This window comes from Lissotriton helveticus, chromosome 1_1 (genome assembly GCF_964261635.1).
Source record: "Lissotriton helveticus chromosome 1_1, aLisHel1.1, whole genome shotgun sequence".
NCBI lineage: Eukaryota > Metazoa > Chordata > Amphibia > Caudata > Salamandridae > Lissotriton > Lissotriton helveticus.
Window position 1 is genome coordinate 131,208,557 of NC_136057.1, and position 144,179 is coordinate 131,352,735.

General features: G+C 45.2%; 1 protein-coding gene across 2 annotated transcripts; it reads right to left on the reverse strand.

Annotated features, from left to right (window-relative positions):
• Window positions 1-67,092: 67,092 nt before the first annotated feature.
• On the reverse strand, window positions 67,093-120,567 carry LOC144769485 (uncharacterized). Of its 2 annotated transcripts, XM_078653708.1 has the most exons (3): window positions 120,351-120,567; window positions 101,339-101,456; window positions 67,093-70,905 (listed from the first exon to the last, which is right to left on the reverse strand). In XM_078653708.1, the coding sequence occupies exon 3, from the start codon at window positions 69,968-69,970 to the stop codon at window positions 68,777-68,779; it is 1,194 nt and encodes a 397-aa protein (XP_078509834.1). In that variant the 5' UTR covers window positions 69,971-70,905; window positions 101,339-101,456; window positions 120,351-120,567; the 3' UTR covers window positions 67,093-68,776. The 2 variants fall into 2 exon arrangements, with proteins under 2 accessions (XP_078509834.1, XP_078509764.1); XM_078653638.1 differs by lacking the exon at window positions 101,339-101,456 and having other exon boundaries at window positions 120,351-120,527.
• Window positions 120,568-144,179: the final 23,612 nt, after the last annotated feature.

The following is a 144,179-nucleotide window of genomic DNA, read 5'->3' on the forward strand; positions in this document are numbered from 1 at the left end:
TGGGACCACTTCGCCCATCACGATCAAACCCCCCCAGACCTCTATGCCTGCCCTATTAAGTGGGACACTCAGTTGATCCAGCAGCCATTCAGGAGTACCTGGTGAGTCCCATATTGGAGCCTCTCCTGAATAATATCCAATCCCTAACATGATCCTGATCTTGACCCACAAAATCAGAGCTGCCTTCAATATTTTTAATTTTACTTTTTTGAAAAATTTCTTAGCACCAAACTTAAACAGAAATCCTCCCCCCACTCCTTAATCATCTCTTCGCAAAGCCCTCCCCACACCCAGTGTCCCGTTGTATTAAACAAAACCCTACAATTTTTGAACTGGAAAACCATGCAATATAATTTCACATCTGGCAGTGCAAGCCCTCCTTCTGCCAATCTACACCTAAGTTTCTTCCACGACATACGTGCTCGCCTATCAGCCCAGACAAAACTACCCATTTTACCCTGTACTTTATCTATTAGCTTATTTGGAAATGATAATGGTATGCAATTAAAAATGAATGTGAGCTTTGGCATAATGACCATTTTTTATCAGGTTCACCCTTCCATATACCGTCAGTGAAAGATTCCTCCACCTAGTTAAGATTTTCCCAATTTCCTTTATAATTCTTTCCAAATTGTGCTGTGGAATGTCCTGCACTGCATTAAGAATGTTGATACCTAGATATCTGATCTCACTCTGTACACTCCCTCTCAAGTTTGGGACATTCCAGCACATAATCCCTGTTTTTTCTTTGTTTACCAAATATCCAGACAAAGCCCCATAATCATCTGCCAATTGCTCTACCCTTGGGATCGTAATAACCGGGTCTGTTGTATAAATAATTAGGTCATCCGCGTAAAGAGAATTTTTTTTGCAAACATTCCAATACGGAAGGCCTACACCTGCATATCTTGACAGAGCACCTGGGCAAAAGGTTCGATATATAGGTGGAATAACAGGGGTGAAATTGGACACCCCTGTCGTGTGCCTCTCGTGATCTTAAAACTCTTAGTGAGGACTCCATTTAAAAGAATCTTAGCTGTAGAACTATTGTATAAGATTTTCATTGTAGTTATAAAGTGAGGCCCGAACCCCATATGTCCTAGAACTGCCCATAGGTACTCCCAACAAACTCGTTGAATGCCTTAGCGGCGTCTAATGTGACCACCGCCAAGGGGACAGAGCTTTCTGACGCTATGTCAATACATCCAATTAGTTGCTGGGTTAGCTCAGACATCTGCCTTACAGGGATAAACCCCTTCTGATCTTCATGTATAATTTGAGGTATTACTCTGGACAGCCTCCCTGCCAATATGCTGAAAAAGATTTTATAGTTAGCATTTAGCAGGGAGATTGGCCTATATGATTCTGTTTTAATGGGGTCTTTCGCAGGCTTCAAAATTAAAACTACAGAAGCTTCATGCCACGATTCCGGAGCCTGCGCTTCCCCTCTATATATCGAATTAAACAGCAGTTCCCAGATAGATAATATTTAATCTGCTATTATTTTATATACTTCTGCCGGAAGAGCATTGAGCCCTGCCGCCTTCCCGTTTTTAGACTTTTTTATTGCTCCCCTTATCTCTTCTTGTGTAATTGGGGCTTCTAGAATATCCTTTCCTTCTTCACTTAATGACAGAAGATCTAATGTATTAAGCCAGCATCTAGTATTTGCATTGTCAGCGACAATATTTTCCGTATAAAGCTGTGAGCATATTGTAACTATGTGGTCCTGCATAGAATCCCAACTGTCCAACTTTTCCCCCATTTCATTTTCTAACTCTTTTATATCGTTCCTTGACCTTTCCACTCTCGCTTTCCAGGCAAGCAAAGCACCTGCTTTTTCACCATATTCAAATTCTTTTATATTCCTTGCTTGCCATCTAGTTTTACACTTTCGCTCTAGTTTCATTCTAAATTCTAATTGCGCCTCATGCAACCTATCTTCCAACCTCACTTTTTCTCCCTCTAGACTCATGGAATGTAAGCTAAACAACAAAGGGACCCTAGGGGGATGCGGACTAGGTACAGGCTGCCCCCCACTCACTCAACAACTCTGAACAATGTGCCTGACCCTGTTGTAAGGTGAACTATCCCTTTCTTTCTGTAATTGAGATAATCCTAGTAGTGGATGTATTTGCTCCTACTACTGGTTTCAGTGTCCAATGTCACCTTTACCATCAACTCTATTTTCCTAAAACCATATATGTGTGTGTCTATTATTCCGTGGTGCTATACTACACCAGCCCTCAACCCTTCTCTAGTGAAAAAAGGGGGAGGGGGATTGGCAACGCCTCACGGGAGCAACCACCATGGAGGATATGTCAAACTGGTACTCGCTTGACTCCCCACTATATCATCATCAGCAGTTGCCAACCATAAAAGTAAAGGGGAACAAAAAGGTGTGCTAAAGAAAACAAACTCTGTGTAGTGATATGAAAGACCCAACTACGTGATAGTGCCTACCTTCTTGACTATGAATTGTAGGATCTATAAGGTTAAAAAGAACTTGGCCCCACTAGCACTTTCCTTTTATTCTTTGCCGTGTGCCTGTTCTACTAAAAACCAACATGTTTCATCGCCTTTTCATACATTACCGGCGATTTCATCAGGGTTGTGTTGGAATCTGCGTACTTCTTGCACCTGTCATCAATTTTCTCCCTTTATTGTACCAGGTAGCCTTGTGTAGTTGCGCATACCAGGCTCCCGTGGAAGAAATGGCTGTTAAAAGAACCCCCTTTATTCATAAGCGGGTTTACGTGTTCGCCCTTGGGTCGATATCGTATGTGCAAGCTGATGTGGCTTACGCTCACCCTTCTGGGAGCGAGAAGGGTGAGCGTAAGCCACATCAGCTTGCACATACGATATCGACCCAAGGGCGAACACGTAAACCCGCTCATGAATAAAAGGGGGTTCTTTTAACAGCCATTTCTTCCACGGGAGCCTGGTATGCGCAACTATACAAGGCTACCTGGTACAATAAAGGGAGAAAATTGATGACAGGTGCAAGAAGTACGCAGATCCCAACACAACCCTGATGAAATCGCCGGTAATGTATGAAAAGGCGATGAAACATGTTGGTTTTTAGTAGAACAGGCACACGGCAAAGAATAAAAGGAAAGTGCTAGTGGGGCCAAGTTCTTTTTAACCTTATAGATCCTACAATTCATAGTCAAGAAGGTAGGCACTATCACGTAGTTGGGTCTTTCATATCACTACACAGAGTTTGTTTTCTTTAGCACACCTTTTTGTTCCCCTTTACTTTTATGGTTGGCAACTGCTGATGATGATATAGTGGGGAGTCAAGCGAGTACCAGTTTGACATATCCTCCATGGTGGTTGCTCCCGTGAGGCGTTGCCAATCCCCCTCCCCCTTTTTTCACTAGAGAAGGGTTGAGGGCTGGTGTAGTATAGCACCACGGAATAATAGACACACACATATATGGTTTTAGGAAAATAGAGTTGATGGTAAAGGTGACATTGGACACTGAAACCAGTAGTAGGAGCAAATACATCCACTACTAGGATTATCTCAATTACAGAAAGAAAGGGATAGTTCACCTTACAACAGGGTCATGGAATGTAAGGCCTCCTCTAGGATCCCCATCTCTTTTTCACTAATCTCTAATTCCATACGTGCTTTCCTAGTTTCTAACGAATTTAGATTTTTTAAGCTTCCCCGAATATATGCCTTAAAGGCATCCCAAACTATGCCCAGGGGAGCAGAACCTAGGTTATTAATGAAGTATTCTGTCATTGATTTCTGTAGAGCTGTCTCCACCCCCTCTTCTAAAAGCAGTGCACGCCTTAAGGTCCATCTCCTAGGTGGTTGTGGCCCCAGTGCTTGTATAGTTACCGTTACAGGTGAATGATCTGAAATATGAGCAGGGAGGTGCTTAATTTTCTTAATATTTGCTGAAAAGGCTCTATCTGCTAGGAAATATCGAGTCTTGAAAAATGATTATGTTTTTTACTGTGGTACGTATACCCCCTTGTCTTACCCTTCAAGTGTCTCAATACATCCACTAAGTTAAAATCACTTATCATGCTTTTGAGAGTGTTCCTCATTCTGGAGACATAAATACTCTCCCTTCTTGTAGACCAATCTAACACAAGGTCTAAAAGGACATTGAAATCACCCCCTACAACTACAGGAACTGAAGCTGCTGCCATCCTCAATTCTAGATCTATGATATATATTGAGGATTATCCTCATTGGGACCGTAATATCCGATGCATAGAAACTCCATATCGGTCCATCTTACCCGGGCTGCGGCCCATCTACCTGAACTGTCTGTGCTTGACTCTTTCATTTCTACTCCACAAACATTCCTAATCAATAGCTACTCCCTTACAGCAAAATAATTGATCTGAGGCAATATAATTTTGGACCGAGCCACACCTCCCAAACAACTCCTTACTCTCATTTGCCATAAGATGCGTCTCCTGTAGCAGCATTACCTGGGCCTGACTATTTCTTAAGTACTCAAGTATTTTCCTCTGCCTAGGTTTAGACCTCATGCCATTCACATTCTTAGTGAGAATTTTAATGTTCGGGATGTTAGTCGAAGTCATCTTTCTTAGTGAGCTCACCTTTTAGTTTTAATCTTACTCCAAGAAGACATTTCTGCATAAAAGTATTGAGGACTCTTTTTAATATTTCCCCCCACTGCTCCCCACCCGTGCTCCCCCACCACCTCCCCCTTCTACTGTGCCCCCCCCGAGGAACCCTCCCCTGAGGAACCCTAGCTACATTATTAGGCATAATAATGCGTATAGGCGTGCAATCCTAGGGGGATTTACTAACACACAATTTATTTATACATTGTTAAAGTGCTGGAGAGCTAAAGAACTAGGCAAGCCTATTACTTTTTCAAGTTCTCGCTACTCATTTTAGTTATTAATGCTTCAACATCCTCTACTGAGCGGTAATTATACATTTTATTGTTCCACATTATACGGAGCATAGCGTGGAGTTTTAACTGCACTTTTGCTCAAAACCTTCGGAGCTCCTCCATTTTTCCACCTAGTTCCCATTGCTTCTGTTCTGTAGCCTTGAGTTGCCCTAGGCTGAAATGGAAGACTGTTGTCTCCTGTACTATGAAGTAAGAGGAGGAACAGACAGCTGAAAAAGAAACAGTGCCTACTACTTAAAAACTGTGTATGGTTGCACAGCACGGAGAGGCTAAAAGCTCGGGATGCAACCATATTCCGATGCAGTAAAGTGCGTAAAAGGAGTAACAAAAATCAGGTCGTTGTAAAAGCAGAGTTCAGCAAAACACCCTCCGAGCAGTATAATCATTCCACGAAAAGCTGATAATCATGCAGCAGAATGCTATTTGTGCACAGGGTCGCCCAAATATAACAACTTTAAACGGCTTCAGGATGAGGACATCGATTAAAAATACAAATTGACAAGAGGCCAAAAGTTCAGCTATCAAAACATTTTATCAGAGCCCTGTTGGGCTACAAGAATAACTTGAGAGTGACTCATCCTCATAAAATGGAAAACAGTTATTGTTGGGAATTTGTGACGATTATCAACAATGGCAGCAGTTACAGTGATTTCAAGGCTTCATTTGCAGCCCCCTATGGGCTGAGATCCAACTATAGTCTCGGAGGGCGTGGCCAGGTTCAAAGTGCATCATGACAGAGGCTGAACTTCTGTAACTGATCTGAATTATTTGCCATTAATGCCAATGTTTTGCAAAAGGTTTTGATTAAGGGCCTACCACAAAGGTTGCCACCTTCCAAAGACCCTTCAATCAGTCAATATGTAAGAAAATAAACATGCACTGAGCAATACTAGGTGCAGCTCGAAGCACTTGGGGGTGAGGGCATTTTGCGCATATATATTATCAAAATATCTTTTAGACTCCAGATTTCAACCCAAGCATGAGGCAAGATTATGCAGCAATTCAAGAACGCCAGAAGAAACAGATTGGTGACGGGACTGAGGAGAGAGCAAACAAAGAGCCTGTTTATGCTTCAATGTATCAAATAATCAGCATGAATCTACGATCAGGTGGAAGTAACAGCAAGTCAGGGCTTTAAGTAGGCTGGGTCCTGCCGATGCTCAGAACTGTCAACTTTGAAAAGCAGGTGCGGAAACGGGTCCCAATTTGGCGCTCCATTTTTACCCTAGGGGTGGGGAAACTTAACTCGTCAATATATCACCCGGCACTGCTTTTGATGCAACTTTGCAGTGATTTGTTTGTCAGTTTTCTATATGGCAGACATGAGCACCAGTAACATCACACAAGGAAGTGGTAATTTTTTGTATGCCAGGATGTTGAGCAGATGTGAGGCTCAAACCTGCACGCTCAGCTCGAAGGTCGGTAGCTGTAGACGTACGCCACATTCTCATCTACAAGAACTGAAGCATGTTTAATATTATATATAACGAAATCACAGATGGTGCGCATTTGTACATGTAACGTTACTTGTTCTATTCTATATAAGGATGAATGGACAGAAACAGCAAAACACCAGTCAGGCACACACTACAGATTTTTAGCATATGTGTTTTAAGACAAGCCCTCAATTACATTGGCCACGCCCCTATGGGAAACACCCTCAGTTTTTTCATCCTACTTAAAGCTCTACTGCAAGTGATTATTTACCGATACATATTGGGCGCCCCTGCTGGAATCGGATTTGTTGCTGGTTTGGACACTTGCACACATCTCTGTTGACTTGGCCGTGCTGCTGAGAGTTAGTAAACTTTAACAGTAGGCCAGCACTTACCGGCATCATCCTCGGTCCGTACCACATTGATGCTGGCTGCGGGCCGGCAACTCCGGTGCCCAGGCTGATCTTCAGAGCTGCGAAGGGAGCGGTGGGCTAACTCGCCCGGTCCCGTTTGGTTTTGGGTCAACCTGGCAGATGGGTTTGTATTCCGTCGTAAACAACTAGAGAGTATTTCAAACAACAAATAACAAGAAGCTCCTGTCAGAGGAGTAGTCAGTAAAAACAGCCCCCAACACCCATCAGTGATGCATACAAACAATTTAGCTGTGTCACAGAAAAGAAATGGAGTTAACCAAATGAGAAAAAGAACCCTCAGGCACCCTCCGAAGATGGGTAGCCGTTTGTCTTCATTGGGTTCTTGTGGTTAGTGCATGTGAAAAGACATCATACCAAAAAAGGTGCAAATTAAAATGAGTATAGACAACACCCTCAACCAACACTTTTAATAGAGGGGTGATTCAAACTCAATTAAAACCAATGTGTATAGAGAGTTAAGTAAATTTGAACTCCCTGTCCTAAAAAACGGTCGACATGTTTCAGCTATCTGGTCTTGTTCGACCCAGCATTCTTCAGGACCATAAATGTAAACTCACCCGACCGGGCAGTACACGCCCTAAAGTGTCTACTCACGGTGGATGGATATTCACCAAAAATGTATTTCTACCCACTTGAGGATCTATGTGTTGGTAGACGTCTTGTGCGTAACCTCTATTCTACGAGGTATGTGTAATCTGTAAAGAAACCCATAAAAAAAAATGTACTCAGACACTATACTTACAATTATACTTTAACAAAAAATAGTTTTACCTCAATTAGTGCTTTCAAAACCCCATCACTCACCCCGTGACACAGTCAAAATCAGATGTGTTTGATTGTAAAACCACAGAAAAAGTTGAATCCTTGTCATAGCTGTTATGCTAGAGGGATATGTATCTACCTTTACTGTTAACTTTTCTAGTATTGGCGGATTGTGCATTACTTTCCTAAAGTCACTTTCCAATGATCATTGACATGAGTCCTATATGAACCCTGCTCGTTTGTTCAACCCAAGATCCACTCTAAAGACCCAATTTAAAACCAACAGAATTCCTTCGAGAAAGACATATACTACAGCATGTCTGCATATATATCTGTGTTCAGCGTCACGCATTAAAAACAGAGATCTCTAGATCGTACTTATATTGCAGTGTCAAAATTGTAACTCACTTAGTTGGAATCCCACTTTCATCATACGTATAACAAGGGTCACACCTTCTCTTTAGGGACTGTTTAAGAAAGAGAGGATAGACGGAAAAATAGGTCAGATTGCAGCACTCCTTTGAGTGACAACTAACATTAAAATCACCGTATAATTAACAAGCGGTGATATTTTACCAAACTCTCTAAAGTTTCTGCCGTGACTTACTTCATATCTCCCCTAATAATGACCCCATGATTCCGTGGTGGAGGAAATCTTCACGACAGCATCTGTTTCAAAATAACGAAAGTCTCTAATTAAACCCCAATGGAACAGAAAACAAATGAAGATCTGTTAAAGGTACCCCTCAGTTCCTTGTGAATTACTAAATCGTTAGTTTACTATTGCGCTATGGGAAAGTTAACGTATAGCAAAAAAAACAAAAGCAATTGTGGACCAACTGTTGCTAATTTGAGTTAACTTTAATAGGCTTAAAACGGTGGCTATGCCGAAAAACGGCCTGGCGGGGTGCACAACTTAAGATTATGAAAAGGTTGCTCCCCATGCCCAGTCTACTTACTAATTTGCTGGCGACTCCCTGCGTCTTCACCTACAGACGGCTCTTCCACGGCTCGAAAACGACTCGAACCGCGCGCAGAGCCGTCCTTTTCACTTCCGGTAAAAGACGTGACCTACGTGGTTCATTACCACGTGATCGGGTCAAACCAAGGGCACTGCTGATTTAAAGGTGCAGTGGCCTAATTGTCAAACTGCACTGCAATTATTAATTCATCAAAAGATTTTCCTGGCTCGATAGGCCCGTCTAGATATGGAGCCAAACTAAATCCTCTAAACGTATCATTATTTCGATGACAAAAAAAAGGGGGGGGAGACTGCCACCAATCATTCCAGGATATTCGCCCTCGATAAACCAGCGGACTCAGTGTGCGGTCATTCAAATTGTCAATGACTTTACGGGCACTTGTGGTAGAGACTCTAAAAGAGACACTAAAAAAGTAAGGGAGAAATTCCTGAGTTTATGCATAATGTAGTCCCTTGCAATATAGATCCTATCCTCATATATGTATGATTATTAGACCATTGTAAGCCTTATGTTGATACCTATCTGGTGACCTCACTATATTTGTAGTGGACCATGGGCCATATTTCAACGCTTCATCACTGTCCCCCATGGCACCTCATCATTGAGACCTCGTCGATGGGTTGCCAAGCGGTGAACCCATCTTTGTTCTTTTTCAAATAGGGCACTCTCACTGCTGTGTTCCAGGTGTTCTATAATGGACCAGCTAACATCATCCGGACCATGCCCCTTTTCCAAGTAATGTGCTGTCAATTTAGTTGTGTTTCTCTGGCATCTGACATTACTACGATGTTCCCCTATACGCAGTTTAATTTTTCGCGTAGTCATTCCCACATATCGAAGGAGACATGGGCAGACTATCAGATAAACCACGTTGCAGGTGTTACAATTGGTATGACTCTTTAGGTGCCAGGTTTTCCCTTCCTCCAAGTCGAGGGTTTTGGTTGATGTAGTCAAATGACAAACACTGCACCCCCCACATGGGTAGTGGCCCACCACTGGTGGTAATCCCCAGGTGGAGAGTACATTCGGATTCCGTGTTGTGACCTTTGTATTAGTGGGGCGAGTACGCACTAATGCATCTTTCAGGCTTTTCTCGCGCCTATAGGAAAAGAGTGGTTTTTGCCAGTTAAGGCCATTACTGGTCAGGATTCTCCATTGTTTGGTTATTGTCCTGTTCACTGTGTTTGAAATGTTAGAGTATGTTGTAACACATGTCAGCGGTGTTTCAGGTTCTTCTTCTCTCACATTATCCTCTAGGAGGGCTTCACGATTTTGTTTTCTAGCCCGCTTGCAGCTTTTCTTCAAAATTCTCGCTGGATACCCTCTTTGTGAAAGTTTATTTGTCAAATCATTTGCCTGCTTCTTAAAGTCGGTGATGTTACTGCAGTTTCTACGGATACGCAGATACTGGCCAAATGGAAGGTTTTCCCGTAAAGGGCGCGGATGAAAGCTTGCAAAATGAAGAAGATTATTCTTACAGGTAGGTTTATAATACGTTTTGGTGGTAAGATGGTCACCAGTCCTGGTGATTGTCACGTCCAAAAATTCAATGCTTTCTTTACTATGTTGGTGGGTGAACCTTAAGTGTGGATCGCAGGTGTTCACCCAATCAAAGAAAGCCAATACGCTCTCCTCAGTACCCTTCCATATTAGCAGCACATCGTCAATGTACCTCTGCCACAGGATAACATTGAGAGTGTAAGGGTTGGTGTTAGCTAAAATGTGGGTTTTCTCAAAGTTGTGGACGTAAAGTCCAGCAATACTAGGGGCAAATGTACTGCCTATAGAAGTACCTGTCTTTTGCAGGAACAACTGGTTTTTATACTGGAAAAAATTCCGTTTCAATGCCAGAGTTGCACACTCTATGACAAATGTTTTAGAGGTGTTGTAATCCCATGAAGTTTGTTCCAGAACATCCGCCAGAACCTTCAGAGTGGCATCCTGGGGAATGCAGGTATAAAGAATCTCTATGTCTAGAGTGACAAGAAAACAAGATTCCTCGGGTAGTTTGACTGTCAGAAGCATTGCCAATAAGCTCTTTGTGTCCTTAATGTAAGTGCTAGTGGACTGTATCAAAGGCTTGAAGAAAAAATCACAGTATTTTGAAAGGGGTTCTAAAAGAGACCCTATACCAGCCACAATAGGTCTACCAGGAGGTGGAGAACGGTTCTTATGCGTTTTAGGTAGACAGTAAAAGTATGGAACCTTTCCTTCGGAATTTATTAGGAAATCTGCTTCATGCTTACTAATGTAATCGTCTCGCTCGGCAGTCATCACCAATTCCAATATCTCATCCCTTAGAGAAGCAGACGGATCTTCCTTCAAAACTGTATAACTCCCTGTATCACTGAGGAGTCGTTTACATTCAGCATCATATGCAACAGTATCCTGTATAACAATACCCCCGCCTTTATCGGCACTTTTAATCGTGATATTGGGGTCATTTTTTAAGGATTCGATTGCTTTATACTGTGCACCAGATAGATTTTTGAACGTTGTTGGTTCTTCAATCAGTTCTACTTCCCGGAACACTGCCTGTTCAAAGGCGATTAATTCTGCCGGGACCAGATGTACAGGGGGAGTAAAGGTAGATCTATTTCTGAAGTTAGTATCACTATTAGTGATTTGGCTGTCTACTGACTCACGATTTTCAAAGAACGCTTTCAAACGCAATTTTCTAAAAAAGTCACTGAGTTCGCACAAAAGTTTGAAGCGATCGAGTTGTGCTGATGGTATGAAGCCTATCCCTTTCTCCAAAACCGATTGTTCATCCGTGTTCAAAATCCTACTTGACAGGTTAGTAACTAGGCTTATGTGTTGCTGGGACCCGCTCTCTTTTCCTGTGTCTTGCCGCGTGTGTTGTCTCCCACCACCTCTGGTGTCTACCAGCGTACTTGGTTCCCTCCCCGTCTCTTCCCCCGGCCTCTCTGGCCAAACCCTAAAAAATGGGGGGATACATATTTGGTTGGTACTGGGGGGGTGGGACGAAATGGGGATTCCATCCCATTTGAGGTGGAAAAGGTGAAGGGGGTTAAGGATAAGGCTGAAAATCTCCATGACCCTGTTGTTGATATGGGGGCCAATTGGAGTGATTTTGTGCTCTTCTGCCTCGGCCCCTCCCCCTTTGTTTATTTGTAAAACCACCCGCACTTGACCCACTGGAGTTCGAATCATCGGAGGCATCTGAGTTGTAATTAGTGCGTTCTGACGGTTTGTACTCTGCACTTGCATAAGGGTACACTTTTTCATATGACCACTTCTTTAAATCCTTTTGGAACTGTTGAATCTTTGACTGAGCCAAGTTTTCTTTGTATTCATTCAGTTCCTTATTAAACTCCTCTAGTTTTTTCTTGAAGCCGGTAACTGTGGTCTTGATGTGGGCTTCTGTTGCCTGTATCTCAATTAAAAGGGCCTCCGAAAGCCGAAGGGCAGTTTTTATAATCAAGAGGGCCCAGTCATGAGTACAGTGCCTGGCTATTTGGGCCCACTCTTTTCTAAATACACTGTCCTCTAAAAAGATACGCGGTGCATTATTCACTAACAGGCCTTTAGGAGTGATCTTATTAGTTAAATATTCCCTCATCATAGTGCCATGCAGGATGGTCCTTATCCTGTTCTTTTTTTGTTCGCCTAATTTATCCCAATCAGAAGTTTGAGAGATTGTATGGGCCACCAAAGGGTCTGCAAATAAAGTTAGGTCACTGAGAATGGCATCTGCCTCTTCTCTCGAAAAAGAAAGACCTGAGTCCTCCATCGTTGCGACGCGACTACTAGAATTTCTCAAAGGAAGTCTGTAGTTCAAAAGAGAAAATAGTTATATGTTTCCCTTCAAACACTTTTTATTCTCTCGCAGCTGCACGCTGCCAAACATGGGTAAACAACCAGAGAGAAAGGGCTATTATAAATACTCTCCTGCCCCTAGGGTTAATCAATAGTAAACAACTTGAGAGTATTTCAAACAACAAATAACAAGAAGCTCCTGTCAGAGGAGTAGTCAGTAAAAACAGCCCCCAACACCCATCAGTGCTGCATACAAACAATTTAGCTGTGTCACAGAAAAGAAATGGAGTTAACCAAATGAGAAAAAGAACCCTCAGACACCCTCCGAAGATGGGTAGCCGTTTGTCTTCATTGCGTTCTTGTGGTTAGTGCATGTGAAAAGACATCATACCGAAAAAGGTGCAAATTAAAATGAGTATAGATCACACCCTCAACCAACACTTTTAATAGAGGGGTGATTCGAACTCAATTAAAACCAATGTGTATAGACGGACATAGAGAGTTAAGTAAATTTGAACTCCCTGTCCTAAAAAACGGTCGACATGTTTCAGCTATCTGGTCTTGTTAGACCCAGCATTCTTCAGGACCAGAAATGTAAACTCTCCCGACCGGGCAGTACACGCCCTAAAGTGTCTACTCACGGTGGATGGATATTCACAAAAAACATATTTCTACCCACTTGAGGATCTATGTGTTGGTAGACGTCTTGTGCGTAACCTCTATTCTACGAGGTATGTGGAATCTGTAAAGAAACCCATAAAAAAAAATTACTCAGACACTATACTTACAATTATACTTTAACAAAAAATAGTTTTACCTCTATTAGTGCTTTCAAAACCCCATCACTCACCCCGTGACACAGTCAAAATCAGATGTGTTTGATTGTAAAACCACAGCTGCAAGGAACTCTTCAACATCGTGAAAGAGCTCTCCAACCCCAACGCCGGAAACAACGACATCACCCCATCGCAAGACCTCTGCAACTCCCTCGCCTCCTACTTCCACAACAAGATCGCGGACATACACAACAGCTTCAGCATTCAACCATCGCACACAACGACCGCAGCAACGCCGCCCACCACCACCCTCCGCGCCTGGACTCCGATCAGCACCGATGACACCATCCGCATGATGAACTCCATCCACTCCGGATCTCCAACCGACCCCTGCCCTCACCACGTCTTCAACAAGGCCGACACCGTCATCGCACCCCACCTGCGAGACATCATCAACACCTCCTTCGACACCGCCACCTTCCCGGAGAGCTGGAAGCACGCCGAACTCAGCGCTCTACTAAAGAAACCAACAGCGGACCCCACCGAACTCAAGAATTACCGCCCCATCTCGCTCCTCCCGTTTCCAGCCAAAGTCATCGAGAAGACCGTCAACAAACAGCTGGCCGCCTTCCTCGAGACGAATGGATCCCTCGACCCCTCACAGTCTGGCTTCCGAGCCAACCACAGCACCGAGACCGCCCTCATCGCTGCCACCGATGACATCCGAGCCCTGATGGACAACGGAGAAACAGCGGCCCTCATCCTCCTAGACCTCTCCGCGGCATTCGACACTGTCTGCCACCGCACCCTAGTGCAGCGCCTCAGCAACGTCGGAATTCAGGAGAAGGCACTGGAATGGATCGTCTCCTTCCTCGACGGAAGAACACAGAGAGTCCGTCTACCACCGTACAAGTCAGAGGCCACCGAAGTCATCTGCGGTGTCCCTCAAGGATCCTCCCTGAGCCCCACCCTCTTCAACGTCTACATGAGCCCCCTCGCGCCCATCGCACGCCAACACAACCTGAACATCATCTCCTACGACGATGACACCCAGCTGATCCTCTCCCTGACCAACGACCCCGCCGCTGCCAGAGCCAACCTTCACGAAGGGATGAAAGATGTAGCCGAGTGGATGACGACCAGCCGCCTGAAACTGAACTCAGACAAGACGGAAGTCCTCATCCTGGGCTCCTCGCCCTCCGCCTGGGACGACTCCTGGTGGCCCCCCGCCCTGGGCACCGCACCCACACCGACAGACCACGCACGCAACCTGGGCTTCATCCTGGACTCCTCCCTCTCCATGACCAGACAAGTCAACGCCGTCTCCTCGTCATGCTTCAACATCCTGCGCATGCTACGGAAGATCTTCCGGTGGATCCCCATCGAGACCAGGAAGACGGTCACCCAGGCCCTCGTAACCAGCCGACTGGACTACGGCAACGCCCTCTACGCCGGAACCACCGCCAAGCTCCAGAAGAGACTCCAGCGGATCCAGAACGCCTCAGCCAGACTCATCCTCGACATCCCCCGGCGCAGCCACATCTCCGGACATCTGAGAGACCTGCACTGGCTCCCCGTCAACAAAAGGATCACCTTCCGTCTCCTCACCCACGCACACAAAGCCCTACACGATCAAGGCCCGAGCTACCTCAACAACCGCATCAACTTCTACGCTCCCAAACGCCACCTCCGATCAGCCAGCCACGCCCTCGCCGCCGTCCCCCGCATCCGAAGAACGACAACAGGAGAAAGGTCCTTCTCCCACCTGGCCGCCAAGACCTGGAACTCCCTCCCGACCGACCTGCGCCTGACCCAAGACCACCTCTCCTTCAGGAAGAATCTCAAGACCTGGCTGTTCGAGCAGTAGCAGCACCCCCCCCCCCAAGCGCCTTGAGACCCTCCGGGTAGGTAGTGCGCTCTATAAATGTCCTTGATTGATTGATTGATAGAAAAAGTTGAAACCTTGTCATAGCTGTTATGCTAGAGGGATATGTATCTACCTTTACTGTTAACTTTTCTAGTATTGGCGGATTGTGCATTACTTTCCTAAAGTCACTTTCCAATGATCATTGACATGAGTCCTATATGAACCCTGCTCGTTTGTTCAACCCAAGATCAACTCTAAAGACCCAATTTAAAACCAACAGAATTCCTTCGAGAAAGACATATACTACAGCATGTCTGCATATATATCTGTGTTCAGCCTCACGCATTAAAAACAGAGATTGTAAATTGTAAATTGATACTTGTATAGCGCACTACTCACCCGCAAGGGTCTCAAGGCGCTTGTACGAATACCGCTGTGGAACCCATCCTGGCTTTCCCTGTGAGGTGTCCACTCCTGGGCACCACCAAGGTGGAGGCCAGGCATCCTTAGCGTTGTGGGGGCCGTTGTGGAGATTAAGCAAGCTATTGCCCAGAGTTGCAGAGTGGGACTCCATGATTGGAAAAGGCACCGAGGCGAGAATTATCAGGTCCGTGGAATTTTGAGCCCAAGGCCCGCCGAGGTGGGGAATTGAACCCTGTTCCCGGGCTAGACCTCTGCATCAGGGTCTGCCGCTCTAACCATTGAGCCACACTTCTCCAGATCTCTAGATTGTACTTATATTGCAGTGTCAAAATTGTAACTCACTTAGTTGGAATCCCACTTTCATCATACGTATAACAAGGGTCACACCTTCTCTTTAGGGACTGTTTAAGAAAGCGAGGATAGATGGAAAAATAGGTCAGATTGCAGCACTCCTTTGAGTGACAACTAACATTAGAATCACCGTATAATTAACAAGCAGTGATATTTTACCAAACTCTCTAAAGTTTCTGCCGTGACTTACTTCATATCTCCCCAAATAATGAACCCATGAGTCCGTCGTGGAGGAAATCTTCACGACAGCATCTGTTTCAAAATAACGAAAGTCTCGAATTAAACCCCAATGGAACAGAAAACAAATGAAGATCTGTTAAAGGTACCCCTCAGTTCCTTGTGAATTACTAAATCGTTAGTTTACTATTGTGCTAGGGGAAAGTGAACGTATAGCAAAAAAACCAAAAGCAATTGTGGACCAACTGTTGCTAATTTCAGTTAACTTTAATAGGTTTAAACCGTTGGCTATGCCGAAAAACGGCCTGGCGGGGTGCACAACTTAAGATTATGAAAAGGTTGCTCCCCATGCCCAGTCTACTTACTAATTTGCTGGCGACTCCCCGCGTCTTCACCTACAGACGGCTCTTCCACGGCTCGAAAACGACTCGAACCGCGCGCAGAGCCGTCCTTTTCACTTCCGGTAAAAGACGTGACCTACGTGGTTCATTACCACGTGATCGGGTCAAACCATGGGCACTGATGATTTAAAGGTGCAGTGGCCTAATTGTCAAACTGCACTGCAATTATTAATTCATCAAAAGATTTTCCTGGCTCGATAGGCCCGTCTAGATATGGAGCCAAACTAAATCCTCTAAACGTATCATTATTTCGATGACAAAAAAAGCGGGTGGGGGGGTGTCTGCCACCTATCATTCCAGGATATTCGCCCTCGATAAACCAGCGGACTCAGTGTGCGGTCATTCAAATTGTCAATGACTTTGCGGGCACTTGTGGTAGAGACTCTAAAAGAGACACTAAAAAAGTAAGGGAGAAATTCCTGAGTTTATGCATAATGTAGTCCCTTGCAATATAGATCCTATCCTCATGTATGTATGATTATTAGACCATTGTAAGCCTTATGTTGATACCTATCTGGTGACCTCACTATATTTGTAGTGGACCATGGGCCATATTTCAACGCTTCATCACTGTCCCCCATGGCACCTCATCATTGAGACCTCGTCGATGGGTTGCCAAGCGGTGAACCCATCTTTGTTCTTTTTCAAATAGGGCACTCTCGCTGCTGTGTTCCAGGTGTTCTATAATGGACCACCTAACATCATCCAGACCATGCCCCTTTTCCAAGTAATGTGCTGTCAATTTAGTTGTGTTTCTCTGGCATCTGACATTACTACGATGTTCCCCTATACGCAGTTTAAATTTTCGCGTAGTCATGCCCACATATCGAAGGAGACATGGGCAGACTATCAGATAAACCACGTTGCAGGTGTTACAATTGGTATGACTCTTTAGGTGCCAGGTTTTCCCTTCCTCCAAGTCGAGGGTTTTGGTTGATGTAGTCAAATGACAAACACTACACCCCCCACATGGGTAGTGGCCCACCACTGGTGGTAATCCCCAGGTGGAGAGTACATTCGGATTCCGTGTTGTGACCTTTGTATTAGTGGGGAGAGTACACACTAATGCATCTTTCAGGCTTTTCTCGCGCCTATAGGAAAAGAGTGGTTTTTGCCAGTTAAGGCCATTACTGGTCAGGATTCTCCATTGTTTGGTTATTGTCCTGTTCGCTGTGTTTGAAATGTTAGAGTATGTTGTAACACATGTCAGCTGTGTTTCAGGTTCTTCTTCTCTCACATTATCCTCTAGGAGGGCTTCACGATTTTGATTTCTAGCCCGCTTGCAGCTTTTCTTCAAAATTCTCGCTGGATACCCTCTTTGTGAAAGTTTATTTGTCAAATCATTTGTCTGCTTCTTAAAGTCGGTGATGTTACTGCAGTTTCTACGGATACGCAGATACTGGCCAAATGGAAGGTTTTCCCGTAAAGGGCGTGGATGAAAGCTTGCAAAATGAAGAAGATTATTCTTACAGGTAGGTTTATAATACGTTTTGGTGGTAAGGTGGTCACCAGTCCTGGTGATTGTCACGTCCAAAAATTCAATGCTTTCTTTACTATGTTGGTGGGTGAACCTTAAGTGTGGATCGCAGGTGTTCACCCAATCAAAGAAAGCCAATAAGCTCCCCTCAGTACCCGGGGTTTGTATTCCGTTCTCTTGCCCTCTAGCCCTCACAGCTTCTGTCTCTACCGGGTGGTAGAGGCTGGCTCATGAGCGGCTCCCGTGGCTCAGGTTTGGGGCGGGGTCAGCAAGAGGTTCCCACACTGCGTGCGGTGACGAGGCATGAACGGTGGAACATTGAAACTAAAAAGGTTGGGCGCTCTCAGTTTTTCGACACCTCCTCTCGTTACGCTAAGTTGTGCTAATGCGCTGATAACGCTCTCCTCCCGGGTCTCCTTACAAATGATGGCATACGGTATGTTTGGCGCAGGCGCAGCCCCAGAGGTATCGCGTGCATGCGAAACAAAAAACAAGTACGAGTTTACCCACCAATCAGAGACAAACAAGCATTTAAAATGCAATAGGACTCGTATTTACGCGAGACCTATTGCATTTTAAACGGAGGGACGTGTGTTATAAAGGCACAAATGGGAGGAGGTGGAGGGGTGGTGGTGGTAAAGGGAGGCACAGACTGCGGGAGGGAACGGGGAGGCAGGAGAACAAAACAGCTTTAAAAGTAAAGGGGCCGATAGCCGTGGAAGGACAACAATAACGACATGGCTGTCAGGAGACAGGATTAAATTGGCCAAAACCAATCAGCATTTAGAATTTCGGCCAATGAAAAAGATTGGTGGAAAGCTTCCCCCGCTATACTGCAAACAGCATCTCTTGACAAGACAGCGCAGACCTAGACTCCCTGGTAGAAAGCTGTAAGTGTATCAAGTACATTATTTATTGGTTTTACGAAAAGCAAAAGCAAACTCTCACTTTAGGAGTAAAACAAAAAAGTCTGTTGGGCACCCGTGTGAAACATGGCGACCACTCAGCAAACGTTAGGTGCTTTTAGAGGTGCTCCTGTTGCTCCTCTGAAGACACAGGGATAGCCAGGTTGGTGGAGATCGCTAAATATGGTGGATGGTAGTCCAATGGGGTAGTGGAAGTTGTTACGCGTGCTCCTCAGGCAGACCGTGGACCACCTGGCAAACTTTAACGGTTAGGTACAGTCTTCAAATGTAACCCAAAATAGAAAAATCACTAAAGAAAGGTCTGGATTGAGGGTGTGGTGGACGGGGCACGCTATAACTCTATAAAAAATGCAACAAAGAATTATACCACCAAACCACTGTTCCTCCCACCAGCCCTGTTTATAGTTGGACAGATTGTCAGTAAGCCTGGGCATAGTTTACGTAGCAGCACTACACGTAGCTACACGTAGCTTCACGTAGTATACTTTAAACTTTGCGTAGTACACGTAGTCTGCGTATGTAGCTGAAGACACTGTATACTTGTCTGCACTGTGCAATAATTGCAAAATAATTGCAAAAAGCTTCCTGTACATGACCAGATATGATAAAATAAGTATTTCTATCGTTATATGCTAAAATGTACTTACGTCTAAAATGGCTGTCGGTGTTCTAGCGTGGTGAAGCTTGCGCAGATGTTCGTAATCGCATAGTATATTTCTATAATAAGGAGTATGAAGTAGCTATTCATAATACACAAATGAATTCATTTATTTCTATGTTTTAATTTGTTTTCGCTTACTTTTCATGTACCGCGATAATTGGGGGGTCTGAATGAGACGAGAATCATCTTGAAGGTCCCTACTGCGCATGTCGCATGTCGCGCAGCCAGGGAGAAGTCAACCTTGAGCAGTGGAACTCAGCCAGCTGGCAGCCACGGTCAAGATGCTCCTATGAACACAACCTCTGACCCAGAAGGATGGAGCTAAAATGTCCTTAACTTGATACAATTGTTATTTTCCATTGTATTCTGTGGAGTCTTCCGTGAGAACCCCAAACCTGCTAGGCGGTCTCATAAAATGTAAATTTAGGCTTGTAGAAGTTTGTTCTGATTGGTGTGTTAACCTATCCTACTTGAGGACCAATCGAAATTGGGGATTCTGACACTTGCAACATTTGGGGGGTGGTACACTGACCTGAAAACAGTATAACTAGCCTAGGTTTAGCTAGAGAAATTGTCCGACTTGTCTGAATAGCTGACCTGTCACTGACCCAACGCACTCAATAGGTGACTGAATACAGAGCGCTGCGGAGCACTCTGTCCGAATTTTGACCATAGACTAAAAGGTTTTACTAAACCTTAAGTGCTGGCGGAGCACTTTGCTGAGGTGTTTGCTAACCCAATCGGGGTTCTGACTGATAGCTGCAGAGAGGGTGGAGCGCAGGCGTTGCTTCCGAACTGCGGGTGCTGGTCGTGCCTTGGTGATCCTGTCCTGATCTTAATCTGGTTTTCCTGTCCTGTCCTGGGGTGTCCATTCTGCATCTGCTGTCCCATTGATGACTGTCCTTCCTTGGGGTATTTCCTGTCCTTGACTGATCCATGGCCAGGGTTGGTTTTCACACCTTTCTAGGTAAATATATATTGCTGAGAACCCTATTCTGCACCTTCTATTTTTTCCTGTCTTTGCTTCAATAAAGACATACCTTGCATATGATAAACTTTCCATGCTTTCCGCAATCTACTATATGAAAAGTCAATGCATTTATTTCCTAGCATGTTCCATTTTTTCCCCTTCCTATAGATGTATAGGATTCCTAATTTTACTCATAACTCATGAAGTACGTCCCAATAGTGTAATTATAGTATGTTTATAAGCTTACCCATTTACAGTTGTCCATTCTCAAGTTACCTTTCTGAATCTGCTTAGTATATTCCCTGTTCTCATCTCATATTTTAGAATTTATAAATGGTTGCCTTGATTTATTTGCTCTACGGTTATGTGCTGTTCGTTATCTTGATTATTGATTGTCTTTTGACTGTAAACCTAATGTTCTCCGAAACTGAATCTTAGATAAACCTTTAAAACTTCTCAGTTGTCAGTGGTCATTTTATGAATACAAAAGAGAATATAAAGTTGGTATTTGTGTTTGCCTGCCTCTTCTCCACAGCTAGCTCCCTGATCTGTTGTGGTCATAGGTACCCGTGACGGTGGATTGGTAAGTCGGGTACACTAGAATTATATAGGAAGGAACCCAGGGTTACTGGTAGTAGAGAGTGAAAGGTCACCCGATTAATGTGTATGAATAAATTGGAGAAAAGTACATGGGCCTGGTACGTGTATGGTGAAATTATTAGCCGGGTGACCCGCGATCTCTATCAGTAATTTTCTGGTAGCAGAGCTATGGTTAGGGACTAGTTAAAGTTAGGTAGGACTAGTTAAGCTAGATAGGTTGGATGCTGCTAACAAAATTTTACGGCTGCTAAAAAGGTAAACATTTTTGTGAACTGATCACTCACGTGAAATGATTGCTTTGAAAAATTATGAAATGTTTTAAATTGTTTTTCTTATTATTGTACTGATATATGTATTAACCCACTCGTTAGTAAACGTTTTGTGTTTGTTGGGAATCCCCGGGGAATAGAATAGCAAGTGGTGAAGAGAATCCACTTGTTTTAAGGTCACTGATTCAAGGAAAGTTGGTGCAGGTTAGGCAGAACTGGAAGCACTAATTAGGGTTTTTCCTGAATGTATGTTTAAATAAGTGATAGCAACGAGTTCGCTGGCAAAACTTCTATTGTGGTATAACCTAGTAAGGGTCACACCGGAAGGAGTAGCAGGTTCGTCGGAGCTTGGGTGATAGCAAAAGGGTTCACTGGTGAAACTTTAGGCTCTGTATATATCCCGAAAAGAAGTGGATGAGTCAAATTCAAATTCAAATTCAAATTCAAAACATCTTTATTCGGTTTCCATTATTTTTAAAAGCCATAAAAGTACATATAAACACAGTAAAAATTATTTAAAAATTCACATTCTTTCTAATATCAAAAGGTATTATAAAACATTTTATCGGTGCATTTTGTTTCAGAAAGGCGATACAGTAACTATTCAGAGGTTCGTTCGGTGCCTGACACACAATTTAAGAAACTGTGCAGTGGATTTTGCCATCAAGTTGTTTTCCAATAGCTGTAAGACCAGGTAGGCCGGGTGGCATTTGCGGATCTTTAGAACCTTTAATAGTGGTGTTATCCACCGGCTATGTATTGGTACATAGAATTTACAGAAAAAAAGGACGTGGATTGTGGACTGTAAAGACATTGAGTCACAGGGACACACAGAAACGTTATGAGACCAATCATTTTGATTAGGGAAAAAAACCATATAATGAAATAAATTAAACCTGAAACGGGTGAGAAGGTATCTTTCGTATTGAGTTAGGTTGTACTGAAGATATGGTTGAATAGTTGGAACAGACTGAATCAATAAGCATTGCTGGACTGATGGCTTCCCTATTTCGCCCAGCAAGCGCACTTGAGATAGATGTGACAGACATAGTGTTTTTAGTTCTTTTTTTGATATGTCTGTCACCGATAAGGGGTCGTTAAAAAATCTCGCATATCCAATATCGGTAAGAAAAGTCTTAACATAAGTAAGCCATCTTATTTTTCTCGTGTTCTCAAGTTTCATACAGTCCAGGACAATTGTTCTTGTGAGCTGGCATTGATCCGTAGCCCAGATTCTGCGCCACAGCATAATCGGTTGGATTTTAATAATGTCAGAAATATAATCCATACCAAGTTCAAGGTGGCACCCATACGTAGTTGTAGTTTTCGGTACGGCCAGCAAAAATCTTAAAAAGGAATTTTCAACTTTTTGGAGCTGATCTACGTTTGCCCCTCCCCAAACCCCTGCACCAAAGATTGCTGTGCTGAGGCACTTGGCGTTATATATTTTTATCATCTCGGTCGGGGGTCTTTTACCGAGCCGAAGGGCGAAAGCCTTTAGTGCACCGACAGTTCTTATGAAGGCCAGTTTACGGGCATTGATGGCTTCCTTCCACTTAAATGCCTCGTCAATGATGATGCTAAGATAAGGATAGGTATCTGTTCTTTCAAGGAGTAAATTGTCCACACAGATTTTCTTTGGTGTTTTCCCCTTTATGCCAGCGTGCATCACATATGTTTTCTTTATGTTAACTTTTAGGCTCAAACTGGTCATGAAGGAGCAGTAGTTATTCAATACCTGCTGGAGCTGTATTGGGGTTCGGGCGAGGATTACCGCGTCGTCGGCATATAGTAGTGCTGGAATCGGCCGACGACCAGCTGCTGGGAGATCTTTTGCACCTTTTAACATTGCAGCCTCTAGCCCGTTGGTGTAGAGTGTAAATAGGAAGGGGGCCAGCACACATCCTTGTCTGACCCCCTTCTGTATTGAGAAGCTCTCAGTTAACTCACCACCAGTCCCAAATCTAACCTTTCCCGAGGCTCCGGAATATAGTTCACGGAGGAGATCAACTATTGATGAGTCGATCCCCATTTGCAGCATTATTGACCATAATTTTGAGTGTTTGACACAGTCAAACGCTGCAGTAAGATCAACGTAGACCATGTGTAAGGATGAACTTTTTGCGTCTAAGTACTTTCCAGCCAGTAATGTTAAATTTAAAACCTGATCAACTGTGCTCAGTCCTGTCCTGAACCCATACTGTAGGTCCGAAATTGCCCCATGTTCTAATGACCATTCCTGGAGTCGATCAAGAAGGACACGGCCTGCCATTTTTCCGATCGAATCCAGGAGGGAGATAGGCCGGTAGCAGGAGGGGCTGTCTCTGCTACCTTTTTTAAAAATAGGAACGAGTATTGAAGTTGACCAAGATTCGGGAAGGCCGATCTCCTTCGCCGCGTTTAATACTTTAGTAAGCAGTGGGCACCAAAGGTCAGGTATATATTTATAGAGGTCCATGGGAACCGAGTCTGGCCCAGGTGCTTTGCCTGATTTCGCGGTTTTTATGGCCTTCATCGTTTCATTAAGTGTAAAATGAAGAGCTAGTGGGTATTTCACTGGCGGAAGGGGGTCCAAATTTTCTGAGTCTGTGGATTTATCCTTACCAAAGACCTCTGAGAAATGTTGGACCCAGTCCCCGGCATTTATTGCTACATCTAATGATGGGACGTCGTTCTTTTCTGTTAAAAAAGGGGTTTTCAAAATCTGCCAGAAAGCAGAGCTATCTTTTTGAGTGCTGCTTTTCTGTAATTCAGTCCATAAGTTTGATTGGAGGTCCTTTTTTCTTTTTCGAGTTGCAAGCGTGTAGGTCTTCCTTAGTTTAATCACCTCCTCTCTATTTCTTTCTTTTTTTGCTAGGGCCTTCTTTAGATTAGAACAAGCTTTTGTACATTCCGTGGAAAACCATCCCTTTCTTGTAGTCCTGTTTTGTATGTGGGGCTTAGTTAATACTTTTCTTATGTTTTCCACGATGTCAGTATAGTTATTCAAAATTTCCTTTGGAGTTGTGGAAGGATCTAAGCACCAATCTATTTCATTTTTACATGTTTTAATTATTTTCGCGGTTACAGTTTCCTGGTCTAATTTGCCCCATTTTAAGGTGTAACCATTTAATCTGTTCAGTGTTAAGGCTTGCTGTTGTAAGAGGCTAGAATGTACCCTGTATAATTTGTTCTGATGTTTGGGTTCCACAAACGTCATTCTGATGGGGGAATGATCGCTAAGTGCGTTGTCAAGCACTTCGAAGGTCATGATATTATCTGCTTTATTTGTCGATACTAAAATATAATCTATCAGAGTTTTAAAACCTCTGCCGTGAAAGGTTGAAGTGAACTCAGTTATGGGCGTTTTCATCATATTGGCAAACCCTATGTCTAAGTCAGTAATCGTGGCCTGTATATTACTGCCCTCTGCGGTGTGAGCAAAATGAGTTAGAGTGTTTCCTTTTTCATCTGTGATCCCGCAGATGGGGGTATCGCATCTGTTACATAAATGGAGATTGAAATCTCCTCCCCAGATTACTGTGTGAAAATCCTTTGCGTGTTTTGCTTTGAGGTCGTTTACTAGATGGAGAATTTCATTTAAAGCCGTAGTCAACTCTGTTGAGCTCATATTATTATAGAAATTAATGATAGTATAGACCTCTTGTCTGGTTCCATGTATATTAATAATCTGAAAATTCTGGCCTAATTTTACGGAAATTATCTCACGACAGGGCCAGGGATTAGAGATATATATTAGTAGACTCCCTTTACTTCTGCCTGAATTGGATCTTATGGCTTGTCTCCTGTAGGCAGATTACGTCAATCAAATTTACCAAGCTAAGAAAACTTTTTTCCATGTATTTTGTAGCTAACCCCGCCACATTCCAGAATAACAGTTTTTTCTCAGAGTTATCGCTAGTTAAAAAGGATTTCTTGCTCTGGGCGCTAATTTCTTCCGGTTGACTTGATTGAAACACAGGTGTCAGGTTTGAGAGACTTTCCTGCGAATCTAAACCAGTTTGTGGTAAAAGGGGAGGACCAGTAGGGAGCTTAGAAGAGCATTGCTGCTCTTCTGACCTATCTACCATTTTTTGGAGGTTTATCGTCACAGTTAGTTCGTTTGACCGGTTAGTTGTTATTAAAGAAACCTTGTTGGGTTCGATCTTATTGGGATACTTTACTGATTTGTTGAGTAGAGCGCTGTTATTAAAAAGGGGAATAGTGACATTGTTCTGTGGTGGTGGTCAATCGACCATCTCTAAGCAACTATAGCTGTTGAAAGTTGGTATACCGCCCCGCACGTCCCTATAGGGTAATTGTTGGCCTCTCCTACCAACGATATTCCAGTCGCCCGATCTTTATTTTCGAACCCCCATTCTCCCTGGGGCCAGCCCCTTTGGTTGTTTCCATTATACCAGTCTCCCTGGCTCCAGCCTCTTTGCACAGGTTCGGGCTGGTTCCATGACCAGTTTGAAGACTGATTAGGACCTTCAAAATAGTGACCTTGACGGGGATAAAAGAATGTGAGTCCCACGAGCAGATGTAGTACACTGCACGTGGGTTCTCGAAATTGACTATTATGCAGTCACCTGGGATGGTTTTTGGTTGGTATCCTATCCATGGAGCCCTTCTTACTGTGGCGATTTTAGTAACATGATTATATTGATTTGGTCTATTAGTATTCAGCCAATGACGAGTTTTATCTAATAAGGACCAAGTTGGTTCGTCTATGTCGTGTCGTGTCTATGTCGTTATTTAATTCTGGAACTCCTGTTAAGATAGCTACGAAGGGGGCAGCCTCCGGTGGGAGGTTTTTCTGGCTTGGGCCATCTCTTCTTTATACGTTCTGGCTTTGTATTATGCCTCTGGGGTTGTTCGTTGTGGGGGGTGGTTATGACTAGTGGTCTGGAAGGGACATTTGCTGACAGAGCATTTTGTGGGTCTGGGACCTTTTTTGTGAGTACTTGGGGGGTCTTAGTTTTTGATGTATTTAATAAATTACTTGGGTTTTTCACGGGATCTCCTGTCCTAACAGTGGGAGTGTTTATTGCAGTCAGGTTTTTACTAGATGGTTGTACTGAGTTGTTAGGTGGTTGTGCTGAATTATTGGTAGAGTTTGCGTTGTTAGCTAGGGGCTTGGGACCACCCAAGTTTGTCAGCCCTTGATTTTGTCGATTTGTGGATTTTTTTGAGATGGCAACTAGTATTGCTACTTGCTTCTCAATAATTTCAAGACTTTTTTGGATTGGTTGTAGCTGATATTTAACTATTTCAGCTATCTCTTTCGCCAAGATGTGTTGTGGCTCGAATTTTTTATTACTCTTAACTAAGAGAGAGGCTGGATTTTCTAAGTAAGTATTGTTGGTCACAGCTACGTTTGAATAATCATCGGACGTGACAGTGTCGGGGGGTAATATTTCTGTCAGCTTCTGTAAATTCAGTGGATTTATTATTATCCTGACTGTGCTCTTTAGTACTGTTAGTCTTGCGGGATTTTTTAGAATGTGGATTATGGTGCAAGGGTTCAGATATTACGGTATCTTTAATTGGTTGATTTTTTGTGGTTATTTTGATATGTTGCGAATGTTTTGAGATTGCGCCCTCTCTTAGATTCGCTCTGTGTGGGGTCAGTTTCCAGTGGCTGCGGGCTCGCAAAGATGTCTGGAGTATGCTCGAGGTCTTGGGTCAGTAGTGAATCTGATAATAATGTGGACACTGACAAATCAATTGAATTGGGAATGGCATGGATCTCCGCACGTATTCCCGGTGCGGAAATGTTTAATGATTGTTTGATTGGAGTTTGTGCTTGGGCCAATATTCCCATTGAAGAGCGTCTTGCTTGGTCTAATTCATAAGAAACTCGTCGGTCAATCAGCATTACAGTTTGATCGATGGTTTGATTGACTTTCGTAATGAATTGGCCTATTGGACCTACTGATTTTGCCATATTTTTAAGGGTTTTACTTCTGGAGCCCCTCGGTGACATTGTATGTGTTTGAACGAGGCTGGTGACGGGTTTAGTTTAACTGTAAGCTATACAGCAGGAATGATATTTGTTCCCCTTCTGATCGGGGTATCAGGCCTTTTACAGAGAGGTACCTTATGTTGGTTGTTAGGGGGTGGCCCCAGCCCAGTCTCCTCCGGTCTGTGACGGGCTAGGACGGGCCCGCCCTTGGCCCGGGCTTAGCCCCGGGCTCAGTCCCGCTCGCGTCCCGCGTGCGCATGGCAAGTGCACACTAAATAAAGAGGGAGCTGGAGGGGGCGGGAAGAGGACCAGCTGCGGCCGATCAGCGCCGCTGTGCACGCTGGTCCTCGCAGTCCCGCCTCTGTCCCACTGCAAGGAAATGAAGGTCAGGACACAGTTTCCAGGGCCTCGGACGGCTAGGCGGGTCCCAAGGATGGAGTCAGCAGCAAGGTTCAGCAGCCACGAGCGGCGCCCGCAAAGCGGGAGCCGCGAGGCGTGGCGTAGTGGCCGGCAAAGTCAACAAAGCAGCTACCGGTGTAACGTGAACCGGGTAAGGCACAGAACAGATCCCCACAGGACAGTCTCACAGCACGCTCTTAACTGCTGGAGGGGGCGGGAAGAGGACCAGCTGCGGCCAATCAGCACCGCTGTGCACGCTGGTCCTCGCAGTCCCGCCTCTGTCCGACTGCAAGGAAATGAAGGTCAGGACACAGTTTCCAGGGCCTCGGACGGCCAGGCGGGTCCCAAGGATGGAGTCAGCAGCAAGGTTCAGCAGCCACGAGCGGCGCCCGCGAAGCGGGAGCCGCGAGGCATGGCGTAGTGGCCGGCAAAGTCAACAAAGCAGCTACCGGTGTAACGTGATCCGGGTAAGGCACAGAACAGATCAGTGGATGAGTCAAAGAAGTAGCAGGTTCCCTAATGCTTGAGTGCAGGGTAGGCGGAAGAGATCTATCCGTAGTGTGTGAAAAGTAGACAGAAGGAGTTTACTTGTAGTGAAACAAATCTTTGCTGTCTAGACACTTGAGTACAGTGGCGAATGTGTATTCGTTGTCAAATAACAAAAGCACTTGCACTTTTAGAAGAGAAATTAAGTTTCCGTTACCTTGTGAGGGAGGGAGTCAGTTGTGAGGCTGCTCTGACGTCACTCTGTGCCGCGCTGGGATTGGTAGACGCAGCGGGTGTGTAGCTGAGCTGAAATTGTAAAGGAGGGGTGAGTGCCGAAGCGTGAGAACCTGTCTCGCGAAAAGGCCGCGCACCCATTGGTCCAGATTATTTGAATTCGTGCATTTCATTGGTCGCACCGAAATAAGAGATGCACTAGGATTGGAAGTGATTTGTAAACAAAGTCACTCGCAGAAATTGTATGTGGCATTCGTATAGACCGCATACTAGACCTGATCCTAGACATTTAGGGTTTGAGAACGATCAGTGGAAAGGGCATAACACTAGCATTATGTACGGAAATAAGAGAAAACTATCCCTTGTAAACAAAGTAAAGAATTATTTTAAAAAGGACAAACCGATTAGAACCAGAGAAGGTGTTGTCATTCCGCCACCGAATACTCCCGCATCTTTTATGATGTTTGACAAAGGGTACCACTCATGCGTATGGTTGGAAAACTGGGAGGAATACACAAAGGATGACGGAATTCTGGCTTTTCCGTTAGAAGGTACATTTAACGGCAGGATTCTATTTAATTTGAGAACCCGAATGAATGATTTACATCCCAGACCTAGATTAACCCAGTACGAAGCACTAGAGGAATGGGAAATCGAGGCTTTCGAAAGAGATAAGCCCCGAATGGATGAAGGGTTAACAAAATTTTATCCGAAATTGAAACAAGAGACCCGAGACAAAAAGATGAAACAGTGGAGACAGAATATGATTGTAGAAGGACTGTTTCCAATGATGCCAATGGGTGGTGCTCCTGGGGGGGGAGAAGAAAACAGAAAAATGCAAACATTGGGTGCCCATTGGGGAGTCGGATGATGAGCTGTTAGATGACATGTTTATAAGAAGTCCGCCTCCTTATAAAGAAGGACACAGACCTTCTAGTGAAGGGGATAATTCTCAAAGACCTCCTCCCCAGGATGAGGCCAGATCTGCAAGTGTAGGGGGGGGTTGTCAAATACCTCCCTATAACGAGGGTTTGGGACCCCTAGGTACGAGAGATATGTATCCCAGAATACCCACTAGTGGAGAGGCAAGATACTCACGAGAAAGAGACTTTTGCTCTAGACTTCCCTACGAAGGTGAGATAAGACCTTCCATCTCAGGGATTCCGTTTTTAAAACCTCCCTTTGAGGAAGAACCGAGATCCCTAGGCACAGGAAGTTTGTTACCAAAACCTAATTATGGTGAAGGACCAAGTGAGACGCATCCCACTGCCCCGAGTTATGCTCCCACCTTGACCCCGCAGGTATTAGATGAAAAATCATTAGAAAGGTTACTGGAGGAAACGGAGCGAGAAGCTCTAGCTAAACAGAGAGCCGAGATAATTCAGAAAATCTCCCAGTTAAATACCAGTCCTAAAGCATTGACAATCCCGGTAACTATTGGACCAGTGGTTCCGTTGAATGGGGACCGACAAGGGAGTCCAAAAACTCCAGTTATCACCCCAGTTACAGCTCAGCCGAGACCAGAACCCTTAATCGTAGATGACCAGACAAGTGAATGCGAGTCTGAGGTCTCGCTAATGGATTTGCCCATCAGCAATGCAGGAAAAAGGTTACAGAAAAGACATAATCCTTTCAACACGAGGGAGATTCAAATGGAATCAACTTCGGGTACCAAGAGTGTCACGTTAGTGACTCCTGAAGAAATCGAGAGATGGAGTCGAGAATTAGAAAAACAAGTTCCTCAGTCGAAACCTTTAGATCTCTACAAACTGAGAGTAGAAATAGAAGAATTAATGGCAGGAAATGTAGGATTAGATAGATTAAATACCTACTCTGAAGAAGAGCTGCTGTTTATCTGTAAGAGCCTTACCCGGAATGCAAGAGTACTCCATGAAAAACTGACAGACACTGCAGCTAGTATGGGAATAGATATTTCAAAATCAAAACCATTGCAAAAACCGTACAGAGCAGATTTCTCAGACAAAGATCTGGAAAACCTGAATGTGTCAGGGAAAAAGGCACAGATCAAAGAATTATTGACTGTATTGCAAAAATGGGGAGATGTAGAAAGATGGAAAGCCAGATGGGTCAAGAAGAAAGATAAGGCTAGATCCAAACAAGCGACTCCAGAATTTGTTCTAAAGGAAGCTGACAAGCCAGAGCAGTTATACCCTATGCGCGAAGTGCCAGGTGGAAAGTATGTGCACGTTCCGTGGTCCCGACAGGATATTGTGTCCTTTACAAATGACTTTCCAAAATTACGAGAGAAACCTGTGGACTGGTACAGGCAGGTGGAAAGATTTGTAAAGGTGCAAAAATGCTTATGGAAAGACCTGGATGGGTTCTTCGATATAGTGGTTCCTGTGGATTTATGGACCGAATGTAAGATTGCCATTGGGTGGCCTAGTGAGGAGTACCCGAGGGACTCTAACACAGGAGCACCCTCTGATGAAGTAATGAAAAAATATGATCAGGTAATTCTACACTGAAAGCAAAAGGTGCCTGCGAAGGAAACTGATTGGACCAAGATAGATAGAACCACGCAAGAGAGGGATGAGACTGTCCACTCTTTTTATGAGAGATTGTTACAGGTGTTTAAAACATACAGTGGTATAGATAACATCGAGATGAAGGATATGACCCACTTCATTTACAGGTTTGTAAATGGTTTGAGACCTGAAATTTGCCAGTGGATCAAAGATAATAACATTTGTTGGCAGTCTAAGAAAATGGATGAGGTCTTACGGTATGCAAAGTACTGTGAGGACGAGATGGCAGATAAGCGAAAGGCTTTGAAGGAGAAGGTCATGTGGGCACAAGTAAAGCTAGCAGAACAGCAGGAAAAGCAATTGAATAAAATGAATAAGAATACCCAAAATCAAGGCTCTGGGGGTGGAGGGAAGCCCAAAGTAAAAATGAGCAGAGAAGAAGCTAAAAAGAAATTTCCCTGCCACCAGTGCGGAGAAATTGGGCACTGGAGAGACGAGTGTCCATATTTACAGCATGATAATACCCAAACCCCTGATTTAACTCCACAGACGCAGAATGAAAAACCAAGAAAGACCCAGCAACAGGTAAAAGCAAGTCAATTGCCCCGAGCGCCAAAACCAAATTATAAGGGAAAATCACCGCAGGGTGATGACATAGAAATCTGGGGAGGAAATGAGAATAGAAATGCAGCAACTTGCAGTTTCTGTTGAATGATACTTTTCTCTGTGATGACCAATACTGACGGGGCCTGAGAGGGGAGGACGAGGAGTGTGTACTTGGCGCCTCCTTGCCAGTAGACCAGTCAGGGCCATACATTGAAGGAAAGGTTGATGGAAATTATGTCACCTTTCTATTGGACACTGGTGCTACCCGTTCTACTGTGAGAACAGCGGACGTTCCAAACCTACCCCTCTCGGGAGAAGCAATCCAAGTAGTGGGTGTGTCTAATCAATTGATTAGTACCCCAGTTACTGAGCCCATGGAGATCACAATAGGGAATTTCAAAGAAATGCATAGATTTGTAGTGTGTGATCCCAGTCCAGTAAACCTACTGGGACGTGATTTGTTGTGCAAAATGAACTGTACCATCTATTGCTCACCAAAGGGCGTCGAAATTCAAACCCCAAACGAAGATGGCATATACAAATTAATGTTAATTAGACCTGACTCAGAAATTAAACAAATGACTATACAAGACTTACCCGAAGAATTACAAACGACAGTGAAACCAGAAGTATGGGACTTTACTGGAAAAGATGTAGGATTAATGGCAAATGTGGACCCAATACAAATAGCCATGAAGGAGAATGCAGTTTACCCCAATACCAAGCCATACAAAATGAGTGCAGAAGTGAGAGCAGGAGTTGCCATTGAAATAAAAAGATTGCTAGAAGCAAACATCATACAGGAGGTGCTGAGTAGCCCATGTAACTCACCCATAAATGGAATCAAGAAACCTAGTGGCAAATACAGAGTAGTGCAGGACCTGAGAAAGGTAAACAAGATTGTAGTTCCTTGCTGTCCTATTGTCCCGAACCCAGCAGTGATCCTGTATCAGATTCCATGGGACGCTGAGTGGTTCACCGTGATAGATCTATGTCACGCATTCTTTTCGATCCCACTGCATCCAGACAGCAAATTTCTTTTCTCATTTGCTTTCGACAGTCACGTGTATGTTTGGAATCGTGTCCCTCAAAGGTACACAGAAAGCCCCTCGATCTTTAATCAGATTCTGAAAAAGTGCCTTGAATCTTTAGTGTTACCTGGAAAGTCTGTTTTAGTGCAATATATCGACGACCTCTTGGTAGCGTCTAAAAGTCATAGAGATTGTGTTATTGACACCATTGCTTTACAGAATCACCTAGGTGAAAAGGGGCATAAAGTGTCCCCTGACAAATTGCAGTTCTGTTCAAAGTCAGTGAAATATCTGGGGCACCAGATAGAAAAAGGCATCAGAAAAGTCACCTCAGAAAGAGTCAGAATAATTCAAAAGATGCAGTTACCCCATACTCAGAAAGAAGTCAGAATGTTCCTTGGAGTTGTAGGTTACTGCAGGCAATGGATTGTGGGATTTGCAGTCCTGGCAAAGCCTTTGATAAAAATGACAAAGAAAGGAGCAAAAGACCCAGTGGAATGGGATGATGAAAGCATAACAGCATTCACTAAATTACGAGAATGTCTGTGTACAGCACCTGCTTTAGGGATGCCTGACTATTCTAAAGAATTTGCACTGTTCTGTGACACACGAGACAATTGTGCACTGTCAGTTTTAACTCAGGAGCATGGTTTGACTAGACGTCCAGTGGCATATTTCTCTGACACTTTGGATCCAGTGGCTGCTGGATTACCTGGGTGTCTGAAAGCAGTAGCTGCAACTTGCACGAGTTTAGAACAAAGTGAATACATTGTTATGGGACATCCTGTGACTGTGTATGTTCCACATGCAGTTGTAATTTTACTGATGTAGTACTGCAAATTCTGGACTCGTGTAATAAACTTTGTCGTAGTGATAGAGCGCGCGAGGTCACCCAGCCAATAATTTCGCCGTTTCCGGCTTCGGGCCCATATACTTTCAATTCACACTATTCATTGACAGGGTGACTTCACGGGCTGCTACCAATTTGTGTGAATTTCCCTACTGTTATTACTCAGCGTACCCGACTTACCATCCACCGACACGGGTACCTATGACCTCAACGGATCAGGGAGCTAGCTGTAAAGGGAAGGCAGCAAAATACCAACTCAAAATGACATTCAATACTGTTGTAAAATGACCACGGACAACTGGAAGTTTTAAAAGCGTTATCTAAAGTTCATTTTCGTTGAGCATTAAGTTTACAAGAATGAGACAATCAATAATCAAATTAATGAAGAGTACATTACTATAGAGAAATAAAGTCAGGGTAATCATGGAAATACTAATATGAGATGCAACAGTAAACGCTATGCATTCAGGGTAAAAGTGTTTTAGACAAGTTAAGTAAGGCCGTTCTAGACCATATCAGAAAATGACAAACTGCAATGCAAAATACGATTTCTAACAGGTAGGGTAACATGGGAAAACGTTATGAAAAATGCAAATGACTTTATGATTCAATAGTTTGCAGCAAAGCATGGAAAAAATCAACATGTGCAAAGGTGTGTCTTTATTGAAGCAAAAGACAGAAAAATAGAAAGGTGCAAGTTTAAAGAACTTAGAGCAATATTTACCTAGACTGGTGTGAAAACCAAACCCTGGCCACGGGTCAGTTAAGGACAGGAAACCCTCAAGGAAGGATACCCCTCAAAGGACAGCAGGTGCAGAATGGACACCCAGGACAGGACAGGATACCCTCAGATTAGGAATCAGGACAGGACCCTCAGGACAGGACAGCAAACCCTCAGGACAGGACCGCTCAGGACAGGACCACACCCGCAGTTTGGAAGCAACGCCTGCGCTCCACCCTCTCTGCAGCTATCGATCAAGACCCCGATTGGGTCAGCGAACTCCCAGCAAAGTGCTTTACCAGCACTTTTAAGGTTCAGTAGAACCTTAGTCTATGGTCAATTTCGGACAGAGTGCCCGCAGCGCTCTGTATCTTCAGTCACCTATTGAGTACGATGGGTCAGTGACAGGTCAGCTAAACCAGACAAGTCGGACAATTTCCCTAGGTGAACCCAGGGTAGATATACAGTTTGGGGACGGTGTACCACCCCCCAATGTTGCAAAGTGTCAGAATCCCTCAATTTGGATTGGTCCTAAGGTAGGATTTGGGTAACACACCAATCATAACACACTATTTGGATGCCTAATTTGCATCTTTGGGTACCGCCTAGCAAGATTGGGGTTCCCATGAGAAACTGCAGGGAAATACAATGACAATTTACATTGTTGCAGAGTAGGGACACATGGCTCCATTTTCCTGGGTTTTCAGGTCAGTTCTCAGGAGCATCTTGCCCATCCCTGCCAGCTGGCCAAGTTCCACCAGTCAAGGTTGTCAGTTCCCCAGATGGAGGAGCATGCGCAGAAAGGCCCTCCAAGATGGCATTCGGCTTAGTCAGACCCCCATTCCCCGCGGTACATGAAAAGTAAGCGAGAACAAATTAATACATAGAAATAACATTATGAAAACACATCACAGGGTTTGTACTTTCAACTTATCACTAAGAAATATACTTATGCAACCTAAATGTTAGCTACATATAAACATACACAAGAGCAGTGGCACGAGCAGTACCACGTTGTTGACAAAGCTATGCATTACGCATGCGCATCTTTTTCCCTCCAACTCTGCAAACACATCAGGACACGTGAGTGTGACTGACGCATGCGCAGACACTTACTTCCAAGCAGCGGCCATTTTAAAAGACTCGAGTTAATTATTTTAGTAAAACACATAGGCAAGCGTCGGGAAACCTCGTTTAAACATAGAATAAACGTTAGTAAGACGTACAACTTATTATTTGATTATACATGGACGAGGTTCATGAATACAGCACGTCGCAAATGCGAAGCTTTGCTTCATCAATCCCCTCTTTGATGATATTTACTATCATCACAAAAATAAGTGGAACCAGATGCCAACTTATCACACCTTATACATCTCTATCTCTTCCAGCAAACGATTCAATTTTTCTTTTTCATCTTTGGTAGGGTGAGAATTCTTCACCCTTTTGTATATCTGATTATTCATTTCTTCCAATTCAAGCTCATCCACACTTCGTTTCACTCCTCTGGCATTCACTTGATGCTTTCCAGTGTGTTTACGACATTTGCAACAGACAAATATGAAGAATAGGATGAGACCTATAATTCCAATTGGCATCAGTACCTTGAACAATAAGCCTTTACCTACGCTAGCAAGCCAATGACCTACATTTGAGAGACCATCTACCAGTCTCTTCCAGGCACTGTCAACCTCGAGTGGTTTGAGTTCCTTTGCCAAATTAGTAATGTTTTTCACGTATCTTTTAAGCTGCACACTTTTGTCCGGAATATAAGTGCAACAATGTTGCGCCTTCAACATCCGGCAGACTCCGCCCTCCTTTGCTAATAAGGTATCAAGAGCAAGTCTGTTCTGCAAAACCATTGATCTGATCGCAACCATTTCGGTATTGACCAGCAGAAATCCATGAGCTGTCTCAGTAGACAACACATCCACTATAGTGGACAATTTGCAAATTCTGTGAGTGTTCAGAACCACTCCCACTCCAGGTATCAGTGCACTGAAAATACTACCCATTATTTCACCTATACTTTCTCTTTGACTACGCACTAAGCCATTAGTATTTTCACTGCTTCCAGCAACTCCATTCACATGGTATATTTTCGGGAAGACAATGCCAAAATAGCAACTTCCATACCAGTGATCCGGCAATTTGAAATAAGCCTTGTCCCCACAGATATAATAAATTCCAGGAAACACAGGCTCTGACCCATTTTTGAAACCCCAACCTCCAATTACCTTGTAATTATGTTCGCATTCACTGGAACCAATAAAAATGTTATTATAATAGCTAGTCTTCTCGCGGTGAAGACATAGCTTGCCTTTCTTTTCAAAATCCAGCAACAGAGCAGGACCCGCCCCACCAGTTGAGGTGCCTTCCATGTTCTCTGCCCACCTTGGTCTTTTCTGACTTTCGTCATTTGCTTTCTTTTGTATTTTAATTCTCCTTTTCTCTGCCATGTTCAGGAACATCTTTTCCTGCTCACGCAAAGAACAAGTCAAGTTATCTCTGTGTGCGTCACCTATGTCAATATCACCAATAGTCAGAAAGTAGTCTCCCATATATCGTATCACGTCACTTTTGGTATGTACAGGATTCAAGTTCCCACGTATGGGAAGTTCAGAAAAGATCACGTCATTGTTAGAGTAATAGTACTGTAACGGTCCTCTTTTGTAAAATAAACTAGCTAAAATGCTACAGGAGATTCCGTATGTCAGCGGCAAGTGATGGTATGTCACGCCTTCAGCTACAGAGGTAGGTAGCTTCATGCAGACATAGCAATCTTCAATTTCCATAGTCTCTACATAGTGTATTAACAAGTTTGCGAAAACATTCAAGTGTGTCCTGTTCTTAACTCCATGAAAATGTAGTCCTCCCTCATCTGATGCTTCTAAGTCTTGTTTTGTTTGTCTCAGTGCTCTCTCATGTCTGGCTACACTCTGTGTTGTCAGCTCCTCACTGTCAGTATTTACAATTTCAGTAGGGACAATATTAGTATTTTTGCTTACAGCAAAGGGAATGAAAATTGTTAGTCCTATCCAAACTAATATCAGGACAACTATACTACATACACATACCTTGCAGCAAGTTTTACAACAGCTGCGACTAGGTCTACCATTCACGGTTGAATCAGACATTTTGGCTCAGAAGAAGTTTCTCGACCCCTCTTTGTGACTTTACACGAGTAGCTTACTTTGTGCAAATTCACAGTGGCTCGTCTTCTTCTTCGGCAGAGTACTCAGGGACGGGTTCTCCGTCGCTCTCGTCAGTTAGATCAAGATCTTCAAATTCTTCCAACACAAGTGTCCATTCAGGTGACTTGTACTTTTTGTTTTGTCTCTTTATTCGATCACTCCTTCTTTTGGAAGTATCTTCTGGCTGTTCTGCTATGCGAGCACTTCTCCTTTCTTCTGCACGTTTTTCTTCTACCGTTTTTATTCTCAGTCTCAATTTCTTTATGTATCCAGGCTCAATGTGCTTTCTTTTCTTGAGTCTTTTAGTCGGTACTTGGACTTCGTTTTCTTCTCTTGCCCTTTTGTTCTCCTTAATTTGTGGCAATTCTGTTTCAGTTTCTTCCTCTTCTATCTGACTGTTTCCAGGGCTTGCATCTATTTCTTCTGCCTGGTTACTAATCTGGCCTCGTTCAGGACAGTTTTGCGTCTGGTCTTCAAATGTCTCTGTTTCTGTTTCCTGACACGTTCTTCTAATCCTATCTGATCCTGTTCAAGCACTTCGATCTCTGGACTTTCTTCTGCTCGAACTATTACGCTATGTCTAGTCTGTCCCTTCCCGATATCAGGAGTCAGTGGAGGAGTATCAATCACTTGTTCTGTATCCTTCACTTGTTCAGTCTCGAGCACTTGCTCCGTATTATTCACTTGTTCTGTATCAATCACTTGTTCTGTCCCTGTCTGACCTTCTCCTTCCTCAGTTTTGATGTGAATCTCAAGATTCTGAGGTTCTTCGCCTGTGCCTTGCTTTTCCTCTCTATTCCACTCTCTACCTTCCCAAAGTCTCTCACTCGTTCGAATGGGATCTTCAGTGAGATCAATCAATGGAATCCATTCCTCTGGCCATATGCTCGGCAGCTCGTCTTCAGCTACTTCTGGCTCAGCTTCTTGGACCCCTTCAGCAGGCTGGACTCTTGGTAGTTCGTTTTCAACTATTCTTGGGCCAACGTCTGCTGATTCTGCAGCTCGACTGGTACTGGGCTGTACGTCGTCAGCTACTTCTGGTCTTGCTCCTGCAGAGTCCTCTGCTGGACGCCCTTCTTCTTCAGGCTCCTCGTCTGGTAATACCTTCTGGGTGTGGCTGGCGTGTACCCAGCGTGGAACCCCTGCACACTTTACTGCTGTGGTAGTTACCAGGATCACCTGACGTTTCTCTCCCCACCTTGGCTCCAGGCAGCTCTTCCGAGTATGTTTCTTTATCTTCACCCAGTCCCCCGGGACCAGTTTGTGGAGGGGAGTCGTTGGATTGAGGATGGCGTCTTCTCCGATCTGGCGAGAGATAGAACGCACTTGGTCACCCAATCTCTTGCAGTATTCAAGCACCAAATCATCAGTAATACTCAACAGTTTGCTTCCTGGCACCCATGCTTGTCTCATCACTCTTCCCATAATGATTTCATGGGGACTTAGGCCTGTCTTGCGGTCAGGAACACTTCTGAGCCCCATCAGGACCAGGGGCAGGGCCTTCACCCAGTTCATCTTAGATGCATCACACAGTTTTGCTAGTCTGTTTTTGATAGTTCCATTTATTTGTTCCACTATTCCAGAAGCCTCTGGACGGTATGCACAGTGAAGCTTTTGAGATATTCCAAAGGCCTTACAGAGTTCGGCGATCACCTCATTCTGAAAATGTGAGCCTTGATCTGATTCAATAGTGACTGGAACCCCGAACCTAGGTATCAGTTCCTTTAGTAAACACTTAGCTACTGTTTTTGCGTCATTTTGGGGAGTAGGGAAAGCTTCCACCCACTTTGAAAATAAACAGACCATGACAAGGACATATCGCTTCCCTTCACAACGGGGCATGGTGATGAAATCAACCTGTATTCTCACAAAGGGACCCCCGGACCTCCCAATTTTCCCCAGTTCCACCACAGTCTTCTTCCCTGGGTTCATCTTTTGACATGACAGGCACCTCTGGCAGAGGGACTCTGCTACTTTCCTGAACTTTTTACTGTACCAAGTCTGTTGGAACACTAGAATCATGGCGTCCCTACCAATGTGTGATCCTTCATGTATTAATCTCGCCATTGTGCTAAGTAAGTGTCTAGGTAACACAGGCATACCAGTTGGACCTAAGATGACACCATCCACACGTCTTGGTCTACACCCATCTTCCTTCCACTTCTCTCTCTCTTGCCAAGGTGCCGCCTGCTGCCACTCTTTCACTTCATCCCATGTAGGCACTTCTTCAAACACCTGAAGTTGGCAGCTGGTTCCTGGCCCCCCTCGTTTTGGATTTACGATATACCGATCTCTGGCGCACCATTGGGCCACTCGATCAGCAAAATCATTTCCCAGTGATACAGTGTCCATACTCTTCTTATGAGCAACACACTTCACCACTGCCAGTTCCTTTGGTAACTGGATTGCCTCTAAAAGGTCTTGAACGACTTTTCCATTTCGAATTGGGGTACTTGAGGAAGTCAGGAACTCCCTCTGTAGCCACAACTGGCCAAAGTCATGCACAACCCCATAACAGTACTGACTGTCAGTATACACTGTTATGCGTAGGTTTTTCCCAATTTTGCAAGCTTTTATCATAGCAATCAATTCGGCTACTTGTGCAGAATTTATGTCAAATAGATAACCTGCTTCTTCAATTTTTGTTAAGGAGACTACCGCATAGGCAGCACTCAGGCCTCCTTGTTCATGCCTTAGACATGAACCATCCACAAATAATTCCTTCTCATGCACAGGCAATGGTGTTTCTTTAATGTCTGGACGTGGCTTGGTATTGATCTGTTAAATCAATGCAATCATGCTCATCATCCACCCCACCTTCCATATCCATTGGGTCGGGGAGTAAAGTGGCAGGGTTCAAAATACTGCACCTAACAATGGTTACATTTGCAGCACCCACAAGAATCCTCTCGTATTTAGTCAGCCGACTAGGGGTGAGATACTGAGTCTTTGTTCTGGTCAGTAAAATTACCACTCCATGTGGGACATACATAGTTACCGGATGTCCCATGACAATGGACTCACTCTGCTCTAAACTTGCGCAGGTAGCAGCTACTGCTTTCAGACAACCTGGTAATCCAGCAGCCACTGGATCCAGGGTGGCAGAGAAATATGCCACAGGCCTTCTCGTTGTGCCATGATCTTGTGTCAGGACTGACAACGCACAATTATCGCGAGTGTCACAGAATAGGGCAAACTCTTTGGAATAGTCTGGCATTCCTAATGCAGGGGCTGTACACAGACAATCTCGCAGTTTGGTGAAGGCTGTTAAGCTTTCATCATCCCATTCTACAATATCTGGTGTTCCTCTCGTGGTCATTTTTATCAAGGGCCTAGCTAGGACTGCAAATCCCAGAATCCACTGTCTGCAGTATCCTATCACTCCCAGGAACATTCTGATCTCTTTCTGAGTACGGGGTAACTGCATCTTTTGAATTATTCTCACTCTTTCTGATGTTACTTTCCTGACCCCTTTCTCTATCTGGTGCCCCAGATATTTCACTGATTTTGCACAGAACTGTAATTTGTCAGGGGCCACTTTATGTCCCTTCTCACTCAGGTGATTCAGGAGGGCAATGGTGTCAATCACACAATCCTTATGACTTTTAGACGCCACCAAGAGGTCGTCTATGTATTGCACTAGGACAGTTCCCAGGTAAGACCAAAGTTTCCAAACATTTTTTCAAGATCTGATTAAAGATAGAGGGGCTCTCTGTGTACCCTTGAGGGACCCGGTTCCAGACATACACGTGACCATTGAAGGCAAATGAGAAAAGAAATTTGCTATCTGGATGCAAGGGAATGGAAAAGAATGCATGACACAGGTCTATCACAGTGAACCACTCAGCATCCCAGGGAATCTGATACAGAATCACTGCTGGGTTCGGGACAATAGGGCAGCAGGGGACCACTATCTTGTTGACTTTTCGTAGGTCCTGCACTACTCTGTACTTGCCACTAGGCTTCTTGATGCCCATAATCGGGGAGTTACATGGGCTACTCATTACTTCCTGTATGATGTTTCCTTCTAGCAATTTCTGTATTTCCAGGGTGACACCTGCTCTTACCTCTGCATTCATCCTGTAGGGTTTAGTATTGGGGTACACAGCATTGTCCTTTATTGCTATCTGTATGGGGTCTACGTTTTTCATTAACCCTACATCTTTCCCAGTAAAGTCCCATACTTCTGGCTTCACTGCTTCTTGGAGTTCTTTGGGCAAATCCTGCATAGTCATTCGCTTAATTTCTGAGTCAGGTCTGATTAACATTAATTTATAAATGCCGTCTTCATCTGGGGTCTGAATTTCAACACCCTTTGGTGTGCAAAAGATGGTACAGTTCATTTTGCACAGCAAATCACGTCCCAGTAAGTTTACTGGACTGGTGTCGCATACGACAAATCTATGCATTTCCTTAAAGTTTCCAATTGATATCTCCATTGGTTTGGTAACAGGAGTACTAATCAATTGATTAGATACACCCACTACTTGGATGGCTTCTCCCGAGAGGGGTAGGTTTGGAACGTCCATTGTTCTCACAGTAGAACGGGTAGCACCAGTGTCCAACAGAAAAGTGACATCGTTTCCGTCAACCTTTCCTTCAATGTATGGTCCGGACTGGTCTACCGGCAAGGAGGCGCCAAGTACGCACTCCTCGTCCTCCCCTCTCAGGCCCCGTCAGTACTGGTCATCACAAAGGAAGGTATCGTTAAACAGATACTGCGAAGTTGCTGCATTTCTGTTCTCATTGCTTTCCCAGACTTCTATCTCATCACCCCCTGCGCTTTTTCCCTTATGTACTTGCTTAGGAGCTCGGGGCACCTGAACCGTTTTTACCTGTGGTTGAGTCTTTCTTGGTCTTTCTTTCTGCGTCTGTGGAGTTAAATCAGGTGTTTTGGGGTTATCGTCAGGCAAATAAGGACACTCGTTACGCCAGTGTCCAATTTCTCCGCACTGGTGACAGGGAAATTTCTTCATAGCCTCCTCCCTGCTCATTTTGGGCCGGGGCTTACCTCCTCCCCCACCCCCAGGACTTGGGTTCTGATTGTTTTTGACCATGTTACTCAGCTGTTTTTCCTGCTGTTCTGCGAGCTTCACCTGAGCCCACATGACCTTTTCCTTGAGTGCCTTTTTCTTTTCTGCCATCTCGTCCTCGCAGTACTTTGCGTACCGCAGGACCTCGTCTATCTTTTTGGAGTGCCAACAAATTTTGTTATCTTTTATCCACTGACAAATTTCAGGCCTTAAACCGTTTACAAACCTGTAAATGAAATGCGTCATATCCTTCATCTCGATGTTATCTATACCACTGTATGTTTTAAACACCTGCAACAGCCTTTCATAATAGGAGTGCACTGTCTCGTCTCTCTCCTGCGTTGTTCTATCTATCCTGGTCCAATCAGTTTCCTTTGCTGGCACCTTATTTTTCAAATGCAGCATTACTTGTTCGTATTTTTTCATCACTTCAATCGACGGCTCCCCTGTGCTAGAGTCCCTCGGGTACTCCTCACTAGGCCAGCCTATGGCAATTTTACACTCGGTCCATAGATCTACCGGGACCACAATGTCGAAAAATCCATCCAGGTCTTTCCACAGGCATTTTTGCACCTTTACGAACCTTTCCACTTGCCGGTACCAGTCAACTGGCTTTTCGCGCAATTTCGGGAAATCGTTAGTAAAGGACACAATATCCTGTCTGGACCATGGAACGTGCACATACCTCCCACCTGGTACTTCACGCATGGGGCATAACTGTTCAGGCTTGTCTACTTCTCTCAAAGGGAACTCAGGGGTCGTTTGTCTGGATCGAGCCTCATCTTTCTTTCGTGCCCACCTGTTTTTCCATTTTTCCACGTCTCCCCATTTCTGCAAAATTGCTAGCAGCTCTTTAATCTGCAACTTTTTCCCTGACACATTCAAGTTCTCTATATCTTTGTCTGAGAATTCAGCTCTGTAAGGTTTTTGCAAGGGCTTGGATCTTGAAATATCTACCCCCATACTAGCGGCAGTGTCTGTCAGCTTTTCGTGGAGCACTCTGGTACTTCTGGTAAGGCTTTTACACATAAACAGCAACTCTTCTTCAGAATAGGTGTTTAATCTGTCTAATCCCACATTTCCTGCCATTAATTCCTCTATTTCTACCCTCAGCTTGTAGAGGTCTAAAGGTTTCGTTTGCGGAGTCTGTTTTTCCAATTCACGACTCCAATTCTCAATTTCCTCCGGAGTTACCAAAGAAACACTCCTAGTTCCTGACGTTGATTCTAATTTAATTTCTTTCGCATTAAAAGGATTATGCCTCTTCTGCACTCCCTTCCCGGTCTGTTTGTTTGGCAGGTCCAAGAACACAACTTCGGACTCGCACTCACTGGACTGATCATCTATCAGTAGGGGCTCCTGCCTCGGCGGGGCCATGATAGGGTTCATAACTGGAGGGTTTGGACTTCCTTGATTATTCCCATACAACGGAACCACTGGTCCGATTGTTACCGGAATAGTCAAGGCCTCAGGACTGGCATTTAACTGGGAGATTTTCTGAATTATTTCTGTCCTCTGTCTAGCTAGGGCCTCTTGCTCCCTTTCATCTAGTACTCTTCCTAATGTCCGGTCAGGTATCATCTGTGGGGTCAGGTGAGGGGTAAGACTCGGGGCAGTAGGATGCGTTTCACTTGGTCCCCCACCATAATTTGGTTTTGGGAACAAAGTTCCTGTGCCAAATGACCTGCGCTCCTCCCCATATGGAGGCTGCAAAAAGGGCATTCCTGAACTTAATGGCTTTTCTTCGTTTTCATAAAGAGGTCCGGGGAAAAAGGCTCTTTCACGGGAATATTTTTCCTCCGAGCTCACGGGCACTCTAGGATATATATCTCGTACCTCCGCGGGTCCAGGATTCTCAAAATAGGGCAGTACTTGACCACCTCCCCCCCTACTTAGGGATCTGTACTCCTCCTTAATAGATGGGCGCTGGGGATTCCCTCCTGTACTGGAAAGTCGGGCTCCCTCATCATAAGGGGGCGGACTTCTCGTAAAGATGTCATCTAACAATTCATCGTCTGACTCTCCAAGCGCTCCCCAATGCTTACTCTTTTCTGTCCTTTTCTCTCCCGCAGAAGGGGTACCTGCTGGCATCATGGGAAACAGACCCTCAACAATCATGCTCTGTCTCCACTGTTTCATCTTTTTATCCCTGGTCTCTTGTTTCAGCCTTGGGTACCACTTGGTCAGACCTTTGTCCATTCAGGGTTTCTCTCTTTCGAAAGCCTCAATCTCCCATTCCTTTAATGCCTCATACTGCGTTAGTCTCGGTCTGGGATGCAATTCATTCATTCGGGTTCTCAAATTAAATAAAATCCTACCATTGAAGGTACCGTCTAACGGAAAGGCCAATATTCCGTCATCTTTTGTGTACTTTACCCAATTTTCCAACCACACACAGGTATTGTACCCTCGGTCAAACATCATGAACGAGGCGGGAGTATTCGGTGGCGGGACAATAACGCCCTCTCTGGACTTAATTGGTTTGTCCGTTTTGAAATAATTCTTTACCCTATTTACAAGGGACATTTTTCTCTTAGTTCCGTACATAATATCGTATCTATTGGCTTTCCACTGATCCCTTTCAAACCCTTGGTTTCTTGGATCGGGTCTAGTCTCTGGACAATACGAGTGCCACATACGATTTCTACGCTTAACTCTGTTTACAAGTTACCTCCAATCAAAACGCGTCTTGCAATTCCGTGCGACCAATAGGGTGCACGCGTTCAAATAGTTTCGACCAATGGGTGCGCGGCCCCTTCGTGAGACTGTTCTCACTCTTCGGCGCTTCACCCCTCCTTTACAATTCCAGCCCCGCTACCCGCCCGCTGCTTCTACCAATCCCAGCGCGGCACGGAGTGACGTCAGAGACGCTTCGCGGCTGACTCCCTCCCTTCACAAGGTAACGGAAACTTTCTTTCTTTCTAAAGTGCTTAGTGCTTGGTTATTTAACAACGAATACACATTCGCCACAGTGCTCAAGTGTCTAGACAGGAAAGATTTCTGTTACTGCAAGTAAACTACTTCCATTTACTTTTCACGCGCTGCGGGTAAATCTCTTCCGCCTACCCTTCACTCTAGCATCGGTGAACCTGTTATTCCCCAAAACTCATCCACTTTTCTGGGATATATCCGAGTCTAAGGTTTCCCAGCGGACCCCTCTGCTTTCACCCAAGCTCCGAGGAACCTGCTACTCTTCCGATGTGACCCTTACTAGGTTACGCCACTATGGGAATTTTGCCAATGAACCTCGTTACTGACATTTATTCACACACGTATTCAGAAAAACCCTAGTTAGTGCTTCCCGGTTATCCTAACCTGCACCTAACCTTCCTTAAGCCTGCGACCTCAAGGCAATGGATTCTATTCACCACTTGCCTTTTCAATTCCCCGGGGAAATCGGACAACAATGAACGATACGGTTTACAAACACATGGATTAATACATATAACAAGATAAGAACAAGAATAACAATAATAAAACAATTCATGAATTTCAGCAGCGTATTCACAAGAGAGTGATCGGGTCCCTCGGAACAGCCGCTCTTATAGCAGCATTAATATACTAGCAGCTACCGACTTAACTAGTCTGACTAATCCTGCCTAACCTTCAACTAGTCCCTAACCATCCTCTGCTAGCCAGAAAAACTGATAGAGCGCGCGAGGTCACCCAGCCAATAATTTCGCCGTTTCCGGCTTCGGGCCCATATACTTTCAATTCACACTATTCATTGACAGGGTGACTTCACGGGCTGCTACCAATTTGTGTGAATTTCCCTACTGTTATTACTCAGCGTACCCGACTTACCATCCACCGACACGGGTACCTATGACCTCAACGGATCAGGGAGCTAGCTGTAAAGGGAAGGCAGCAAAATACCAACTCAAAATGACATTCAATACTGTTGTAAAATGACCATGGACAACTGGAAGTTTTAAAAGCTTTATCTAAAGTTCATTTTCGTTGAGCATTAAGTTTACAAGAATGAGACAATCAATAATCAAATTAATGAAGAGTACATAACTATAGAGAAATAAAGTCAGGGTAATCATGGAAATACTAATATGAGATGCAACAGTAAACGCTATGCATTCAGGGTAAAAGTGTTTTAGACAAGTTAAGTAAGGCCGTTCTAGACCATATCAGAAAATGACAAACTGCAATGCAAAATACGATTTCTAACAGGTAGGGTAACATGGGAAAACGTTATGAAAAATGCAAATGACTTTATGATTCAATAGTTTGCAGCAAAGCATGGAAAAAATCAACATGTGCAAAGGTGTGTCTTTATTGAAGCAAAAGACAGAAAAATAGAAAGGTGCAAGTTTAAAGAACTTAGAGCAATATTTACCTAGACTGGTGTGAAAACCAAACCCTGGCCACGGGTCAGTTAAGGACAGGAAACCCTCAAGGAAGGATACCCCTCAAAGGACAGCAGGTGCAGAATGGACACCCAGGACAGGACAGGATACCCTCAGATTAGGAATCAGGACAGGACCCTCAGGACAGGACAGCAAACCCTCAGGACAGGACCGCTCAGGACAGGACCACACCCGCAGTTTGGAAGCAACGCCTGCGCTCCACCCTCTCTGCAGCTATCGATCAAGACCCCGATTGGGTCAGCGAACTCCCAGCAAAGTGCTTTACCAGCACTTTTAAGGTTCAGTAGAACCTTAGTCCATGGTCAATTTCGGACAGAGTGCTCCGCAGCGCTCTGTATCTTCAGTCACCTATTGAGTACGATGGGTCAGTGACAGGTCAGCTAAACCAGACAAGTCTGACAATTTCCCTAGGTGAACCCAGGGTAGATATACAGTTTGGGGATGGTGTACCACCCCCCAATGTTGCAAAGTGTCAGAATCCCTTAATTTGGATTGGTCCTAAGGTAGGATTTGGGTAACACACCAATCTTAACACACTATTTGGATGCCTAATTTGCATCTTTGGGTACCGCCTAGCAAGATTGGGGTTCCCATGAGAAACTGCAGGGAAATACAATGACAATTTACATTGTTGCAGAGTAGGGACACATGGCTCCATTTTCCTGGGTTTTCAGGTCAGTTCTCAGGAGCATCTTGCCCATCCCTGCCAGCTGGCCAAGTTCCACCAGTCAAGGTTGTCAGTTCCCCAGATGGAGGAGCATGCGCAGAAAGGCCCTCCAAGATGGCATTCGGCTTAGTCAGACCCCCATTCCCCGCGGTACATGAAAAGTAAGCGAGAACAAATTAATACATAGAAATAACATTATGAAAACACATCACAGGGTTTGTACTTTCAACTTATCACTAAGAAATATACTTATGCAACCTAAATGTTAGCTACATATAAACATACACAAGAGCAGTGGCACGAGCAGTACCACGTTGTTGACAAAGCTATGCATTACGCATGCGCATCTTTTTCCCTCCAACTCTGCAAACACATCAGGACACGTGAGTGTGACTGACGCATGCGCAGACACTTACTTCCAAGCAGCGGCCATTTTAAAAGACTCGAGTTAATTATTTTAGTAAAACACATAGGCAAGCGTCGGGAAACCTCGTTTAAACATAGAATAAACGTTAGTAAGACGTACAACTTATTATTTGATTATACATGGACGAGGTTCATGAATACAGCACGTCGCAAATGCGAAGCTTTGCTTCATCAGTAGCATGACGATTTTTATATCAAAAGACCGAGAATGGCTAGTACACTATGTACAAGCATTTTCGTCATATTCCAGTAACAATTTCACCTCGAAATCGTCATTTTCGTTCTGAAACCCTTGGCTTCCATTTTGTGTACAGCAGCCATTTTGTGTGTTGCCCTTTACATAGGCTATAACACACAGCTAAATTCGATTCCAAAAGGCCACGTACACCTTGATTGACTTTCCCATGACCTGAGCATGTTGGAACCATTGCCCCAGGCCGGACCTGTTTGGTCAGTTCCTCTCCCAGTGGCCGAGCAAGATAGCATCATGCCATAAACCTTTTCATCGCACACACACCCTGCCTTATCTTACTTCCATCTGTTCCTGCTCCTGCCTCCACGAGCTATTTATGCCATGGGCTGTGATCTTACTGTTTTGGGCTTAGCCGGCCTTGTCAGCTAAAGAATGTATTCATTATGTGGACATTGTTTATGGCCTGGACTTATCTTGAAAGTGGGTTTTGCATCTGTGTGCACGTTCTGGGAATGTACTTCAAATATGTGCCAAGGGCATAATAATTTGTATAAAGGGTCTGTGCTCAGACCATTCAGCAGGCTATCTCATTCAGTCGCTTTAGGTGTGGCTGGGCGACGTAGCCTCACAATTAATTGTAATAAAGATGTCTTTTCATATTTCAGATTCTCTGTTGATTTCTTTGCTGCTTTTGAATGGACTACTTATTGGTAAGACCCCTGAGAAGGATATTGGGGATTCCTAGTACGTCAAATGGTGCCCCAACAGCGGGCCTCGTCAAGCAGTGATTATCTGGAGAAGTAACTTTGTCAGAGGACAGAAAACTACTGGGGAAGGCAAGACAAAAATCTACTAAAAGAGGTACTCTGTGCACAGAGGTTCTGGGGGATTCTCTGTCTTTGCGGCCCAGTATATTTTTGATTTTTCTGACTTAAACTCTCCAAAAGATGTCACTCACGACTGAGGAACCCATTTTGGCTTAAGTGTGTTTTTTGCAGTTTGAACTTGGCAGTTAGAATTTGGACAACTATTTGTTTGCTATAGCTTTGAAGGTTTGTATAGGTTTGGATATGCGAATTGCAATTTGTGTAGGCGGATAATGAAGAGACTTTTCTCCATCTGCTTTACTTGGAGTATAACTGGGTCGCTCCCAGTTCTTTGGTATTTTGCGCTTAAGTTTATTTGAACATTGCAATTTTCAAAAACCGAGGGTCTTGTAAATTTACGAGTGTATCGATAGAGATAGCCCCCTTGAAGTTTGGAAGCTAGATTAGTGAGCTATAAGATGCCTGATCTTAGCATATTTGGAGTTTTGTGTTGGCCAACTTTGTATACGTTTGGATTTGCCGGCTTCCCCTAAAGGGAATATCTAAATAGGTTTAGATATACAAACATATTTCTTCCTTGGTGACTTTGTATCCCCAGGGAATTAAAATATGACATAATGCAAAACAAGGATCCTTTGCTCTGGGCAATTTTACATGCAAAACGATTTTTTGTGTTCTGCCACCTAAAGCTAGTGTATTGAGTGTATTTTTGGTTTCCTGCACATACAGTGGTCTGTTGAGCTGTTTATGCAGTCTTTTTGAACACTATTGAGAAGTGTTTCTTGTAAATATGGTTACAGCTACAATGGTTGGGTTTTGAGTACAGTCTGGGCTGTCCTGTTTCAGTCCTATGTATTGACCTGTGGGTTCCATGTGTGTTTAAATGTGGTTTTTGCCGTTACTGTAACTTCTGTTGTGAATAGCGTTGGTGCGAATTTATGAAACAAAATGCCTAAAAGCGCTGTATTGTGTGTCCTGAATGTTTCAACACTTTCTGTTTCTGTTTGAAATGAGCTCAATGTGTGTATTAAGAGTTTCTTGATGTTTTTCATTTGTTGAGTGAAATGTTGGATTAATTAATATTAGGTCGAAAATTACATGAACAATGCAGCAGTTTACCATGCGACATGCTAAAATCGCTATATGTTGCTATTTAATTTATACATTAAGCAAAACGCATATGTGCAAAATGTTAAAGGATTGAAATTAGATAAAGTTAAAATTCGCATTTACTAGGAATATGAAAAAGGCCTCAAAAATAAATTGTGTGTTTTATAGAAAAACGAATTTATAAAAATTTTTGTACCTATATGCATTAGTATATGCACACATACAAAACTGCCGTTACACGCTTAAAAAGGATAAAATTAGGAAAAACATTCAATGGATATAAATAAGGCCCCAAAAAGAAAAAAACGAAATTGTCTATTTTTGCAAAAATAAATAAACAGCATTTTTTCCTTAGTTGCACTGTATTAGATGTTTACAGGCAAGCCTTTCAGCTGCAGTACATTTGATAGGAATGTTCATTCAGCCAGCACTTTTCCAGTTAAAGATGGGTGGAACTTTGCATGAACCGTCCTTTTAAATGAATGTGGCGCAGAAATGTGACGCAGGAAAATGTCATGTTTAAAGTTAGGTTTTTGTGCTTCGGCGCATAAATGAACTCATCTAAAATTATAGGCAAGGGATGCAACTTACCTTTATATATGGAATTCTCATAAAAAGATAATTGGTTTCTTTGAAAGAAAAATTATTAAATATGAAAAAATTATCTGAAAAAAAATAAGTGCTTTTTAATATCGTTTTTTGATATTTATAAAGCTTAGTACTCATGCTATAACCCCCTAGCATTAAAATTTAATTTAAGTTATGTGTTACTGAATAATTAGGTAATTTGCATGTTGGTTTTAGCTTGGCGCAGGCGTAAAACATTTTATTTCTAGGATTTACATGAGAGATGCCAATGTTCAACCTCTGTAATGTGTAAAGGACATTCTGAGGATGATTAATATGTAAAGCAATCATAGGATATTAACTTTTAAGTTCCCTAAATTCCAAAGTCGAAAATGGGTAAATTAGACTATTTAAAGAGGCATTCTTGCCATTAGAGTAACGTTTACAGTGTCTTAGGCTTTAGTAAATACATACATTTAGGTATCATACAAGTTTGCCAGTTATTCTTATTTGGGGTTGCTATGCTGCCTCAGTGAGCCAATGTGACTGGTGCACGGGTTTTGTTTAATATCAGGATTGAAGGTTCTAGCTTTGGCAGGGCCTATTCGGACATTCATGTTTAGGGTTGCTAAAATGAGTATCATTGCAGAGGGTGGTAACAGGCAGTTGTTTTTAAGATGGTATGTTGTGTTGTTGTGCTCAGCAAATTCTTCACAGTGAATGTTTTAATAAATGTAAGCATAAATTAATTTTAGCCACTAAAAGAAGTCATTTATAAACATGTGTTTTTCAATAGGGTTGATTATAGGAGGGTTAAAAAGACTTGGACAGTTTTTGCCTTTGTCAGCTCGAGAGACGAATAGGAGGGTGGTCAAGGAACGCACGGAGTATGTCAGGCAGAGTTTGACCTGAAGGTCAGTGAGGTGGGGGTTTAGGAGTAAGAGAAACCAGATGTTCTGCTGAGGGCCTTTCGGACCTCAGGGCATCCTGGCGCAGGGGACGTAGAGTGTCTGTGAATGTGTTTTACTTTTGGAAAGTTGGGATTTAGTATGTTTATGGAAGATGGTTAATTATTGTTGGTATTTGTGTATGTTATGTGCAGTCAGCAGTATGTTGAAAAGAGATGGGTTTTTATTATGACTTCTTTGCAAGGAAATGTTCGTGTGTTTTTTTTTCATGATTTAGCATTTTCCCCTTTATGAACCGTTCCTGCTGTAAGTTTTATTTGACAGTTCAATCTCCAGTGCTGGTGATCTCCTGTCAAAAGGGTGGGAGTAAGTGAAAGTGTAATTTTTGAGACTAAATGAAAGTATAATTTTGGTGCAATTTTGATTTTGATACTAAACCTGACAAAATAAGCAGGCCTGCATTTCTGGGTTTTGGGCTGCATGAATACATGCGTCACTGCTTCTTTACATGTGTTATTGTAATTTGTCCATGCCTTTTTGTGCTTGCTATACTGCATGTATATTTGATGGCTTGGTATATGTTGGTTGTGTTTTATGTTGCTGCTTAAGAAATTATTACAAGTTTGCCTGTGTTGTAAGGAGGCATATATGACGATATGTGTCACTTTTACAATAATTAGGTAAAATTTGTGCTGATACTAAATTTCACAGACATGATGTTTGCATGCTGTGGACACGAATAGACAACACCTCACCAGTGTATGTCAAAATTTGGCCATAATAGTATTGAAGTAAAATAAAAGAGATATACAGGAGTCACGATACTACCCTCTCCCTCATGGACCAGGTAATTCTAAATGTATGTATCCTTGATTGGACCTATAGATGAAATTATAGATTTGTGGCTCTTGTTAAAGGTGACCTAAACTTTTCATTTTTTCCCTGCAGAAGGAACTGGACCATTAACTGACATTACTGTATATGGTGTAAGGGCCAGTGGTAGAGTCCAAATTTCTGCACTATTTGTAACTTTTGTGGCCATGCTTTTGGTATTATGTCACAAACTTGACTAGCACTCAAGTAATTTTTGTTCTTCCTATAGATTTTTCTTTTGTTGCTTCTCCCCTGACCGATGTCGCATCATGCTTAGTTATTGGGGATTTTAGTTGTGTCCTATTTACATTTCCCTTTTCCATATTCCTTTCACCAGTCAGCCCATTTATTATTATGGGTGTATTGTTTATGCGCACACTTTTAGACTAGAGTGATGTATCAGGGATCCCCCATGTTATGTAAAATGTTTTTTTCACACTAACTGTCGGGGTAATGATAGGCTGGTTAACTGACCCAATGTTATAGTAATACACGTTTTCCATCTCAATAGGAGATATCTTAAGTTTACCTTTTGAACATGACGAATTTTCAATGTCTATTTTAAGTTTTTCAGTTCTCTTTTGTTCCTGCTGCTTTAATTTTTGGTGGGATCAGATGTGTTCTAATCATGCAAACACAAGGGACTCTCTAGTTCGTGTCCTTTTGTCTGCACATTTGATCGTTAACCTTTGTATTGCATAGTGCACTTAATGCACAATTTTTAAAGGGATTTTTCTTCATGTCCTTGATAATCTGTATTATGTCATTTCTCTATTTGAGATGTTCTAGATAAGGAATTTAGGAGCACTTGATCATTGAGGAAAATATGTATTTGCACCATTAGACAATGCCACCATATGTAAAAACATCCATTTAGATAGAATTTTCGCGTAGTTATTTACCCTTAAGATGATGAAGGATATGCTCTCACACGGAAACCTAATTGAAAAACCTAGAGACACTGTTTTGCCTACTGCCTTTATGTTTGAATTGCTTTTTGAAAATGAGAGTGCATTCTAGACCAACATTGTCCCATGGCGTGTGGCCACTCCCTTGCAGATTGCAGGCCACCTGCTTGCAGTCCCCTTGTTAAAACCCATGAACTGTTTTTGTGCTTGATTTGAAGGAAACTAACAGTTGTGTCACATTTCCTATATCACTAGGTTCTGCGGGATCTTCCAGAGTCAAAGGAAGAGTGATACCCTGCAGACCTGTGATCGAGACTAAGCCCACTCTCCATCAGTGACAGATGAAAGACAGACTTCTTGGCTCTACAATTCCTGCAACCAGAAAGTAGTGTGACAGCAATCGTCAGCGTGACAGCGATCATCAGCGTGCCCCCAATGGTACCTCCCAAGCAAGCCATTTGTTTCATCAGAAGGCGTTGTAAAAAGAAAAGAAAAGAGGAGCTGGTTTCAAAGATGTGAAGGATCCCTGTTGTTGATGGCAGGGCTGTCATCCAATTTGTTCAGTTTGTTCAACTGTCATGTGCTTGAACCTCTGACAGCGCGCGGTCCCCTGAACCCCTTGGCCTGAGTTTTTGGCCCCCCACACACCTCTTTTCCTTTGCTCCAGCGGAAAGGCAGTGCACCTGAGGATAAAAAGGCACTACATTCCGGTGCCCATGAGAGAGCAGCTTGAGCGTCCTCTGACACTCAATGATGAGTGTTGGAGTCTGAAACTGCTGCTGATCTTGCTGGGTTGTTTCTCAGTAGTGCTTGGATCTGCATGAAATGCTTTGTGCCCTTGATCAATGAAGGGCACATCATTTGTAGTGTCTGCCACGAAGAAGAGACACTGGTGCACTGCCTTGAGACATTGAGACTTTGTAATTGAGCTATGAGTGTTTGCCAGGAGGGCACTCCAACGGATACTGAGTCATGAAAAGCCTGAATGAAGAGGCCCAACGCGAAGAAGACACTGGAAGCGGATTTGATGGACAATAGAAGCCTGCCAGGAGAGGCTTTGACGGACTCTGGGTATTTTCTGTGAGCTTGTATAGAATTGGAGTTTGGAAACTAATTTTTGCTGCTTTGCTGGCATTGTTTTAAAGTAGTATTCTGTTTAGAAAAAGCAGGATGAAGTCAATTTTCTGTGAAAGAGTATCCCCTTTTCACCTCAGAGCATTAATGAGGGTCACCACTGTTTCACTTGAACATATGATGAATTACAGAAATGCATAGGAAGACCTAAAACGTACTAGATAATTTTAGGATTTACTTTTGCTTAGGGTTGTGGAAAATTATGATTCATTTGTAATAGCGGTCACTACTTTATCTATATGTTCTTAATGATGTGGTTTCTAGTGTTTTTTTAAACATGGCATTGTCTTTATGGGTGGGTTTGTTTTTGCTGCCCAATTGACATCTGTACCTACCTCCCAACCTATGTCTCTTCCTACTTTCACTTCTTTGCATCCTGTCCAGATTTTACCCGAACACGGATAGTTAGGAGATCAGAGTTTACTGATAATTCCTTTTGTACAGTTTCTGCATCAACACCAGCTAGTAGTTGAACATCACTGATTGTTGGGCATGTGCTCCTATACCACATACTACAGATAGAGGCATTCCCTATTTTGTCCTGCCAGCTATGGCCTTTGTGCTACTGCGTGTGTAGGGAGACCTGTCCCGAGAAAGTCGCTAGGTAATAGGATTATGCTTCAGTAACATCTTGAGGATTTTTATAAAATATAGATCTGGACTCAGACTAGCAAGAGTATAGGTTATTGCCTATGTAAGGGCAAAAGGTGCGTCTGTAGTACTGCAAATTCTGGACTCGTGTAATAAACTTTGTCGTAGCATGACGATTTTTATATCAAAAGACCGAGAATGGCTAGTACACTATGTACAAGCATTTTCGTCATATTCCAGTAACAATTTCACCTCGAAATCGTCATTTTCGTTCTGAAACCCTTGGCTTCCATTTTGTGTACAGCAGCCATTTTGTGTGTTGCCCTTTACATAGGCTATAACACACAGCTAAATTCGATTCCAAAAGGCCACGTACACCTTGATTGACTTTCCCCTGACCTGAGCATGTTGGAACCATTGCCCCAGGCCGGACCTGTTTGGTCAGTTCCTCTCCTAGTGGCCGAGCAAGATAGCATCATGCCATAAACCTTTTCATCGCACACACACCCTGCCTTATCTTACTTCCATCTGTTCCTGCTCCTGCCTCCACGAGCTATTTATGCCATGGGCTGTGATCTTACTGTTTTGGGCTTAGCCGGCCTTGTCAGCTAAAGAATGTATTCATTATGTGGACATTGTTTATGGCCTGGACTTATCTTGAAAGTGGGTTTTGCATCTGTGTGCACGTTCTGGGAATGTACTTGAAATATGTGCCTAGGGCATAATAATTTGTATAAAGGGTCTGTGCTCAGACCATTCAGCAGGCTATCTCATTCAGTCGCTTTAGGTGTGGCTGGGCGACGTAGCCTCACAATTAATTGTAATAAAGATGTCTTTTCATATTTCAGATTCTCTGTTGATTTCTTTGCTGCTTTTGAATGGACTACTTATTGGTAAGACCCCTGAGAAGGATATTGGGGATTCCTAGTACGTCACTGACCAGAACTAAAACTCAGTATCTCACCCCTAGTCGGCTGACTAAATACGAGAGGATTCTCGTGGGTGCAGCAAATGTAGTCCTTACCCGGTGTAGTATTCTGAACCCAGCCACCCTGCTCCCTGACTCAATGATTACAGAAGCCGAAGGAGAGGACGAGCATGATTGCATTGACCTGACAGAATTCAGTACTAAACCCCGCCCAGACATTAAGGAAATGCCTTTACCAGTGGAGGATGAGGAGCTGTTCGTGGATGGCTCATGCATGAGACACGAACTTGTAGGCCTAAGTGCTGCTTATGCTGTAGTCTCTGTAGACAGCATTAAATAGGCATCCTGTTTATTTGGAGTGAAGTCTGCACAAGTAGCCGAATTGATTGCATTGATAAGAGCCTGCAAAATTGGGAAGAACAAAAGAATAACAGTATATACTGACAGTCAGTACTGTTATGGGGTTGTGCATGACTTCGGCCAATTGTGGCTACAGAGGGAGTTTCTGACTTCTTCAGGTACTCCCATCAGAAATGGAAAGGTTGTACAAGACTTACTGGAGGCAATCCAGTTACCAAAAGAATTGGCAGTGGTCAAATGTTTGGCTCATAAATCTGGCCTTGACCCTATAAGTTTGGGAAACCGATTTGCTGATCAAGTGGCCCAACATCGTGCCAGAAATCGCATGTCTGTAAATGTTAAACTGGGGGGACCTGGAAACAGCTGCCAACTTATGGTGTTTGAAGAGGTGCCTACCTGGGAAGAGTTGAGAGATTGGCAGCATGCAGTGCCATCAGAAGAGAAAGAAAAATGGAAGAAACTTGGTTGTCGACCGAGAAGTGAGGATGGTGTCATTGTGGGCCCAAATGGTATGCCTGTGTTGCCGAGACATCTGCTTGCTTCTATGGCCAGACTGATACATGGGGATTCACACACTGGTAGGGACGCCATGGTTCTGGTTTTCCAACAAACATGGTACAATCCGAAGTTCAGGAAAGTAGCAGAGTCGCTCTGCCAAAGGTGCTTAACATGTCAGCAGTTCAATGCTGGGAAAAGAACAGTAGTTGAATTAGGAAAAATTGGGAAATCAGGGGGTCCCTTTGTAAGAGTACAAATTGATTTCATCACCATGCCTCGCTGTGAGGGAAAGAGATATGTCCTTGTCATTGTCTGCCTGTTTTCAAAATGGGTGGAAGCCTACCTTGCCAAAAAGAATGACGCCATAACTGTAGCAAAATGTTTACTGCGAGAGTTAATACATAGGTTCGGGGTACCAGTCACAATTGAATCAGATAGAGGCAAACATTTTCAGAATGAGGTAATCGATCAGCTCTGTAAAGCATTTAAGATCACACAAAAACTGCACTGTGCATATCGACCAGAGGCTTCTGGAGTGGTGGAGCAGATAAATGGCACTATAAAATCAAGATTAGGAAAGATGTGTGAATCTACTGGCATGAACTGGATAAATGCTTTACCTCTTGTTCTGATGGGACTTAGAAGTATTCCAGACCGAAAAACAGGCCTGAGCCCTCATTAAATCCTGATGGGAAGAGTGATGAGACAAGCATGGGTACCAGGACATAAACTGATAAACATTTCTGATGATTTGGTACTTGAGTACTGCAAGCAACTGGGTGACCAAGTGCGTTCTATCTCTCGCCAGATTGGGGAAGACGCCGTCGCCAATCCAACAACTCCAGTACACAAATTGGTTCCTGGCGACTGGGTTGTACTCAAGAAACATACTCGTTCGAGTTGCCTTGCACCGAGGTGGGGAAAACAACGCCAAGTGATACTGGTGACCACGACAGCGGTGAAGTGTGCCGGCGTTCCAAAGTGGATCCATGCAACCATACACAGAAGGTGATTCCAGACAAGAAAACTGACGCTGAAGGTTGTCCAGCTGAGGGGTCTGCAGACGTTGGTCCTGAAGTAGCTGATGACGAACAACCGAGCACCAGTCAAGAGGATTGGATACCCATAATCGATCTGACTAAAGACCCCATCAGAACAAGAAGTCAAACTTATGCAGATAGAGAGTGGGATAGAGAGGAAGAGATAGGCACAGGCGAAGATCCTCAGATTATTGAGATTCACGTCAAGTCTGAGGAAGAAGAAGATCAGACAGGGATAGAGCAAGTGATTGACACACCTCCACAAACTCCTGAAATTGAAAAGGGACAGACTAGAACTAGCATAAAGGTTCGAGCAGAAGAAAATCAAGGGATCGAAGTGCTTGAACAGGATCAGATAGAACTAGAAGAACGTGTTCAGGACACAGAAACAGAGACACTCGAAAGTCAAAATCAGAATACACTTGAACAAGGCCAGCTTAGTAACCAGGCAGAAGAAATAGATACAAGACCTGGAACTAGTCAGACAGGAAGGGAAGAAACAGAAGCAGAAGTGCCACAAACAAACGAAAATAAAAGAGCATTAGAAGAAAGCCAAATCACAGTGCCAGCTAAAAGACTCAAGAAAAGGAAAAATATCGAACCAAGGTATATCAAGAGACTGAGATTGAGAATAAAAACAGTAGAAGAGAAACTTGCAGAAAGAAGGAAAAGTCCACGTATAACAGAGCAAGCTGGAGAAAGCTCCAAAAAAAGGAGTGATCGAATAAAAAGACTGAACGAAAAATACCAAGATCCTGAATGGACATACTTAGTTTTGGAGGAATTTGAGGATCTTGATATCTCTGACGAAAGTGACGAAGAACAGATTGCTGAAGAAGACGAACCAACCTGAAGTTGTGCAGAGTAAGCTACCTGTGCAAAGTTACAAAGAGGGGTTAAAAAACTTCTTCTGAGCGAAAATGTCTGATTCAAATGTGAATGGAAGGCCTAGACGCAGTTGTTGCAAAACATGCTGCAAAGTATGTATATGTAGTGTAGCTATAGTGTTAATAGTTTGGATAGGACTAACAGTTTTCATTCCGTATATGGTAAGCAAAAATACTAATATTGACCCTACACAGACTGTGACTACTGATACTGAAGAACTGACAACACGAAGTGTAGAAAGACGTGAAAAAGCACTCAGACAAACCAAACGAGACTTAGAAGCACCAGATGAGGAAGGACTACATTATCACGGAGTTATGAACCAGACTCATTTAAATGTTTTCGCAAACCTATTAGTACACTACGTAGAAACTATGGAAATAGAAGACTGCTATGTCTGCATGAAGCTACCTACTTCTGTAGCTGAAGGCGTGACTTATCATCACCTACCCTTGACTTATGGAATTTCCTGTAGTATTTTAGCAAGCTTATTTTACAAAAGAGGACCGTTACAGTACTACTACTCTAATTCGGACGTAATATTTTCTGAACTTCCTATACGTGGAAATCTGAATCCTGTACATACCAAAAGTGACGTTACACGTTATATGGGAGAATACTTTCTGACTACAGGTACCATAGACTTAAATGAAGCACACCGAGACAACTTGACCTGTTCATTACATGAACAAGAAAAAATGTTTCTAAACATGGCAGAGAAAAGAAGGGAGAGTTTCCAAAGAAAGGCAAATGACAAAAGACAGAAAACTCCTAAATGGGCTGAAAACATGGAAAGCACCTCAAATGGTGGGGCGGGTCCTGCTTTGTTGCTGGATTTCGAGAGGAAGGGAAAACTCTGTCTTCACCGCGAAAAGACTAGTTATTATAATAACATTTTCATTGGTTCCAGTCAATGTGAGCACAATTATAAGGTAATTGGAGGTTGGGGTTTAAAAAATGGGTCAGAACCTGTGTTTCCCGGAATTTATTATATATGTGGAAACAAGGCTTATTTCAAATTGCCGGATCACTGGTATGGAAGCTGCTACTTTGGCATTGTCTTCCCGAAAATATACCATGTGAATGAAATTGCTGGAAGCAATGAAAATACTAATGGCTTAGTGCGTAGTAAAAGAGAAAGCGTAGGTGAAATAATGGGTAGTATTTTTAGTGCACTGATACCTGGAGTGGGAGTGGTTCTGAACACACACAGAATTTGCAAATTATCCACAATAGTGGATGTGTTGTCTACTGACACAGCTCATGGATTTCTGATGGTCAATACCGAAATGGTTGCGATCAGATCAATGGTTTTGCAGAACAGACTTGCGCTTGATACCTATTAGCAAAAGAGGGCGGAGTCTGCCGGATGCTGAAAGCGCAACATTGTTGCACTTACATACCGGACAAAAGTGTACAAATTAAAAAGTATGTGAAAAACATTACTAATTTGGAAAAAGAACTCAAACCACTGGAGGTTGATAGTGCCTGGAAGAGACTTACTGATGGTCTCTCCGCTATAGGTCATTGGTTTTCTAATTTAGGTAAAGGTTTATTGTTTAAGGTACTGATGCCAATTGGAGTGATAGGTTTTGTCATATTCTTCATATTTGTCTGTTGCAAATGTCGCAAACACACAAAGAAATACACTGTGAATAGAAGAGGTGTGAAACGGAGTGTCGATGAGCTTGAATTGGAAGAAATGAATAATCAAATTTACAAAAATGTGAAATATTCTCACCCTAATAAAGATGTGAAAGAGAAGCTGAATCGCCTGTTGGAAGAGATTGAAATGCACAAAGTGTGAGAAAAGTTGGCATCTGGTTCCATTAGTTTGTGATGATAGTAAATATCATCAAAGAGGGGATTGATTGAGCAAGATTTCGCATATTACGCGACTTGCTTGAGTCAAGAACCTCGAATAACTTATAATCCCGTAATTCAAACTTGTACGTTTTACTAATTTCTTTTATTTTGGATGTAAATGTATAGTAGTGACGCTTGCCTATGTGTTTTACTAATATGAATAACCCTTGTTCTTAATATGGCCGCCGCTTGGGGATTTTCTACTGTGCATGCGTTAGTCACACTCACGTGACGTGACGTAGTTGCAGTTCTGGTGGGAAAATGTGCGCATGCGTACTTACGTCTAAAATGGCTGTCGGTGTTCTAGCGTGGTGAAGCTTGCGCAGATGCTCTCGTGTTAATTTCTGTTGCACTAATTCGTAATCGCATAGTATATTTTTATAATAATTTTACTCATAACTCATGAAGTACGTCCCAATAGTGTAATTCTAGTACGTTTATAAGCTTACCCATTTACAGTTGTCCATTCTCAAGTTACCTTTCTGAATCTGCTTAGTATATTCCCTGTTCTCATCTCATATTTTAGAATTTATAAATGGTTGCCTTGATTTATTTGCTCTACGATTATGTGCTGTTCGTTATCTTGATTATTGATTGTCTTTTGACTGTAAACCTAATTGTGGGGTTTCTGGAGGGTTGCCAAACAGATCCACGGACACCTGGATGGTGGGTAAAGCCGGTTTTATTGATTTATACAATTTCCTCTGTTGTACCGGGATTCGGTAATAAGGAAGCGGGTTTGCTGCGTCCTCCGTCGCCTCCCGTTCCAGTCCGCGTCTTCGTAGCTCCCGTTGTCTTCTGGGAGGCGTAGTCCTGGCTTCCGCCGTTGTGGCACACGGGCCGGGTTCCGACGGAATACAAACAAAAGGGAGACCAATATTACTGGGCTGTCCGCTACCTGGTTTACAACAAGGGGGGGGTCGGTGAGGGAACACTCGTGCAACTAAGTACCCCGCTATCCTTGAGGTGCAAAGTGAGGGGAATCAGGGGGTTTAAGTGCACGGTTATGGTCGCTGGTGGGTGTCCCGCCTACGTCCCGCCCAACCCAGGAAACGTGACCGTACCTGTCCTAGCCACACTTCCCGAGAAGCGTGGCTGGGCGATGTGCCTTCCCGTAGGCCTCCTGGCTTGTCGCGGGGGTCTCTCTCCTCCTCCTCCGCTGCTTCTCTGGTTCTCTGACCTTCGTGGTCCGTCGGGTCTCCTCTCCCGCTCTGCTCCTCAGCTTCTCTCCACTCGACTGCGTCCTCGTTCTTCTTCCCGTCCTCCTCCTTGCGCCTCCTCCACTCCGAACCGTCCTCTCGCTGAATCCTCGCTTCTCCGTCCTCACTCCTTCTCCACTCCTCCCCGTCCTCTCGATACTTCCACTCCTCTCCGTCCTCGCTCGACCTCCGCTCCGCTCCGCCTTCGCTCTCCAGTCTCCACTCGACTCCTCCGGGTGTAACACACACCTGTCTGGTTTCTTGGGTGTGTTTTACCTTGTCGAAGGGGGCCGGTCCCGCATCCGGATCCGCCCACTTAAAGAAACAGGCTTCATCGGTGTCTGTCACCGGACTGCATACGATGTCGGCAGACTTCCATGCTTCTGTGTGCTGTGTAGAGAGAGGAGATATATGAGTAGGTATACCGGGGGGGCCCGAGTCAGGGTCCCCCCGTCACACTAATGTTCTCCGAAACTGAATCTTAGATAAACCTTTAAAACTTCTCAGTTGTCAGTGGTCATTTTATGAATACAAAAGAGAATATAAAGTTGGTATTTGTGTTTGCCTGCCTTTTCTCCACAGCTAGCTCCCTGATCCGTTGTAGTCATAGGTACCCGTGACGGTGGATTGGTAAATCGTGTACACTAGAATTATATAGGAAGGAACCCAGGGTTACTGGTAGTAGAGAGTGAAAGGTCACCCGATTAATGTGTATGAATAAATTGGAGAAAAGTACATGGGCCTGGTACGTGTATGGTGAAATGATTAGCCGGGTGACCCGCGATCTCTATCAAAATGATAGGGCATTTAAAAGAAAGCGAGGTCCTTGATTGCGGGTTGCTTGATAAGCAATGCACAAAGCCTTGAACTTTATTCTGTTTTTCACAGTAAGCCGATGGTAACTTTTTATTACATGGGCAATAAGCATGAATTTAGGAGTTGCTGAAAGCATTCTGGCAGCCGCATTCTGCACCGATTGCAACTTACGAATCACTTTCTGTTGGGTGTTCATGAACAGCCCGTTGCAATAATCCAATGAGGACATTACAAAGGCAGTGATCAATGTTCTGCCTGAGCAAGGAGGTAAGTAAGGTAAGATCTTTTTGATGATTTTAATTTTATAAAAGGAAGCAGATGCAATAGCATTTGCATGAACAGCGAACGTGAGCTTTTCGTCCAGAATAACTCCAAGATTTTTAACCTTAGCAACTGGATTGGGAGGAGAGCCTAAGTCAGCAGGCCACCAGGATCTGGACCAGATGGGATGGAGTTTGACAAAAATCATAACCTCCGTTTTCTCGGAATTAAGCTTAAGGCAATTCTCTGTCATCAATTTGCTGATGGCAAGCATACCTTGTTGGAAATTAGCTGCTACCCTCTCTCCGTTGTTTTTTATCGCTACCACCAATTGGTATTCATCAGCATAAGATGTTAGGCTCATCCCATATAGCTTGATGATTCTTGCTAAGTCCATAAAATAAATGTTAAAAAGCAATGGACTCAGGGATGAGCCTTGCGGGACGCCACATGGTAAGGTCATTTGAGCAGAGTGATATTTGCCCAACATGACCATCTGAGAGCGTTCGGAGAGAAAGGAAAGTAGTAGATCTCCCACTCTATCCTGGATGCCCATGGAGTTGACACGGTCGATCAAGATGTTGTGATCGACCGTGTCAAAGGCCGCTGATAAGTCCAACAAGATAAGGACAGCTGTCCCACCCTGATACAGTATTGTTCTTATTTCGTCTGTGGCCTTTATCAAGGCTGTTTCTCTACTGTGCCCATGGCGAAAGCCATATTGGGTGTCGTCCAGTAAAGAATGATGTTCAATATACTGGGAAATTTGAGTATTCATCAATTTTTCGACAACCTTGGCCGCAAAGGGCAAGCTAGCAATAGGTCTATAATTTTTAACATCCTCCGGGTCTAGATGAGATTTCTTTAGGAGGGGTTTTAACAAGGTGTTTTTCCAAATGGTAGGGTAAATACCAGTGAGGAACATTGAGTTAAATATTTCAGTTAAAGAAGCAGCTACAATATTTGCCACAGGAACAAGGATTGCTGGTGGGCATGGATCCTTAACTGAGCCAGACTTAACTAAAGCCATAATTTCCTTGACTTGAGACATTTCAACCTTTTGAAAGGTCTTAAATGTAGGCTGGAATTCGTTAGTGAGGGGGACCGAAGGACGTTTGTTGGTATGGGATGAAAAGTTGGTATATATGTCATTAACTTTTCCATAAAAATGATCAGCTAAATGATTGCAGAATTCTTGTGTAGGCGGCGGGGTAGTTTGCATGGGTAGTTTAGACAGTTTGTTAACAACTTGAAAAAGTTGCTTATTGGAATTTTTGACTTGTTCTATTTGAGCTGAGTAATATGCACTCTTTTCTTTAATGATCATTTGTTTGTATATCACAAGTTCTTTTTTATATATTGCCTTCCTTTCTGGCATATATGCTTTCCTCCACTGTCTTTCCCGGTTCCTACATGTCTGTCTTTGCTCTCTAAGGGCAAAAGTAAACCATGGAGCAGATGGAGTACTTCGGTTTTTTGACAGTGATTTAGTGGGAACTGTCTTATTGATAGCATTGGTTAACCAGTGCGTATATGCTTCCGAAGCTAAGTTAGGGTCATCTAGCCTATCATATATTGATGCAGTTAAAAGATCGGTAAACTGTTGGTTATCAATCTCTTTCCATGATTTGAACGTGTTGTTAATGTGTGTCACCCTTTGAACAGGAGGGGGACTATCTATAGGGATTTCAAATATAATTGCATGGTGGTCTGACCAAGCCAGAGGCAGTACATTTTTTATTTTAACATTTCCAACATTCGTAAACAGTCCATCCAACGTGTGACCTGCGTCAAGGGTACTTTTAACCCCTTCGATGCTCATGACGGAACGGTTCCGTCATGAGCGTCGGTTAAGCTGTGCTCATGACGGAACCGTTCCGTCATGAGCCCATAGGCTCATTAGAACGTTCAGCACAGCGCAGGAATCTGCGCCGCGCTGAAGGTGTTAAGAACCCGTTGTGTAAGACCCAAGGATTGTAGGTCTGAAAGAAGGGTGGTTGTATCTCTATCAGACAAGTCCTCTAGAGGAAAATCAAAATCACCCAATATAGTGGTGGTATTGTCTGTCGCTAGGGATTCCATTATATTGGTGATGAAGGCTAGAAATGGGGCTTTACTGCCCGGTGGCCGATATAACAAAATACCTTTAAAACGCTGTGATGGTCCCAGTGCGATTGAAAAGTGCATGGCCTCACAGGTAGAGGTGGGGACTTGATTTATGGTGGTTACCAGATTTTGACGGTGTATTATGGCTATTCCTCCACCTATTTTAAGAGCCCTGTCCTGTCTCAAAATATTGTAACCTTCTGGGACTGCTATTATTAAATCTGGATCTGATGAAGGGTTAGTCCAGGTTTCAGTAATAAATAGCAGATCCAAGTTGTTAATAATACTAATTAATTCTGCTATCTCTTCTTTATGTTTACACATTGGCCTGGCATTGATAAGTGCTGCCTGGATGTGAGGTTTTTTTGTGTTCCGTCCCAGTGAAAAATGTATTTCACTGGTGCTAATATTGGTGCGCGGACGGACGGATGTAGTCATTTAATCGGAAGAGGTCAGAAGGGGCGAGGCTGCTAGAGCGCAACCGGCGTCCTACCCCCAAGATGGCGGCCACAGAAAGATATCGGCCCTAACAGCACCTAATCAGCTGTAAGACCTGAAGTGCTGGGGTAAGCAGAGTTCCAGCAGAGTCCCCTCGGCAATGGCAAATATAAAATACCAATTCGGTTTCACAATTGGCAAACAACAATTTAAAATATTTTCGATATCAATATTATTAAAATAGCCTCCACGCTTCTCGACTTCTGCCTCAGGAAGTTCTAGCAACTGCTACAGCAAAAAACGCGCGATCAAGGGCGACCTTTTATGCCAGAGAGGTCAGGAGGGGCCAGGCTGCTAGAGCGCAACCGGCATCCTACCCCCAAGATGGCGGCCACAGAAAGATATCGGCCCTAACAGCACCTAATCGGCTGTAAGACCTGAAGTGCTGGGGTAAGCAGAGTTCCAGCAGAGTCCCCTCAGCAATGGCAAATATAAAATACCAATTCGGTTTCACAATTGGCAAACAACAATTTGAAATATTTTCGATATCAATATTATTAAAATAGCCTCCACGCTTCCCGGCTTCTGCCTCAGGAAGTTCTAGCAACTGCTACAGCAAAAAATGCGCGATCAAGGGCGACCTTTTATGCCAGAGAGGTCAGGAGGGGCCAGGCTGCTAGAGCGCAACTGGGGTCCTACCCCCAAGATGGCGGCCACAAAAATATATCGGCCCTAACAGCACCTAATCGGCTGTAAGACCTGAAGTGCTGGGGTAAGCAGAGTTCCAGCAGAGTCCCCTCCGCAATGGCAAATATAAAATACCAATTCGGTTTCACAATTGGCAAACAACAATTTGAAATATTTTCGATATCAATATTATTAAAATAGCCTCCACGCTTCCCGGCTTCCGCCTCAGGAAGTTCTAGCAACTGCTACAGCAGCCACTGCTAATCTCGTCCCATAATGCTTTGCAGGGCCTTTGGTTGGGATTGTTTTTTTTCCAATAACTGTGCTTGGGGTGGTCCTAAAATGATGGGATCACCACTGAAGTTCAACAAAATGTGCTTTTTGCTTATGCTCTTTGTGTTCAAGGCATCTGCTTGGTGCTCCCCCTAGGTTAGGGGGGACCCCAAAATCATCGGCTCTCTCATTACCTAATGTTTTCATTGTAAAAGTTCATTTTTGTGAATTGGTAATATACTGATAAGCATGTAAAATTGTTTTTTCAAAGCATCTGAGAATATTGTTGATTTAGATGCTACGCTACGTGATTAAGCACAGTTTTGGTACTGTACTACGTGCAATTTGCAAAGTGCGAATTAGTACAAACTTTGCATGCTCCGTCAGCGTAGCGTAGTTTTAATCCCAGGGTTAATTGTCAGCCTTTCATAGGAATTCCCCCTGGGTCTGTCGATGGAGAAATTCTTCTGAAGGAGAAAGAGCTCTCAAAGAAAACCCATCAGACATTATTAGATAAAGCAGCACTGTATAAGAACCTTAAAAAAAAGAAAAAAGTACATTTTGTATTTGACAAATTCATGTTTAAATCCCTTGTGTGGCACGCTGCTTTCACATGCTCAACATTCTGTGCTATTCTTTAACAAGACTAGTGCCAGGATACAGACATATTCTTAGGTTTACTAAACAAATCAGGTAGGAAATTGGGTAGAAACGACTGAATTATGTTCCCACAGGAGTGAAGCCCAGATCTCAGTATTACAGGTAGCATTTCTCTCTTCATTAATACAGAAGGAGGTAGTACCATCTCAAGCAAAAAAACAACTCGCACTCTGAGAGAAGGCATACTGGCGAGAATAGTCCCCTATGATTCCACCTGCGCCAGACTCACAGCTGAAAGCAGTCATGCTATTGAGATTTGACCCATCAATTGCCAAATAAACTAGGCTCCTTGCTGACATCACAAATTATCTTTATAGTTTAGGGAATAAATCACATTTAAGACCTCCTATACAATCAGCAGTCAAATACCATGAATTCAAATACATTTGTTGTTTTACTTTTATTACATATCTAAAAACATACATTTCGCATTAATATGTAAAATCTAGTCATCATTGTGTACATTTCATAGCCTCATGATTGTTCTTGCTGTAAATTGAGTTTGATTTTACTTGTAAAAACAAACCGGAATATCATTTGTATAAAAAATCTGTATCTTTTGTGTTCCTTTACTTCTAAATCCAGATTTTTTTTCCATTGACAAGATTCAAGAAATGTAAAGTAGGGAGTCGATAGTTCTGAACTGTAAGAGATGAAATTCTTTACTGCTCAAGATTCTTTACTTATCTGTCAAGCTTTCAGAAACGTATTAAGAACTAAACTTTTCATCAGCTCTCTCTGCGATCAATACTTTTGCCATCATGCACGGATTCTGTCCTTTCACCAGCTAGGAGTTGGTTGGTTTATTCTCTGTAAATAAGAAAGGTCTAAAATATATTCATATAAAATCAATCTGGCTGTGAATCATTTACAGTCAGTGGTGAGCCAGCAAAATCCCAAGGGTCCAGCTTGATATTTGACACCCCTGGGGAAGTGCCACTATGGTGGGTGCATTAACAGAAGCATGTGGTGAGTGAAATGAGCAACTTGTCTCCCAAGTCAGCGCTTCAGAGGTAAATGTTGTGCGCTGCAGGCATTAACTCTCAGAGTTACAGGTCACAATTTCCTACTTTGAGTTCTTATGCCTTTGGATGTTGTTTTCTAGCAGCTGTCATTGAACCAGTTATTGCACAAAATGAACAAACACCAAAATCAGCTAGAAATATTCTCCAGTCTGGGCTTGTTAGACTTATTCATGTGTGTTATGTTTATAGATTTTACCACTAATCTCTGTAATCCCACAACACTTCAATATCTACTACATTGGTATGGTTTCTCAACTGTTTCTGTTTGTGTAGTGCACTTGAATGGCATTTCCCCTAAGTGGGTTCATTAGAGATTTCTTAATGTTGAAGGGGCGCTAAAACTACTTCCACATTCACTACAGTGGTACGGGTTTATCACCTGTGTGTGTTCGTTGATGTCTTTGTATTTCTGATAATTGACTAGAGCACTTAACACATTCACTGCACTTGAACGTTTTTTCCCCGGTGTGTGTTCGCTGATTATTCCTTAATTTTGAGGAACGACTAAAACTATTTCCACATTCATTGCAATCAGATGTTTTTTCCCCTGTGTGTGTTCACTGACTTCTCTGCAGAATTGATAACAGACTAATGCTCTTCATACATTCACATTACTGTAATGGCTTTTCCACTGTGTGTGTTCGCTGATGACGTCTGAGATTTGAGGAATCACTAAAACTACTTCCACATTCATTGCAATGGGATGGTTTTTCCCCAGTGTGTGTTTGAATATGTTTTTGTAGGTTTGATGACCCACTACAGCTCTTTACACATTCACTGCACTGGAATAGCTTTTCCCCTGTGTGTGTTCACTGGTGACTCCTGAGATTTTAGGAATCACTAAAACTACTTCCACAATCATTGCAATAGTATGGTTTTTCCCCAGTGTGTGTTTGTTTATTTTTTTTTGGGCCAATAACCAACTGTAGCTCTTCACACATTCACTGCAATGCTATGGTTTTTCTCCTGCGTGTGTTCGTTGATGTCTTCGAAGATTTGATAACACACTGAATCTCGTCACACATTTATTGCAATGGTACGGTTTTTCCCCAGTGTGTGTTCGCTGATGTGTTTGGAGTTCTGATAACCGACTGAAGCTCTTCACACATTCACAGCACTGTAATGGCTTTTCCCCTGTGTGTGTTCGCTGATGAATCCTGAGATATGAGGAATCACTAAAACTACTTCCACATTCACTGCAATGGTATAGTTTTTCCCCAGTGTGTGTTCGCTGATGTCTTTGTAGGTGTGATAACCGACAGAAGCTCTTCACACATTCAGTGCAATGGTATGGTTTTTCCCCTGTGTGTGTTCGCTGATGAACTTGAAGAATTGATAACTGACTGAAGCTCTTCAGACATTCATTGCAATGGTATGGTTTTTCGCCAGTGTGTGTTCGCTGATGTCTTTGTAGGTGTGATAACCGACAGAAGCTCTTCACACATTCAGTGCAATGGTATGGTTTTTCCCCTGTGTGTGTTCGCTGATGAACTTGAAGAATTGATAACTGACTGAAGCTCTTCAGACATTCATTGCAATGGTATGGTTTTTCCCCAGTGTGTGTTCGCTGATGAACTTGGAATTGTGATAACTGACTGAAGCTCTTCACACATTCAGTGCAATGGTATGGTTTTTCCTCAGTGTGTGTTCGCTGATGTCTTTGTAGGTGTGATAACCGATAGAAGCTCTTCACACATTCAGTGCAATGGTATGGTTTTTCTCCTGTGTGTGTTTGCTGATGTCTTTGAAGAATTGATAACTGACTGAATGCCTTCCCACATTCATTGCAATGGTATGGTTTTTCCCCTGTGTGTGTTCGCTGATGAACTTGAAGAACTGATAACTGACTGAAGCTCTTTAGACATTCATTGCAATGGTATGGCTTTTCCCCAGTGTGTGTTCGCTGATGAACTTGAAATTGTGATAACTGACTAAAACTCTTCACACATTCACTACAATGGTATGGTTTTTCTCCTGTGTGTGTTCGCTGATGTCTTTGAAGAATTGATAACTGACTGAATGCCTTCACACATTCACTGCATTGGAATGGTTTTTCACCTGTGTGTGTTCGCTGATGAACTTGGAGTTGTGATAACTGACTGAAGCTCTTCACACATTCAGTGCAATTGTATGGTTTTTCCCCCATGTGTGTTCGCTGATGATCTAGGAGTGCTAACTGACTAAAGTTCTTCACACATTCATTTCAATTGCACGTTGCTTCTCCTGTGTGTGTTTGCTGATGGCTCTTTAGTAGCGATGACAAACTAAAGCTCTTGCTGCTTGTGTATGATTTTTCTTTCTTGGTTAGTGTCTCTGGGTCGGGTTTATATTTGTCTGCATCCCATGACTGCGTTTCCGAGGAGCTAACATGGTTGATAAATCACTTGTGTTATTCTCACATTCCCTGTATGTGTGTAGTATTTTGACTGGTTGATTTTCAGATTTCACAATGAAATACAAGACTCACCAACTACATATATAATAATTGTGGCACGTCAAGCTTCTTTGTAGGTGGTTATGTCTTTAGATTGCGGAATGGGTTTGCATGTTTATGAGTGGAGATCAGTCTTCCTTCTGGTCGAAGCAAATTGGGACAGTCTGTTGTAGATCAGAGACCCTCTCTTTCCTTTACCCTTCAGTTGTCTGGCTCCACTCCCTTGTGCTTTTATCTTGTTCCTGTGGTTTGGCCAGAAAGAGTTTACAATACACCTAGCATGCTGAATGGTGGTCTGCCATGATTACAGGAAGCAGAGTAATGCTGTATCTTCCTCATACCAAACACATGATCAAAGCTGGTAGTGGAGGACTGTTTATACAGGAAGTGGTTTGTCAGTGTTGTTGCCTTCATTTTCTAGAGGTCATTCTTTATCCTGTTGTGTGGAGGTACACAGCTCAGACTCTTACATCCACTGAATTGCTCTGGACTGCCTCTTCCAGGATCTTTCAGTTTATGTTCAGGTTCCTCAGTCTCTATGCAGATTTTTTCCTATTATTGGAGCTCATTTTTTCGAACCACTTTTTTTCAGATTTGCACGATTACTGTCATTATTCTTGATCATTTGTGCATTCAAGGCTGGTTTCCTATTGGATGTAAAGAGATTTAAAATCACTAAATGGAAATGTAAGAGAATGTGAATACACAATATTTAACTAGTTGTAAAATACATCTGGTCATTACTATTTATGAAAGTTATTTAACTTAATGTTCTATAGAACATGTCACATTTTACTTAATTCAGAAAAGGAGGTGATTTTCCGGTGTTCACACAGTAACTTAGTACAGAAAGAGCACACATGGAGTGCCCACTTGCTAGAGGTACAGCCTTACGAAGACGCACATGGCTAAGATCTCATTTAAACAAGAAGGGATTGTGTAAATAGAGATGGATCAGGGTGCGCTGCTGTCACTTCAGTTTCAGGAATAGTATAACAGCAGTAACCCATCAAAGACAACATGATAAAGAAAACTCTTCATGAAGTATATAATAAATGTAACGCTTCAGGAAGTATATAATAATGGTAACGTTCTAGGAAGTATAAAATAAATGTAAAGCTCTAGGAAGTATATAATAAAGGTAACGCTCCAGGAAGTCCATACTAATATTATAAAGAGAGAGCCCAAACCTTTGAGGCAGGTAATCTCAGTAACCATAGCACCAATCACAACACCCAATACAGCGTTGGAAAGGGCAGTTGCAGCAGAAGGACATAGGCTATGCAGACGGCCACCATATATATATATTTTTTTGCAGAGTTTTATATAGCGCAAACTTGACTCGAACTGAATCAGGTATCAGAGCGCTTTACATAGCACCAGTTACGTTACATGAGGATACACATTCATTTTTGTTAGGCACGAGGAGATTAAGTGATTTGCCCAGAATCACAGGATGTTTGGTGTCGTTACCAAGACTCGAACCCAGATCCCCAGGTCCGAGGTCGAGCGCCTTTGCCGTTAGGCCAACTCCTCTATACATTTAAAAGGTAAAAGAACCATGCCAGCAAAGTAGTCCCTTGTGGGCATGTCTGCGTTGTGCTGTGTGCATGGGCTGGGGGCGTGACTAACGCTGGGGGCATGAGAAACGCTGGGGGCGTGTGTTCGCCCTTCGTGCCATGTGAGTCGTACATACAAGTGCCAAATACGTTGCTGCGCAGCATCAAGTGGCACGCTTGGGCCTGACATGCTGGGGGCGTGAGAAACGCTGGGGGCGTGTGTCCGGCCTTCATGCCATGTACACACTATTGCTCCGCATCAAGGGGCACGCTGGGGGCGTGAGAAACGCTGGGGGCGTGTGCTACGTTTTGCCCTTTATGCCATGTGGGTCATACATTAATCAGAAGATCGTCTGCTTTGGCCGTGTGCTGGGGGCGTGACAAACGCGTTCACCTGGAGGCCTGGTAAGTAACTTTACTGCAGCCTCTCCTGCGCGCGGTTACTGAACTCTCTCATTCAACGAAATTACACGCGCCTGATACCATCAACCAGGGCTCTAGCCGGGCTCAGGCAGCGGATCAGTACACTAATTACACGCGCCTGATAACATCAACCAGGGCTGCAGCTGGGCCTCAAGCGAGGGAACACGCGCCTGCTAACATCAAACAAGCCTGCATCTGGGCCTCAAGCGGGGAACATGCAAATGAGCGTGTCTGCGGGGACAATTATTGCAGCCGCTCCTACTCGCTGTCACTCAACTCTCTCATTAAACGGATTTACCCGCAGCTGATATCTCTCTCATTCAACGACATTACACGCGCCTGCTAACATCAACCAGGGCTGTAGCCTGGCTCAGGCGGCGGATCACTACACCAATTACACGCACCTGCTAACATCAACCAGGGCTGCAGCTGGGCCTTCTCCATCCCTATTCTAATGAAACAAAAAATGTTGTCTACCGCAAGATTTTAAAATAAATTGCCCTTGCCAAATACACACATTACACACATTCTATTTCAAACCCAGACAACGTCGGGACGGGCTGCTAGTATATAATAAAAGTAATGCTGCAGGAAATATATAATAATGGTAAGGTTCCAGGAAGTATATAATAAAGGTAACGCTCCAGGAAGTATATAATAAAGGTAACGCTCCAGGAAGTATATAATAAATGTAACGCTCCAGGAAGTATATAATAAAGGTAACGCTCCAGGAAGTATATAATAAATGTAACGCTCCAGGAAGTATATAATAAAGGTAACGCTGCAGGAAGTATATAATAATGGTAATGCTCCAGGAAGTATATAATAAATGTAACGCTCCAGGAAGTATATAATAATGGTAACGCTCCAGGAAGTATATAATAAAGGTAACGCTTTAGGAAGTATATAATAAAGGTAACGCTCTAGGAAGTATATAATGAAGGTAACGCTTCAGGAAGTATATAATAATGGTAACGCTCTAGGATCCCTCGAAACACAGCCGCAGAGAGGCGAAATCGTCAGCCCAGATGGAGAAGAGCTGGGTTCTCCACTGTTTCCAGAACAGTACTTGATATTGAATCTTTCTACGGTTAGGAGGCATAGAATTCCATTAGGATGGAGCTAAGACATGGAAAGAGAAACCTCCCATTCTGGCTCTGCTGTGACGTGGGATGTGGGCCAGGTTTAGATTGGTGGACCGTAGTGTAGGGCATGTAAAATCGTATCCAGGCAGCTAGACTGGGTACTCCTTGGATCTCTGTTCTTTTTTTAATAAGTCTTTAAACAGTTGCGGTGCATCCATTTGGCCAACGCTGATACACATTCTTTAGATTTGACACAAAAGCCAGTCGACTCTGCCGACAGGGAAATAATTAGCTGAGTGTCATCAGTATACGACACTAGTGAGATATTCCAAAATGTTTCACTACCTCCGCCGGAGGTGTGATGTGCATATTAAAAAGGGTAGGACTGAGCTCCGAACCCCGAGGGACCCCAGGAGTCAGTCCTCTTTGTGATGAGACAAAAGGGGGGTGAAAGGGGGATATAACTTTAAAATACCACTTCTTTACAAAAGAAGGTAAAGCAGGCTAGACCTTTGCCCTGTACCCCCAGGTCAGGGAGGTGAGTTAATATTATTGCATGTGAGACAGTGTCGAAGGCCGAACTTAAATCTAGGAGTATCAGAGCCTGGGATTTGCTAGCATCTGAAGTACTGCAAATGGATTCAGTAACTATTAAAAGAGCAATTTTGGTGCTGTATGATCTAAATCTATTTTGGGAATAATGTAATATTTTATATTGTTCAAATATTTTGGTTAGGAGATTGTTCACATGTTTCTCCCCATCCTTGGACAGAAACGAAGAGAAATGGGTTAATAGTTTTCTGGCTGAGTGGCATTTAGCAAAGGCTTTTTTAGAAGACGGATTACCTTGGCGTGTTTCTATGATATTGATACTTCTTCGATGCTTAGCAAGAGCTCTTGAAATTTTAAAATATAATCTGGTTTAAATGGGTCATTCGGAGATCCAGAATTTCACTTGACGATTACAGGTGGAAATAGAATCTGTATCAAGTAGAGCCAATTGGTCCAAGGGAGCCCAATGCGAGTGGTAGGTCTGTTTCCTCACCCCCTATTAAAGTAAAGATAAAGACCATTGACCAAGCTTGCTGCAGTGGCTGTTAGAAGCTTCCGCTAATCCAGGAGTGGAGGTGGGTTTAATCAGGTTGTTCACAATAGAGAAGATTTCCTTTGAAAGCTTGCTGCTGTTTTTGATTTGTCTATAAATAATTTGACAAAGGCTATTTTAATCAGTTTCTTGTAACATTTACTCACTCTCAAGTATTGCATTCATACTGCAGCATCATAGGATTTGTGCCAAGCACACTCTAGTTCTTTGAATTGCTTCTTTTATGAGCAATGCTTCATTGAACCAAGCAACTGGGGGGCTGCTTCCTACATTTATAGAGCTTGGCAGGAATAAAATTATCCAAGGCAGAATTTTTTCCATGCTTTGGTGGAAGTCTCCGCCCGTTCTATATTGGAGTCTATTATAGGGCACACTCCTTTTGATAAACCTTGAAAAGGCAGATGGGTCCAGTTTATGCCACTACTTTCTCATTGTGGGGTTACCGGTAATCTTTTTTTCAACATTAGCTGCATCAATGTTCATTGGCACCAAATAATGGATTGACCAGGACACTGGAATAGGGGGAACAGTTTGAAGGGTGGCAAGGTTGGAAAAAACAGTGTTCAGCAGATGGCCGTCCTCATAGCTGAATGTTTTACTAACTGAGCTAACTGGAAAGAGGCCAGGTCATTAGTAAAGTCCTGGATTTCTTTATTGTTGATTAGATCAAGATGAAGATTCAAGTCTCCAATTATGCTCAAGTTGGACAATTGCAGTGAGTGCAAGGTAGAGCACTCTGTTAGAGATTTCCTGGGGACGCATCGGAGAAGGGCCGGGCACTGACTACAGTCCCCAGGCTCCACAGTACATGCATCACTCTTCCCGCACCCAGACGTGCTTAAAGGCAGAAGTGAGGTCCCACTGTGGGGGATGCATCCGAGCAGAGCCATTGCACTGACTACAGTCCCCAGGCTCCACCACACAATGCATCACACCTCCCGCGCCCGGAGGCGCTTAAAGGCAGCAGCGAGGTCCCACTGTGGGGAACGCATCGGAGCAGAGCCGGGGCACTGATTACAGCCGCCAGGCTCCACCACACGCCACATCACTCTACCTGCACCCGGAAGAACTTAAAGGCAGCAGCGAGGTCCCGCTGTGGGGGAGGCATAAGAGCAGAGCCAGGGCACGGACTACAGCCCCCAGGCTCCACTGCACAAAGCATTACTCTTCTGGTACCTGGAGATGCTTACAGGCAGCAGCATGAAACCTCTGCACGAGACTCGCCTGGGCTAAGGGCGGGCTCAACCATGCCCATCAGAGCCCGGAGAAGGCTCGGCCCCCCTCTAACTTCTACACTCCCCCGTTACATGCCCATCATGGGCAAGAAAATGCTGAGAGCTACAGAGGAGGTAACTGTTTCCTCTTTAGATACCTTTCTGGCCAAGGCAACATCGGCATTAGAAAAATAAATCGCACTTACAGAAAAGAGACTTTTGTTGGGGTCAGGGGTAGGGCAGTCATCTAATCTAGTTATTTCTCCAACTAAGGGGGGTGTAACAAAACTATATGGAGTTTCTCCTCCAGAATTGCCGGCAGTGTCTGCACCAACCCCCGAACATTCACAGCCTGCCTCTACATTTAGTGGGAAACCAACTGACGCTACTTTCGTAAATGGTAAATTATGGGGGTTGTATCTGGCCCCCTAGCAGGGCCCCCAGCTGTATCTGGGGGCCCTGCTGGGGGCCCCCAGATACAGCTTCCGACTGCCTCTTCGTGCCGGACGGACCGGCATGAAAAGGCAGTAAAAAGCTGCCATCGTACTCCCTCGGTCGCACAGAGGCGACCGGGGGAGTACTGGAGGATTTCTGGACTGCGGACAGGTTTTCCAAGCCTGTCGTCCGTAATCCAGAAATCCGTGTCGGATTCCTTCCCGACTGAGTCCATCAGAATGGCTCGGTCGGGAAGGAATCCGTCCGGGACTGACTGATTCGGTCGGAAGGGCTCCAAACATGGTTCGGAGCCCTTCCGGCCAAAATCGGAATCGGCCCCTAAGTGGGAAACCAAATGACGCTACTTTCGTAAATGGTAAATGAAAAAGAGGTTATGAGATACTGCCCTCCAAATTACCTGCCAAGAAGATCGGAAAGGTCGCTATGCCAGCGAGTTCCACATGTATGAATGGCCAGCAACATTCAGAGACTACATTTCCCTCATATTGATGTGATCTTCATGATAACTTTAAGCAACTTTTGAAACCGATCTATGCCCGTTTCGATTCTATATATTGCACATAAATTCATCCCCTCTGATGTCTGTAAAACTCTTAAAAAAATTATAATTGTGAAAGTCATAATTTGTGTTTTAATTGTGAAAACATGATCCTTGGTCGTGAGTTAGTTAAATCGCCCTCTACTTCTATTGGTCATCCTTATGTTGAAAACAGGGATCCTTTAGGTCCAGACCATGTAGATTTGGCCCCTAGGTGTTGCCCACCGCAGGTAACCATGCAAGATGCTATGGGTAATGGGCAATCACATGACTTATCAAGACCACAGGTTAAGGTAAATCGCCCGTCTACTCGGGCCCATAGCAGACCAAATCAGCAAAACATGGACTTCCCTCCTGCAGCTTGTCACTATGTTTAAATTTTAGTCAACGTGTGTTTATTACGTCACAATCTTAGAAAATCTTCACTTCAGCTGATGGCCAAGGCTCGACACTGGATAACTCAAAACTCTAATAAAGGTCATCTCATCCAAAATCATTTGATAATGGCCAAAAGAACGCAGTGAATTGGGTCTGATATAAAAACAACCAATAATGACTGGTTATTTTAAACTTTGATAATGAATGGCTAGTGAGAGACTTATTAGGGAGTTTACTGGTTGCCCCTTCACTCCATTCTCAGATTTATGCAGTCTCGTTGGGCTTTTTTTATAGGTCCGCACCAGTACGTAGTTCCACCGTACTCACTCAGGGCCTTTCTTTAGTGAGAACTGGTCATAAGCCTACACAGGTGGCTTTCGATGCCCTTGCCCTATTAAATAGGTAGTCATTCTTGGAATGTATGAAGGCATGTGATTGACTGATCTCTCCACTAAATCATTTGCCTCCTCAATCTGTTCTTTAAAATGATCATCAAACAGTTTCTGGTTTGGTACCCGTGGAGAGAGTCCAGCTGGTCGTTTTAGGTTCACTAAACAGTATTACATCCTTACCAATAGACCCTACATCATCATTCTCACCAGTACCGACAGCGATTCGGTCGCAGGTGTCGCCAAATGTGATATAAAGTTTCTCTCTAGGACTATAGAAGGTTATGAAAACAAAAAGGATAATCAAAATTGGCATAAAGGGTTTACGAATTCTGATATCTACTTTCAGGAAAATTGGGCAGAGCAGTCTGTCTATGTAAATGGCTACAGCTCCTTTATTACGCCAGCAGTTCCATCAGCAACTGGTAGATCTAAGGGGGCTTACTCAGAATTATAGCAAACACGATCACCCTAGGTAAGGTGACCTTTATCAATAACTCACCCGGTTTTCATGTTATCTTGGCTGAACATACTAAGAAAATTGATTTGTTATGGAATCATTTTTATTATAATAATTTTAACAATCCTACACAGGTGACTGCTGAGTTGGCGGGAATATTGGAATCTCTGTTAACATTCCACACACTTTCAATTTGTTTTATTTGAGCTGGGGATTTTCACATGTACTGTAGCCCCAATTTGGACCAATGTATTTGTGGGGTAATTGACACACATGATTCGTTGCTAGTCCATTTTATGCACCATAACTACGGAAACATTTCAAACAGTTTTTCATTAACTTAGGATCTAGTTATAATAAACCTGTGTCACCCCATGACTGGTCAACCGCACCCCACCTTTCAAATTACTGGAGTTACCTAGACATCTGATTTTACAATTATTCAGACTACTTTTAAGAGATGTATTAAGTCCTCCATAGTCGAGTTGACAGAGTTCAGTGATCATGCTTTCCTTCTTTTTTTGTTTTGTTTGGCCTCTTTCTGCTAAGTCAAGCTCTATATTTGCCCCAAAACCGTATCTGAGTAGTAAAAATGGATCTACTCTTAAATGGGAGAAAATTAACCCTATTTCCTTCCTCCCAAAGGTTACAAAGGAGGTGTTACCTGACATTGAATCCTGCTTAGACAACAACACTGATAGTCATCAAGAAGTAATAGCATTTAGTAAAATGTTATTATCTATAAATTCAAATCTTTTACATCCAACTACAAGAAACACTCCTTTGACGATAAGGGGGTTTGAGACAAATTGCTCAAAGGCCTCCAAAGAACTTCACACTGCTCTTACAACAAGTCCCAGACTTGATAAGGAAGCTACGAGCTGACTCTAAGACAGGTAGGGCGGTGAGAAAAAAGGATTTACGGGATGAAGCATGGGTAAATTTGTGTGAGGCTTCGAGGAGTAAAGATAGCAAGGAATTTTGGAGGGTGGTAAATGCCCCTTTTTGGCAGGATCAGGGCGGCCCCTCTCTTGAGATTCATATAGATCAATAGACCTGGGTGTCTCACTTCCAGAGCATTTTTAATGTAGAGATGGATAGCGCTACAAAAAACCTTAGGACTTGATGACTGCCCATCTGGGGATGGAATTCTCATTAGAGGAAATTGAGCTTGCACTCTCTCAATCGCCTGCCCTAAAGGCAGCAGGGTCAGATGGGGTTCCTCTGGATATTTTCTTTGTACATAAGAATTTATGGGCTCCACTCTTGACCCAAGTTTTAATACTGTTTCCAAAGTGGGACTCCTGGTATCTTGGAAACAATCCGTGATTATCCCCATAGATAAGAAAGGGGATCCCTTGAATCCAGCAAATTACCGCCCAATCGCCCTGCTGGATAGCGCTGCCAAACTAATGGGGAGATTGCTCCTAAATAGACTGGAGGAGTGGGCATTTGTTAATACTGTTTTAGCTGAGACACAATATGGTTTAGAAATAGGCGGGGTACGATCGACCACGGACAAAATTCACCCTTACTTGCAGCAAAATATGTTTGCACCAAAAAGGGCTAGTTTTATATGGCTTTTGTGGACTTGTCCGCGGCCTTCGACTACGTGAACCACTCAAAATTGTGGGTTCTTTTGGAGTCGCTGGGCGTGGACAACTCCATAATTCTTTTTTATTAGGGAGACGTATAGAGAGGCAGGGGCAGTAGTCAGGTTTGGTAAACAGGGGGAATTTTCCGAAATATTTAAAAGTGAAAAGAGGGTGCGACAGGGGTGTGGCCTTGCCCTCTTTCTTTTTTTCCTTGTACACCAATAACTGTAATGAAGTTACGACTGCGCAGTGCAGAGATGTTCCATCAGCAGGTGGCTTATCGCTGCTTGCTCTCTCCTATGCAGGTGATGCGGTTTTGATGGCCAGGACACCGCTGGCCCTACATCGCTTGATTGGCTCTTGTTCAATTTTCAAGGCTGAACTGGGCCTGCTTGTTAACAAATCATAAACCTTTGTTATGATAGCCGGACTGAGAAGGAAAAAGTTGTATTTCTCTGGAACGGGTAGAGTCCTTTATTAGGTCGAGCCTGAGCCAGCGTGCAGTTGCTGCTCTGCGAAGATCTGTGGTGGTTCTGTACGGTACGGAGAGAAGCTTCGCTCACTCCACCGACCTTATTTTGGATTGGCTTGTGTCTTTTTCCTTCGTAAATGCTGCAGTCTGATTCAGTATGAGGCTTATTAGTCCCTCCTTAGTATGGGCAAGTAGCCTTGTGTATCCTCTCATGGCTACTAGCACCTTTACTTGTTTTATCAGTTTTTTTAAAGACCTTTATTGATGTTGAAAGTTGTTGGTCACAGCATGATGCCTACATCCCTTGGCGGGCCGGCAGTGCGATGTAGTATTCTGCAAAGCATTATAGGTGGTGAGGGTGTACACAGCAAGCCGCCTACAATTACTTTGGGCTGGCCACGTTAGGTGGGACGGGTTCAATTAGGAGCATTAAAAGGTAATAAATATTCTTTTTCTCTAGAACATGAAGATAAGCAACATTGCCACTTTACGCACGTTTGAGAGGAGAAGGTGCCCATTTACGCTGATTCATGCTGAATATACAATCTAGTACATGATGTTATCCTGCACCCTGGAGCCGAATTGGCCGCTATACTCTGGTCTAAGCGAGATCCCACATGTATTGATTCACACCTCTACCTGTCGTCGCCGGTACAAGGCTCAGTAGCCATGTCTGTGGTGGTGGTATGATCCAGGATGTAGGTCTGAAGGGGAGCCCATATATCGCATGGGCAGGAGGAAGATGGTAGGAGTTCGGAGTAGACGTGTAATTGTTCTTGACAATAGATAAGATCGTGTAGCCAAATTTTGAACTTGGGGGCTCTCCCCCTTCCCTACCTGCAGGCAATCAGTTGTTTGGCCAGGAGGAGCGCCAGGGAAGTATAGCGCCGCATCTTAGCGGCGAGCGGCTCAGTGTACCCTAGTAGTGTGGTTAGGGGTTCAGCAGGAATATGTAGACCAGTCATTTGGTCCAGTGCCAGCAAGACCTCCGTCCAATAACTTTGTATGGGCGGGCAATCCCAGGCAAGGTGTCTCAAGTCTGCTCCGGCGCAGCCGCAACAATCACATTGATCATTATCTCGAAGGTGCAGCCGGTGTAATCGCGCCGGTGTGTAATAAAGGCAGTGAATTTATTTGTAGTGAATGATGCGCAATCTGCTGCTGGTGGAGATAGTTCCAGTTTGGTGGCAGCAGAAGGACCATTGTTCTTCAGTGAGGGGTGACCCTAATTCTTCCTCCCAGTGACCCTTGGCTGGGGTAGGCCGTTGTGATGGTGGAGAAGTGTGGCTCAATGGTTAGAGCGGCAGACCCTGATGCAGAGGTCTAGCCCAGGAACAGGGTTCAATTCCCCGCCTCGGTGGGTCTTGGGCTCAAATTCCACGGATCTGATAATTCTCGCCTCGTGCCTATTCCAATCATGGAGTCCCACTCTGCAACTCTGGGCAATAGCTTGCTTAATCTCCACAACAGCCCCCACAACGCTAAGGATGCCTGGCCTCCATCTTGGGGGTGCCCAGGAGTGGACAGCTCACAGGGAAAGCCAGGATGGGTTCCACAGCAGTATTCGTACAAGCGCCTTGAGACCCTTGCGGGTGAGTAGTGCGCTTTACAAGTATCAATTTACATTTACATTTTTGGATTGTGTGGTATAGGAGTGACACCACGTGTGTGGGGGTAGTTTGTTGGAAAAGGTCGTGAAGGGGGGACATAATGGGAGGTTCCTGCGGAAAACATGGGGTTAGGGATCTCACATCCTGTCGCAGTCTGACATAGAAGAACCGCTCAAGAGGGGTGGGGGGTGAAGTGCCCAAAAATTCCTTGCTGGTGCGAAGTTGCCATTGACGTAGTTTCTCCCAGGTCTGGATGGATAGTTTGCGGAGGAGTCGACGGCAACCCCCTTCCTTTGTGACTGGGAGGTCGTGTCTGTCACGGAGTGGGAGTAGGGGGGAGTAAAGTGCAGTTTAGCCGTCTAGCTAGGTCGTGTCAAGCGCTGGTGGTGCATTGTACGTTGGTGAAGGCTGAGCGTCGCAGGACGGCAGGAGAGCTCAGATAGGCAGAGCATGGTGTTGGGGCCATGTAACCGTCTTCTATCGCCAGGAGGGGCATGTAGGAGGAGGGTATATCCAGTAGGATGTGAAATGGGCCTGCGCGCAGCTAAAGTATGACTCAAGGTCTGGTACCTCAAAGCCTCCGGCGCTAAAAGGTCGCTAGAGGGTGTCACAGCAGAGTCTGGTTTGCTTCCCACCTCAAACTAGGTGAATGAGTTGGCTTTTAATGGCGTTAAAAAAATTACGACTGGGGGCGTAGGGGATGTTAATGAAGAGGTATAGTAGTCTGGGTAGGACCACCATTTTTATAAGGGAGACTCTCCAAGCCATATAGAGGGGTAACGCTATCCACATGGCGATTATCTCAGTTAGTATATCAAGCGCCCGTCCGTAGTTGGCCTTTTTCAGTTCACTCCAGTTTCAGGAGATAACAATGCCGAGATAGGTGAGGGTGTCGTCACACCATGTCATGGGAAAATCAGGCATGAAGCGCGAGGTGGCGTCAGTGTGAGGGTAAATCTGGTATTTCCCCCAATTAATGATAACCCCAGAAAGGTGCCCAAAGTGAATCAGTAGGTAGAGAATGGGATTGAGACTTTCGCCTGGATTGCGGAGGTCGTCGGCGTATAAGATTAGTATTTGTCTCTCTGGATAGATAAGAGCATGGTCAAGATAGTCCGGTTGGATTTTGGCAGCCAGGGGCTCAACAGCCAGGGCGAAAAGTAGGGGTGAGAGGGGGCACCCTTGACGGGTGCCCCTGGCTATTGTGAAGGGAGAGGATCGAACGCTGTTGACCCTGACGGTAGCCCATAGGCCAGTATATAGCAGGCTAATCCAGGCTACAAAAGGAGCGGGGAGCCCCATACGTTGTAGGACAAAGGCTAGATAATCCCATTCTAGTGAATCAAACACCTTAGTGGCATCAAGGAAGCTGCAGCGTTCATGTCAGGGTGGATAGCTTGGATGATAGCTAACAGGGTGCACTGGTTATGAGACGTGCCTCTGCTTGGTACAAACCCAGATTGGTCAGGCAGGACTAGGACAGTCATGAGGGGGTTGCTGCAATTGGAGATCAACTTCGCTAAGATCTTAGAGTCAATGTTGATGAGGGAGAGGGGTCTGTATGAGTCGCACCACGAGGTCGGCTTGCGCGGTTTCGGCAGGGAGACTATGAGCGCTTTTCGCATTGTCTGAGGCAGTATGCCCGATTCTCTTAGAAGACATGTCGCAGCACAGGGATGAGTAAATGGCGATATGTTTCATAGAACTCGGCCGGGAGGCCATCCGGCCCAGGGGCTTTGACAGATTGTAGATGCATTATAGCAGATATGATCTCCTTATCCTTGTGGTGCGCAAGGAAGAATTCTCTTTGGTTATCTCCCAGCCAGGCTATTGCGGTGTCCTCGAAAAAAGGGGTGAAGTTTACGGGCTGTGTTCTGTGTGTTGCATATAGGGCTTTATAAAGCTGTCTGAAAGTGTCTACTATCACTTTACTTGGTTGTTACATGGTGTGTGCTCTATTTTCTGTAATGAGTTAGTCCTACAGCAGGCATAACGACGTGCCCACCTGGGACAATGGGGCCACTAATTTTCCAAGCGCCACACTTTAATTTTATTTGCAGCTTCAAAGCAGCATTTGCTCCCTCTCCTGCCCCTCCCATGTCTTCATCAACGGCAAAAGCCTCTACCGGCTATAGTGATCAGCTGCTGAGCTGGGCTCCGACCGGCTCGCCTCCCCTACTCCTCTGCAACAGCTGACCAGCAGCACATGTGGCTGCCAGGAACCTGATGCATGCGAGTACTGATTTTGTTAAATTTAAAATATCAGAGTACTTACTTGCATAGACTCGCAAATCGTACACTTATGCCGTCTACACTACATGTACATGTTAGTTCTCCGAAATGCATCCTACTGCTGAAAGTGTTACTATGGAACAGAGGATTAGGACATATGATTTTGCTTTACTAAAACACTTCCAAGTTGGACATACAAGCCTAATTAGAAAGCTACCTTTTTTTAATAAAGGTTGTTGAAAACAATGGGCAAGAGCTCTCCTGCAACCAACCTTGAATCAATCAATCAATCAATCAATCAATCAATCAATCAATCATTTGTAAAGCGCACTACATACTCGCGAGGGTCTCAAGGTGCTGGGGGGCGCTATTGATCGAACAGCTAGGTCTTGAGTATCCTCCTGAAGGTCAGCAGGTCTTGGGTCTGTCGTAGGCTCAGTGGGAGGGTGTTCCATGTCTTGGCGGCGAGGTGGGAGAAGGATCTCTCACCGGTGGTTGTTCTTCAGATGCGCGAGATGGTGGCGAGTGAGAGGTCGGCGGAATGGAGCTGGCGGTTGGGGATGTAGGCGGTTGGGGATGTAGAAGGAGAGCCGTCTGTTGAGGTAGGCTGGGCCGGTCTTGTGGAGTGCCTTGTTGGCGTGGGTGAGGAGCTTGAAGGATATCCTCTTGTTGACAGGGAGCCAGTGCAGGTTTCTCAAGTGGGGGGTGATGTGGCCATGGCGTGGTACGTCGAGGATCAGTCGTGCCGAGGCATTTTGGATGCGTTGTAGTCGTTTGATGAGCTTGGTCGGGGATCCCGCGTAAAGGGCGTTTCCGTAGTCAAGTCTGCTGCTGACGAGGGCCTGGGTGACTGTCTCTCCTGTTTCTTTCGGGATCCATCTGTAGATCTTGCGGAGTATGTGGAGGGTGTTGAAGCAGGAGGAGAAGACGGCGTTGACTTGCTTGGTCATTGAGAGCGTTGAGTCGAGCATGATTCCCAGGTTGCGTGCATGGTCGGTGGGTGGGTGTCGGGGCTGCCCCCAGTGCCGTTCAGCCACCAGGAGTCATCCCAGGCTGAAGGGTTGGAGCCGAGGATGAGGACCTCCGTCTTGTCCGAGTTCAGCGTCAGACGGCTGGTCTTCATCCAGTCGGTGACAGCCTTCATTCCTTCGTGGAGGTTGGCTTTGGCGATGATGGGGTCCTTGGTGAGGGAGAGGATCAGCTGAGTGTCGTCGGCGTAGGAGATTATGTTGAGGTCGTGCTGTCGGGCTACGTGTGCGAGCGGAGCCATGTAAATGTTAAACAGCGTCAGGCTGAGGGAGGATCCCTGGGGTACGCCCCAGATGTGCTCAGAGGCTTTGGAACAGAAGGGGGAGTGGCGGACGCTCTGGGTTCTGTCGGAGAGGAAGGAAGTGGTCCAATCCAGAGCCTTGTCTCAGATCCCTGCGGCGTGGAGGCGTGCGCGTAGTGTGTGGTGGCAGATGGTGTCGAAGGCGGCAGAGAGGTCTAGGAGGATGAGTGCTGCGGTCTCGCCGTTGTTCAGTAGGGTCCTGATGTCGTCGGTGGTGGAGATGAGGGCAGTCTCGGTGCTGTGGTTGCTGCGGAACCCTGACTGGGATGGGTCCAGGATTCTGTTTTCTTCGAGGTTTCGGGTTAGCTGTCTGTTGACGGTTTTCTCAATGACTTTGGCCGGGAAGGGGAGCAGAGAGATGGGCCAGAAGTTCTTGAGGTCTCTTGGGTCTGCCTTAGGTTTTTTGGTAGGGCGTTGATCTCGGCGTGTTTCCAGATCTCTGGAAAGGTCGCGGTCTCGAGGGAGAGATTGTTGAAGTTGCGCAGGTGGGGTGCAATGGAGCTGCTTGCTCTATTGAAGACGTGGTGCGGGAATGGGTCTGACAGAGAGCCAGAGTGGATTGAGCGCATGGTCTTGATGGTGTCATCGATGCTCACGCTGGCCGCGGCTAGCAGGGGTCGTGGTCGATGGAGGGTCTGTTGTGTTGCTGTCTGTTGGGGCTGTCTGGGTGTCTGCTATCTTGCAGTGGAAGAAGGTGGCAAGGGAGTCGCACAGGGCTTGCAACGGCGGGATGTCGTTGGTGTTGGAGCTGAGGTTGGAGAGTTCCTTCACGATGTTGAAGAGCTCCTTAGAACTGTGTGGGTTGTTGTCGAGGCAGTCTTTGAAGGAGGTCTTCTTGGCCGCCCTGATGAGGAGGTGGTGATTGCGGATGGCGTACGTGTTTGCTGCGTGGCTGTCCGGAGTTTGTTCACTGTGCCATTTCTTCTCTAGTTTCCGGCAGGCTTGCTTGGAGGCTAGGAGTTCTGGGGTGAACCAGCTGGCCCTCTTGCTGGTGTCTCTGTGGGGGGGTTTCTTCAGCGGGGCGTGGGTGTTGGTCGCAGTCCTCGATCCAGTGTCTGAGGCTGTGGGCAGCGTTGTCGGTGTTGGAGGGTTCGGTGGGTGGGCTGAGAGCGAGGTCTGCGTGTAGTTGGTCTTCGGTGATTTTGCTCCAGCAGCGGCGGGGGATCTGTTGGGTGCAGTGGTGTGTGGTGAGTTTCTGGAAGGCGAAGTGGATGCAGCGGTGGTCGGTCCAGAGGAGCTCGGTGGTGTGGATGATGGAGACTTACAGGCTTGAGGAGAAGACGGGGTCGAGCATGTGGCCGGCGGAGTGGGTGGGGGTTTTGACCGAGGTTGGCGAGGTAATTGATCAGGGTTGTGGAGTTGTTGTCGTTGTTGTTCTCAAGGTGAAAGTTCAGGTCTCCGAGGAGGATGTAGTCGGTGGAGGTCAGGGCGTGCGTGCTGATCAAGTCGGCAATGCAGTCGCTGAACTGGGGGGCTGGGTCCGGGGGGTCGGTAGACGAGGGTGCCTCTGAGGGTGGAATTAGGGTCTGTGTGGATCTGGAAATGCATGTGTTCGGCGGTGCTGAGTGCGTCATCGTTTCTAGTCGAGACCCTGATGCTGTTCTTGCTTGTGGACAATGGCGATTCCTCCTCAGACTCCGTTGGTGCGGTCTCTGCGGGTGATCTTGTAGCCGTCTGGGATGGCTATGGCAATGCCGGGTGCGGAGGAGTCATTAAACCAGGTCTCTGTCAGGAAGGCGACGTCCGGGGATGTTGTGTCGAGCAGGTCCCTGAGCTCGATGGCATGCTTGGGTGCGGAGCAGGTGTTCAGTAGTATGCATCGGAGGTGGTTGGGGTCTTTCTTTGCGGGTGGTTCATCGGCTCTGAGGCTGGTGTAGCTGCAGTTCCGGCAGGTGAAGGGGCCGTGTGTACGTTTCGGGGCGGCCTTGAAGCAGGTGTGGCTCCGTCTGGAGATGAGAGTGTGCAGAGTGCTGGCGTCGTAGTGGCGGCGGTCGTCATGGCGGGTGCAGGGGCCAGGGGTTCTGGTGCTGGGCGCGGTCTAGGCGCGGACGGGCTCACCTTAGGCGTGCCTTCGGCGCGCCAGCGGCGCGACCGCACAGCGGCTGGCATATATGGGGAGGTGGGAGGGAGGAGCAGCTGGGAGGCGGGAGGCGGGGGCAGTGAATGGGCAGTGGGCAGTCAGGGGGGCGGGCCGCAGGGAACGCAGTGGCGAGGGAGGTGAGGGACAACGAAGGTAACAGAAGGAAAAGGGGCACAAAATCGAGGGTAAAACGAGTGGCACAGAAGGCAAAAGGGCACAAAAAAGTAGTGGAACAGAAGGCAAAAAGGGGCACAGAAACGAGGGAAAAATGAGTGGCACAGAGGGCAGAAGGGCACAAAAAAGAGTGGAACAGAAGGCAAAAGGGGCACAAAAAACGAGTGGAACAGAGGGCAGAAGGGCACCAAAAAACGAAGGAAAAATGAGTGGAACAGAGGGCAGAAAGGCACAAAAAAAGAGGGAAAAAGGAGTGGAATAGAGGGCAGAAAGGCACAAAAAACGAGGGAAAAACAAGTGGCACAGAGGGCAGAAAAACACATAAAAAGAGGGAAAAACAAGTGGAACATAGGGCAGAAAGGCACAAAAAACAAGGGAAAAACGAGTTGCCGCAAGTCTCTGCACCAACCCCCGAACATTCACAGCCTGCTTCTACATTTAGGGGCCTATTCCGATGTCGGACGGGGCAGGAGCTGTAACTGACCAACCTGCTGTTGTCGGTTACAGCCCTGGTAGTATGATGCACCCGAACAGGGTACGGTTGCATTCTTATACCTTACAATGCAAGCATGCTTTCCGATCGGAAAGCATGCTTGCATTGCTGAAAGCAGGGGTGCAGTTCATCCACAAGGTGCCTGCCACCGGGTGCAGGGATCAACGGAGGGGCACTATAGGTGCCACCAGGCCGCCATCCGGCGGCCTCACACCTATGGGGGCCCTGCTGGGGGCCCCCAGAGACAGCTTCCAACTGTCTTTTCGTGCCGGAAGGACCGGCACGAAAAGGCAGTAAAAAGCTGCCTTTGTACTCCCTCTGTCGCACAGAGGCGACCGGAGGAGTACTGGAAGAATTCCGGACTGCGGACAGGTTCTCCAAGCCTGTCGTCCGAAATCCGGAAATCCGAGTCGGATTCCTTCCCGACCGAGCCCATCGGAATGGCTTGGTCGGGAAGGAATCCGGCCGGGACTGACCGATTCGGTCGGAAGGGCTCCGAACATGGTTGGACTCGCTGGTAGGTTGGGTGAACTCCTTGATGATGTTGAAGAGTTCTTTGCTGTTGTGTGTGTGGGTGGAGATTCTGTCTTCGAGTGCTTTTTTCCTCGTTTTTCTGATGAGTTGGTGGTGGACTTTGGTGGCGTCTCTGAAGTTGTTGTGAGCTTCTGTGGATTTGGTGTACCTCCAGTCCTTTTCGAGGCGGAGGCGGGTACGTCTGGACTCTCGAAGTTCGGTGGTAAATCATCTAGCTTTCTTGGCGTGGGTGTTGTTGTTTTTCTTGAGGGAGGCTGCGGCGTTGGGATCGCCGTTTTAGCGATGGTAGGTGCCATGACACCTGTGGTCACAGACGACCGCCAGAAAATGTGTTTCTACAGCACCATTTACCTGGATGATGCTTGTTGTTGCTCTGTGGCCAGCTGGTCTGGAAGGAGCCTGTGGTTTGTGGTGGCTCACCTGTTTGAAGCCACCTCCAGGCAGGAGGTGCCTCATGCAGATGTTCCAGAGCTTTCTTCCAGTCAGATGTTGCTCCTTTCCTGGCTGAGTAGTTCAAAGATCATGTGAGTCAGACCTGCTCTAGGTCACCTTCATCTTAAATGGTGTTTGACTGATAAAGTCACAGAGCTCAAATTATCTGAAAAAAAGAAGCTGGATTTCACTGAGCTCAGAGGAAAACTACTCCTACAATGAGAGGGATTTCAAGATCCCCCCTGCATTCCCCACCTACTTCCAGTATCAGGTAGGGGAGCCAAAGCAATAGATATGGTCAGGTTGTCAGGCCCATCAGGGACACAGGACAACCAGCATGTAACAGCAAACAGCCAGCCAGCCAGACAGACACATACCTGCCCTTCCCACCCTCAACCAGCAGCATTCCCCTTAGGGGTGCAAACGAACACAGTGGTACCCTGACAAATAATCTGCTGCCATCACAGCCAGTCACATCACAGCATTGTTAGAAGGGGAACTATCCACCCTCAGTGTGACTGGGGAACATTTTGGCAGTTTTTAGTCTCTTGGTAAAGAGTATGGGATCACAGGAGACTAAATGTGTATTACTGTGGTATATAAATAAATAATACCGGATCTATTTTTGAATGAATGAATGAATAACAGATAGCTCAATAAAATAAGAGTCAAGATTCGAGGTAGTAGGAGTTTCTGCAGGTTTATTACAGCATAAGGACAGGATCAGGACAACCTGCATAGGAACAGAGGTAACAGGGCCCAGCAGGACAACTGGGGCCCAGCAGCTGCCGGGGCTTGATCTGGGATGAGCGCGCTAACTTTTAATAACAATCCATCAACTTATATACATAGCGCGAACACATAGCATTACATTGCAGTAGGCGTAGCAGTGGGTGGAGCAGAAGGCGTGACGCGTAGCAGTCGCGAAAGATAACAGTAAAAAGAGGTGTAACTGGGAGTATACTTAGGCATGTGATGAAAACGTAACAGAATATGTCATGAATGGGCGGAAACTTTGGAGGGGGCTACCTAAGGAGCCGGGACCTCTAACCTAATGGTGCGCGTAAACTGGCAATGACGTATCACTAGGAGAAGCTGGGGGCTACGAACTCTGTGCTAGGAGCAGAGACTAGAGTCTGGAGGGTCGGAGCGACATGTACCTAAACCCTATCTGGTATCTGATGTTTAGGGAACATGTTGATATAAACTAGAAGTCATGAGGGGAAAAGCTAACTTGACTCTAAGACTGGACCATGCATTATTCTACATGTAGTGCGTGATGAAGAATATTAAATGACCATTAAATGCAGTATTTCTCTAACGTGGAGCCGCATAGGCTAGACAATGACGGAAACTATTGATGCAGTTCAGTAGCTTAGGAATGCAGAGAAGGAGGACTGAACTGATAGCTGGAACTATAACATACTTTTGGCAGACTCAGAGGCAGAGCCAAGCTGCACCGGGCACTGCGAGGCAGGAAGTAAGTGAAGGGTCGAGGATACAGGTGGGGGCTGTATCGCTCCTCAGCGAGGCTTTCAGGAGACATGAGCTGAATCTGATGTCCGGGCCCTTTTGAGGCCTGGAAACGGGGGCTTTATAATGGAATAACGTGCATACTGAGAAACGTGGCAACATAACTTTACATAGGCCTGATATTCGTAGTATTCACGAGGACTGGAAACCGACATACTAGAGGGGGACACAACTGTAATTGCGTCATTAATCGGACATGGGGAATAACATATGCATATTGGTCATGCACACATAACATATGATGGATGAGGCGTAGGGACACAGAACATGGCAAAATTTACTTTTCCACATTCCCTCCTTGTCACTACGTTTCCATCAGGAAACATCAATATTCATGATACCATCTATCATTTCATACAGTATCATTTGCTCGTCCCGAATTGTCTTGGAACGGGATTTAGAACGGGGCTTGGGACTAGGAATACAAGAGGTAGCACACATGCTGCAAATCGCAGGGCCACATTGTATACAGAGGCAGCAGCTAAATATGATCGCTACTGCTATACTTAGAAAGGACAGGACTTTCCATCCCCAGGCGGAAATTATATTCCAGAACCAACCTGACCATGTCCAGGTGCCTGGATCTTGGTGTAACAGATGGGCAATTTTATGGAGTCTGGTTATAGCTGAATAAACAGACGGCGCGTTATTTGGAATGAAAATGCAGCAACTAGATCCGATGACTCTACAGGCCCCGCCCCTATCGGCCAGTATGACGTCAAGGACGAGACGATTTTGCAAAACGACAAATCTCATAGCAGATTGTTCTTCGGTTAAGTTACCTAGAGCAGAGGCAGTCTCATTTACTACAGCTTCAAGGGTTCTGGTTAACCTACGGATCAGTTTACTATTCTGGACAGGTCCTACGAAAAAGAAGAAACCTTTATTGAAATCTGTATACTGTTCTAGAGTAGTTTCAGTATAATCGACAATTGGGGACTCCCTTCTATGTCTAATGTGTACTAGATGTGTGTTTCTGTGATAATCAGATGGGGCTAGGAAAACAGGTGGCAGTAGGAAGGCAATGTAACAGGTTCCCTCCCAATCGAGGGGCAGACGGACATATGCAGTTTGACCACAAATAAAATAAGAATGACGTGAGGCTTTGAAAACAGATTTCCCACTGTCACTATACTTGATAACAGTAGTACATTCACTATGTCCTACGTGTACAGAACCATAACTACGGACACATAATTCACCTTTAACTGGTAATACTGAAATAGCAGGTAAGTCTGGAGTAGTATCAGACTGAACATTCAGGACCATGAAATTCGACGAATAATTACCTAAATTATATACTTCATTTTCTAGATCTAAACCTGTTCTGTGGGGGAGACCTTGCTTGTCTGGGAAACATGTACTGTTAAGAAAAGACATATCTGTTGAGGATGACGTTAACGTGGACCATGCTCCACACGAACCATTATGTGAAAATGGATAAGGAAAGAGTGGCAGAACTCCCTTCGGTGTCTGGAAAGGGGGGAGTCGACCACACACCCAACAATTAGTGGCATTGCTGGTCTGGTGTGAATAATGTAACATACGAATAAATGAGTTGTTGCGCATAGCGAGGCGGTATGAATATTCGTGAGGAGGCAGATCACTAAACGTGTGCTCTACTGTAGCATTAGCAGACATATTAGCATGAGGAACTGGAAAATACAGATAGAACGCATAGCTAGTGCAGGAAATCATAATGCTGATGAATAATATGAAACTTAGAAAAACGATACATTGAATTGAACTTCGACTGACTCTCTCACTATGGGGGTCTATTTTATACATGTCAGAAACAATCTAACCGTTTCACCTAGGGGAGGACTTATACAATCAAACTGACTGACTTATTTTACTAGACCTGAGCTTTAACTTATACTCCTGTTGCGGAGTTTTCTCTAACAAGGGAGGGGTTGTAATAATGTCTTGTGCGGGACAGTCCTTAAGAGCAATATTCTGGCAGTCTTTCGAATCCTGGGAAATGTTTTTAGAAACGGATTTTAATCCTTTAAAAAGTTTAATATGAGAAAGGTGGATCCATCCTTTTCTGCCTTCCAACTTGACGGCGGTACGGGTGGTCAAGAGGACCTGACGTGGCTCCTTCCAACGTGGTTCCAGCGGACTTGATCTGTCAAAATTTCTGATCATCACCAAGGAGCCTGGAACGATCTCGTGCGGTGCCACCTCGGTATTGTCTGGAAATGCGGCGGCAACCTGTGAACGACATGAGTTGAGGGCAGACATCAAGGAAGCTAGGTAATCTGTCAGCATATTACATGAAACATCGGTAATACTTCGGGGTCTAGGAGTACCCCACATGTTAGGGGGGCGGCCGAATATGACCTCATACGGGGACAGACCTGATCTGGAATGTGCGACCATGCGCATATAAAACAAAGCGACTGGCAGAGCTACTAGCCAGTCCACACCTTTTTCTTTACAAACTTTGGCAATACGGATTTTCAGGGTCTGATTATGTCTCTCGACTAGACCGGCTGCTTCAGGATGGCGTACACAATGGAACTTCCACTGGTACCCTAACAACAGGGAAACATGCTTCATTAACTCTGAAGAGAATGGCTGACCGTTATCAGAATATACGACTCTAGGGAGTCCATACCTAGGGAAAAATTCACGAACCAACTGCTTGGCAGTGGTCGCGGCTGTGTAATCTGGGACTGGATATGCCTCTGTCCACCTGGACAAAGCGCATACAACTACAAGGACATACTTGAAACCTCGACATCGCTCCATCTGAATATAATCCATCTGGAGGACCTCAAAAGGGTGGTCAGGGGGCTGGAAACCACCTTGTTCCACCGGGACACTTTTACCTGGATTAAACTGACAACATATCATACAGGTACGGACTTTCTGCTTGGCTGCAGCTCGTAAATGCTTGTTGAACCAAATGTTCTGGATACTATCTAACATAGCTTTTTCTCCTAAATGTGCTGGACTATGTGCGGTACTGATAATGACTTGAACCATAGAATCGGGGAGAAACCATGTGGCTCTACCCTTCGTTAACCATCCTTGATCTGTCTGGACCCCTCCTTGTTCAGACCATTTCTTGATTTCATCGGGAGTAGCATGTAACTGGATATCTATGACATCTTGAGTAGGGTCCTTAACTGTCATGCATGTAGTCGGATCTGGAGTATGTGTCTGATTAACTGGAATGTCTGGAGTCTGTGCTGTAAGCTTGGCTGTGCGATCGGCTAGATCATTACCCTGGGAAATAACGTCAGTAACTTTCGTATGTGCTTTGCATTTCATGATAGCAATAGATGTCGGTAAATGTATGGCATCTAACAGGGCTTGAATAAGGAGACCATGCTGAATCTTGGTTCCATGAGAAGTCATAAAATCTCTCTCCTGCCAGAGCACTCCGAAGTCGTGTACAACTCCGAATGCGTAACGTGAATCTGTGTAAACATTAACTTTCAGGTTCTTGGCGTGTATACAGGCTTGTGTCAGAGCAACTAGCTCTGCTGCTTGAGCGGACAGAGTGTCAATACGGTGTGTCTCAATAACTTCGGTGTCAGTAGTTACTGCATATGCTGCGACTAATTCTCCTGTACTAGTTCTCATACATGAACCATCCACATAAAGTGTCAGGTCAGGATCTGGTAACGGAATGTCTGTCAGGTCTTGTCTTGGCTTTGTCGTAATGTTAACTACTTCCACACAGTCATGTGTGTCTGGATTTGAATTAACTGATGGTAACAGTGTAGCAGGATTCAGAACGTTGCAGCGTCTTATTTCTATGTGTGGCTGGAACAGTGTCAATTCATAACCTGTTAAACGTGCAATTGTCAAGTGCTGTGTTTGTGTTCGGTTTAAAAGAACTTCTACGGAGTGTGGAACTTGTACTGTCAGGGAGTGTCCTAAAACTATGGAATCACTTTGTCTGATAGCTAGTGCTGTGGCTGCAACTGACTTGAGGCACGCAGGCAACGCCTGGGCGACTGGATCTAGTGTGCTCGAAAAATAAGCACAGGGCTTGTATTGTCCTGCTTGATCTTGTGTGAGAACAGATAATGCTGTACCTTCGCGTTCAGTAACGAAAAGTGTAAAAGGCTTACTGTAGTTCGGTGTGGCTAGAACTGGAGCTTGACATAGGGCTTTCTTTAACTCATTGAAACTAAGTGTATGGTCAGATGTCCAAGGGAGGACAGTCGATACGGCTGCCTCCTGTGTCGTTAACTGTATCAGTGGCTTGGCTAGAAATGCATACTGAGGAATCCATTGTCTACAATAAGAAGTAAGGCCGATAAAGGCACGTACCTCCTTCTGGGTTCTGGGCTGGGGAAGACTCGCTATTAACTGGATACGGTCTGGTGTCAACTGCCTACCCTCTTGGACAGCAAGTGCCCTAAGTATACCACTTGCTGGACACAGAATTGAAGCTTCGAAGGTGACACCTTGTGCCCCATCTCGGCAAGGAAATACAAAACTGTCAGTGACGCTCGCTCGCAGTCACGTTCAGAACGGGCTGTGATCAGTAGATCATCGACATACTGGAGCAGGGCAGTGTCAGTTGGCATGTGAATGTTGTCTAGTTGTCTCTTGAGTGCTTGACTGTAAATACTAGGGCTTTCTGTGAAACCTTGAGGAGCGCGTGTAAACATATAGCTTCTTCCATTTAAACAAAATCCGAAAAGAAACTGGCTGTCTGGATGAATAGGAACACTAAAAAATGCATTCTTGAGGTCTATGACAGTGAAGAACGTGGCTTCGGAATCAATAGCAGTTAACAGGGAAGAGATATCTGGGACTACTGGGTACTGAGGAATAATACATTTATTAAGCTCTCGTAAATCAATCACTAATCGATATACTGGGGGTGCATTTGGATCAGTACGTTTCATGACTGGAATGATCGGAGAATTACATACATTGGAGTCAGTTTCTACAACTACTCCTTGAGCAATGAGCTCGTCAATAATTTTGGATAAGGCTGCTACAGCCTCGGGTGGCAATCTGTACTGTCTGATTCGGGGTAACACTACACCTGGTTTGAGAGTCACACGATGGGGTGTGATTTGCATGTAACCTACATCAGTTGGACCTTGCGCCCATAGATGCTGTGGAACATTAGACAATCTTGAATCAAAATCTCGTAATACATAGTGACCCTTAAAGTCACGTAGGAACAGACGTATTCCCTCTGGGGAACAGCAAATAACTGCACCTAACTCTTTCAGTGTCTTAATGCCTAACAGATTTTCTGGACATGACTTAGTAAGTAACAGATCAGTAGTGCGGGACAATGGACCTACTTCTAGAGTGACTGGCTTTGATATCTCATTAACTATTGGCTTTCCTGAAAATCCAAGGGAAACATTTCTTGAGCCTGAGAGCGGAGCCCCTGGAACTTCGGCGTGACTAATTGTGGTCCTACTTGCCCCTGTATCGATCAAAAACTTTCTGTCTTTCCCTAATACTTGACTGTGAACATAGGGACCTTCTTGATCTACAGGTATCTCGATGAGAGGCAAGCCTACCTCCCTCTCTAGGCTGTTTCATGAATATGGCTGGTACTCTGGATACTCAGACTGTGCATACTGGTACATCTGCGATGTAACGTGCTGTGTTGCAGCGATAGGCTGCGGTGCTGTAACTGTCTGTGGTGCATTCTGTGACTGAGGAATCTGTGAAACTTGTTCTTGTCTAGGCGGACGTGGTCTTTCTTTAGTCTTACCAGTAGCTATGTTATGTTTCAGAACTGCACACTCGTTTATAAAATGACCTGGCTGTTTACAATAATTGCAGTTCCCTTTAACGGGAGCTGCAGGATGACTGGCTTGATTCGGACCCCTCTTCTGACTGTCTTGAGGAACAGATTGTGCAACTAGCACTTTCATTTTCGTGTCTTTCATACGTTTTCTCTCGTGTTCTTGCTCTTCCCTGATTCTATTCTGGTGATACTGGAGCATCTGGAGCATCTGGGACGGAGTATTTGCTTGCCAGGTGCTTTCGACTTTCAAAACTCGATTTTTAATTTGTGGACTTGAATTCTCGACTAATTTAGTAACGAAAAGGTGAGGGTATGACTCACTACTTGTCTTGAGACCACTATTGATACTGAAACATTTCTCAAATCTAGAATAAAAATCACTAATATCTTCATCTTGTTTCTGTTTACAGGCTGAGATTGCATCCCAGTCTTCTTTTCTCGTTGTCAATAATCTGGGTAAAACTTGAATCAATAATTCTGGTAATTCTTTACATCTATCTCCAAGACCGGTACCTGGTACTCGTGCCTTGTCTTCAGCTTCTAGAACTGCCCAATCGATCTTTTTCTCTCCCACCTCCCATTCCTTTTCCTTTAGCTTTTCATACACCCCTGCGGGTAACAGGACCTTTAACATTTTAATGATATCTGGGTAAGTGTATTCTCCCATACGGAGCATGTCTTTTAATTCTCTATGGAACCCTGCTGGATCTTTGTCATGACAGGGAATTAATTTCTTCATTTCAAGAAGTTCCATCTTTGAAATCGGAGTGTATACAAACACTCGTTGCATTTCGCCACCCGTCCCTCTGACTGGGTGGACTTCTCGTAACGGATTCTGTCTGTCTATGTAAAATGATTTACTTTCTGGGGGTGAGACATGAACAAAATGCGGGTTCAAAAACGTTCTATATTTGTGGCGCTGTTCTAGAATGACACTAATTAAATCGGTACCCAGACCTCTCCATCTATACTGGAGTAACTCGTTCAGGACATCATGTAACGGGCCTGGATCAGAGTGTTGACCCTCATACAGAGTAATGAGGTGCTGGATCATATACATACCCACCAGTCGCTGCTCGGCTGGGGGCAGTTTCAGAAACATTTGTGCCACTATTTCGTCTGGAAAAGTGGTAGAATCAGTAATCCATCGGACTGCTGATCGGGCTAGTTCTTGTTCATGCATGGTACTTAATTCACTGTAACCGACTCGTGATTTCAGAATATGGTCGGTAGCTTGGAATACTTGTTCTAGAGAACCTTGTTCTGGCGCTGAATGATGAAAAATAGACTTGGGTTCTAGGTGTAAATGGCGATCTGGAAATCTGGATTTTCCTACATACGCTATTCTGGCGGGATTCTCGTTCTCTTCCTCTTCAGGATCAGAGATACTTTCTTTCTCGCTTACTTGTGCTGCTTTACGCTGTTCGTGTATCTTTATTATTTCTTTACGAATTTTCTTGTACATACTCTCCATAGCACCGACGGTCTTGTGCTTACCCTCGGCTATATTATCACTCCACCTTGTCAGAATTTTCATCTCGGCGGAATCTTTAGACGGGTAATCTTGTTCTCTTATTGGACAATTGATCAGGAACTTTAATATCATGAGCTGAATCTCGGCTTTCCTTTGAGACATAATCTCGCCAATACTTTCTGGATCATCCCCTGTACGGATGAAACGATATATTCTGTCTAGATCTTCTTTCATATTCGGTAAGGTGACTAGATACTCGGTCACTCTCCTTACACGTACGGAATATAAAACCATATTATACTCGCCTGGGACTGCGTCATAGACACATTCGTTAAGGGTTTGCCTGATTTCTGTAACAGACTGATGTTTGGGCGTGCGCTGTAACGCTTGAGCATGTAATTCGAGTAATGTTAAACGCTTGTGTGGCGGCGGGGTTTGAGGAAGACCTCCTCCTGCGGCCCCTAGACTAGAATCGTCGACTGACATTCTTCGCCCTGGCAGGGTCGGTAATTGTAACGTGGGCTGGACTTGTATGGCGGGCTGGACCGGGGGTACCGTAACAGGTACTCCGGTGTCTGGAAGAGCAGGAAGTGCCTGATTTACAGGGACTGGCGGAGCGCGAACAGGATTTGCATATTCTGGGACTGTGTCGTCCAGATAGGACGAAATAAAAATATCAGCTGCGGTCGGTTTGTGACGTAGCTTGGTCGGAACTAACGGTGGCGGGAAATTACTAGATGCCTCTGGGGTCGCTTTTGGCAAACCTTCGGCAAGAAGAGGATACATACCCCTAATAAGGGCATGCCTCTGTCTGTCTGACTGTTCGGCTTTGACTTGTTCACCTATCTCGATTAATTCTCTTTCTTGGGCTCGTTCCTGGGATTCTCTACTTAACTCTGACTTTCTGACTTCTTTCTCGGTCCTTCTATGAGCTTCCTTACGCCATAACTCGATGGCATCTTTCTGTGACTGTCTGGCTTTCTTTTTCCATAATGCTTCTTCTACTCGCATGATACATTCGGCATCCCATGTACCCGATACGGGCCATCTATACTTTTCTTCTAACTGTTTGGTATACTCTACCCATAAATCTAGATACATTATGGCGCTTATGCCATGTGTCTGATACATAAAGTGACCTGGACTGTCCCTAGGTGGGACAGGAACCGCTTCCTCTAACAGACCCTTTCTAGTTTTTAACTGACGTAACTTGGAAAAGAGCGGCATGACTGAACTGTAATCTGGACACAATACAATACACAATGAAAACACGAAATCACATCACACTCATACCACAACATTAAAATACATGAAGAACATTATAAATAACAGTTTGAACAGAATATTACCTGGAATACTGAGAACAGAAATACAAGAATTTTTCTCGAGAACGGAACAGACTAGAGTTACTGGATGCACTGCTGTAACAGTACGGAACATACCGGTCCCATAAAGGAACGCATCAAGACCCGTATCCACCTAGGTGAACACTTCGTTTGTGAGTCTGGGCACCACCAACCCACGGACCAGGAGTCAATTTAGATTGGTCCTGTCTAGATACTACCCCAGCAATGGTACTCACCGGGCAGCACGGAACGGAAGGCCTCGGACTGGACTGGATTTCTACGACGACGAACTTCGGACTTCAGTTACGGGTGGGCCTCCGGATACCTCGGACCTTGGACTCTCGGCTTGGGCTCTGGTCGGGACTCGCCGCGTTCCTCCACCGTCTCGTTCGGATGCTGGACCGCCTCCTCCGTCTCCTCCGTGGGCCTGAGGGATACTTGGAGCAGAAATATCTGCCAGTGCACGGTATGGTTCCGTCACGACTGCAGAGGGTCAGGGGGTCGGCGTGGCTTCACCGACGCGTGGGGAAAGGGCAAGTCCCTATTCGGGCGCCATTATGTGGTATATAAATAAATAATACCGGATCTATTTTTGAATGAATGAATGAATAACAGATAGCTCAATAAAATAAGAGTCAAGATTCGAGGTAGTAGGAGTTTCTGCAGGTTTATTACAGCATAAGGACAGGATCAGGACAACCTGCATAGGAACAGAGGTAACAGGGCCCAGCAGGACAACTGGGGCCCAGCAGCTGCCGGGGCTTGATCTGGGATGAGCGCGCTAACTTTTAATAACAATCCATCAACTTATATACATAGCGCGAACACATAGCATTACATTGCAGTAGGCGTAGCAGTGGGTGGAGCAGAAGGCGTGACGCGTAGCAGTCGCGAAAGATAACAGTAAAAAGAGGTGTAACTGGGAGTATACTTAGGCATGTGATGAAAACGTAACAGAATATGTCATGAATGGGCGGAAACTTTGGAGGGGGCTACCTAAGGAGCCGGGACCTCTAACCTAATGGTGCGCGTAAACTGGCAATGACGTATCACTAGGAGAAGCTGGGGGCTACGAACTCTGTGCTAGGAGCAGAGACTAGAGTCTGGAGGGTCGGAGCGACATGTACCTAAACCCTATCTGGTATCTGATGTTTAGGGAACATGTTGATATAAACTAGAAGTCATGAGGGGAAAAGCTAACTTGACTCTAAGACTGGACCATGCATTATTCTACATGTAGTGCGTGATGAAGAATATTAAATGACCATTAAATGCAGTATTTCTCTAACGTGGAGCCGCATAGGCTAGACAATGACGGAAACTATTGATGCAGTTCAGTAGCTTAGGAATGCAGAGAAGGAGGACTGAACTGATAGCTGGAACTATAACATACTTTTGGCAGACTCAGAGGCAGAGCCAAGCTGCACCGGGCACTGCGAGGCAGGAAGTAAGTGAAGGGTCGAGGATACAGGTGGGGGCTGTATCGCTCCTCAGCGAGGCTTTCAGGAGACAGGAGCTGAATCTGATATCCGGGCCCTTTTGAGGCCTGGAAACGGGGGCTTTATAATGGAATAACGTGCATACTGAGAAACGTGGCAACATAACTTTACATAGGCCTGATATTCGTAGTATTCACGAGGACTGGAAACCGACATACTAGAGGGGGACACAACTGTAATTGCGTCATTAATCGGACATGGGGAATAACATATGCATATTGGTCATGCACACATAACATATGATGGATGAGGCGTAGGGACACAGAACATGGCAAAATTTACTTTTCCACATTACACATAGTATTCCAGACATCAAGTAATTAACCGGAAGGATACAACGGTTGCTATCTGAAGAAGGTGACCTTCACACGTAACGAACACCGTGTGGGGAAAAGCCCAATTTTCTTTTTCCCCTCAGATGTTCACAAACTAAATGAGGTTCTCTTTGGGTCAGAAATTGAAGCATTCAGTGTCCTCAAACTGTTTGGAAGAATTAAAGTGAACTAGCCAACTTATGTCTTTCTAGGTTAACAACAAAGTGAATTATCAAAAGTCAGCAGTCCCAAAGTACAATTCAGAAGAATGGGAAAAGGCTTGTCTTGACTTTCATAATATAGAGATATAGTTTTGTGTAACTGAAAGACTGGAAATTTGAATGAATCTAGTTCTGAGATTGCCATCAACTCCAGAACTTTCATCCTCCTTTGAGACCCGAACTTTCATCTAGAGGGCCGTAATGACTTAAATTCAAAAACCCTCCTCAAAAGCCTCACGAACCCCAACCTTACTCAGCACATCACCAGATCCACCCACACCGCCAAACACTTCCTGGCCCCTCTCTTCTCCACACTAAACGACATCAGAGTCTACAAACAAAAGAAGCCTATCACCTGAACTGACAACACCCTTTTGGGTTTCAAGCTCACCATCTTGGATCACAGGAGGTCCACCAACTCTGGACAGGCTTGCTGCTGCTGGAAGAAGATCTCGGAGAAGGACTGGGCTTCTGCACTCTCCATACACCTCTCAAAGCACACCATGAACCTAGTGGAAGATATCCAAAACTTCAATGAATGGATCACTACCTGCACCAATAACCTGGCCCCCCTCCAGCACAGAAAAAAAAATTAAGATCAGCAAGCCAGCTTGTACACAGAACTCAGGATGACAATGCAGCACTGTAAGCACCTGGAAAGCAAGTGGAGAATGATCCAAGACACCGCAGACTATGACGTCTTCTTATCTGCCCTGACATGCTTCCACCAGCATGTCTGAAATGCCAAGTGAACAGCCCCCACCCAAAGCATTAAAACCAGCAACAAATAAATCTTCTTCATGATCAGAAAATTCACAGTGCTGCAGCCACCACCAGCAACATCTCCCCTTACAGGACCCATTGCAACAATCTCTGTAACTTCTTTTGGAAGGCAATCACATCCACATACGCCAACTTCAACCTTCAATCTGACTCCAGCAACCTCGCAGCCAGTCTTCCAATCTCAGCTAAAGAATGGGCCATGACTATGTAGAATACCATCACCACAAGCGAGACTGCCGCAACCATGAAGACCATCCACTCCTGGGCCCCGTTAGACCCATGCCCCCACCAAACTTTCAAAAAATGTCTAACCACCATCAGTGAAGTCCTCACTCCCATCCTGAATGACTCCATCAATGTGGTCCTCTTCCCAGAAACCTGGAAGCAGGCAGAAGTCACCGCCCTGCTGAGGAAACCCTCTGTGTACCTCACCAAACTATCCAACTACTGACTAATCACCCTCCTATCATACATGGCCAAAGTCCAAGAGAAAACCATCAAGAAGTGTCTGACCAGCTACTTCGTGAACCACCAGCTTCTCAAGGCCACCCAGTCTGGATCCTGCCCAAGCAGAGTATGGAAACAGAGCTCATTGAACCTACCAACGCCATGTGCATGATCCTACACAGAGGCGAGAGTACGGCCGTCTGTATGAGAGTAGGGTCTGCTTCCTATGGTCACCCCCACTTTTTGCTGTGATTTTCTGGTTTTTCCACTTTAGACTTGCTGTGGCCCTGCTAATCAGACCCACAGCCCAGCTGTTCTCTCCCTAAATTCATACCATGTACTTTAGGTACATACCAGATTGGTTACTGGGTCACCTTTGTGAGCCCCTGTATAGTGTACCCAAGGTACCCAGGGCATAGGTGCATCCAAGGCCTACCAAGGGCTGCAGCATGCATTATGCCACCCCTGGCTGACCCTCCAAACTGACACCACAGGCTGATCACTCAGCTTGGGTAAGGTGGTGTAATCACCCCATACTTAGATATAGTATATCTATATCTACCTTATATATAAACACATATGTACCTATAAGTCACTCCTATGGAAGGCCTCGATAATCCTGGAGGCAGAGTGCTAGGTTGTATGTGAGAGGGTGCCCTAGCATGAGCTGAGCCCTTCTATAGCTTTTGGAACCATCTCCTTATAGCGGTTCTATGATATAGCCATACGATATACTCTTAAGTGCATTATAATCCTCGCGGTTAATGCTAACTTTGGTTTGGCTTTATCAAAATATGTTGTGTAAGGTGTCAAACACTTTGGAATACTACCCCCCCCACCAGTTCTGGCGGTGGGGGTAGCATTCCACCCTTCTAGAGGGAGAAGACATGTAGTTACTGCTAACCCCGGTTAAAGTAAAACAGAGCCTCAGCATCACAAAATGGATGATGCTGCCAAAGACACGAGTCTGACCTCCTGCTGCTGGGGGGAAACTCCAGCAAGGGAGGCCTGAACAATAGGTTTCCTGGCACCTCCCCAGACAGCCTGTAGTGTATTGGGGCAGGGTGGGCTGCATTCACAGATGCTTTTCCAGACACTGCCTGGGGCACACCAGATGCTCCATGCATAGCCCGGTTCAAACCAGTTGCTGGGGCACTCCAGCCCCGCTCTGGTGCGAAACTGGACAAAGGGAAAGGGGTGTAACCTCCCCCTTCCCAGGTCCACCCATAGGAGGGACCTAGCAGGTAATCCAGCCCCTTTTCTTAGTATAAGTGTAGGAGCTGCGTCCCCAGAACTTTAGATTATCCTGGCAGGAAACTTTGATACAGAACTCTTGGACCTTCGACGAAGAAATCTCCCTTGAGGCACCACCAACTTCCCGGTCTGCTCTGTCGACGCTCCCGCCGGAACCCAAAGACTCAGAACTGGACTTCCAGACTTCTCAGACTCCGACCCACATCCACAGCAAAGATGAGATCCATGGCGGACACGAGAGACGTGGGACCAGACTCCCTGGACATCCTGCATTTTGCTAACTGCATCGACTCCTGAGGTAACTCGAAGTTGTGCATTGGGCACGAGAAGCCCCAGACCCGAGCGCCATTTGCACCGAAGCTCAGCCCTCCACATTCCACGAGTGCCGCGTGGGGCCAGCTCCTGCATTTCAGCTTGACACGTCTTCCCGGTTCCTAGTCCGTTGGCTTGTGAGCCCTCTGAAGACTTTCTTTTGAACTTACTCTGCTGGCCTGGTTGCTCCTGCTTCCCTTCAAAGGAGAAGCGCCCCAGACCTTGCTGGTCTCACTCGAAGCCAATCTTCACTTCCTGCGTGGCTTGCTTTTGCCAAGGCTTGTTGGGTCCGCTCCGGATACCGATGCCGCAGACAGTCAGATCCTTCGTGGGACAGCTCGAATCCAGCTCCTGGTCATTGTCGACAACTCCTGGTACTCGTGGCTGCAGAGACAAGCTTCACCTCTTCACCTGAGATCATCACGACATCCCATGGTTCCTTCCTGGTACCTTCCTGGTCACTGGCTAGTGACCCAGACTCTATCCCCTCTGCTTTCAGGTTCTTCAGATCTTCGATCCACTCTTGGATCCACCTGGACACTTTTCCTCTGGTCGCCTGCAGCACTTCTTTGCAGATCTCCATAGAAAACATCGAAGAAACCCGCCACCAAAAGGCACCTATGCACCCGGCTTCCCTGGGTGAGGTAACATGAGTACTCCGGTGCTCCGGTGGGTCTTGACTCTCGAAGTGTCCTAGTATAAAGGGGTTTTGTCATAGTCCATCCGGAAGTGCCCTTAAACAGTAACTTTGTAACTTTTTTGTTCTCCATTAAAAGTCAATGGTAACTCGCAACTGTGTTTCCACACTGCACGCGTCTCCCATGGGTCGCCTACTTCCTAAACTTTGGTTGTTTAGTGTAGCCCCAGTGATTCCCTAGGCCCTAGGCCTATTCACTATTCCTGTAGTGGCTCTTATACCACTATTTTAGTATATGGTTTGTGAGGCCCCTGGGGCAAAACTGTATTTGTGCAACTTATCGTATGCTAATTGAGTAACTTGTGATGTACTTTTACCTCTGACATCATAAAGAGTCCAGAGGGGTTGTGTTTAGAATAAATACATATATATTTGATATATAACTTGTGTGGTGTCCTTTCATTTGGTATTCAAGGGATTATAATTGGTAAAACAAACAGCTTCACATGCTCTTTGGAGTCTTACCCTAAGACTGCTGGTCCATGCTACCACTAGGATAGCTTGTCTATACGGTTGACTTTACAACCACCACCAATAAGGGTCGATTTAGACTGGTGCAAGGTGCCACTAGAACTAGTGACATCATATGCCAGGCTAACTACTCACATTGGTGTGCAGTGGATGGGATAAGAGCTTGCATTTGTTTTTCCATATAATCTTGCAATATCATTTAAAAGATCACATTAAGGTACCAGTAGGTACATATGAATCAAGTCTTATAATACTTTAAGTTCTACTGAACTTAGCAGTTGTAGGTGGTAAGGGCTTAGCACACCCTAACTACAACTCTAGCGAGGTTTTAGTAGGAAACATTTTGTGTAGGTAGGTGCACACACCACACCTCACTAGAAAATGTCCTTGGATGTAGGGCTTAGTGTGCCTCTGCAAGAAGCTGACCCTCCCAGGGCACCTTCTAAATATGATACATTTGCTTTTCAAGAGCTGAGAAGCCTATGTTCAGTCAGGAAACTGAGACAAGGACAAAGTCCAACCTTTAACCACCTAGTGGATATCCTAGTGGCTTATGATGAAGAAAAATCATCAAACCAAGGTAACCAAGGTAATGTAGAGGGGGGCCATCCCTCAACAGAGGATCCCACTGATGAAAATCATGTGGACTCTGATGCTGATGTAGATGCCAGCCAGGTAGAAGTCAGGGAACTAAACAAGGCTAACCTAGACCTGCATGGGACTGAGAATGGAAGAATCCAAACCAGATCCCCAGGTAGGCCTAACACTGGGCACAAAAGAAGAAGGTCACTCTCCAGTGATTCCAACCACTCTGGTGACTCAGTAGGGACCCTTGCCTCAGCTCTAGGGGAGAATGACGTCCCCTCATAGAAGAGAGCATAAAGCTAGGATGAGGGAATCCAAGCTTAGAATCAAGAGGCAAGAAATTGCCCTTGAGAAAGAGACCATGGCTCTGGCTCTTGAGAGAGAGAAAATTGTGTGGACTAGAGTCCACTGGTAGCAGCATAGTACCTAGAGATAGGGAAAGGTCTCATGACCATAGAAACCTGAATAAAATTGTGCCCCCCTATCAGGTAGGGGATGACATCCACAAGTGGATCACTGCTTTAGAGAGGGCCTGCAAAGTACAGCAGGTACCCCAGAGTAAGTGGGCAGCAATTTTATGGCTCTCCTTTGCAGACAAAGGTAGAGATAAGCTCCTAACAGTTAATGAACAGGATGCTGACAACTACACTGTCCTGAAGAGTGCTCTGATAGATGGGTTTGGCTTAACCACTGAGCAGTACAGGTTGCTGTTAAGAGATACCCAGAAGACACAGACTCAGGACTGGACTGACTTTGTAGATTGTGCCACTAAGGCTCTGGAAGGCTGGTTACTGGGCGGTAAAGTAAGTGACTATACAGGATTGTTTAACCTTATTATGAGAGAACAGATTCTTAATAATTGTCAGAACCAGTTATTGCATCAGCACCTGATTGACTCTGATTTGACCTCTCCCCAAGAATTGGGTATGAAGGTAGACAAATGGGTCAGTACCAGGGTGAAGCAGAAGGTCCAGAACCAAGGTGGTGATCAGAAGAAGCAAGACCAAAAGGGCGAGGAGAAAGCAAAAGAACAGAAGTCTTCTCAAGGTGCCCAAAAAGCTTCTACTGGTGGGGGTCCCCAACAATCTAAAAAGAAAGAAGGTCCTAAGAAACCATGGTGCAAAGTTTGTAAAGTAGCTTCTCACTGGACAAGTGATTGCACCAAAAAGGAGGCAGCTCCAGCCAGACATCTGACTTGACAGCTGGCTACTGGCAAAACAGACTAGCTGATGATGCAAAAGCCAAAACAGCATTTTCAACCCCAGGAGGTCATTATCAATTTGTGGTAATGCCCTTTGGTCTGATGAATGCACCTGCCACATTCCAAAGGTTGGTGAACCAAGTCCTCTCAGGTCTGGATAACTACTGTGCAGCTTATCTTGATGATATTGCTGTCTTTAGCTCCACCTGGGAGGATCACCTGATCACCTGAAGAAGGTTTTAGAGGCCCTGCAGAAGGCAGGCCTAACTATCAAGGCTACCAAGTGCCAGATAGGGCAGTGTCAGGTTGTATACCTGGATCAACTGGTAGGTGGAGCTCAGGTTCAACCATTGGAGAGCAAGATCCAGACCATAAAGGACTGGACTGCTCCCACAACCCAGACACAGGTCAGAGCTTTCTTGGGCCTGACTGGGTACTACAGGTAGTTTGTCAAAAGTTATGGGTCTATTGTGACACCTCTCAATGACTTAACTTCAAAGAAAATGCCAAAGAAAGTTCAGTGGACAGTAAGCTGTCAAAAGGCATTTGATGACCTGAAGCAGGTCATGTGCACTGCACCTATTCTGCAAAGTCCAGACTACTCCAAGGAATTCATTGTTCAAACAGATGCTTCCGAGTTGGGTGTAGGTGCTGTTCTTACACAACTGAATAAAGATGGTGAAGACCAGCCAGTAGCTTCTATTAGCAGAAGGCTGACCCCTAGAGAGAAACGTTGGTCAGCTATTGAGAGGGAGGCCTTTGCTGTGGTTCGGGCCCTGAAGAAGCTGAGGCCATACTTGTTTGGTACTCACTTCAAGATTCAGACAGACCATAAGCCCCTCTTGTGGCTAAATCAGATGAAGGGTGAAAATCCCAAACTGCGTATGTGGTCCATTTCCTTACAGGGGATGGACTTTACAGAGGAACATAGACCTGGGACTGACCATGCCAATGCAGATATACTCTCCAGATATATCCACTTAGAACATGAAGACTCAACTGGTCAAGGTTTATTTAATGTCCCTATGGTGGGGGGAGATGTTGTGTAGGAGAGTAGGGTCTGCTTCCTATAGTCACCCCCACTTTTTGCTGTGATTTTCTGGTTTTTCGACTTTAGACTGGCTATGACCCTGCTAATCAGGACCACAGCCTAGCTGTTCTCTCTCTAGATTGATACCATGTACTTTAGGTACATACCAGATTGGTTACTGAGTCACCTTTGTGAGCCCCTGTATAGTGTACCATAGGTACCCAGGGCATAGGTGCATCCAAGGCCTACCAGGGGCTGCAGCATGTATTATGCCACCCCTGGCTGGCCCTCCAAACTGACACCACAGGCTGATCACTCAGCTTAGGTAAGGTGGTGTAATCACCCCTTAATTAGATATAGTATATCTATATCTACCTTATATATAGACACATATGCACCCATAAGTCACTCCTATGGTAGACCTCGACAATCCTGGAGGCAGAGTACTTGGTTTTATGTGAGAGGGTGCCCTAGCATGAGCTGAGCCCTTCTACAGCTTTCGGAACCATCTCCTTAGAGCTGTTCTATGATATAGCCATACCATATACTCATAAGTGCATTATAATCCTCTCGGTTAATGCTACCTTTGGTTTGGCTTTATCAAAACATGTCATGTAAGGTGTCAAACACTTTGGAATACCACCCCCACCAGTTCTGGTGGCGGGGGTAGCATTCCACCCTTCTAGAGGGGTAAAGACATGTAGTTACTGCTAACCCTGGTTAAGGTAAAACAGAGCCTCAGCATCACAAAAAGGATGCTGCTGCCACAGACACGAGTCTGACCTCCTGCTGCTGGGGGAAACTTCAGCAAGGGAGGCCTGGACAATAGGTTTCCTGTCAAGGGAGGTACCAGCTAGCAGGTAATCCAGCCCCTTTTCCTAATATACGTATAGGAGCTGTGTCCCCAGCACTTTAGATTATCCTGGAACGAAACTCTGATATAGAACTCTTGGACCTTCGACATTCTATTCTGACTAGAAGGACTGGACTTCCAGACTTCTCAGCCAGCAAAGCAGAATCCCGTGGCGGACACGAGAGACGTGGGACCAGACTCCCTGGACATCCTGCATTTTGCTAACTGCATCCCATCCTGAGGTAACTAGAAGTTGTGCATTGGGGCACAAGAATCCCCCGACCCGAGCGCCATTTGCACCGAAGCTCAGCCCTCCACACTCCACGAGTGCCGCATGGGGCCTGCTCCTGCATTTCAGCTTGACACGTCTTCCTGATTCCTAGTCCGTTGGATAGTGAGCCCTCTGAGGACTTTCTTTTGAACTTACAATGATGGCCTAGTTGCTCCAGGCTTGCTCCAGATTCCCTCCAAAGGAGAAACGCCCCAGACCTTGCTGGTCTGACTCAAAGCCAATCTTCACTTCCTGCGTGAATTGCATTTGCCAAGGCTTGCTGGGTTCGATCCGGATACCGATGCCGCAGACAGCCAGACCCTTCGTAGGACAGCTCGAATTCAGCTCCTGGTCATTGTCGACACCTCCTGGTCCTCGTGGCTGCAGAGACAAGCTTCACCTCTTCACCTGACATCATCGCGACATCGCCTGGTTCCTTCCTGATACCTCCCTGGTCACTGGCTAGTGACCCAGACTCTGTCCCCTCTGCTTTCAGGTTCTTCAGATCTCCGATCCACCCTTGGATCCACCTGGACACTTTTCCTCCGGTCGCCTGCAGCACTTCTTTGAAGATCTCCATAGAAAACATCGACGAAACCCGCTACCAAAAGGCACCTATGCACCCGGCTTCCCTGGGTTATGTAACACAAGTACTACGGTGCTCCCGTGGGTCTTGACTCTCGAAGTGTCCAAGTCTAAAGGGGTTTTGTGGTAGTCCATCTGGAAGTGCCCTTAATCAGTAACTTTGTCACTTCTTCGTTCTCCATTAGAAGTCAATGGTAACTCGCGACTGAGTTTCCACACTGCACGCGGCTCCCATGGGTCTCCTACTTCCTAACCTTTGGTTGTTTAGTGTAGCCCCAGCGAAGACCTAGGCCCTAGGCCTATTCACTATTCCTGTAGTGGCTCTTATACCACTATTTTAGTATATGGTTTGTGAGGCCCCTAGGGCAAAACTGTATTTGTGCAACTTATCGTATGCTAATTGAGTAACTTGTGATGTACTTTTACCTCTGACCTCATAAAGAGTCCAGAGGGGTTGTGTTTAGAATAAATACCTATATCTTTGATATATACCTTGTGTGGTGTCCTTTCATTTGGTATTCAAGGGATTATAATTGGTAAAACAAACAGCTTCACATGCTCTTTGGAGTCTTAGCCTAAGACTGCTGGTCCATGCACCTGTCGATTTAGACAGGTGCAAGGTGCCACTAGAACTAGTGACATCATATGCCAGGCTAACTTCTCACACCGTCATCCTATTGAACCTCTTGGCAGTGTGTGTGTTCCCATGAGGCACAGGGCCAGACTGATTTGCATATGGCCATGTCTGAACTGGGGTGGCAGAGTGGGCTAAAGAATGGTGATGGATTAAACCCAGATCAGTTGACTGGGGGTGAGTGCTTGTATTGTCAACGCTCCGTCCATCATTTCCTTTGGTTTTGCCTTGGTCGCCATAAGTTGGCAGGGTATGCTCAGACGTGAGTCCCTTGCTCACTTTGCCACTGGATTCAAGCAAGCCCGGCTGAAGACGGCTGCAATGCCAGAAACCGGCCCTGGGAAGCTTGTTTCCGGTCCAGGAAAGGCATGGCTTGGCAGTTCCGGCTGGACTGTTCCCATGAGGCACAGGGTCAGACTGATTTGCATATGGCCATGTCTGAACTGTGGTGGCGGAGTGGGCTAAAGAACGGTGATGGATTAAACCCAGATCAGTTGACTGGGGGTAAGTGCTTGTATTGTCAACGATCCGTCCATCATTTCCTTTGGTTTTACATGGTACCACATCTCATCCTCATCAGGCGCCATCACATTATCGAGATTCAAGAACCTGCATGCAATTGATCTGCTCCTTCCAGATAAAAAGAACTCTGACAATTAACCTGACCTCATTTTCCTTGGAAACTGGAAATCTCATTTGCAGAGCACCTCAAGGTTCACTCCTCATCAGAACAGTATTCAACACTTAAATAACCCCACCGGCCAATGCATCCATACCCACTACATCAACATCCTTTCCTACACTGATGACACACAGCAAATACTGTCACTCTCTGACAAAATCTACAACAAAAGAAACAAATTCACTACTGCATGATGGAAGTAGCCACTAGGATGAAGTTTAACTGTCTCAAACTCGATACTGACAAGATAGAAGTGTTGATCTTTGGAAACATCCCCTGTTCATGGGACACCGTTGGATGGTCATCCAACCTACGACCTACTCCCACCTCCAGCTTGCACACCAGTAACCCAGGAATCATCATCAACAAAAAGGTGGACAGGTTCACCCAGGTCAATGCCGTCACTGCTTCCACACCCTAAAGAACATTTTCAAATGGCTCCTGAGAATCACCATAAGACCATCATCCACACACTCATCAACAGTAGTTTGGACTACAGGAACTCTCTCTATGCAGGAATCATCAAACAGCTCACCAGAAGGCTGAAAACCCCCAAAATGCAGCATCCTCAAACTCCCACTCAGAACACATATAACAGCTCCCTAGCTCCAGATACATAAGCGCCCACAGTTAAGACTCCTCACCCACACATTCAAGACACTACCCAACAAATCCCTGCCTACATTAACAACTGCCTCTCCTTCCATGAACCTCCTATGCACTTCCTTTCAGCCAGACTCATACTCAGACACATCTCATGCATACACAGAAACAGATCTGGAGGCCAACTCTTCTCATACATCACTTCTAAAGTGTGGAACGACTTCCCTCAACACATCAGAGCCTCCTCCCCACTTCTTGAGCTAAGCAAGAAGCTGAAGACATGGCTCTTCAAAAACATGTCTAGAGTTGGGACAGATTGAGGTGGTCTTGGGTGCAAAATTGGTGCAGCTTAAATTTTTTTTCCATGTATTTATTATTAGGAATTTGTTAGACCCAGCGGTTTCTGGCTAGGATGCATCTAAGCCAGGCAGAATCCACTGTCCTAGATAGGATGAGTACGATACATGTGTCTGATAACCTACGCTCACCCTTGGATAGCTTGGCACAGAGCAGTGAGGCTGATCCTCAGAGTCAAAGTGTTGATGCAACCCTCAACCTCGCAACACCCTGAGGATGCTACAAAAAGACTCCACACGGTATGTATTGCACACACATTGAAATCAAAACGACATTCACATTGCGTATATACTTTACAGTTACGCGAAATTTCCAAACTCTTCCATTAGCAGTAGAACGGCATGAACATATATAGAATTGCACCATTATCCCTTCAGCCTTGTAAGCAACATACATACAACACAAGCAATCCCTTCCACATTAAAAGCAACAGAAACATATATCCAGGCTGTTCAGAGGTATTCCACTTTTCCGCTAACACATTTGCATAAACAACAACATTCACATTATCCTGTACTCTGTATACTTGTAATGGTCAAGAAATCACAGGTTCTCTCTAAACCTTGTGACTTAGCTCCTCAGCCATTCAAACTACACCAGCCAAGGATACAGATAGCCCCTCATGTACCCAGTGACACCTTCACGAGTACAGGATCACTATCCTTCCCGCAGGAAAAAGACTGCAAAAGCAGAAGCTGGCACGCTCCCAATTTGGAGAATGATTTCGCCTCTGGCAGAGGTGGGAGCTACAGTTGCTCCAGGGAGCAAGTCATGGGTGCACACAAGGCATGAAAAGACCTTTCAGTCACGCTATCCTTAACAACGTCGTACCTTGTGGCATAGGCCTGGGGAGAGGGAACGAGTGACCTCAGACTGAGGCGGCAATGTCAGGCACTGTTGTCCTCCCAATCTGGAGGTCGGACACAGTCTATGCAGACGCTGCAAACTTCTCTCAACACTACTCAGAAACCATATGCTAAGGAATACTAACTAGCAGAGGTTTCCGGCTGTAAGCTCGAGCCTCTCGGACTCATTAAATGTCCCCTGCACTCGTCGAACTTGTGACGCTATAGCCTCTCCAGGTGAGCCACTGAACTTTACCAGCTCACTCTTGGGCACAATCTGATGACTGCACACGCCGGGAGGGTCCTTGCCCCAACCGACGATCACCTCCACATGTTTACGCCATACCCTAAGGGGTCCTTACGCTCGTGTGGAAACGGGGAGATCTTTTCTGTCTCTGGGAACTCGTGGACAGGATGCCAGTCAATCAGCCCTTGGAGAGTGCTTGGGGACCTGGGCCACAACAGTTGCCAATTAGCTGCAGGCCAGCAACAGCAAGGCAAAATCCACCAAGTGATAGTCCACAACATCCAGGCAAAATCAACCACGTGATAGTCTCCTTCCTAGAGCATAACAAGCCCCAGGCCACCACTAGTCTGCAGATAATCCCATTGCAGCCCCCCTGCCCCAACAGTTCTTCTTGTTGATGTCGCAGCATCGAACCAGCGTAGCATTTTTCCAATCCCCAAAGCAACTCTAACTCCTAAAGGCAGAGCCCCAGTGGTTATACCCACAATGACCTATGAAGATGAGATCAGCTCAAAAGGCCACCTTTGAAAAGCACGGGCCCTCTCTAAATGTTGTCATGTCTGACATCCTACCCTGGGAGGCTTGATCAGTATCTTTAGTGGGGCCACAAACCTACCATTTGGAATGCAGGTGCCAATTCCACCCCCTCCTCACCAACACAGGGAGGCCCCTCAGAGTGAGAGGTCCACAGTATACGTAAGCCCTTAGTTTATGACTGTCTTATCAGAAATACACAGATGTAGCCATCCCCCCAGCAACCAGCTGTGAATTGGAGACAGGTGGATAGGCATACAGAGCCATGAGTACAGACATTCCCAATCTCCCAGAGTGGTATTTCCACCGTCATAATGGCGAATTCACTCACACGACCGGAGCAGGATCGCCATTACAAACTCATCGATATCAAACACTATATGCATGCAGGAAATCCAGCTCAATAGCCTTTCCACAGTTCCCTCAAGCCAATCCAATACGAGGAGAAGGCCCTACTGTACCCAATACACTACTCATTGCCATTCACTACTAGTGCATGTAGCAGACACACGCACATGCCCTACCCTTTACCGACACCGCACCCTGTCCCCAGGGAGTACTTTGATATATGGGTGCTCGGCAGAAAGTGGAGGATAAGTTTGTTAAAAAGTTGCTTTCAGTTACTCTGGCTTGCTCGAATCTGATTGCCGACGAAGAATTCGACCTCCCTTTTATTACTGACTCAATCAAAATGGCCCGCTCCTCTTATGGTTTCGAATCTGCAAACTCAAGCTGTAATAAAAGATATAATCAACCTTGACTGAGCTATTAGTATTCCTTGGCTAGCATATGTCAAGAAGTCTTGCACAGATTTGGGCCTAGCTTTTCTGTACAAATCACCCTCTAAATGCTTATCTTTCTCCAAAACTGAGGTAAGAGAGGCTTTTGTTAATAAATGTGAGTTAGACAGATGGCAATGTAGTCAAAGTAAAGTCACGGTTATATTCTACCAGGCACTGCCAAGTGTGCCCACAGGACATGACTCATATCTCTCCTTTGTCTCTAACAACATGCATCAATATATTTTAACAAGGATGAGATTGAATATTTTCCCTTGATGGTAGGATACCTAGCTTAAGAACATTCACTAAATAATCTATTGCTATGTCCTTGTGATGGCTTGTCTACTCAATGTCTCATATTTCATTCTTCTGTTTTTATAAAATAGAAATAAATAATAAAATTCATTCTCCCAATGCTAACAAAACTGAGTCTATTTTCTTTCTCTCCTTCCCTTACAGTAAGTAATTCCCTGGAAACGTTTCTGAATGCAAATTTACCATACTCAGTCAAAAGTTAATTAGAGACGGGGTTGTTTTCATTGATCATTTTCATTAGCCTGCGTTAATTGCCCAATTACTGATAATGAATTGTTGTAATTCCTCGTTACCAGTGGTTGCAATCTTGCTCTTGCTGTGCAGCACCCTGCAACTAATATGGGCCTGCGTGAAGAAGGCTACCCTAAAAATATGGGGAATACACCTGATTAGGACACACAATGCCAAGGGAAACACTCACACCACAAGCGAGAAACAGGAACCATCCATTCTCAAGACACGGACACAAACAGCCAGGGTAGTAGAGAACTCAATTAGGGAGGGGGAATGTTAGATTCGGGTTAATTTATAGAAAGGGCTCGCTCTTAGTAGTCCAGCACACCAGAGAACAACTGTTGCCTGCACTACCTAAATCACAATAAAACACTTGTTACGGTTCCAGAGTGACCCTTTATCAGATCAACATAACACAGCAGTCCTCTGTTCATCCCTAGCACTTACCGTGATGGAAATACCAGACATGGAACAAGCTTTAAACACACCAGGAAGATTGCAACAGAAAAATCACATGTGGTCCCAGGATCTAATACCTAAAGAAACAAGTCAGATACACACTCAAACACAAATAAATGCACAGCTGAGAGCATGCACTCTGGCCAAGGACGATGCCAGAGCAGCCGGTCAGTTGCACTCATCAGATAAAGCCCAAACAATGCATAGGAGGAAGCATTAACTGAGATAACACACACAACACACCTGGACCAACTCAGAATGTGACATCCTGTTGGTATTTATGGTCCCTTCTATAAGAGTTGAATAAGTTATCTACAAACAATATTTATGACCCGCTGTACCAGAATTTCCTGCCCAAAGGTGGACAAGCTTAACTTTATTGCACCGGGCATACAGAATAAAGCATGCCATGTACCTAATGCAAAGTAAATTCCAGCTCAAAGCTGTAGGAGATTTGGCTGCTATTCCAGGCTATTATTGTTTAAATAATTTAAACTGTTCCTGATTGCCAAGCCTCGCTGTTCTACTTTTTGATAACCACGTCTGCTTCGACACAGCAATGGTTACAACATTCCACATTATCTGCAGTTAAGGAACATCTAAACTTCCTTTTTGATGAAATGTATTTACAAGATTTCTACTTGGGTCCTAGGTCATGTAGATTCATATACGCCACTTACAATGAACTGTGGAAACCTTCTCAGCAGGACGCTGCTGAACGCTTAAGACAAATTGACAGGATTAATTTGAAAATGCATTGTCTGTTGTGGACAATGGCATGACTGCATTGTCAAATCACAGATATTCTTTGAAAAATATTGTATCATATGCATTCTATGTTACACTTAATGATAAGCATCTCAAAGCATGGGCAAAGTCAACTGAGAACGATCATGCAATTAAGTGGAAATTGCAGGTTTTAAAATCAAACCAGGTGTCGTGGAAATATCTAAACGCAGCAGAATTGTTTTTGTCTTATAATTTAACACACACAGAAAGATTGATGGCAAAAAAGATGGATGCTAACCATTCTACACAGGCTGACTTTGTGATACATGACAGTCAGGTATGGGAGTTTAGGCTATCTCAAGGTATCTGGCAAAGGATACTCCCAGTATGCACTCAATAGGATAGGTAGTGTTAGATAGGAGTAGAATAATATAATCATATAACCACACAGTAATGTTATAATGGTTGAACCTGTTACACGGATTGCACTGGTAAAGCAGAACTGTGTGTTAGGATAATAGGACGTCAGAATGTAGGGACTGAGTCTCTCTACAATGTCAGTACCTGTTGGCACAATCCTGAGAGCTCATAGTGCCTCACCTGAACTCCTAATCTTCCCAGAGTAACAGGTGATTTCGGCAACCTCAAACATGACCCTCTATCCCCAAGGGCACTCTGGAACCGTATCCTCCGCTTTTATTACTCACTCACTCATGCATGCCCATTGTAAACATAAGAAAGACACAAAGAAAGTTTACAATACATTTATTAAAACTATTGTAGTCTATTATGAAGCAAATGTGCTGCGATCATTGGGCAGATGCAACTAAACAAAGTAATTTGAATACCACCAGACTGTATAGGACAAACATCTGTCTAGTTCTACTCTTATTTTGTGAGCACAGGGATATATTTGTGATCTCTGGGATTGGTCTACGACCCCAAACCTGTTGTATGTAGTAAGGTGGTCTGCATGATGAGTGTAAACTTAGCTTACGCAGGGTTGCATGTCAGGCACTGCTGTCATTCCAGTACAGTCCTCTCCGCCGGAATTCTCCTCTCTGCATTCAAGTGTACAGAACACCATTTATAGGATAAAACTATTGTGCTGGAGATGCCAACATGTTATGGGTAAATATTAAGCGCTGTTGCTAAACGAGCAAAGAAAACAGTTTCCCAAGTTAAGTATTGTAGACAACCTTGTACAAAATGTGTAGATGAAATCCCACAAAGAGTCCCTGAATAACAAACATGGGAACTCGTGGACAGGAGGCCAGTCAACCAGCCCTTGGAGAGTGCTTGGGGACCTGGGCCCCAACAGTTGTCAATTTGCTGCAGGCCACAACATCCAGGCAAAATCAACCACGTGATAGTCTCCTTCCTAGAGCACAACAAGCCCCAGGCCACCACTAGTCTGCAGATAATCCAGTTGCAGCCCCACTGCCCCAATAGTTCTTCTTTTTGATGTCCCAGCATTGAATCAGCGTAGTATGTTTCCAATCCCCAAAGCGTCTCTAACTCCTAAAGGCAGATCCCCAGTGGTTATACTCACAATGACCTATGAAGATGAGATCAGCTCAAAAGGCCACCTTTGAAAGCACGGGCCCTCTCTAAATGTTGTCATGTCTGACATCCTACCCTGGGAGGCTTGATCAGTATCTTTAGTGGGGCCACAACCCTGCCCCTTGGAATGCAGGTGCCAATTCACCCCCTCTTAATCAACACAGGAAGGCCTCTCAGAGTGAGAGGTCTACAGTATACCTTGAGGCCTTAGTTTGTGGCTTTCTTATCAGAAAGGCACAGATGTAGCCATGCCCCCAGCAGCCAGCTGTGAATTGGAGACAGGTGGATAGGCATACAGAGCCATGAGTACAGACATTCCCACTTTCCCAAAGTGGTATTTCCACCACGATAATGTCGAATTCACTCGCACCACCAGAGCAGGTTCGCCATTACGAACTCATCGATATCAAACACTATACTGGCAGGCCCTACTGTACCAAACACACTACTGTGTGCCATTCACTACCAGTGTATGTAAAGCACACATGCACATGCCCTTCCCTTTACAGACACCGCACCGTGTCCCCAGGGATTACTCAGATATAGCAAGAGACATGCAGAACCTTGGAAAGCGTATTCTTAAATGCCAAGCCTAGTAACAGTAACCTACACACACAGGCCCCGTCATGGCAAATCTGTGGCACCTTTGAAAAACTACCTCTGTGGGTGGCACAACCAGTTCTGCAGGCCCACGGAGAAGGTGTTGAGTTACATGCCCTAGGTATGTCTTACCTCTAGACAATTGACTTACAGCTAACTCAATTTAGCCAATCATGTATACACTAATCACCAGTATGTATATGACAAGCACATCAATTTGGCACTGAATGGCAGTGTAAAAAGGCGATCAAAGTCCTTAGGGAAAGCACCCTAGAAAGGGCCACCTCCAACAGAATTTATTAAGATTGTTATGTTTGATATAAAGGTAACACAGATCTGTGCAGTATGTGCATTAACACATTTATAAAGGAGGACGGTTGGAACTTGGGACCTCTTAACTGTATCACTTGAGCTGAGATTGGTAACCTGAAAATACATTGATCCCTCCCTTTGGTTCATTTACAACGTTCGGTGATTGGAACTAAATCCCAGATATAAAGCTATAAAGTTGGTTCAAGTATTGGTACCACTGAACAGCACATTCCATCTATAACACTTGAAGACTCACATTCACGTCACACTTAAATCACATTTTTAGCTCCTAAAATGTAATTCAACTTTTGGCAATTTATAAATAATGTTCATTAGATTTTTTTTCCTGGCCATCTTTTAGAACTGTCGTTCCCTCCCATACAAATTCATTTCTTTCACATTTTGGCCGAGATCTATTAAGTACTTTTCTCCACCCTTCGTGTGTTTTCTCTCTGTATCCCTCTTATTTCTCTTCTCTGGCCTCTTCTTGCTTTTTCTGCTTGCTCATTTTGTTCTCCCCTTCCTGCTGAAGTGACAACTAGAGCATAATGACTTCAAGAGTCTCTTGGAATCCTTCATGTAGACTCCTATATCATAGCACAATCCTCATCAACACACCGTTGATGAGAGAGTGAAGCAACCCCTTGTAGCATTGTCATACAAGTAGCCCTCGGTACTTGTGGCAGTCACATATTTGAAAGTTGTGCTGAAGTCTCACTCAAAGCTTCCTAATTCTTCCAAACTATGGGGAAGAACTAGAACATCACATGTTACTTTGCTCAGACGTCTACAGAGTGCCAAGAAGTCCCTGACTATTATGCACCGAGCAGGCCCTCTTACATCAAGTGATCATAAAGATTCCTGTACAGAGAGGAGAGGCCAATAAGAGTGACTGACAGTCCTCTGCTAAGACAGACTCACTTGAAAAAGACACACTGTAGTGTAGCATCGTGCTACGAATCATGACAGACACAGTATGTGCTTCTCACAGAGCCTTTATTCCATGCTTCTGCTCACGACCCCGTCCCTATCCTAACTGCACCTTTCCTGTCCCCGCTCCTCCTCTTCCTGTATCTCCCCTAACTCCACCCACCAACAACTAGACTACATACACATCATTACATGTAGACGCGCCTCATACGCATACGAGCACACACACACACACAGCCTGCAAAGACAGCTCTACCCTGTTCAGATGAACACACACACATCCAACCTGCATAGGTACATTAAAAACACAGACATGTACGTTCCACTGCTTGAAAGGCCTCCTACCTGGCAGACCCAAGGTAAGTGCACACACACACAACCTCTGCAGCAGATAATGATATAAGCCAACCTAAGTCGCTGGAAACTATTGCAATGACTGAGGTTTTACCTAGACTGAGACATGAAAACAGGGGCAAAGGGGCATGGGGCAGCATGGGAGCCTAGACGTTCAACTGCCTGGTGGACATGCTTCTGACAAGGGTACAGGTGGGCAAGTCAACAAACTAACAGCGAGAACCGAGCAAAGAGTGTGCACAGATTTCTCATTGAGCGCTAAGATGCAGTGCAATGTGAACACATTTTTAACAGTGCAGTAAGATGCAGTAGAGTTGCACAAATTCCTCAGTACAGTAAGATGCATTGTAGTGACACAGAGTGCTGTAAAGTGCAGTGTGCACAGATCTGTCACAGTGCATTAAGATGTAGTGCAGCGTGCACAGATTCCTCATAGTGTAGTAGGATGCAGTCCAGATTTCTCACAGTGCAGTAAGATGCAGTGCAGCGTGCACAGATTTCTCATAGTGCAGTGAAATGCAGTGCAGTGTGCACATATTTCTCACAGTGCATTAAGATTCAGTGCAGTGCACAGATACTCTCTTTAAAACATATGTTAACAACAAACACCCCCAGGGCCAGACGGAAAGAACCTCAGAGGTCCCTGGATAGAAGAGCCGGGCTCCTGAAGATTTCCTCCAGGATTATTCAGTCTATATTTACAAACACAGCACAAGGTGCTGACAATCTCCTACCTGAGCAGAAACCAGTGCAGACATTTCCAGGCTCTCTCCTCCTCCTATGGCTGGGGTGGGGCAGGTGCAGATTTAGGATCAGGAGAGGTGGTGGGGGGGGGGGGGCTGTGAGGGTCTGAAGATGAAGATAACTGCAGAGACAGGGTGTCCTTCCTCCTCTGCAGCAGGCAGGACACAGAGGAAGAGGCAGGAAATTATGTCAACATCTGCTGCTTGTGCTGTCTCTGCCGCCACTGACCTGGAATAGGAAACCCTTCTCTCTTTCACACAAAGTGCTCAATGGAGTTCAACAGTAGGCGAGGCGCGCCCTCTGCTGGGCACTTAAGGAACCATCACATCCAGTCTTGAGTGAATTTACACAAACAAGCATTTTGTGGCAGGAAATATCTGAGCAGAGGCGCAACTAGAGCCAAATTTCGGGGGGAGGCTAAGAAAAAATTTCGGGGGGGGGGGGGCTGAACTTTTAATCAGTAGGCAGAGTGGAGCTGCAGGGGCTCTTAGAAGGGGTGAAACAACTGCAAGGCCTAATTAACATTCAAATGGTCTTTTAAAGACCTGTGAAACGTTCGGGTGTGGCTCTGTGTGTGCCTGGGATCTGTCTCATCCCGGGCTGCCACGCACGACGGGGGGGGGGGGGGCTGAAGCCCGGATGAGTTCAATGGGTGTTGCCCGCCTTTATCGGAGGGTTTAGAAGTCACAGAAATGAATGTTGTTAAGATACACACAGTCCTTGTACAGGGTCTCACCCTTGGTTGATGCTGTAAAAAAGTATTTACAGCTTCACTGCAAAGAGCATCTTCAAAACACTGATGCGGGGGACTACAGAGTATTTACAGAGATTGTCAAGTGGAAGTGACAGTTCATATTTCATTAAATATATGAGAATACGTGTTAGTGGTGCAATTAAACTTGTCAGCTTATTCATAAAAAAAAAAAAAATTGAAACACTTTATTGACCGGGTTTTTCAAATGCACATCATGGTACAAAGTAAATAGAGAAAAATACCATGCAACTTTATACACCAGACAAAATACAGTGTGGCATAAGTCATATGTCAAAGGAGAAAATTAAAAGAACAGATTTTTTCTAATCTTTTGGTGTTTTTAGGTTATTTCTTATCATAGCCTCCAAGGTTTCAGATTGCTATGATTGACATTTCAATGGCTATGAGTGACACTTTCTGGCCAGCATTTTTAAGCGAAGAAGATTAAAGCATATAAATATCAGAAATTACACCCATCTGAGCAACAAGAAATTAAAAGTCAAGTGCTGCAAAGCACCATAAATGGAAGGGCACTAACCTAGTGCCCTTGTAAAGTCAGAGGCACAACACTACTGTTGACTACTGCAACTAGTCAAAATATCTAAAACACTCCTAAAACCATTTATAAGCAATAGCTGTTTGTTTGTTTTTCAGAGTTTTATATAGCGCGAACTTGACCCAGTATCGGGTATCAGAGCACCAGTTGCGTTACATGAGGACACATTCATCATTTTTGTTAGGCACGGGGAGATTAAGTATTTTTCTCACAAACACAGGATGTTCAGCGTCATTGCCGAGACTCAAACCCAGTTCCCCAGTCGCCCTAGCCGTTAGGCCAACTATGGTTTCACCATTATTTTTCGCCATGCATGCCATGGTGTGAAGCTGTTCCTGTGACTGATAGAGCTAAATCTGTTTGTCTATTTCTGTATTACACATGCAGCACAAATGGTGTCATTCATAAGGATATATGCGGACTGCTGTGATTTCTGTCTCGAATCAGGAGTCACGCTGGAAGTGAGAGGAGCTCTCTCACTTGGTGGTTGTCACCAGCTTCAAAGTACTAGTGTTGCCAGGCAACAGCAACAATTCCAAGAGGCCCGGCAGGTAGGAAATTGAACTATGGACATGTTGCCACAGCCTCGGATACCTATTGGGATGACGGGCCGGTGTTCTACGGGCACAAAAAGACGGGGAGTTCAAAGCAACGTTACACCTGCAGAAAAGAAATTAGTCATTCCAGCTTTCACCAGCCTTAGTACACCCACTGAGCCCTAGGCTTTCTGCTGGCAATCAATGGAGGCAAAGGAGGAACATCACTGGCCAGGCGGATCTCTCTGTCCAACGCAGGATCCGGGTCCAGTCTTATAGGATGTGAGAGGGCCGACACAGATTTCCGCTGCCTCACCCGTCATAATTATAGTTAGCTAACAGTAATCCAGGTCATAGACTGGCAGGCTGCTGTATTTCAAGAGACACTCACTGACAACTCACAGAAGCAAAATAAAAATCATTCATTACAGCTGAGATTCCTACTGCCACATGAGCCGGCGCGCCACGCGCCCATGACCTCAGTTTAGTTGCATCAGTATGGCCACCCCTGCCACGTACCATTCATCAGGCGTTAGACTAACGCATTTCAGTGTGGTGGTCCGCATCACCTCACTGAAATGCAAAATCACGCATTATAGCGCCTCCTCAGCTGCTATAATGCACCATGACTGAGGGGCAATGTGTGTCGCACGCTGTTCCAGTTAGGTTTCAGGTGCGTGTACATGATCTGCTCCTCGCAGCTCTCTACTTTGTTACAATGTATTGGGACTGGCGACACCACGGGCCGATACGATGTCGCATCATTGAGGAGTCACTACACAATGGACCCTCCAGTCTCCTTTTTTGTTTCATATCGTTCAAACTTATATTAGTATTTATTTGAAGAGATTGTGATAAGTTATTGGTTCCAATTGTTTTATGCGGATCAACTCCTATAATGGGGCTACATTGATATACCTGGTTTGTTTGAATTAAGGCCATAGGTTCCTCTCCAGAGTTTACATTTTTTATTTTTACTGATGCTTCAATTGGAAGTGGTGCACCCGATGACAATAACTGTTGAGCAACTCCCGACAATAATTCAGATGAACTTAAGACCCCAGGCTGCAAATGTGAGGTTAAGGGGACAGTTAACAGTTCCAAATCAGTTATTTGCCCCCATTGATTGGCCTATTATTCCTTTATTTTAGGTATTTGATCCACTTCATATTGGTCAGGCGGACCTAATCCTCGATTTGATCTTGTTATTCTTGCCTCACTCAGCGGTTTAATTGGAGTTTGCAGTTTACATGAATCTGGTTGTATAGTTAACATGGCTCCCATTAGGTCCTTCATGAAGTCAAACTTATTTGGAGTTTCTTTGGTTTCCCAAACATAAGTATCATTGGAGATATTAACAGCTGATTTTTCCCTGCTAGTTTTACTTCCATTTTATTTAGAGATGTTGAGGGTTGGAGTTGTCACTTATCCTTATTCCATTTTTAATAGTCAAATTACGGGATGCTCCCCCACAGGTTTCCCATCAACAAAGTGTGGTGTATACAATAGTCAATCTACGTGTGTTCACCATTCTTTAAGACTTACATGAAGACGCTAGGTAGTTTAATATTAGCTACAATTGTGACAGCCGCCAGCTGATAATAGATGGGATCCCAGGTGGCTCTGCAGTCTGCAATAAACAGATAGGATATCAAGTATGTCACCTAGTTGGTTCCCCTTCACACCGGAAGGGAACCAACCAGGTGACATACCGTGAGGAGAACTCCCGCCAAAATTAGGAACACGAGAACCCTCATCCCCCCAAGACCATGGGGCTCAATTTTGATACCTTATAAATACTACATGACAGCGCTTGATCGTATGTATTAATGCATGTCTATTAGTTGCAGCGCACTTTATTTTTTCATTTCCTTTGATTACCTGAACGTAGGTCATTAAGGAGTATTGTACACAGGGCTGGTCCCTGTGTAGTCCTGACGAAGAGCTCTGGGGTATACTCGAAACATGTTGACGTATACTAAGGATTCCTAACCCATTATAGCTAGGTTTTTCCAGTGTCTTACCCTGTTTTTAGACATACCAACTAGGAGCAAGATTAAAACTATTTTGCCCACTAGCCAGGTATTTTTAACTCACCTCTGTCCACTTCACTACACTTTTGCACCACACACAGTCTTCACTAAAGTGCTCCTACGTAATTCTGCAAGTCGCAGCACGCCACAGTTCGTAGAGGACTGGGATGGCCCCTATGATGAGGCATATCACCAAGGGGAAACCCTGGTGAGTGAGGGGACTCAAGAAAGAATGTTTTCTTTCCTGCTGATTTTCTGACTCTCATTGAGTGAGAATCTCTTCCACCTTTGGCTAGGTTCTTCACCCGGTATCTCGCATTGGCTGGACCCTATGTTATGACATTGTTGAAATAAAGGAATTCAAATACTAAGGAACTTTGTACACTTACATCTTTTAAAAAGACAATTTAGTGGTGCACCTCTCCACTCTCATCCATTAGTGATGGCAATCATGCCTTCTGAGAAAGCAGTCTGAGTATTGTGGGAATTTTAGTCAAATGACAGTAAAAGCTGGGTGTCATCAGCATACGAGATTAGCGTGAAGCCCAGCTTTCCAAGGAGTCCAGCTAATGGAGCAAAATAAATGTTGATCAGAGTGAGACTATGGCAGGATCCCTCAGGAACTCCTTTGGTCGATTCCATGGTCTGTGATTGGAAATGGCCAAGATTCATGGTCAGAGTCTGAGGAGTGAGAAAGCACAAAATCCACTGAAGGGCTTGTCCTTGGATTCCAATTTCTCCAAGTCTGAGTAGGATGTGATGAGAAACAGTGTCGAAAACCGCTGACAAATCCAGCAGCACTGGTAGTACTGCTTGTCCATTGTCAGGGGAGTGTCTTATATTGTCAGTGACGGCAATCAGTTTTGACTCAATACTGTGCATTGACCTAAAGCAGACTGGGAGGAGTCAAGGCATCCAGTAGATTCGACATTGAAAGAGATGTTTATGAATATGCTTTTCCAATAATTTACTCAGAAGGGGTAGAAGATAAATCGGATGATATTTGGACGGATCCTCCATTGGGACATTAGCTTTCTTTCGGATGGGAATAATTTGTGCAGCCTTCCATTCAAGTGGTAATTGGCCCTCTCTTAGTGAAAGATTAAGGATTGAGCAGGTAGATATGGACAACGGTTTAAAGAGTAGCAAGGAAATGTTGACTGGAATAATATGCAAAGGGGAACCTGATTTAACTGTGTACAGCAATGTCCCAACTGTATCAACTGGGAGAGGGGGAAAGCTTTCCAGTGAATGCACATTGGTCAAGGACGGCAGATGGTGGAATGCATTGTCATTCACAGGGTTCTTGTCTTTAGTGATTTCATCATAAATGAGCTAGATTCTCTACGAAATGATTAGCTATTATATCGTAGAGTTCTTGAGATGGTGCAGCTTCATTGTTGCAGGCCTTTGGGTTTGTAAAGGATTTAAGGATTTGGTATAATTCTTTATGGGCTTTCTCTGCCTGGTTAAAGTGCAATGCAATGTGGGATCTGTGTGCGTTCTTTAAGTTCTTATTATATTGAGCCACAGAGGTCTTATACCTTTCTTTATCAATTACATCATGGGTGTGACACCAACATTTTTCCAAGTTCTTACAAAGACATTTTTCCTTCCGTAAATGTAGAGAGAACCTCGCTGCATGTTGGCATCTGGCTGATTTATGGTAATGTTTCAATTATGCCAGCTGGTCTTTGGTTGTTTTTACTATGGAGTTGTAGCTGGCCAAACATTCCTCAATATTCCCTGATTCCAGGATAATAGTTGTCGGGAATGTGTTCAAGAAAAGGGTCTGGTGTTATGTTATGCCACTGTCTACGGAGACTGGAGGGGGCCATGGAAGGGGCAGAGTTGACCCTGGGTCCCCTAAGTAAATTAAAGAGTGATCTGTCCACAAAAGATGTTTGGAGAGTTGGTCAGGATAAGATCTAACGTGCGTCCTGCTAGATGTGTAGGACCCTTGCTGTTCTTTACTAGTCCTAGAGTGGCCAAGTTTGCGAGAAACATACAGGCGTCCTGATTAGAAGTGTTCTCACTATGTACATTGTAGTTACCTAGCAACAGAAAATGTTTAGTGGAGATAATACGAGGGGCAATTAATTCCATCAGCTGAAGCGAGAAATCTAAAAGGGTACCTGGGGGCTGAAATACAAGGGCACCTTTCCAGCTATATTGAGGTAAAAAAAAAAAATCTAAAAACCGCCATATCTATTTTATCATTGCAACATTGCTCAAGATACATTAATAATGTCTTTATGGATAATGGCTATCCCTCCACCCACCTTAGACTGTCTATCCGGCCTTTGAATATGGTAGCCATCAGGAACTGTCACCGCAATAGCGGGGGTGGAGCTAGGTTTGAGCCAGGTTTCAGTCAGAAATGCGATGTCGAGATTCTCAGAAGATAGTAGGTCCCAGATTTCGGAGGCATGCTTGGGCAGAGATCTAACATTGCCCAAAAAGCAGTTCCAGCCCTGACCAAATTTGTCGGAAGGACAGTCTAGGGGAGTCTGTGGAAAAGTCTGGTGGGGAGCATCTAATTTATAATTATGCTTTGACTTTTCTGGATCAGATAGCATCGGGCCGCATGCTTCTGCTTCAGCTCCATGCCTTGGAATTTGCAAAACCTGCACACGAAAGGCCCCTCCATGTCATGGAATACTCGAAAATGTCATGTGGGTGGTTAATACATTTAGATGTGCTTGATCGTTTAATATCTAGGAGTTCCCGGCCCATATAAGAGTATATCTGCCTTGTCCCAAGTCAGGCATGAAAAGTGCAGGGGTCCGGACTCCTGACGAGAGCTGGGCGCAGACACATGAGATGTTTGTGAAAGATCTTTGGTTGTATTTTTCTCAAATTAGTAGTAGTAAAGTTAGGACTCCTAACTTTAGGACTCCTAAATGCCTTCTGTGAATACCGAAAGTCTTAAAATTAGGATTTTTCTCAACTTTACTACTAATAAACTGAGAAAAATCCTAATTTTAAGACTTTTGGTATTCACAGAAGGCATTTAGGAGTCCTAAAGTTAGGAGTCCTAACTTTACTACTACTAAATTGAGAAAAATCCTAACTTTAAGACTTTCCGTATTCACAGAAGGCATTTAGGAGTCCTAAAATTAGGACTCCTAACTTCTGTGAATGCCGAAATGAGTAAGTGCCTTCTGTAAATACCAAAATGGTAGTAAGTTTAGGATTGTGTCTTAAGTTAGTTCTGTGAATCGGGCCCAATGGTTTTACATACATCTTTATGCAGCCGAAGAAGGCTGCACACTACTTCTACACATAATCTGATTCAACAGCACAGCCTCGGAGGGTGGCACACTGCTTTCATACAACCTTTGATGCAACAGTACAGCCTTGGACAATGGCACACTCAATTTCCACAAAACCTGACACAATGTTGCAAACTTCCAACCAAGGTCTCTAAGGAAGAATGGATTATAAAAATAAATTGGAGAATTTTGGAAGTTGATGAGAAGAATCTATCACTATTCCCCTCTGTTTGAACAGAGGTCAGAACCGCAGGAACCCTCATAACCATGGCAGACATACCTGGGGTGGTTGGTGTACGTACATCAGACCATCTGTCCTACTAATGGTAGGCATTCTGACCTACTTGCTTCTCTTCAGGAACATTATATAAAGACTGGCTGTCTCAAGCAGACAAAATAGGAAACAAGCATTTGCAATGCAATCGTTCTCGCCCTAGGGACCTTATATGTATTTACCAATGCAGCATATTAGCCTGGGTGTTGAAACATCTACTGTTCTTTAACCTAAAAGCTACCTTGCCTGCTGAGAGGGAAGGAGTGCACCACCCCTGCAGGTTGTGTGAACGTCTAAGATGAGCCAGAATCAGCTGACCACGGAGCTGAGGGTCCATCTACCTAGAGAGAAATGTGCGTGCTCCTGGATTGGAGAGCAGTCTTTTCTTCGAGTGTCTGCACCACCGCACTCTTGTGAAGTAGGAGGGTGACACTTTCAAACATCCCTTTCTATTTGTGATTCAAAATAAGAAGCATTACCCCTTTGACAAGTCGGAAAAGCTTTCCTGACTAGTAAAAGTGATTTAGCAGATAAGAATGTACTTGCAAAATATATTCATACATGAGAACCAATCTTACTGAAATGGTGTTTTAAATTTCCCCAAAGCAGTTCCTATGAGTTTTGTTAAGTAACAGCCATTCTTGACCAGTTTGTGCGACCTTGAGTTGCCCTAGGCTGAAATGGAAGAATGTTGTCTCCTGTACTATGAAGTAAGCGGAGGAACAGACAGCTGAAAAAGAAACAGTGCCTACTACTTAAAAACTGTGTCTGGCTGCACAGCACAGAGAGGCTGAAAGCTCGGGATACAACCATACTCCGATGCAGTAAAGTGCGAGAAAGAAGGATAAAAAATCAGGTAGTTGTAAAAGCAAAGTTCACCAAGACACCCTCCGAGCAGTATAATCTATCCACGAAAAGCTGATAATCATGCAGCAGAATGCTATTTGTGCACAGGGACGCCCAAAACAGCTTCAGGATGAGGATATTGATTGAAAATACAAACTGACAAGAGGACAAAAGTTCAGCTATCAAAACATTTTATCAGAGCCCTGATCTCCTGCTGTTGGTGGGCGACAAGAAATACCTCAGAGTGACTCATCCTCATAAAATGGAAAACAGTGATTGTTGGGAATTGGTCACGACTGTCAACAATGGCAGCAGTTACATCGATTTCAAGGCTTCATTTGCAGCTCCCTATGGGATGAGATCCCACTACAGCCCGGGAAGGCATGGCCAGGTTCAAAGTGCATCATGACAGAGGCTGAACATTCTATAACTGATCTGAATATTTTTGCTATTAACACCAATGTTTTGCAAAAGGTTTTGATTAAGACCGTACCACAAAGGTTGCCACCTTCCAAAGAAAATGTAAGAAAATAAACATATACTGAGCAATACTAGATGCAGCTCGAAGCACTTCGGGGTGAGGGCATTTTGCGCATATATATTGTCAAAATATCTTTTAGACTCCAGATTTCAACCCAAGCATGAGGCAAGATTATGCAACAATTCACGAACGCCAGAAGTAACAGATTGGTGACGGGACTGAGGAGAGAGCAAACAGAGAGCCTGTTTATGCTTCAATGTATCAAGTAAGGAGCATGAATCTACGATCGGGTGGAAGTAACTGCAAGTCAGGGCTTTAAGTGGGCCGGGTCCTACCGATGCTCAGAACTATCAGCTCTTAAAAGCAGGTGCTGAAACAGGTCCCAATTTGGCTCTCCATTTTTACCCTAGGGGTGGGGGAAAGAAACTTAACTCGTCAATATAGCACCTGGCACTGCTTTTGATGCAACTTTGCAGTGATTTGTTTGTCAGTTTTCGATATGGCAGACATGAGCACCAGTGACATCACGCAAGGACGTGGTCATTTGTTGAATCCCAGGATGTTGAGCGGATGTGAGGCTCAAACCTGCGCGCGCAGCTCGAAGGTCGGTAGCTCTAGACTTCTGCCACATCCTCGTCTACAAGAACTGAAGCATGTTTAATATTATTAAGCATGAGCGCAAAATCCGCTCCGATCGCGGATTTTGCGGATTTTCGGTAAATTCGCGATCCGCGAACTCTCGCGAATTTACCGAAAATCCGCAATCCGCGAGCGGCGGATTCCTCGGTCAAAAGTTCAAGCCTAATTTACGATGGCGCCGGCAAGCTGCCAGCGCCATCCTCAAATAGTTACTTAATTAGCTTCAACAGGAAGCTCTAATAGATAAGATAAAGCAGGGGCTCCGAGCGCCTGCTTTATTTTACCAATTGGAGCTTCCTGTTGAAGCTAATTAAGTAACTTTTTCAGGATGGCGCTGGCAGCTTGCCGGCGCCATCGTAAATTATTTACAGCAGGCACAAAACGGTGGTGGTGTCTTCTTGAATAAATATGAAGGGCAGGGTTCATTCTGTGGCCAGGAGCTTATGTATCTTTATCTGCTGCTCTGATCGGTCTCTGACCTTTTATACACACAAGAGGCATGTGCGCTCGCATGGAAGCCCCGCCCACACACTCGTCTGATCGGTCTCTGACCTTTTATACACACAAGAGGCATGAAGCGGGCCTCCCCGACCTGGCTTGTGACTTCAGACCCGAGAAGCGGCGGATGGCAGAAGACACATGGTTGTCACCAGTCACCCTCCCCATCGACCCTTAGAAGGCAGCTGATCTCTGCTGGGCTCGGCAGCAGCTGTGACAGAGCATTGTCTGTGTGCCAGCAAAGCTTGTTTTTGCAGTTTTATACAGCCAAACTCAACCCGATGAGCTCATTCTCCTCCACAATAGGCAGAGCACGATGGAGAAAGCTCAGCTGGCACATTCTCTTAGTCATTCTGAATTTGCTCTAGAAATTGGAGGTACTACCAAATTTTAGTTCAGCCCTAATTCGCCATGGTTTGGGAATATAGCATGGACAGGCCATGATTCCTTCAGCAGCGTTACAGATGGCAGAGGCCCTCATGCTCTTCATAAAGGAGCCGAGAAGCACTAATTTGCCACAGGACTAACTCTTCATCTGGCCACAGGGGCAGGAACGGTTTAAAATCCCCTCAGATCATTACAAGCGATGTAGCCATGTGTCCCCCTCGGTGCTCTGATGGACCTAGAGCTGCATGCAGCATCTGAGGCAACATAATCAAAGAGGCATGTGCGCTCGCATGGAAGCCCCGTCCGTTTGGCCCCGCCCACACACTCGAGGAAGCCCCGCCCCCAAATCCGCCGATCCGCAAAATCCGCGGATTTTGCGGATCCATGATCCGTGAATTCGCAAATTCGTGAATCGTGGATCCGCAAAATCCGCCCATGCTTAAATATTATATATAACGAAATCACAGGTGGTGCTCATTTGTACATGTAAGGTTACTTGCTCTGTTCTACATAAGGATGAATGGACAGAAACAGCAAAACACCAGTCAGGCACACACTACAGATTTTTAGCATAAGTGTTTTAAGCCATGCCCTCAATTACATTGACCACGCCCCTATGGGAAACACCCCTCAGTTTTTTCATCCTACTTAAAGCCCTACTGCAAGTGATTATTTACCGATACATATTGGGCGGCCCTGCTGGAATCTGACTTGTTGCCAGTTTGGACACCCGCACACATCTCTGTTGACTTGGCCATGCTGCTGAGAATTAGTAAGCTTTAACAGTACTTACCGGCATCATCCTCGGTCCGTACCACATTGATGCTGGCTGCGGGCCGGCAGCTCCGGTGCCGAGGCTGATCTTCAGAGCTGCGAAGTGAGTGGTAGGCTAACTCACTCGGTCCTGTTTGGTTTTGGGTCCTGCTGGCAGACGGGTTTGCATTCCGTTCCCTTGCCTTCTAGCCCTCGCCGCTTCTGTCTCTCCTGGGTGGTAGAGGCTGGCTCATGAGCAGCTCCCGTGGCTCAGATTTGGGGCGGGGTAGGCAAGAGGTTCCCACACTGCGTGCGGCGACGAGGCATGAACTGGGGAACAATGAAACAAACAAGTTGGCCGCTCTCACACCTCCTCTTGTTACACTAAGTTGTGCTAATGCGCTGAAAACGCTCTCCTCCCGGGTCTCCTTACAAATGAAGGCATACAGTATGTTCGGCGCAGGCGCAGTCCCAGAGGTATCGCGGGCATGCGAAACAAAAAACAAGTGCGAGTTTACCCACCAATCAGAGACAAACAAGCTTTTAAAATGCAATATGACTCGTATTTACGCGAGACCTATTGCATTTTAAACAGAGGTACAAGCGTTAAAAAAGGCACGAATGTGAGGAGGTGGAGGGGTGGTGGTGGTAAAAGGAATTCACGGACTGCGGGAGGGCACAGTGGGGCAGGGGAACAAAACAGCTTTAAAAGTAAACGGGCCGGGGCGTGGCTAGCAGCCAAGCATGGTGGCAGCATAGTGTGAGGGCTCCTGAGGGCACTGAGTCCTAATCATAAATCCGACACTATAATCCGGTAAACTGCTCACCTGAAGAGGCGGCGTTCGGGTCCGGGCACGAAGCGGTGACACCGGACCGACTTTCGGCGAATTCTGACGACCGGAACCCAACTGAATACGCGCAGCTGAGTCTGGGCCTACGCGCAGGACCTGAGCACCGGCCTTGCGTGGCGCACCGACCCCGGCGGAAGTGAGACCGGGCCGGACTGGCTGAGACGACGCGCCCCGACACCCGCCCGACGGAGGACTATGGCCGCCTGAGGCTCAGCATGGAAGTGTCGCTACACGGGGCACGTACAGGCATCTGTGCACCGCTCGTGTAGGACTGGTGTGGAGGGCGATAGCGAGTGAAAGTCCGGTGCGGCCGGGAGCACACTGCACGGAGGTGGTCCCCCCCCCGGGAACCTGCTGAACTGCCCAGGACGGCGGGGGCGATCCTCAACTGACAGCGAAGGAAGATTACACACGGGTACGAGCCCTAGCCAGAGGTGAGAGGCGCAGGTGCCCCGGAGGGACTGTAGAAAACAGTGGATTCCCGCTAACACTCACGGAAGGGGCTCAGACGTCGCTTATTACCCCAGAGGCGCCAACGGCCTGGGCACCGTAGGGACTCAGGACATTACACCTAATGAGGGCACCTTCCAGCATATCTGGCCTGTAGGTGGTGTCGCAGATACGTCAAACGGACCCTCCACGAGGTATATGACTGATGTGGCCCGGCCCTGGTGGCCCAAGCTCAGGACATAATCGCTACAAGGCAAAGGCGCCGAACACGTGACAGAACGAGTGGCGCGGCCTGCAGTGCTAAGGACCGCGCTCAACGGCGCTATCACACGCCACAAAAAGACTGGTCTGGCCTGTAACAAGAGGCGGGAGGTAATACTCGGCGGGTCACGCACCGGCCACCTGCTCCCTGATTAGTGGCCGCGGACCTCGAGATACGACGCAGCGCTGATCGCGACTCGGTGAGGAACGACTCCGATTTCCACGAGCCCCAGGAGCATGGCGGGCAAAGGCGCCAGAAGTGCATCCGCGCAGGCCAAGCTGGATAAATTTGCCTACGGACAACAAAATCATACGCACAATGCGGGGCGCAGCTCCACAGGTAATGCCCAAGACGCGGAGGGGTCCAAAAAAATAACGCTGGAAGACATTATGAAGACCCTCTCAGAGGTGAAAACTACAGTGGGCGCCATCTCCTCCGAGGTCACGTTACTGCGAGCAGACTTCCACAAAATGGCTGAAAGAGTTTCTCAGGTGGAGGTGGTCACAAAATCTCTTGTAGAAGATACGTCGGACCTACAGGTAACCATGGAACGCATGCAGAAGGTCACCAAGCTCCTGCAAGACAAGCTGGATGACCAAGAGGGGCGCTCGCGACGAAACAACGTACGCATCCTTGGACTTCCGGAGACGGAGGGGAAAGGGGCCATGGACCTCTACATAGAGGATCTCATCCAGAACAAACTGAAGCCCAAAGGACTGTCCCACTTCTTTTCAGTGGAAAGGGCACACAGGGTTCCGGGAGGACCGCCCAAGACAGGAGCAGCACCACGGCCTGTCCTGGCCAGGCTTTTCAATTTTAGGGACAGGGATGCGATCCTCCAAGCTGCGAGAAGCTCGCCACCTGTTAAAATACAAAATGCAACCCTGGCTTTCTTCCCAGACTACACGGCAGAGGTGGCCAGGCGCCGTAAATCCTTCACGGAGGTGAAAAAAGCACTACGGGACAGGGACTTGCCGTACTCTATGCTGTTTCCTGCCAAATTGCGAATTGTGGCCGACGGCAAGACATGGTTCTTCGACAAGCCGGAGATGGCACAAGACTGGCTGGATGGCTGGAGGCCAGTAGGACAGCGACATCGCCCGCATCGAGACCGACCTGCTCATCGAACGGGGCCGACCATGAACAGTCAGGCCTCTCACTCACCCCGTCAGGGGGGCGCAGAAGAAACGGAATCTGACCTCGAAAGGGACCCTCTTGACTCTGGACAACCGGCTCCGGTCTGAAGACAGACTGTATCTCTACGGGACTGAGTGTGGCACGAGAGGCCTTGGACCTGGCGCAGCTGAGTAGGGTGGGCACAATCAGTGCCCGTATGGGACTCACCAACCCCACGAGCAAGTAAGATGGTTGGGGTAGGACTAAAGCACTCTGCGAAGTTGGGGAAACGGGCGGGAGGTTGTCCGTGGAGCAGGGTAGCAGGGTGGGGGGACGGGGATGTAGTTTTTTTGTTGTTGTTGTTTGTATTCTTCTCCATAGTCATCATTCCACCATTGTGTTGTACTGACACCCCGAATATCGGCATACTCCCACGCAAGGTTGCACAATCCTCTGCATGCACTAGCCCTGTAGACGTGCTACGTGCAGAATTCGCACACCGGCTCGATGGCCAGACCACCTTATGACACACCCGCTGAGGACTCTCCTGTGACTATGGGGGTGCCCCCACTGCGCGTGCTGACCTGGAATGTTAGAGGCCTGGGGGACAAAATAAAAAGAGGCTTGGTACTGCAGGCCATAAAGCGGCAAAACCCAGACCTGGTCCTACTACAGGAAACCCACCTTGCCGGAACAACCTGCAAAGCACTTGATAGGCGCGGCTATGTCATGGCAGTGCATGCAGAATTCACCTCTGGCTCCCGGGGGACGGGGATACTGATGAAAAAATCTTCTCCCTTTATTATAACACACCGCATAGCGGACGATCAGGGTCGCTTCGCTGCGGTGCATGGTCAGTGGGAGGGCAGACCTCTTAATATAATATCTGTATATATACCCCCGGCACTGCACTCTGTGGCCCTGCCTGCGCTAGGCAAGTTCCTCCTTGACCTTCCTGAAGGGGATACGATTGTGGGGGGGGACCTGAATGCAATCATTGATCCGCTACTGGACACGTTACCCGCTAGAGCCCGATCACGGGGAACTACATTGCTATCTGACTTTTTAGAAGCCCTGGGCATTATAGATATCTGGCGACACCTGCACCCAGAAGAAACTCAATACACTTTTTACTCAGCAGTCCATAACAGCTTATCTCGTATTGATTACTTTCTATCCATGGGGTTAGGTATGGGGACGGTGGATAAAGTAGATATTCTGCCCAGAGGCATTTCTGACCACTCACCGATTGCACTATCTCTTACCACCAGGGAGAAAAAATGCACAAGAATTTACCCAATATACCCACACTTTTTAAAAGTCCCGAAGATTCGTAAAAAACTTAAACTGGTAACAACGCAATACTTTGCGGAAAACACAGCGACAGTGGACTCGCCGTCAACCCTATGGGAGGCATACAAAACAGTCCTCAGGGGGGAGGCTATAGCAGCGATAACGGGGCATAAACGAGATTCCCGAAAGGAACTTGCAGAGTTGGAACTAGCCCTCAGCGACGCCAACACTAGGCACATGGCGAACCCATCCCCGACCACAACACACACGCTCATGCTTCGGCAACAACAATACCAGGCTCATCTTACGGCGACAGAGAAGGGTTACATCGCAAACACTAAACACAGAATCTATGATGTGGGAGACAAAGCGGGAAAAATGCTGGCTTGGTTGGATAGGAGAGGGGGTGGGGCGAAAGGCATTCAGAGATTACGAACGGAGGTAGGACAGGACCTGACACACCCAGAGGACATAGTGTGCGCCTTGGCTCAGCATCCTCGGGCAGTGTACACCCCGGACCATGTGGTCACAGAGCGCATGGCAGAGGCGTCACTGGCGGACGTTGCCGTCCCCAGTATTACGCCAGAAAATATGCAGGCACTGGAGGTAGATCCGACGGAAGAGGAAATTCAGCTGGCGATTCAGACTCTACAGTCTGGCAAAGCGCTGGGTCCGAACGGGATACCCGTGGAATGGTATAAGTCCATGGCTCCGGAACTCAGTGCACCGCTGCTGGCCATGTATTTGGAAAGCAGGGAAAAGGCGGAACTACCGCTGGACCAAAGCACGGCCACGATTGTGACGATACCTAAGCCAGGGAAGCCTCCGACTGAATGTACCTCATACCGCCCGATATCGTTGCTTAACGTGGAGGCCAAGGTACTGGCTAAGCTCCTGGCCGCCCGTCTGCAGCCGCACCTGAGTACCCTGATCCACCCTGACCAATCAGGTTTTATGCCTCACCGAAGCACGGCACTGAATCTCCGGAGAGTTCATGGAGTACTGGCCCGTTCGCACCTCCTCTCGGAGACGGCTGTGATTCTCTCCCTCGACGCCAAAATGGCTTTTGACCTCGTGGAATGGGAATATCTTTTCATGGTCCTCACACGTATGGGGTTTGGGCCGAAGTATATAGCTTGGATAAGACTGCTCTATACAAAGCCGGTCGCACAAGTGGTAGCTAATGGCCACATTTCACCAAGGTTTCAATTGGGCAGGGGAACCAGACAAGGTTGCCCCTTGTCGCCCTTGCTCTTTGCGCTGGTGCTGGAGCCCCTAGCGATTCAGATCAGGACTACGCCCTTATTTAAGGGAATTCAGTGGGAGGAGGGGTGGGAGGATAAAATCTCCCTGTACGCCGACGACATGCTCATCTACATGACTGCACCTGACGACGGAATCCCAGCACTGCTGGAACTCTGTAACGCACACGGGCACTCATCAGGATATACCCTGAACTGGTCCAAATCTGTCATATACACTCTAAAAGGCCCGGCGCCGAGGTTACCGGCTGACTGTCCCCTGGCTACGTCAACGACCTCCTTCAAATACTTAGGTATAGTCATCACGAGTAATGAAATGGACTTCTTTGCCAGTAACTTAAAACCACCTATTGATCGCCTGCGTGCGGACGTTAAACATTGGGCGGCCCTGCCCCTGACCCTACTGGGAAGGGCAGCCTTATACAAAATGATGGCACTCCCGAGGCTCCTATACGTCTTGGAGAACACCCCGCACCTGGTCCCGCCGCGATACTTTAAACAAATTGTGGCGCTGGTCTCTGCCCTGCTCTGGAATAATGGCCCGGCACGCATAGCGTACGACAAATTGGTTAAAAGCTGGTACGAAGGAAGGATAGCGCTCCCTAACATCCAGCTATATTACTGGGCGGCCCAGCTTAAAGTAGTTAATTATTGGATCCACACCCCAAAAGAGGACCCAGCTTATCGGGCAGATTGGTCTCAGCTTGGGACGGAATGTATGCTGTCAGTACTATACAATAAATCACAACTTAAGAGTCTAATTGGTCCAACACAACACACGGCGACCTTATGGCACCTGGCACAGGCACGACTGGGCTGGGCGGGAAAATTCACCAAAATGACGCCTCTGTGGGACACGAAAGCGTTGGGAAACCTCAGAGGGAGTAAGGGATTTGCGCGGTTGGACTCCATAGGCATTTCTACGGTGGGGGACCTCTGGGACAGGGACACAGTAGTACCATTTCCGCACCTACAGCAGCAATATGACCTCGGACCCATGGAAACATTCCGATACATACAGATTAGGCACGCATTACTCCGGGCGATTCCTGAGGGCACTGCTCTACCGGAATCTTCACCATTAGAGGACAGGCTGCTAACGGAATTCATGATCCAAAGCGCTACCTCACTTACATATAAAAAACTGATCAATAACCTGAAAGACCCCACACTGAAACTTAAAGAAAAATGGGAGGGGGAAATAGGTGAGGCGGACGAATCTGAATGGAATGAGGCGCTGGCCTCCCCAAGAGAAGTTGGGATCTCAACGAAGTTCAGATTGGTGCAACTCAAAATTCTACACCACATCTACTACACCAGAACACTTCTCCACAAAATACAGAGAGCACCACATCCCTTTTGCTTGAGAGGCTGCGGGGAGGAGGGGACACTATTTCATACATTATGGGACTGCCCACGGATAAAAGAATTCTGGAGGCAAATAATGCGCACGATCTCCCAGACGCTTAGAACCTCCGTGCTACCTGAACCGCGCAAATGCCTTTTGAACATATGGGACCCCAATGACCTGGGTAGATATGCACTAATCTTGGCAACACTGGCCATGACAGTGGCCAAACGAGATATTGCACAGAAGTGGGGCGCACCAGAACTACCTACTGCGAGCAGATGGGCTAAAAACATGGACATTCTGATGGTTACGGAACGGGCAGTGTATGTCATACGAGCGGCGCCCCGCAAATGGAACAAAATATGGGCGGCATGGAATGTATTTAGGGGAGAGATCTGTGACCCTTTGCCAGAAGGAGATGACCTAGATTCGGAGGGGGAGGATGAATGAAAGATAACTATGGGGGTATTCACCTCAGCAGACCAAGTACACAACGATGTTGAGTAAACCTGGCTATGTAACGACGAAAGGACTAAGAATTTGCTGATTTGGGAACGGGATGGAGCGCACTGGTGATGATGACACATGTTTTGGGGGAGGGGGGAGGGGTTGGTTGTTAATACTATTGTCTTAAGGAATGTTACTGTTGCACAAGGCATACCGAGGGGAATTTGCACATAACTACTTTGATTATGATTTGTCAACATGGAAACGTATTTAAGGGTTGTCACAGGTTTATAACATCTCAATTTATGCTTTTGTCAAGACTGCTGCCACATACGGGGAGATGTCTGTAACGAAACAACCCTACCCATTTGCATGTAAAGTACTAACTGTATATTATGCCTTCATGTTAATAAAGATTTATAAAAAAAAAAGTAAAGGGGCCGATAGCCGTGGAAGGACAACAATGATGACATGGCTGTCAGGAGGCAGGATTAAGTTGTCCAAAACCAATCAGATTGCAGCATTTAGAAATTCGGCCAATGAAAAAGATAGGCGAAAAGCTTCCCCCGCTATACTGCATACAGCATCTCTTGACGAGACAGCGCATACCTAGACTCCCTTGCAGAAAGCTCTCAGTGTATCAAGTACATTATTTATTGGTTTTACAAAAAGCAAAAGCAAACTCTCACTTTAGGAGTAAAACAAAAAAGTCTGTTGGGCCCCCGTGTGAAACATGGCAGCCACTCAGCAAACTTTAGGTGCTTTTAGAAAAGCTCCTGTTGCTCCTCTGAAGACACAGGGATAGCCAGGTTGGTGGAAATCGCTAAATATGGTAGATGTTAGTCCAACGGGGTACTGGAAGTTGTTACGACTGCTCCTCTGACAGACCGTGGACCACCTGTCAAACTATAAATGAGGGGGACAGTCTTCAACTGTAACTCAAAATAGAAAAATCACTAAAGAAAGGCGGGCTGGATTGAGGGTGTGGTGGACAGGGCACGCTATAACTCTATAAAAAAAGCAACAAAGCATTATACCAGCCAAACCACTGGTCCTCCCAGCAGCCCTGTTTATAGTTGGACAGATTGTCAACCTTTCATAGGAATTCTCCCTGGGTCTGTCGATGGAGAACTTCTTCTTAAGGGGAAAGGGCTCTGGAAGAAAACCCATCAGACATTATTAGATAAAGCAGCGTTATATAAGAACCTTAAAAAAATAAAAAAGTACATTTTGTATTTGACAAATTCATGTTTAAATCCCTTGTGTGGCACACTGCTTTCACATGCTCAACATTCTGTGGTATTTTTATGGATTATTAACAAGAGTAGTGCCAGGATACAGACATATTTTTAGGTTTCCTAAACAAATCGGGTATGAATTGGGTAGAAACTACTGAATTATGTTCCCAAAACAGGAGTGAATCCCAGATCTCAGTATTACAGTGAAGTACTGGGTTTTTCAGAACCCAGTGGTGCCAGGGACACACCCTGAGACTTCGAGTCCTTCCTGTTTCAGACTACAGAAACACAGAGTCTTCTAGGTGAAGTCAAAGATCGAGTTTATTGGCTGCAGCCAGTAACAGGTATCCTAGAAGTACAACAGGGTGTATATTCTCAGGAGACTGCTCAATCTTACAACGCCAGCCTTCTCTTTTTATACAAAATATTATGCTTCAGGAAAACATTCCTTATTTTACAGTTGACCATTCACATATTTTCACTACAAAGAAAAAGCAGGATCATGATGACAAGCTTATTTTCAGTTTGTCCAACCCAAAATAAATCACCCAGCAAGGCCCAACATTTTCATCAGATATCGACGGACCCCTAATAAATTCGGGCACCTCCTCCTCGTAAAGCAGGTCATAAAGTAAGGAACAGAGACAGGTGTGTGTAAGATTAGGCGTAGTTTGTGTGTGATGAAAGGTTTATGGCATGTTGTGCCTTGATACTATCTCGATCGGCCACTGGGAGAGGAACTGACCTAACAGGTTCGGCCTTGGGCAGTGGAGTCAGCTTGCCCAGGTCGTGCAGGAGTCAGCAAAGGTGTACGTGTCCTTCAGACTCGTTTTTGGCTTTAGTCACCGGCCTATGTGAGGGCAATCACAAAATGGCTGTCGTCCACAAAATGGAACCCGAGGGTTCAGGACGGAATCTCTGGTTTCAGGGTGAAATCGTCACTCGAATATGACGAAAATGCTTGTGCATAGTATACTAGCCATTCTCGGTCTGCTGATATCAGAATCGTCATGATACGACGATGTTTATAACACAGGTCCAGAATTTTCAGTACCACAGACCCTCCTTTTGCCCTTACATAGGCAATAACCTATACTCACGCTAATCTGAGTCCAGGTCTATATTCATAAAGTCATTGAGATGTTGCTGTAGCATCATCCTATTACTTAGCTCGTCCCTCGATACAGGTTTCCTTACACACGTTGTAGCACAGAGGCCACATATAGCAGGAGCACATTGTACGCACAGACAGAACAGGAAAAGAATGGCTAAGATCATCCCAATGACCATCAGAATCTTCCATCCCCAGGTGAATAACAGTTCCCAGAACCATCCCATCAATGACCAATATCCTTTTTCCACATGAATAGATTCGGAAATCTTATGCAGTTTGGAAATGGCCTGGTACACTGTTGGGGCGTTATCTGGAATGAAAACACAGCAACTCGATTGGATCATTCTACATACCCCCCCCCCCCGGTCTGCAAGGATGACGTCTAAGGCGACCCTTTTCTGAAGGGTCATAAGACGATCCGACTGGAGCTCAGCAGTCAAGTTACTAAGGGCACCGGCAGTTTCAACTACGGTGGATTCAACCACCCTCGTCAATTGCCTTATGTTCCGGCTGTTAACCATGGGTTCCCAAAACGGCAGAAAACCCTTCACGAAGTCTCCAAATTCATGTCCTGCAGTGTCTTCTTTACTGAAGACACCTCTAACTGTCCTTGTCTGGTGGTAATCTGCCGCAGCTGTGTAGGTGGGAGGCAACAGGAACGAAACAAAACATGTGCCCGAAAAGTCAGGGGGCAACCATGTATAGGCTCTATCATGGCAGACGAAATAGGTACCCTTAGCTGCTAAGAACGAAGGGGAAGTTTGGGACGCAAAAACATATGTCTCAGTGCAGATGCTCTTCCCTAACTGAGCTCTGGGATTCTTGCCAGTACCTTGCAGACATAGGTGACCTTGATGGGGTACAATCCAAATCGGGGAGGATCTCTTAGCTCGCTGTTTTTCACTCAGAGTAACTCCATATCCGGTCACGTTCCATCCAATGTATGCTAGTGTCTCATCTCTCGGGATAGTCTCATAGGAAGTATCTTCCCTAATCATATCTACTATACCCTTAACTAGAGCACTATTCTTAGGATTAGCTTTCACAGAACGTAGGGGGTAGACTTCATGTGCGTAGATGAACATTGTTCTATATGCCCACACAGAACCATTATGGCTGAAAGGCAGGACCAGATAAGGGATACCTTTATCCGTTGTGTGAGGCATAAGACCACACAGCCAACAGTTAGTCGTGTTCATTACTAATTGGTGTTGGTGCAAAAGCTGAACAAAGGAGTTATTAATAAACTCTAATCTCCTGACAGACTCATGTTCAGGGAAAGGGTAGAAAGAATGCGAGGAAACAGTAGGAGGAGGTATGGGCTGTGTAGTGGGTGCAAATGTCACTCGAAAAGAGAATAAAACATATCCTATTAAAAACATCATTACACTGAACAACATAAAAATGCATAATATCAAAAAACTTTTCTTTGTCATCATTCTACATATTTTAGCTTTGAAGTTCATTTCCTTGGCAGGTCTCTCCAGCTCGAAAAACTCCATCCTCTCTAATTGCTGCTCGCGATGGTAGGGTGTTCTATGCTAAGGAATGCTTCTGTCAGTCCAGGGCAACTCCCTTAGACTAACCAGAACTGTCGACCTAACGTCTTCAGCTGCACTCCAAAGACTTCGGCAACCGCGACCCTACAGCTGAACCCGGATGGTGGTTCGAAAAACAAAAATAAAAAAGTTTCTCAGATGAGAGAGCTGCACTTTCCAAAAATAGCAAAGAAAAGGAAAACATTTTTTATTAGTCCATAGTTCTCGGCCTCAGGTTATAGCGTCTTTTTCCAGGTAATGTCTGGTCCTGGAACAGGAGTTCAGGCTCTGTAGTGTCCAATCGGATTGACGGTGGCACAGCTTCCTGCAAAAGATTGTCACTTTCTCGTTCAGAAATTGTTCCTTTCACACGTGCATCGCTGAAAGGCAGAAAACAAGGCACAGTTTCAGTCTCTGATTCAGCGACACCCTCCTGGACCCACCGGTCGTACGGCAGAGGCAAAGGGACCCTCTTGCATTGCACGCCGTGGATCCAGTTTTTCTTTCCTTCCACTCGAACGGCTGATCTGGTTGAGAGAAGGACTAGGTGGGGGCCGGTCCAGCGGGGCTGGTCATTCTTTGTCCGCTGAAAATTCTTGACCAGCACCCAGGATCCAGGATCGATAGGATATCCTGGAGCTTCAGAGACCTGAGGCAGAGTATCGTGAACCTGTTGGTGTAAAACACGCAATTTAGCCGTCAATTCATACAAATAGTCAAGCAGTACAGGGTGTTCGATCTCACTGAATTTTGTCGGCCTTGGCACTCCCCATATGTTGGCCGGACGGCCGAACACGATTTCATAAGGACTAAGTGCCACTCGCGAATGCACAGTCATTCTTGTTGATAGGAGTGCTAAAGGCAGAGCGTCAGGCCATTTAAGACCAGAGCTCGCTTGAATTTTGGCCAATTTTAGTTTTAGTGTGCCATTGTAGCATTCTACTAGTCCAGCTGATTGGGGGTGATTTGCAGCGTGGAATTTTTGTTGGATACCTAGCCCTTCACATACTTTCTTCATCACTCGACCCACAAATTCACTCCCATTGTCACTCCAGACCATTCTCGGCATTCCAAACCTAGGGAAAAATTCTTTGACAAGGGCTTTAGCTGTGGATAAGGCAGTGTTGTCTTTCAGGGGATATGCTTCTACCCATCTCGAAAAGGCACAAACAACAACGAGTACGTATTTTAGATTGTTGCACCTTTCCATGTGGATGAAATCTAGCTGCAAAGCCTCGAACGGATACGTTGGAGGCGCAAAATGACCAGCTGGAGTTGGGGTTCCCCTACCAGGATTGTATTTCAGACACACCATGCAATTCTTGACCACATTCTCCGCACACTTAGGAATTCCAGCATTTTGCCATACCGGGGCCAACAACTTACAAATCCCTTTCACACTGATATGAGCCATTCCATGAGCCATTGTAACCACTGCAAGCACATACACATCGGGTAACAACCATCTCTAATGCTCTGACAATTCAACCCAACAACCATTTGCATCCATTTTACCCTTACTCTCTCTCCACTCACTCAACTCTTTCTCTGTAGCTTCAGCTTGAATAGACTTCACACTCTCTATCGTGTCTTCACACATTCCAACGTCACCAACCCATCGTGCAGGGCCTGCAACATACATTCGACTCATCACATCCCTTGCTGTTTCTTTTGCGACTTCATCAGCAAATGCATTTCCACGACCAACATCATCAGTAACCTTTTTGTGCGCACTGCATTTCACAATCGCAACTTACAATGGCAAAGTAAGTGACTCGAGAAGCTCATTCACCAACTGACCATGCTGTATCTTAGCTCCATGCGAAGTCAGAAACCCACGTTCTTTCCACAATCGTCCAAAACTG

What these genes read in the sequence shown, in the direction of transcription:
- LOC144769485 (XM_078653708.1), bottom strand. Translation starts at nt 69,970, where the DNA reads ATGGGGGAAAAACCATACAATTGCACTGAATGTGTGAAGAGCTTCAGT.